Raw genomic sequence first — 139,539 nt, 5'->3', positions numbered from 1 at the left:
TCAGAGTAGTAGAGTTTAGAGGGTACAAATTTTTCACCTCCTTAGTAAAATTTATTCATAAGTATTTTATTGTGTTTGGTACTGTTCTAAATGGGAATGCATTCCTTCTGTTTTAGATATTTGTTAGCCTCTTGAAACACAACTGAGTTTTCATGATTTTATATCCTGAATTCATAAATTATTTCTCACAGCCAAAATATATCCAGTTCCTTATTTCTGGACTTTTCCCAATATCTACATTTTACTACCATACCCTGGACTCAACTTCCATTTGTAAAAAAAGGAAATAGATAATAGCCTTAATTAACTTGTCTTAGATTAGTCTCCTAGAAGTAGAATTACCTTCTCAGTGAATGTGAACATTAGTAATCCCCATTTTACATATCACTCTCTAGAAATGTTCCATCATATTCTTTTTTACTTAAGTATAGAAAGCACTATTTCACTGTATCCCTGTCAGAATGAACTGTTCCCTTTCAAATCTTTTTATTCTTATTAGCAAAAAATACAAGAAAATACATTAATATGTATTTCTTTCATGATTTGAAGAAAACACATTTCAGTATACATTAGCTAGTTGGATTTCACCTCTCATGGTTTTCTGGATGTGTTGACTAATTGGTTACCTTGAAATCTTAGTTGTCCAAGTTTTGGATATTTTTACTTAAATTTCTATATAAGGAGAAATGAGAGAGACTACATCAGGTGATGGCAGGAGACACAAGTCTTAAAATTCACTTACTTAATTAGAAATAAAGGGGAATATTCCTGATGTAAATATTAAGTATTAGATGCATATGTCACATGGTGTTTTTTAAAATAGGAAAGAGTTAAGTGTTTACGTCGAAGTCAAAAAAATAGACATTCTACAATTTCTTTTTTTTTTTTCAAAGATTTTATTTATTTGGCAGAGAGAGAGCTCACAAGTAGGCAGAGAGGCAGGCAGAGAGAGAGGGGGAAGCAGGCTCTCTGCTGAGAAGAGAGCCCAATGCGGGGCTCCATCCTTGGACCTTGAGAACAAGACCTGAGCTTAAGGCAGAGGCTTAACCCACTGAGCCACCCAGGCACCCCCATTCTCGAATTTTCTAGCTTCAGGTGTTATCAGTCTATGCAAACACAAAGGCAGTTTGGCATAGTTCCTGGTAATATAGGCAGTCTAGGAATGAACTTAAAACTAAATAAAAAGTTGGGGCGCCTGGGTGGCTCAGTGGGTTAAGCCACTGCCTTCAGTTCAGGTCATGATCTCAGGGTCCTAGGGTCCTAGGATCGAGTCCCACATCGGGCTCTCTGCTCAGCAGGGAGCCTGCTTCCTCCTCTCTCTCTCTCTGCCTGCCTCTCTGCCTACTTGTGATCTCTCTCTGTCAAATAAAGAAATAAAATCTTTAAAAAAAAAAACTAAATAAAAAGTTATCTGATACCATTCCCTTAGTACAATGATATGGAATTAAATCCATAAAATATTTAAGGGTAATAGAGAAATTAACTTATTTGGATATTTCTTTGTTCTTTTACTCTCCTAGATTTATTTGATTTAATTATAATTTCACAGGCTGCACCTCATGACAGCTACTATTTTTAAAATGATTTCTAGAACACACTGGCTTCTCCATTGTCCTGTCCTTAATTTTCAACCATCAGAGTGTGTATTTTCAGCATTCATTATATTTGTTTACTGCTTATTAAGTAAATGTATTCTAGGGAGCCTTTTAAATATATATTATTTGACGTTAAACTGATATTATTATCTTACTGTATATATTATATACTATAATATATATTATATACTATATGATATTATATATGTTATGTAACCTTAAACTGATGTCCATTTAGTTACTTACTTTTTATTTTCTCTTCTCCCTGCCAGAATCTCACTATTGCCAATGGAAGTATATTTATCATTTGTAATCCCAAAGATCTATCTTCTTCCCACTTTTATTGTTACTAATCAACCCATGATCATGTTCCAGGAACTTGAGACTATTGACAGTGTATTATCTAAACAATAGGGGAGATATTGAATGTAAATTGAAAGTATGGCTGCTTCTCTCCCTGTTCTAAAATGTTTCTAGTAGAGATACTTCTTAAGTCTTAAGTTAGCAGATGGTCTTACAGGAAAAGCCTTCATTATTCTCTGTATCCAGGTTTTCCTAGTTTAGAATCCTCAAATGGAATGCATGATAAACTGATCATCTCCATTTTCATACAGTTTTTTTTTTTTAGGTACCATTTCCAAAAGAAGCTCTTCTGAAGCACTTTTCATTTATCTTAGTACTGTAATCTATATTGTAAGCAATTGTTTAGCTTCTCAAATTGAGTAGTAGCACCTTTCACCTTTTGAAATTCTCTATATAAAATTAATAAGTCAAACTGGGTTGTATTGAATTACAGAACATTTTGGCAACACATAGTCTGCTTCAAAGAAATAGATCTGAGTACACCTTTCTTTTTTTAAACTAGTTCTTATACAAATTTGCAATCAGGCAACATAAATGAAATAACACAGTAAACACCACAACCCACACATAGATAATCATTATTTTGCTCGATTTGTTTCTTCTCCCTTTCTGTCTGCCTACACACATGCATATGGTTGTAATTATGTGTGTGGGTATTCATGTAGGTATTTATATTCATGTATATGTATAAAGATAATTTCACAATAAGCTGAAGACACTATGATAGTTTTCATCTTAAATATTATAGAGCATATTCAGTGAAAATAACATATCCCATTAATCTTTTATTTTTTTAAGATTTTATTTATTTATTTATTTGACAGAGATCACAAGTAGGCAAAGAGGCAGGCAGAGAGGAGGAAGCAGGTTCCCTGCTGAGCAGAGAGCCTTATGCAGGGCTCCATCCCAGGAGCCTGGGATCATGATCTGAGCTGAAGGCAGAGGATTTAACCCACTGAGCCACCCAGGCGCCCCCATTAATCTTTTTTATTGATAATTATTTCTTATGCTTTGTCAATATGTCTTTCAGTCTGTTAATCTAGAAGAGCTCCCTAACTTCTTTTTTTTTTCTAATTTCCTATTTTTATTTTATTTTTTCAGTGTTCCAAGATTCCTAGCTCCTTATTTTTAAAATATTAACATTTGGTTGACACCATGCCAGATATCTTACAGAGTGTACAACAATCTAGATTTATTTTACTGTTTTCCTATGTGTACTATTTTTATTTTTTTTCTATTGACATTAAAATAGATATATATAGAGAGAGATATATATCTATATATAGATAGATAGATAGATATGAAGGCTTGGTTTGATTCAGGATAACCTTCCATTTACTTGTTTTCAAAAATCTATCTTTGGTGAGTCTTCATTGTACATATTCCATATTATCAAGTTGGTATAAAGAGTACTGCTTCTGGATATCATTGCTTCTTGGCATTTTTTGTGCATAAAGCCGTATACTTTAAGTTAAAAGATGTATGTAATGTTTCAATTAATGCAGAAATATATTTTTGCATTAAAATCTACAAGATTTTTCTTCAGTTCTTTTCTTGCTTTAGAGTAAATTCCATTAAGAATGTAGCTTGAAGGGGCGCCTGGGTGGCTCAGTGGGTTAAGCCGCTGCCTTCAGCTCAGGTCATGATCTCGGGGTCCCGGGATCGAGTCCCGCATCGGGCTCTCTGCTCAGCAGGGAGCCTGCTTCCTCCTCTCTCTCTCTCTGTCTGCCTACTTGTGATCTCTGTCTGTCAAATAAATAAATAAAATCTTAAAAAAAAAAATGTAGCCTGAAGAGCCTCTGTTCTTCAGTTTATTTGGTTAATAATCTGACATGGAGTTAGGATCCGTTTTCTTAGTGGTACTCAATTTAGATGTTGGAAAATTCTTTCCAAATGTTTTTTTTTTTTTAAGATTTTATTTATTTCTTTGACAGAAAGAGAGATCACAAGTAGGCAGAGAGAGAGAGGAGGAAGCAGGCTCCCCACTGAGCAGAGAGCTCGATGCAGGGCTCAATCCCAGGACCCTGAGATCATGACCTGAGCCGAAGGCAGAAGCTTTAACCCACTGAGCCACCCAGGTGCCCCTCTTTCCAAATGTTTTGAATGTGTAAAATATTCCATTAGTCTTAAAGATTAAAAATTTCATGGTTATACTCAGAAAATTTTTACTTTTTCAAAAAAGATTTGTATTTATTTACCTGAGAGAGAGTACAGAGGGAGAGAGAGAAGCAGACTCCCTGCTGAGCAGAGAGCCCAACTCTGGTCTGGGTCCCAGGACCCCCAGATCATGACCTGAACTGAAGGTTGATGCTTAACTGACTGAACCAGGTGCCCCAGAAAATTTTTGCTTTTGACTCTACACTCACTTTGACCACTACTCAGATAAAGGAGACTCAACATCTCCTTCATTGTCTTCTATAGTTATATGGTATTCCTTTGTGTTGATGTACCATTTTTCTAAAAATTTTTAAAGAGTACCTTAATTTGAGCATCTGCACTGCTTTAAATTTATGCTATAACCAGTGGTACAGTGGATAACACTGGTACCAATTTTTTCAACCTTATTTGCAAAGGACTACATGTAAGTTGGATGCCTAAGCAGTGGATTTGCTATCCAGTGTTTCATGGTGGTGTCAGATTTCCCACAATATATTTTGTATCATTTTACCCATATACACCAGTGAACTATGAGAATAGCTCCCTGCCGCCCAACAAGGGCAATAAAGTGTTTTGTCAGTTTTTGTAGATTTTAATATACTAAAAATTAAGAAAATTTTAAAATATGTCTCTTCATTTGAAATTGTTTTATTATGAGTGAGTCTTAGCATTTTTCCTAAATTTAAATATATTTATGCTATGTTCTCTGTCAAATATATTTTTATGTTACTTGCCCATTTTTTTGAGAATTTGCTTTTCTTAAATAGATACTTAAAGAAATATAATAGGAAGGACAGGGTGGGAGGGAGAGAGAGAGGAAAGGAAAGAATGAAAGAAAGAAAGAATGAAATTAAACATCTATGTTAAAAATCTGCACATGTATTCTGGTTTTAGTTTGAAGTGTGTGTGTATTTTGTGTTCCAGGTTGGTTTGTTTGTTGTTGTTGTTGTTGTTTTTAACAGTGAAACTTTTCATCTTTTAATGCTTCTAAATTTTGAGAACTAATACCCAGGCTTTGCATCTCCAACTTAGATAATTAATAAATGTTTTCTTGTAGTACTTGCATGATTTCTTTTTTCTTTTTTTTTTCTTTTTTTTAAAGATTTTATTTTTTTTCAGACAGAGATCACAAGTAGGCAGAGAGGCAGGCAGAGAGAGAGGAGGAAGCAGGCTCCCCGCCGAGCAGAGAGCCCGATGCAGGGCTCGATCCCAGGACCTCGGGATCACGACCCGAGCCAAAGGCAGAAGCTTTAACCCACTAAGCCAACCAGGTACCCCTTGCATGATTTATTTTTAAACATTCAGATTTCTGATTCATTTGGAGCTTATCCTAGTGAACATAATGATATACATTTTCAATTTTACTGTTTTTTAAATAACTATTGAATTGCCTTTATTTTTAAAGATTATTTATTTATTTGACACAGAGAGAGATCACAAGTAGGCAGAGAGGCAGGTAGAGAGAGGGGGGAAGAGGGCTCCCTGCTGAGCAGAGAGCCTGATGTAGGGCTTTATCCCAGTACCCTGAGACCATGACCTGAGTCTAAGGCAGAGGCTTAACCCACTGAGCCACCCAGACACCCCTTGAATTGCCTTTAAAACATTGATCAAAAATTGTCTGTTTTCCCCAAGACTTAATCTACTACATATTATTCTTTCATAGGTACTTGGTATAATCTACTACATATTATACTTTACATATATTACCAATTTTACTTTTTGTTCATGTGATTTTTTGTTCACTGATTGTTCCTGTATAAATAGCATATTGTTTTATGAGAAAGGTGTTTTTCTTTATTTTAATACCTGGTAGTTCCAATTCTACACTGCCTTCCTGATCTTTGTTTGTTTGTTTGTTTGTCTAGTCATTTTTTTTTATATGACCTTCATAATGACCCCAAGTCTTGGTAGTTTTAGTAGGAACACAGTAGATTTATATTTTACCTAGTGTGGACTGATATTTTTATAATGTTTGATTGTTAAATTTTTTAAAATGGTGTTTCCTTCCATTTTTTCAAAATTACTTTTGTGTCCTTCTGAAGTATTTAAAAATTTCCCTTCTCTGGGTGTTGTACTTTCAGATTTGAAAAATGCATGTCAGAGAAAACAACTGGTTTTTGGTTGCTTTTTCTGACATACATTTTTAAAATCTGAAAGGCAGTAGGTATACAGATGTTGTATTGATGCATTTTTTTTTAACTTCTAATGCTGTTTCATCCAGGCAAGACTATTTTTTAGACAGTATCTCTTCATTCTTGTTCCCAGAAATCAGCTGATGATTAATGGATATATTACTTTGTTGGTCACTTATAGACCTTAAAACAGAAAGAATGAAAAACAAGTTAATTCAGATTTTTAGAATATCATTTATTTTCCTCTACTTCTGATATCTGAAAGAAAAGTGATGAATAATTTCCACCTGACAGCTGTTACTTGTTTTCTCTCTTAATTCATTAAAAATAAACTCACTGAGGGGCTCCTGAGTGGCTCAGTGGGTTAAGCCCCTGCCTTCGGCTCGGGTTATGGTCTCAGGGTCCTGGGATAGCCCCTCATCGGGCTCTCTGCTCAGCAGGGAGCCTGCTTCCTCCTCTCTCTCTGCCTGCCTCTCTGCCTACTTGTGATCTCTGTCTGAAAAAAAATAAAATCTTTAAAAAAAAATAAACTCATTGAAAGAATTGTCATATCTATATTCATGCACTTGTCAATATTTTAATTTTGAAAGGAATTTTCCCCCCCACATAACACAATTGCAAAATGCTCCCCTGTGACAACCACAGATGTGCCCATGGAATTCTAAATGTTTTTTCTGAAAAATTTTTATGCAAAGCAACCAAGGCTTTCTGTGAATTTTCCTCTGTACAGGGCACGCTTCCGATTGGCACATACCACCTGCTCAAAGCCAAACATTTTTTGTGATTTCTATTTTTCAGGGTCAGAAGGGGATCTTAAAAATCAGAGAATGTAGTATTTACAATCTGATGAATAATGCTCAATACCTTAAGTATTAAAAAATCCAACAGTATGTGAAAAGTAATTTGCATATTATTAACTATAAAGTGCATAGGGAGAAATTAATTTTTTGCCTTTATTGATATCACGATAGGAATATTTATAGGTCTGAGTAATTAAAATATCTGAGAGTTAATTCTTTTAGGATTTCTGAGTGTCTCACACATAATTCAAAAATGAAGTTATAGGGAAATGAGTACTGTTTGAGCCCTAAACTTACTGTTCTCTCTGCCTTCCTTTTTTTAAAAGTTTTTATTTAATTTCCAGTTAGTTTAAAAAAAAATAGGTTAAATTCTAGTTAGATAATGCACAGTGCAATATTAGTGTCAAGTGCACCATGTAGTGATTCCACACCCACACGTCATCCATGCTCATCTCAGCACGTCTCTCCTGAACACACGTCACCTGTTTCACCCAGCCTCTCCCCACCTCCCCTCTGGGAACTGTCAGCTTGTTTCCTATAGTTATAAATCTGTTTTTTGGTTTACTTCCTCCTCTCTCTCCTCTGCCCTCAGTTTATTTTTTTTTGTTTCTTAAATTCCACATATGAATGAAATCACAGGGTATTTGTCTTTCTGTGACTGATGTATTTTGCTTAGCACAATAACATGTTAGCTCCATCCATGTCATTGTAAGTGACAAGATTTCATCCTTTCATAGCTGAGTACTGTTCCATTGTATATATACACCACTTCTTTATCTGTGTATCAGGCAGTGGGCACTTGGGCTGTTTCCATAATGTAGCTATTGTAGATACTGCTGCTGTAAACATCAGGGTGCATGTATCCCTTTGAATTAGTACTTTTGTATTCTTTGCGTAAATACCTAGTAGTGCAATTGCTAGATTATAGGGCAGTTTTATTTTTAACTTCTTGAGGAAATTCCACACTGTTTTCCACAGTAGCTGCACCAGCGGTGTGCGAAGGTTTTTCCTCCATATTCTTATCAACACATGTTTCCTGTGTTTTTTATTTTAACTATTCTGACACTTATGAGGTTATCTCTCGTAGTTTCTTTTTGCATTTCCCTGATAATGATATTGAGCATCTTTTCAGATGTCTGTTGGCCATCTAGATGTCTTCTTTGGAGAAATGCCTGTTCATATCTTCTACCAATGTTGGGTTTTTTTTTTTAAGATTTTATTTATTTATTTGACAGAGATAGATCACAAGTAGGCAGAGAGGCAGGCAGAGAAAGAGAGAGGGAAGCAGGCTCCCTGCTGAGCAGAGAGCCCGATGCGGGACTCAATCCCAGGAGCCTGAGATCATGACCCGAACCGAAGGCAGCGGCTTAACCAACTGAGCCACCCAGGTGCCCCTTCTACCAATGTTTTAATCAGATTATTTGTGTGTTGAGTTTTATAAGTTCTTTATGTATTTTGAATACTAACCCTTTATCACATTTGTCACTTGTAAATATCTTTTCCCATTGCATAATTTGCTTTTGGTTTCGGTGGTTGTTTCCTTCACTGTGTAGGATCTTTTTAAAAGTGAAAATAAATAATTGGGACTTCATCTGCACCTTACTCTGGTTTTTTTTTTTTTTTAAGATTTTATTTATTTGACAGATCACAAGTAGGCGGAGAAGCAGGCAGGAGTCGGGGGAGAGCAGGCTCCCTCCTGAGCAGAGAGCCTGACACAGGGCTTGATCCCATGACCCCGAGATCATGACCTGAGCCGAAGGCAGCGGCTTAACCCACTGAGCTACCCAGGCACCCCACCCCCTTACTCTTAAAAAAAATATATTTTCCATTGATTCAGCAAATCCTTCATAAGCATATGTTATTTCTCTTGGAAATACACATAATTACATCTGTCATTTATGATGTTCTTACCATGTTGTGGATTTAATGACCATGAAATAGTAAATTCTTGCTCAGTTTTATGTTACCTGCTTAAGAAAGCCTATTAGACATCATGAAATGCTTCCAGATTTACTGAGTTGAGCTCTTTCCACTTTGCTATTGGAAGTGTAAGTGAACACAAAGAACAATTTAAAAATAATTATAAAGAGACTCAAAAACATAATCTTTGACTTAGTAGTTCTCATTGTAGAATTCTGACTTAAGAAAGCAGAGCCTTGGGGTGCCTGGGTGGCTCAGTGGGTTAAAGCCTCTGCCTTCGGCTCAGGTCATGATCCCAGGGTCCTGAGATTGAGCCCCAAGTCGGGCTCTCTGTGCAGCAGGGAGCCTGCTTCCCCCTTCTTTTAAAAAAAAAAAAAAAAAGCAGAACCTCGGGTAATAATTTACTTAAAAAATAAGTTCAACATTATTTAATGTAAAACTGGAAATAATATACCAAGCCTTAGTATATCTGAATAGACACTATATATCTGAATTTTTGTACCATATATTCAGTTATGTAAAGATCAGCATAGCTCATGAGACCTATTTCCACTTTAGAGTCAAAATTTTAAAATCAGAAGCAAGGCTTTAGAACTCAAAAGAATGTCTCAACCCTCCTAATTTAGTACCAGCCAGACTTTACTACCTCAGAACCATTACATTCCAGCTACTATCCTGTTATTCATTGTCATTACTATCAGTCATTATTTCATTATGACCCATTTTCATTGTTCTATTTGACTGTCATCACTACTTGAAATTACTAGATTGATATTTTTAAAAAATTATTATTTGTCTCCTTGTATTGAAATACAAGCTGCATGACAGTCTGGCCTATTCTCTTTAGTCCTCCCTATTAGCATACACGTATTTCTTGATTTCTTGCAGGCACTCAAAAATGTTCAATACATAAATAGGTGAATTAAAAATTGGTAATAGGATATCATGGAACTATTAAAGCACATTTTAAAAAGATTTTATTGGGGCGCCTGGGTGACTCAGTGGGCTAAAGCCTCTGTCTTCAGCTCAAGTCATGATCCCAGCATCCTGGGATCAAGCCCTGCATCAGGCTCTCTGCTCAGCAGGGGGCCTGCCTCCCCCACCACCACCGCCCCACTGCCTGCCACTCTGCCTACTTGTGATCTCTGTCTGTCAAATAAATAAAAATCTTTTTAAAAAAAAGTATTTATTTGCAATAGAGAGAAAGAGAGGGAGTGCAAGCAGGGGGAGGGAGAGGGAGAAGCAGACCGCTTGCTCAGTGCAGAGTCCAGTGCAAAACTCAGTCCTAACAACTTGAGATCCTGATCTGAGCAGAAATCGAGTTGGATGCTTAACCAGCTGAGCCACCCAGGTGCCCCTGTTGAAGCACTTACAGCATTTCACACAATTTTTTTTTTTTAAAAATGAGTGTTCAACAAAATTGTAGCTACTGCTTCCACAAGCAGAGGGAAACAAAAGTATGAATATGTTAAGAGTGATAATTCACAGAAGTATTAAAAATATAAATTTTGACCTCATACTTTTCATGCTAAATTCTCTGTAATGGGCATTATTAATTTTCTAATCAGAAAAGTGAACACAGCATCTCAAGCTAATGATCTATAGTAGGAAAATCGTATAGAGAAATTTCTCTCTTTTAACTCCTTAATATATGTCACTCTGAATAAACTACTAGAGCACTTAAAAACTTCAGGAGAAAAAAAGAAAAAAAATATATATATATATGAAAAAAGATGTGTACAGATACTAATAAAAATATCTCTTAGGGCGCCTGGGTGGCTCAGTGGGTTAAAGCCTCTGCCTTTGGCTCAGGTCATGATCCCAGAGTCCTGGGATCGAGCCCCACATCGGGCTCTCTGCTCTGTGAGGAGCCTGCTTCCTCCGCTCTCTCTCTGCCTGCCTCTCTGCCAACTTGTGATCTCTGTCAAAAAAATAAATAAAATCTTTTTTTTTTTTTTTTTTTTTTTTTTTTTTTAGATTTTTTATTTATTTATTTGACAGAGAGAAATCACAAGTAGTTGGAGAGGCAGGCAGAGAGAGAGGGGGGGGGAAGCAGGCTCCCTGCTGAGCAGAGAGCCCGATGTGGGACTCGATCCCAGGACCCTGAGATCATGACACGAGCCGAAGGCAGTGGCTTAACCCACTGAGCCACCCAGGCGCCCCAAAAATAAATAAAATCTTAAAAAAAAAAATCTCTTGATAAAATCAAAGATGATCAAATGTTGGTAGTGGTTTAAAAAATGTTCAAATAAAGATGTTCAAATGATACATCAATGTTCAAAAGAATCTTGTAAGAGCATAAATAGTTAATTTTCTAATATTTATAAAGACAAAATTAGTTATATCATTTTCTTTTTTTAAAGATTTTATTTATTCAGTTTACAGAGAGGAAACACAGCAGAGGAAGTGGGAGAGGGAGAAGCAGGCTCCCTGCAGAACAGAGAGCCCAGTGCAGCGCTCGATCCCATGACCCTGGGATCATGACCTTAGCCAATGGCAGATGCTTAATGACGGAGCCACCCAGGCACTCCAGATATATCATTTTCTGAATGAGAAAAATATTACAAGAAAATCCACTAAAACTCTTTCAGAAAGTATCTTTATTACAAAATATCAACTACCTTTACATACCTCATATGCCATTATATTTCTAACTTCTTTATAAAATGAAATAATTGAATATAATTTTCTTGACATGATTCATTATAAAATACCATTAAGATAGTCAGTGATCTGTGACTAAATCACAACTATTTTTTTTCTCTCCTCGAGATCTAGTAACTCAAATATTTGTTATTTCAAAAATCATATTGAAGGGGCGCCTGGGTGGTTCAGTGGGTTAAAGCCTCTGCCTTCGGCTCAGGTCATAATCCCAGGTCCTGGGATTGAGCCCCGAATTGGGCTCTCTGCTCAGCAGGGAAACTGCTTCCCCCTCTCTCTCTGTCTCTCTGTCTGCCTCTCCACCTACTTGTGATCTCTGTCTGTCAAATAAATAAATAAAATCTTTTTAAAAAATCATATTGAAATGTAAGTCTTAAAAATACTAAAATAGAGTGCCTGGGTGGCTCAGTGGGTTAAGCCTCTGCCTTTGGCTCAGGTCATGATCTCAGGGTCCTGGAATCAAGTCCCACATTGGGCTCTCTGCTTGGCAGAGAGCTTGCTACCTCCTCTCTCTCTCTGCCTGCCTCTCTGCCTACTTGTGATCTCTCTCTGTCAAATAAATCTTAAAATAAAAAATCACTACAAACAACAAAAATTTTTTTTAAAATACTAAAATAATTCTTGCCGTCTTAAAATTTTCAAAAATAGTTTTCAAAAACAATTCTTGATTAAAATTTACCAGAAGCATTTTTGTGTGAACTGTATAGGTATCAATAACTTTTCTAAGTGACATAATCTACAAATTCATTCAAATCAAATTATTATTTTTTTAAAGATTTTATTTATTTATTTATTTGACAGAGAGAAATCACAAGTAGACAGAGAGGCAGGCAGAGAGAGAGAGAGGGAAGCAGGCTCCCTGCTGAGCAGAGAGCCCGATGCGGGACTCGATCCCAGGACCCTGAGATCATGACCTGAGCCAAAGGCAGCGGCTTAACCCACTGAGCCACCCAGGCGCCCCAAATCAAATTATTTAACACTTGTAATGTTATACTGACCAAGCTATTATGGGCTTTTGAAATGATTAATCCCAGTGTGATTTCCAGGAAAAAATAAGGGCATTCAGTGTCACCATAGAAATACAGTTACACTGTTATTGTGCTGAACTGTCATCAAAGAGAATACAGAATAAGGTACAGTAACAATGATACTACTTTGCTAGCTGAATTTTGGCTTATAAAATTATTTTTGAAATGCGAGAGACTTTGTAGAGTCAATTAAAACTTAAATATTTAAGGAATGATATGTTTAATCATTTGAAAGTTACTAGGTTGCTTTTATAGTTCTTTGATATAAATGAACAAATGTAGAAAATGTTTCATTGAGGAGGGTAAAAATTATTTAATATCATAAAATTAGTCTCTTTTAATAAAAGTTAAAATCCCCATGCTGTTATAAGAATAAGAGAGGAACATTTCTAAAGCTGTCACTAGTTAACCTTGGTTTTCTTGCATAATGAACCTCGGCTTTGTTCAAATCAGAAATATGCTTAAAGAAAATAATCAGCAATTTCCTTAGAAAGATGCATGCGTTCATTCCCAATGATTCCTAAGAATTAAGACATGATTAAGGTTAGGAAATTTTTCTCATGCAACTGACAATGTAGTCAGCAGGACACAAGCATTTATTGGTGAATATATTCCATTGTATAAAATTCAACTTTAGCCTGCTCTTAATGAAGTAACTTCTTTTAGATTTAATTATATTCTACTTTCCTTCTTAAATTTTTATGTTCATTTTTCCTTACCCTTATTGAAATATTAACATATAACATGTGAAGTTTAAAATGTCCATTCTGATGAGATACAGGACTTACCACAGTGATCTTAGTTACTACATCTGTCTTCTCACTTTTTTTTTTTTTAATTTTTTTTTTTTTTTTGACAGAGAGAGATACAGCAAGAGAGGGAACAGAAGCAGCGGAGAGGGAGAGGGAGAAGCAGGCTTCCCACTGAGCAGGGAGCCCGATGCAGGGCTTGATCCCAGGACCCTGGAATCATGACCTGAGTTGAAGGCAGACACTTAATGACTGAGCCACCCAGGCGCCCCTGTCTTCTCACTTTTAATTTGGGGGTAGAGTGGTAATATTTAAGATTTACTCTCTTAACAACTTTCAAGTAATTAATACAGTATCATTAATCATTTTCATGATGTTAAGCACTAGATTCCCAGAACTTAGTGATATTATAGCTGCAAGTTTGTGCACTTTGACCAAATTCTCATTTCTGCCACCCACAGCCCCTAGTAACCACCATTTTGCTCTCCGTGTCTATGAGATTGCTTGGTGTTTTTTTTTAAGTCTGCACATAAATGACAACTTAAAAACCTAGAGAGTACAATACTAACTGAAATGTCAGAGAAAAACAAATACCATATGATTTCACTCATATATGGAATTGAAGAAACAAAACTAACAAAGGAAAAAAGATGTAAATAACATCCAAAAGGGCTCTTAAAAATAGACAACTGGTGGTTGTGGGGGGGGAGGTAGGTAAGGTGACAGGGGAAATTGATAAAGGGGATTAAGAGTGCACGTCTCCTGAAGAGTACTGAGAAAGATACAGAATTGTTGAATTATTACATTGTACACCTGAAACTAAATGGTCAGTAATACTTAATTTGAAAACAAACAAAAAAACTTGGGGCACCTGGGTGGCTCAGTGGGTTAAACCTCTGCCGTCAGCTCAGGTCATGGTCTCAGGGTCCTGGGATCGAGCCCCGCATCGGGCTCTCTGCTCAGCTGGGAACCTGCTTCCCCCCCTCTCCCTCTGCCCGCCTCTCTGCCTACTTGTGATCTCTCTCTCTCTCTGTCAAATAAATAAATAAATACTTGTCATTGTCTGACTTTCTCCCCTTAGTTTAATGTCCTCAAGCTCCATATGTGTTGTTGCAAAGTCAGAATTTCCTCCTTTCGTGGGGCTAAATAATATTCCATTGTGTGGACAGGGGCACCTGGGTGGCTCACTCAGTTAAACATCTGCCTTCAGGTGAGGTCACAATTCCCGGGTCCTGGTATCAAACCCTGCCTTGGGCTCCCTGCTCAGAGGGAGCCTGCTTCTCCCTCTTCCCTCTGCCACTTTCACCCTGCTTGTGCTCTCTCTCTCAAATAAAATCTTTCAAAAAATACTCCATTTTTGTGAATATATGCCACCTTTTCTTTACCCATTTATCTTTTGATATACATGTAGATAGATTCTATGTATTGGTTATTGTGCATAATGCTGCAATGAACATGAAACTACAAATCTCTCTTCGAGGTTCTGTTTTCATTTCCTTTATATATACTACCTAGGAGTGTATTTGCTCAATCATATGGGAGTAGTATATTTCATGTTTTTGAGGAAACTCCATACTATTCTCCATGGTGGCTTCCCATTTTACATTTCCATGGTGGCATACCATTTTATATTCCCAAAATAGTGCTCCCCCTTTCCCACAGAATTGCCAACATGTGTCTCTTGTCTGTTCAATATAGCTGTTTTAACAGGTGTGAAATACTATTTCAGGGCAATTTTGATTGGCATTTCTCTGATGAAGTGATGGTGGGCACCTTTCATGTACCTGTTACCCACCTGTATGTCTTCTCTGGAAAATGTCTATCAGGTCCTCCCCCCATTTTTTAATTAGATTGCTTGGGTTTTTGCTGTTAAGTTGTGTATATAGATTTTATTTTAACTCCTTATCTGATAGATGTCTTTAAAAATATTTTCTGCTGTTTGTAGATTACCTTTTTGTTTTCCTAATTCTTTTGCTTTGCAGAAGCTTTGTAATTCAATATAGTTCTACTTGATTATTTTTGCCATGGTTGTTTGTGCTTTTGTTGTCATGTCCAAAGAAATCATTGCCAAGACCCATATCAAAGAATGTATTTCCTGTATTTTCTTTTAGTAGTTTTACAGTTCAGGATCTTACATATAAGAATTTAAGCCACTCCAAGTTAATTTTGGGGAGTGGTGTAAGATAGGAGTCCAGTTTCATTCTTCTGTATGTTACTGTCCAGTTTCCCCAACACCATTTATTGAAGAAACTATCTTTCCTCTGTTGAATCTTCTTGATTTCCTCATGAAATATTAGTTCACCATATATGCAAGGGCTCATTTCTGGGCTCTAGATTCTGTTCTGTTGTTCAGTGTATTTGTATTTATGCCAGTACTATTCTATTTTGATTACCACAGATTTGCATTAAAGACTGAAATCAGAAGAATAATGACTACCAGATTTGTTTTTCCTCAAAATTCTTTTGGTGATTCAGTCTTTTGTTGTTAGATAAAATTTTAGGATTGTTTTTCTCATACTATGAAAACTGACACTGGAATTTTAATAGGGCTTGCATCTAGATAGCTCTGGGTAGTATGGACATTTTAACAATGTTACTATTTAACAATTTATTCAGTGAATTCAGTTATTTCATCAGTGTCTAAAATTTTTTTATGAAATAGATTTGGTATATAATACTGTAAAATTTAAGTTGTATAAAATGTTAACTTGATACATTTGTATATTGCAATACAATTGCCGTAGCAATAATTAGCATCTCTATCATGTGTTACATTATATTTCTTTTTAGTGATTCAAATCATTATGTTTTAATCTCTTGGCAACTTCAATGGTTATAATACTGTTGTTGTATTTACTGTCCTGTGCATTAGATTCCTAGAGCTTATCTCCTACTCTTTGTATGTTTCCACCCTCGGTCAGTGTTTGCCGTTTCCCTCTATCCCCCAGCCCCTGGTACCCTCCATTTTACTGTTTCCGGGAGTGTGGCTTTTTCAGATTGTGCATGTGACTGATAACATGTGTTTTTCTCTGACTTACCTCACATAGAATAAAGTCCTCAAAGTCCATTTATGTTTCCACAAATGGCAGGATGTTCATTCCTAGGTTAAAGATATCCCTACGTATTTTGATGCTTTTGTGAATGGAATTGTGGTTTGGTTTGGTTTTTCTTTTTCAGATAGTTTTTTCTTAGTGTATAGAAATACAACTAATATATATTTTTTAAGATTTTATTTATTTGTCAGAGAGAGAGAGCACAGCAGGGAGAGCTACAGGCGGAGCAGGCAGATGGAGAGGCAGTCTCCCCACTGAGCAGGGAGCCCGATTCGGGACTTGATCCCAGGACCCGGCGATCATGACCTGAGCCAAAGGCGGACACTTAACCCAGGCGTCCCCACAATTAATCTTTTTATATTAATTTCATATCCTGCAACTTTAAATTGGTGATAGTTCTAATAGTTTTGTTGGTAGGGTCTTCAGGGATTTTCTATGTAACAATATTTTTCAGTAAACTGAAATAGTTGTACTTCTCCCTTTCCAATCTGGATGCCTTTTCTTTTTTTTACCTAATTGCTCTAATGGGACTTATAGCTGTGCTGAATAGGAGCTGAGAGTGGGCACCTTGATCTTACTCCTAATCCTAGCAGGAAAGTTTTCGGTTTTATACCATTGAGGTTTTTTTAATATAGATTTTATGTTGCGATGCATTCCTTTTATACCCAGTTTCTTGAGTGTTTTCAACATGAAAGGATGTGGAATCTTGGCCAGTGCTTTTCCTTCATCTATTGAGAGGATTATAAGAGTTTTCCATATTTATTTAAATCAGTTTATTAACATATATATTACTGGTTTCAGAGGTAGAGGTCAGTGATTTATCAGTCTTCTAGAAAACCCAGTGCTCATTACCTCATATGCCCTCCCTAATGTCCAGCACCCAGTTACCCCACCCCCCACCCAACTCCCCTCCAGCAATGCTCAGTTTGTTCCCGATGATTAAGAGTCTTTTATGGTTTTTCTCCCTGATTCTGTCTTCCTTTTATTAATTTACTACATTTAATTATTTTCATATATTGATCTACCTTTGTATCCCAGGGGAAAATCCCATTTGATCATGGTGTATAGTCTTCTCAATGTCCTGTTGCATTTGGTTTGCTAGAATTTTATTGAGAGTTTTTGCAAATATAAGAAAAGCACAGGCAGGAGGGTGTCTGGGTGGTGCAGTTGGTTGAGTGATAGACTCTTGGTTTCAGCTCATGTCATGACCTCGTGGTCATGAGATCAAGCCCCACATCCAGCTTTGTGCTCAGTGTGGAGTCTGCTTGAGATTCTCTCCCTCTGCCCCTCCTGGTCATGCTTTCTCTCTCTCTCTAAAATGAAGAAATAGGGTGCCTGGTTGGCTCAGTGGGTCAAGCCACTGCCTTCGGCCCGGGTCATGATCTCAGGGTCCTGGGATTGAGTCCCGCGTCGGGCTCTCTGCTCAGCAGGGAGCCTGCTTCCTTCTCTCTCTCTCTCTCTCTGCCTGCCTCTCTGTCTACTTGTGATCTCTCTCTCTGTGAAATAAATAAATAAAATCTTTAAAAATAAAATAAAATAAAATGAAGAAATAACTCTTAAAAACAAACAAACAAAAATAAACCATAGGCCAATATCCCTATACCTAGTTTCCTGATATGACTTTGGTATCGGGGTAATACTGGCCTCATAAAATAGTTTAATTTAGGGAGCACCTGGGTGGCTCAGTCAGTTAAGCATCTGCCTTTGGCTCAGGTCATGATCCCAGAGTCTTGGGATGGAGCCCTTAGGCTCTCTGTCAAATAAATAAAATCTTTTTTTTAAAGTTTAGGAGTGTTCCCTCCTCTTCTGTTTTTAAGAGTTTGAGAAGAACTGGTGTTAACTTTTTTAAATGTTTGGTAGAATTCTCCAGTGAAATCATCTGGTCCTGGTGTTTCCTACTAGGTATGATGTCTACCTTTTCAGTTCTGAGTCTCCTTTTTTTTAGTCTAGCTAAGGGATTGTCAACTTTATCATATTTGAAAAAAAATACATCATTTAGTTATAATATTTTCCATTGTCTTTTTAATCTCCATTTTCTTACTTTTTAAATTTTTTTTCAGTGTTCCAAGATTCATTGTTTATGCAGCATACCCAGTGCTCTATGCAATCGTGCCCTCCATAATACCCACTCACCCAACCTCCCCACCCCTCTCCCCTCCAAAGCCCTCTATTTCTCAGAGTCCACAGTCTTCATGGCTCCTCTCCCCCTCCAATTTCCCCCAATTCACTTTTCCGTTCCTTCTCTTAATGTCCTCCATGTTATTCCTTATGCTCCACAAATAAGCAAAACCATATGATAATTGACTCTTTCTGTTGACTTATTTCACTCAGCATAATCTCTTCCAGTCCCATCCATGTTGATAAAAAAGTTGGGTATTCATCCTTTCTGATGAAGGCATAATATTCCATTGTAGATATGGATCATAGCTTCTTTATCCATTTGTCCATTGAAGGGCATCTTGGCTCTTTTCAGTTTGGCAACTTGTGTCCATTGCTGCTATGAACATTGGGGTACAGATGGCCCTGCTTTTCACTACATCTGTATCTTTTCTCCATTTATTTTTGCTCTGATCTTTGTTGTGTTTTTTCTTCTACTAACATTGGGCTTAAGTTCTTTTTCTAGGGTGTACATGTAGGTGTACATGTAGATTGCTTATTTAAGAGCTCTCTTTTAAGGTAGGCATTAACTTTCCTAGTAGAGCTGTTGCTGCTGCATCACATAAATTTTGCCATACTGTGTTTCCATTTTCATTTGTTTCAAGTTTTTTTTTTACTTGTTCTTATTTCTTTGATGCAGTGTCAGTTCAGGAGCATGTTTAATTTCCACACATTTGTGAAATTTTTTCTATTACTGATTTCCTTTTCATAGCACTGTGGTCAGAAAAGATACTTGGTATAATTTCAGTTCTCTTACATTTGCCACCATGTGTTTTATAACTTAAGGCATATCCTGGGAAAAGGTCTATGCATGCTGGAAAAGAATGTATATTTTGCTGCTGTTGGTTAAAATTATCTGAATATGTGTTTAGGTCCAGTGTTTCCTTACTGATTTTCTGTCTGAGTGATATATCCATTGTTTAAAGTAGGGTTTTCAAGGGCGCCTGAGTGGCTCAGTGGGTTAAAGCCTCTGCCTTCAGCTAAGGTCATAATCCCAGGGTCCTGGGATTAAGCCCCACATCGGGCTCTCTGCTCGCCAGAGAACCTGTTTCCTCCTCTCTCTCTGCCTGCCTCTCTGCCTACTTGTGATCTCTGTCTATCAAATAAATAAGAATCTTAAAAAAAAAAAAAAAAAAAAAGCTCGTCTGTACATAGTGACCTTTTTTGAAATAGTACAGTATGGGAGCGGGGGAGAAAATAACTTTACTATGTCAAAACCTGAAAATCACTCCTTCAACTATGACCAAACTTAACACACATAATGACCTATTGTGTTGACAACATACATTCTTCCATACGATATGATGAGAACTGCATTTTATGTCTATGCTCTTCCTCCCAAAAACCCTTCATCCCAGTCTAAGCATGATTTAAAAAAAAAAAAAAAAAAAAAAAAAAGTCAGAAAATTCCCAGTTGAGGGAAACTGTAAAATACCTGTTGAGGAATCCTGCAAACAAGCACAGTAAGTCAAAACAAAAGAAATCAGCACAAGAAATGGATTTAGTTACTGATGACAGTGTTCACGCAGGTGTTCACTGGGTGTATCAAGTGTACTTAGCTGGAGAAACTAGGTGTGGAGTACATAGAAATGATTATTTGTGCAACCTTTCTGTTCCTCTGAAACTCTTTTTGAAACATTTATTGTTATGCAATGAAAAAACAAATACTATGAATAAAAGTCTAGAAGAATGTTATCAAACTCCTTTGGATTTTTTTCCTTTCAAAAATATACCCTGTGTAGTGTGAACAATATTTTCTGTCATAAAGGCATGTGCATCTAGGTATATATATTTATCATTCAATAAATATATGTTTATCATTCATTCTTATAGGTCTAGTGTTAAAGAATAAGAATCACACTCTGATAATCATTTTATGGAAATTGTAATGATAAAAATATGCACAGTGTACCATGGATAAGTACATGAGAGTCAATAAAACTGAGAAGTTAACCTATGAATTATATTTGAACTGATAAATCAGAATTAACCACATGTAGAATAGAGAAGGAGGTTATTATGCATTTTATTATTTTTTTTTAAAGATTTTATTTCTTCATTAGAGCACAAGCAGAGGGAGAGGCAGAAGGAGAGGGAGAAACAGACTCCCTGCTGAGCTGGGAGCACAAAGCCAGAGCCACTCAGCCTCATCCATGCCCTCAACTCAGCCCCCCCCCCGCCACAGCTCTCCATGGGGTCTTCAGATCAGTCCTGCCATGCCACTAGTACCTAATGCTAACCCTTGGATGGGTTCTGAGAGGCCCTTCCCCAAGGGCCTTGCTTCAAATCCCCAAGGGATTGGGGACACCGGAGCAATACCAGATGACACAGCCTGTCAGCCAGAAGGAAATGTTGCCATTTGGATCTTCAGAAATGTTTCAGAGCAGGAGAAATGTGCCCAGCTACCTCAGGCCACACCTATATTTAGCGTGCCTCAGTTTACAAACCCAGAGACAGCACTCACCCACACACATGCTCTCAACTCAGCCCTGGGAACACTCCCAAAACATCTTTAGATCAGTCCTTCCATGCCTCTAGGTTCTAACTCTAACCCTTGGTTGGGTTCTGAGGGGTCCATCCTAGTGGCCATGCTCTGAAGAGCAGGAGTTCAGGACACTTGGGCAATAGCGGAGGACTCAGCCAGCCTCCTTGAAGGAAATTTTGCCCTTTGGAACTCTGGAACAGATTGAGTGCTGGAGAAATCTGCAGGCCCATCTGAGGCCACCCCCATGTTCAGTGGCCCCCTGGACACAAAGCTAGAGCCTGACATCCTGATGTTCTCTATCAACTCATCCTCCAGTAGAGATTGAAATACCCTGGGCAGTTCATGCCTGACATGCCCCTAAGCCCTAAGCTTAACCCTAGGCTAGGACTTCAGGGTTCTGTCCCGAGTCCTGGCATGCGTGCCGTACATGTGGGGGACACCTGAACAATACCAGAGGATTCCACATGCCACCCAGAAGGAACCCATGCCAATTGGAAATCTGATAAGGATTCAGAGTAGGAGAAATCAGCCTGTCTACCTGAGGCCATGCCCACATTTAGTGGACCCCTGGACACAAATCCAGATCCTGATAGTCATCCTGACCCACGCCCTCATGTCAGCCACCCCTCCCAACTGCGAAGCTCACCAATGCACCTTCATTTTGGTCCTGCCATGCCCTAGCCCCTAACACTTACACTAGGTTGTGTTCTGAGAGGTCTGTCCCCAAAGGTCTGCTTCTAATGTCCCAGGGAGTGTGGACAGCTGAGCAATGCCTGAGGACTAAGCCTGCAATACAGAAGAACACTGTGTTGATATTCCATTTGGAACACCAGAAAGGTTTCAGGGCAGGAGAAATCTTAAGGTAGGACAAAATCTGGGCCCAACCCAGCAGTCCCCGGTTTCATCAACCCCCTGTACACAAACTCTGAGCCAGACCCCCTTCTTATCCCAAAACTAATCCTAATCCTAAAGCCTAAACTGTAACCTTATCTCCTAACGTCTAATGCCTAACGCTCACCCTAAGCAGAAGAAGAAACCTGGAGAATGGTAAAAGACATTTCAGACATTCGAGCAGGTAGACACAGTTGAAGTGGGTATGCAATCTTTTATGAGGTGGAACCTGTAATGATCTCATTTCAGGTTTCATGGTGGATCAAACACACTGAAGCCTCCCATCTGAAGGGGCAAACGTGGTTGGTTAAAAAATGACAGCTCAGGGGCACCTGGGTGGCTCAGTCGTTAAGTGTCTGCCTTCAGCTCGGGTCGTGATCCTGGGGTCTTGGGATCGAGCCCCGCATCGGGCTGCCTGCTCAGCGAGGAGCCTGCTTCTCCCTCTTCCACTCCCTCTGCTTGTGTTCCCTCTCTCTCTGTCAAATAAATAAACAAAATCTTAAAAAAAAAAAAAATGACAGCTCAGGAATCTGAGCATGGAGATAAAGCACATTTGTGCTGCTGTAACAAGTGACCCAATCCAAGACCCTAACCCTAGCCCCCAAAGCAAAAAATGTTCACAAGATTCATAAGGTGGAAACTGCAAATATCCAACAATGATGAATGCATAAACAAAGTGTCCTGAAGGATTTGAATTTGGGTTCCAGGCTCAGGAGTCTAGATCAGGGTTTAGGCTTAGGGTCGTGGTGAGGATTTAGAGTCAGGGGCAAGGGAACAGAGTTAGAGTTTAGGGCTTTAGGTTTATGATTTAGGGTTTAAAACTCAGGGCTTCTGGGATAAAGTTCAAGGTCAAATTTGGGACTTGGGTTCATGCTGGGATTTGGGTTCAGGGTTCGTGGCTCAGAGTTCTGGTTTAGGGTTTGGGTTCACGGTTCAGGGCTTGGATCCAGGGCTCAGGATCAGAGTTGAGGCTTTGGATTCAATTTCAGGTTTGGGATTCAGGGTTCCAGTTGGGGCTTTGTCAGGTTAGGTTTCAATGTTAAAATTAGGGGTTAAGGTTAGGTGTAGGGATGACACATTTTCTTCAGTTGTCATCATGGACACAAAATTTCTATCTGAACTTTGTAAATCTGAAATGCATTTTGTCTGGGTGTCAAGAGCTGGTTTGTAATTTAGGATCCCAGTAGTTCCCTGCACACAGCATTCTGGTCCTAGTCACCCAGTCACCCAGAAGCAGCTTTTGTCTAGGCCCAAACATACCCTTGGCAGAGAAGGGGGAGCTGGTGCCAAAGTTGGGATGACTTTACAATGGTAGAGGTGTGAAACCAAATATCAGGGAAATGTTCATGGAAAATGAAACAGGAAACAAATAACTGGCCGACTCCTGATTCTTCCACAATAATAAAGACCTAGAATCTGATAATGTTCCCTAGGAAGGCCTATGGAACTCATTTACCAGTACTGAAAGAGGGCCCCCTCCCCTGCTTTAAACTGAGAATCACAGCAGGATACTTCCAACTTCGTGTCAAAATTAAATTTTATTATTTGGCTGTTCCAGTTACAATTTGTGGAAGCACTGACAACATTTTCCTTTCTCAAATCCTCATCAACACATGGGGAAAATGCAGGCAACGTTGTAATGCACTGCTCACTGGAACACCAAGTACAAGGTGGGCTCTTAGAAGCAATAAAAAGGTATCGAATATGAAACTCAGAAAAAGCACTCTTTTTTCTTTAAAGATTTTATTTGACAGACAGAGATCACAAGTAGGCAGAGAGGCAGGCAGAGAGAGAGGAGGAAACAGGCTCCCTGCTGAGCAGAGAGCCCGATGTGGGACTCGATCCCAGGACCCTGAGATCATGACCTAAGCCGAAGGCAGAGGCTTTAACCCACTGAGCCACCCAGGCATCCCTAGAAAAAGCACCCTTGATGGGCACTTCATGAGGATCCCTAACCATAAGATCTAACATCTCATCCTATGGAATTCACCCATATAACTCCTCAATAACAATAACCTGCTGACAACTGTAACCACCTCGTCATTGACCTCTAGGCTTCTGATACACACTCCAACTGCTAGAGACATACTTCTCAGCAGCAGAACGGGACTTGCCCACTCCCAGTGGACCAGCTCTTACAGTGAAGCCAAAAAATCCCAGTCCTTGGAAATCCCAGCAATTAGGACAAAGTCACAGAAATGACACCTAGAACTCAATAAAAGACATTTCATGAAGCAGATGCTTCAGATCACCACCACTCCTAGAAGTAACTCTCCAGTGGACCCCAGGTCTGTCCCCTGCCGGGATTACACAGGGCACCACATTCTTCCAATACATCCTCAGAACAAAACTAAACTGTCCTTGCCAGTCCTGTGTGCAGGCTCACAGTGAGCCCTGTGAAAGCCAGACACCTTCTTGAGAGCACTCAGCCTCTCACGCCTCTCCTAGCAGATGGAGGGTGCTGCTCTCCCCAACTTCCATACCAACTAGAGAAGACTTGGAACAAGTCTTGCCATACTCCATGCAAAAGGCATATTCTCCATCTGCAAAATGATGGATGGAGAAACATCACAGATTCCCCACACCTTCTTAAACCTAAATAATATGGAGATAGAGCTTGGCCAGAGCTATTATACCCTACACACACACACACACACACACACACACACATGCACGCACGCACACAACCTTGCCCCATGCACTCCAGACCAGTTTCCAACCACCTTGTTCATATTCAGCCATTATCTCTGCAGAGTAGTACAGTAGTACTGAGGTGCTGGGACTGAGGTGCTAAGTGCTAAGCCAGCACTTTGGACCCACTCATCAGAAATTTATATTCATTTTAATGACAGATGCATCGCAGAAGATCTTGCCACCGCACGATTGGAAAATTCATTACAACAGAGGTTCTAACAACCTGTGCCGATCTCCATGTCTCCACTCCCTGGATCCAGGGATTGGCTCATCAATGGGCATATGACCTGGTCCCAGCCATGATGTGGGAGGAACCTTGGGTCTCAACCTGCAGAGCCAAGCATGGGGTAGAACACCCAGACCAGGGGATTTTCCATTGCGACTGCCCAAGTGGCCTTGGCCAGGCCCATGCCAGTGCCACAGAGGGCCCAGGAACCCAGGTGCTCCATAACATTGCTAAGGTCTCAATCAGACTCATCCTGAAGTCCACATCCTCCACTAACTCAGGAGAACCCCATATGTGTTCATGGTCTTGGCCTGAACAAGATGAGTATCTGTGTGGTATATAAGCCACAAGATATAACCGCCAGGCAACGGAGACAAATTCAGCCAAACAATGCCTACATGGAATTCAACCACAGACAAATGTTTTGTGGGAAGCTCGAGGCCTCCAGAGACTTGGGGGAATGAAGGGAATCCCTGAGCTCACTATCATCTTTTCTTCCTTTTACCTGCAGGGGCCGGGGTCAGACAGGATGGATCCCAGTGTCTTCCCACTCTGCCATTAGAAAAGAGGAGGCCTCTCCCCCTTAATCCATCATGTTGCAGATCTGGGGTGTGGGAAACTACGACCCATGGGCCAAATGGACCTCCCCCCATATTCTCTCAATCCAGTGTGGCTGGAACATTAGTTATGGAAGGTCTGTGGCTGCTTTCAAGCCACAATACAAGAGTCATTGGCAGACACACTACGTGGACTGTAACAGCTAACAGAAAATCTTTACAGAAGACTTTCCAGAAAAGTCTGTGTTGATCCCTGATCTGAAAGATCCTAGGCTCATGTCACTTTTTTAAAAAATTTTATTTATTTGACAGAGATCACAAGTAGGCCAAGAGGCAGGCAGAGAGAGAGACAGGCAGAGAGAGAGGAAGGGAAGCAGGCTCCCTGCTGAGCAGAGAGCCTGATGTGGGGCTCAATCCCAGGACCCGGGGATCATGACCTGAGCCGGAGGCAGAGGCTTAACCCACTGAGCCACCCAGGTGCCCCAGGATCATGTCACTTCTTTGGGTAGCCCCCTCTGGTTCAAATCTAATTTCCTCACCCCCAGTGGCAAGGGCTTCCATCCTTTTAGCCACAACGCCATCTCCATCCTCCTCTACTGACACCTTGAAGGGCACGTCTACAGGTCTGCCACCCAATGGGAATCCCCTGTTGTTTCCATGGTAGTGATGCTCAAAACAGAGGTGTAAGTGTGAACTTGTGAGGGTGAGCGTGTGTTTCCTCTTTGGTACCCACAGTGTGCAAGGATGATACAATATAGCAGCATGCTTTCTGTACCAAAGGAATGGCCACAAAATGTGGTTGCATAGTGATCTCAGAAGGAAGCCACCTTTGCAGAACAAACTTCATCTGGGAGGACTCCCAAGTCCCTTGTCCTGGACACTAGGTTCCAGTGAGGCTAGGAGCACATAGAAGGACAGAGACTCCCCCTGACGATCAGGATTTTAGGTACACCTGCTGTTCGAGGACCAAAGATCCCAAAATCATTCATCCGCCTGTCTTCCAGCCAGGCCTCTATAAGAGAGATCTACTCCAAGCAGAAAGGACAGACCAAGAGACAACAAATGACAGCCTTGTGTGACAAGTGCCATGACAGGGGACACTGAGGAGGAATGGGGGGTGTGCAGGGTTGGCCAGACCTGGGGGTAGAGGGACAGGGAATGCTCCAGTAGGGCAATCACATGACAGGGGATGCTCGGGAGGACTAGGGGTGTGCAGGATTGTCCATGCCGGTGGGCAGGGGGAACAGGGGTGCTCCAGGACTATGACACAGCTGTGCCCTTGGGTGACTACACATGACAGTGTGACTGGGCATTGGCCAGACCAGAAATGAAAGCACAGGCGAGAGCAGTGTCCCTAAACTATCTTCTGCAAGGTGAAGTTTTGGTAACAAGATTTCTTTCAGTACAATTTCATGTCACATGCCTCCATGAGTACCTAAAACTGATTGATTGTGTAGAACATGAAGTACGTAGTTGGCTATGGATTTCAAACCTGAGGTGCCGGGGACAGAGCACACTTGATCTTTCTTTTGGCTGCTTTCAGCATAGGATGACTTCTCCCGCCTTCCTCTCCAACCCCAGGACAGGGGAAAAAGGCAACACAGATCTATACTTCAAAAGGTCAGCAGAATTCTGCAAACCCAAGTTCTTCCAGGAGCGAAAGTTTCAGGACAAGGGTGACAGAAAGGGGAGGCTGATAGCAAGGAACTAGAGGAACCCATCATGGGCACTTGTCTAGCTGTCTGAAGCAAGCCATGCCTGACAGGAGGGAGTCCCACCTGCGCCTGGTCCGTCTGTTTGCTGCCCTTGAGCAGAGCAGTGGATGGGCTGAGCTGGGTGTGGCTGTCGGGAGGAGATGGCCAGCTGGCCACAGAGGCTACCTGCCAAGTACCTAGAGGACCAACTCCTGGTGCTCAGCTCCAATGATACAATCATTACGTTTAGTGACCTATTTCTGGGGACAGGTCATGTGCTCAGTGCTTTGGTGACTATATCCTCTCCCACTGTATTTTTTAGAAACACCTTAGGCAGGTAAGATTGACATACAAAAAGCTGCCCCTAGTTAATGTATGTAACTTGACCCTGATTTTAACCCTAATGTCTACTGAAGATGAACTCGATTTAGAATATTGCTCATAGGGCGCCTGGGTCGCTCAGTGTGTTAAGCTGCTGCCTTCAGTTCAGGTCATGATCTCAGGGTCTTAGGATCGAGTCCCGCATTGGGCTCTCTGCTGAGCAGGGAGCCTGCTTCCCTTCCTCTCTCTCTGCCTGCCTCTCTGCCTACTTGTGATCTCTCTCTCTCTCTCTGTCAAATAAATAAATAAATAATCTTAAAAAAAAAAAAAAAGAATATTGCTCATAAATTAGAGGATGTTTTTTAGGAGTTAAGGAATTCAGGGACCAACCTTCTTCAGTCTTACTCTTCCTTGAATCTGGTAAACCCATTCATCCACCTGTCATCCAGCCAGGCGTCTCGTTAAAAGACGTCTCCTCGGGGCACCTGGGTGGCTCAGTGGGTTAAGCCTCTGCCTTCGGCTCGGGTCATGATCCCAGGGTCCTGGGATCAAGCCCCACATCGGACTCTCTGCGCTGCAGGGAGCCTGCTTCCTCCTCTCTCTCTGCCTGCCTCTCTGCCTACTTGTGATCTCTGTGAGATAAATAAAGAAAAAATCTTAAAAAAAAAAAAAAAAAAAAAATAAGACGTCTCCTCATTCGGCCACATGCTATCTGGAGAGTGGCCACACGGGGGCAGCAGTGAGGACAGAGTGCCCAAACGCCACTGCAAAGCCCATTTGTCCTTCATCCTGTCAAGCCTTGTTCATTCAATGTTTACAGGTCATTGTATAGATGATGAAAGTGTGACTTTGTTGAATTTTTAAAGAGAAAACTAATTCTTTCAACCCATTAAGAATATAAGACGCTTTCTAAAATCTTGGACTTGGAGAGCATGTGAAGGCCCTGGGAAAGGATTATGACAATGGAATCTATTCAGATCTACTTAGGAAACAAGGATAGTTTCTATTCCACTTCTTTTCAGGAAGAATTTGTGTCAGCTGACAGCCCTGAATCCACACAAAATAGTGTAGCACAGAGGGAAACAAAGGAGAATCAACAGCCTCCATAAGCCCAGAAAGAGCCACACCCAGGAACCAGAAAGATGGACCACCAAGGCTCTGCTCAGGCCAGTTTGCATTTCTGTAGACCCTCAGAGCTAGAATGACCCCAGGGCCCCCAGGGAGCATGGGTCAGGCCAAGCGCAGACCCTGATGATGCCCTGTTGGAACCCATGAGGAGCCTCCTGGTCCCTCCCTCCACGAGACACCCTCTACCCTGTGACGACTCCAGCCTGCTTCTTGGAACTCTCATTCCCCTTTCTGACCCCATCGTTCACTTTTCCCATCACTGCCATCACAGAGAGTACATTGAACTACTTCCTATTCTGCCATTTAAGTGCTTTTTGTCGTGTTTGCTGGGAAATAGTACCTTCCATCATCCACCCTGAGGCAGAATCCCTTGTCACACTGCATGACTTCACTGTGTCCTCACAGTGTTGTGGGGCTAGTGTCCTGGGCAAGGTCCTCACTGAGCCAGCTCAGCGGTTGCAGTGAAGGCCTAACTCAGGCACTGCTATTTGTGTGCCAATGAGGCAGCACAGCCAAAACCTTGGTTTGGGTTCAGAATTGATCATGGCCCCTCAGCCACATCTGATGGCCTGGGGCACACCCTGAAGACACTGGCTAGTCCAGTGTTGCCCTGGGGAATCTCCATGGAAAGGCCATTGTGTCCATTAGGAGAACTCCATAGGAGTGGGGCCCATGGGAGTCAGAACTCCTGAGATAGAAACCATCATGGATACTGTCCAGAACTTAAAAGCATATAAAAATAAAGCCACCCTATGATCCAGCATTCGCATTCCTAGGTATTTACCCCAAAGATACAGATTGAGTGAAAAGTAGTGGCACCTGTGCCCCCACCCTTGTTCATTACAACATTATCCACTCTAGACAAACTATGGAAAGAGCCCAGATGTCCATGGACAGATGAATGAATAAAGAAGATGTGGTTCATATCTACAACGGAGTATTATTCAGCCATCAGAGAGGATGAAGATTTACCATCACATCCACCTGGCTGGAACTGGAAGGTATTATGCTCAGCAAAGTAAGTCTATCAGAGAAAGACAATCAGCATATGGGTTCACTCATACGTGAAATAGGAGAAACACCACAGAGGATCAGAAGGTTAAGAAGGGAAAACTGAATGGGAAGTCATCAGAGAGGGAGAACAACCACAAGAGACTCTTCATTACAGAAACAAACTGAGGGTTGCTGGAGGGGAGACAGATGAGGGATGGGGTAACTGGGTGATGCACATTAAGGAGGGCACGTGATGTAATGAGCACTGGGGGTTATACACACTTGATCTTTTATTGAACACTATATCTGAAACTAATGATGTACTCGAAGTTAGCTCATTGACATTCAGTTAAACAAAAAGAATTCAAGCAAACACTCCTAAAAATCTGTATGGAACCACCAAAGATAAGGAACAGCTAATGTAATGTTAAGAAAGAAAAACAAGGCTGGAGGAGTCACAGTTCCAGATTTCAAGTTATACTACAAAGCTGTAGTCATCCTAACAGTATGGCACTGGCACAAAAATACACACAGCAACCTAGGGAACAGAAGAGAAGCTCAGACATAAACCCACAATTGTGTGGCCAATTAGTGTTCCACAAAGCAGGCAAGAATATTGAAAAGGAGAAGGACAGTCTCTACAACAAACAGTGTTGGGAGAAGTGGACAGCTACTCACAGAAGAATGCATTACTCTGCTTCCTTACGCTATACAGACACGTAAACTCAAAACAGTTTCAAGACCTCAGTCTTGAAACCATAAAAATCCTACAAGAGGGAACGAACAGTAACTTCTTGACATGGACCAAAGCAAGATTTTCCTAGACTGTCTCTTGAGGCAAAGGAAATAAAAGCAAAAATAAACAACTGGGACTGTATCAAAATAAAAAGTTTCCTCACAGCAGAAGAACTAGGAAGAAAGAAGTAATAATAATAAGACAACCTACTAAAAGGGAGAAGATATTTGCAAATATCCTAGGCAGTAAAGGGATAGTATCTAAAAGATGTGGACTGGATACAACTCCTCAACACCAAAAAAACAAACAATCCAGTTAAAAAAAATAGTCCGAAGACATGAACAGACATTTCTCCAAAGAAGAAATACAGATGGTCAATGATCCCATGAAAAGACGTTCACCGGGCGCCTGGGTGGCTCAGTGGGTTAAGCCGCTGCCTTCGGCTCAGGTCATGATCTCAGGGTCCTGGGATCAAGTCCCGCACCGGGCTCTCTGCTCAGCAGGGAGCCTGCTTCCCTCTCTCTCTCTCTCTGCCTGCCTCTCCATCTGCTTGTGATTTCTCTCTGTCAAATAAATAAATAAAATCTTTTAAAAAAAAAAGAAAAAAAAGACGTTCACCATCACCCCAGCTCAGGAAGATGCAAATCAGAAGTATAATGAGATATTAGCACATACAATCAGACTGGCTCCCATCGACAGCACAAGGAACAAAAGATGCTGCGAGAGTGTGGAAAAGGGGAAACCTCATGCACTGTTGGTGGAAAAGCATCCTGCTGCAGCCACTCTGGAAAACAGTTTGGAGGGTCCCCAAGATGTTAAAAAGAGAGCTACCCTAGGATCCAGCAACCACACTACTGGGTATTTACCCAGAGCACAAGAAAACAATAACTCAAAAGGGTACATGCACCCCTATGTTTCTTGCAGCATTATTTACAAGATCACAATATGGAAGCACCCCAAGTATCCATTGATAAAGTGCTAACTGAGCTGAGAGGTGTGTGTACACACACACACACACACAGAGTAGAATATTACTCAGCCATAAAAGGAATGATATCTTGCCATTTGCAGCCACACGGATGGATCTAGAGAGGATTATCCTAAATGAAATCAGTCTGTCAGAGAAAGACAATACCATATGTCACTCTTGTGTAGAACTGAAGAAACAAACATATGTAAATAAAGGAGAAAGAAGAGACAAAACAAAATACAGATTTTTTTTTTAAAGATTTTATTTATTTATTTGATGGACAGAGATCTCAAGTTGGGGGAGAGGCAGGCAGAGACAGAGGGGGAAACAGGCTCCCTGCTGAGCAGAGAGCCTGATGCGGGGCTCGATCCCAAGACTCTGGGATCATGACCTGAACCAAAGGCAGAGGCTTTAACCCACTGAGCCACCCAGATACCCCAAAATACAGATTCTTAACAACAGAGAACAAACTGATGGTTAGCAAAGTGGAGGTGGAGGAGGGATGAGTGAAACAGATGAAGGGGACTCAGAGCACACTTGTCTCCAGTGAGCAGGGAGTGATATACAGAATTACTGACTCATGCTATTGCACACCTGAAACTAATATAACACTGTGTACTAACTCAACTGGAATTAAAATAAACAATAAACAAGATTTTTCTTTCAGTAACCTATTTGAAAAAGCTTTGGTACACAATGTTCCTATGTCCTACTTGGGAGTATTTCCTTGACAATATTTATTCACTCTGTGCCTGGAATTCAAATTTCACTGAATTCCTACATTTTACCTGTTAATCCCAGCCCAGAGGAGACTTGGTCCCTTTCCATCCAGGGTCAGCACCTATGCATTCAACAGAGTGTAAGCAGAGAAAATGCCATGTCATAATCCAGAAAGCTATTACTGTGTCTGTGTTAGTATGAGACGGTCACAGAGTGTGGGACAGGTTTCAGAACTGGTTTGTTCTCTATCCTGGGTCACTAATTCAGTGGTTGATACTTGGTTCCATTTGGCTACTAGATTTCCTGTGGGCAAGCTTGCTTCCAAGCACATCCATGGAAGACATAAAGGTGGGTGGGCTCAGTGCGGGATAGGAAGAGGGTCAAGTACAGACAAGGGTACGATCTCTCCCCTGATCCAGAAACTGCCACGGGTGTGAGTATGGGACACAGAAGCAATGGGAAGCCACCAAGCTCACCAGCTGAATACAGGAGGCACAGGTCAAGGAATCTCAGTCAAGCAGAGAATGACAATAATCATATGGTGTCACTCACATGTGGAAGACAAGGAATAGTGTGGAGGACCACAGGGGAAGGAAGGGAAAACTGAATGGGAAGAAATCAGAGAGGGAGACAAACCATGAGAGACTCTTAATCATAGGAAACAAACTGGAGAAGAGGTAGGTTGGGGGGGCGGGGTAGTTGGTTGATGGGTATTAAGGAGGGGACATGTGGTGATGAGCCTTGGGTGTTACATACAACTAATGAATCATTGACTGTTACATCAAAAATTATACCTTGGCTAACTGAATTTAAATTAAAAATGTGAAAAACTTAAAGAAAGAAACAAGCTATTACAAGGAATATCACAAAAATACAAAGGATCATTAGAGAGTACTATGAGCACATAGAGGCCAACACTTTGGACAACCTAGAAGAAATGGATAAGTTCCTGACAACAACCTAGAATGAACTGTGAAGGGGGGGGGGGGGAATCTGAATAGACTGATCACTAGTAAAAAGATTAATTCAATAATCAAATCCTCCCAACAAACAAATGCCCAAGACCAGACACTTTCACTGAGGAGTTCAACCAGACAGTAGAAGAAGAATTAATACCAACCCTTCCCAAACTGTTTTTACCAAAGCAGAGAAGGGCATATGTCCAAACTCATTATGTGAAGGCAGCAGTACCCTGCTACCAAGAGAAGACAAGGATGCTACAAGAAAAGGAAAGGCCAATATCCCTCATGAACAGAGAGGCAAAAATGCTCAACCAATTATTGGCAACATCAGTTCAACAATCCATCAGGAGAATCACACAACGTAATCCAATGGAATTTATTCCAGGTATGCAAGGATGATTCCACATCTGCACGTCCACCAATAGCACATACCACCTTAACAAAATAAAAGATAAGAATCATAGATTGTTACAATAGAGCAGAAAGAACACTTGACAAGATTCAATATGCATTTATGATAAAGACTCTAACCATCCGGGTACTGAGGGAACATACCTCAATCAAACAGAGGCCCTATACAAAAAGCCCACCACCGACATTATACTCGAGGGTGAAATGCTGAAAATTTCCCCAATACCAGCAAGAACAAGATAAAGATGCCCACTCTTAACACCTTCATTCATCATTGTATTGAAAGCCCTTGCCAAACCATTTAGACAAGAAAAAAAGAAAGAAATCTAAATAAGAAAAGAAAATGGTCACTATTTCCAAATGATATGCTATATGTAAAAATCTCTAAGGAGTCCACAAAAAAATAAATTGTTTTTATTACAAATAAACAAATCTGGGGTGCCCAAGTGGCTCAGTGGGTTAAGCCTCTGCCTTCAGCTCAGTTCAGGATCTCAGGGTCCTGGGATTGAGTCCCGCATCGGGCTCTCTGCTTGGCAGGGAGCCTGCTTCCTCCTCTCTCTCTGCCTGCCTCTCTGCATACTTGTGATCTCTATCTGTCAAATAAATAAATAAAATCTTTTTAAAAAGATAAATAAACAAATCTGAATAAAATAGAATAAATAAATTCAGTGAAGCGGCAGAATACAAAGTCAATATACAGAGACATGTTGCATTTCACTTTTTAAAAGAATGTATGTATTTGACAGAGAGACAGAGAGAGAGAGAGCATAAGCAAGGGGAGCAGCAGAGTCAGGGAAAAATAGACACCCTGCTGAGCCCAGAGCCCAGTGTCAGACTCATTCCCAGAACTCCAGGATCATGACCAGACCTGAAGGCAGACACTTAACTGACTGAGCCACCCAAATGCCCCAACTTGTATTTCTATATACTGATGACCAACTTTCACAAAGAGATTAAGAAAGCAATACCATTGACAATTGCATCAAGCCAAAAAAATCGAGGAATAAAAGTAACCAAGAATGTGGACGACCTGGTATACTGAGCACATGGGTGAAGGAAAAAGATGTGCATATTGGTGGGTGAATGTATGGGCCAAAGATTTGGAAGATGAAACAAATAAATGGAAGCATACACCATGCTCATTAACTGTAAGACTTAATAATGTTAACATGTCCACTATACCCAAAGCAATCTAGAGAAAGAAGAAGTGAGAGACAGTCCAAGATGGCAGAAGAGTAGGACACCTTCATTTCATCTGGCACAAGGAATTCAGCTAGAGAGCTATCAACCCATTCTGAGCACCTGCAAATTCAAGCAGAGATCCAAGAATAGAAGAGCAGCAACTCTACAAAAGAAAAGCGACCACTTTCCACAAGGTATGAAGTAGAGAAAAGTGAGTTTAAGCTGATAGGTGGGAAGATAAACGCTGGGGGGAGGGAGCCTCTGTCAGCGGCTACTACCAAGTGCTAGGGCAGCAGAGCACAAAATTGGAACTTCTGGAAATCTGCTCTAGTGAGGGATGTCACTCTGGTGGCTGGGCAGGGGGTGGAACTCTCGATGGGACAGTGTGGTCTCAGGCTCCTTGGGGGTCCCAGGAAGACCAGGGGTGCTTGAGGGCAGCAGATCTCCCAGGTACCTGAGCAGGGAAGCTGGCTGAAATGAGTGAGCCCAGGAGTGGGATCTAAGCTGGAGGTCACCAGAAACTGTGATCCACAGCACAGTCTGGCCACTGCTCTTTGAGAAGGGGCCCAAGAAGCAGCACAACTGGGGAGAGCCCCCTTCCTCCCCCAGGAGGAGTGGTGTCTGAGCATGCTGCAGGAGTCTGCTGGGTTTGGGGACTCCAAATTGGGTTGTGTGCCAGAGACTGAAATGCTTGGTCACAGGTCCAGTAAGCACATAGTGCAGAGACCAGGGAGACATGAAGGACTGATCACATTTCTCTGAGGGCACATTGAGAAGTGGGGCCCTGAGCTCTCAGCTTCGGGGCCAGAGATAGGGAGGCCACCATGTTCATTCTCATCCCAGAAGATTGGGGTCACTCCCTGCATATTTGCAGAGCACAATGCTTTGAAAGTGAAACTCAATCACAAGAGGAAAGGTGAAATGAACTCAAATATAGGGAGGCTAGGGAGTATCCTAGTAAAGAATGTGTGGGTCAACCAATCAACTCAAGATGAACTTTAAAAATTCATGGAAACAGACGAGAATGAAAACACAACCGTTCAGTATCTTTGGGATGCAGCAAAGGTGGTCCTAGGAGGGAAGTATATAGCACTATAAGCCTTTCTCAAGAACCAAGAAAGGTCTCAAATACACAGCCTGACCCTACACCTAAAAGGAGCTGGAGAAAGAGGAGCATAGAAAGCCTAAACCCAGAAGGAGAAGAGAAATAATAATGATTAGGGCAGAAATCAATGAAGCAAAACCAAAAGAATAGTAGAACAAATCAATAAAACTAGGAGGTGCTTCTTTGAAAGAAATAGTAAGATTGATACAACCCTGGTCATATTTCTCAAAAGGAACACAGAAACAATCCAAATAAATAAACTCATGAATCAAGAAGGAGAGATCACACCCAACACCAAGGAAATACAATTATAAGGACATAGGATGGCAACTCTATGTCAACCAATCAGGCAGTCTTGAAAAAAATGGATGCATTCCCAGAAACATAAAAACGACCAAAATTGAACCAAGAAGAAAAGGAAACCTGAATAATCAGTTTAAAAAAATTGAATCAGTCATTAAAAATCCTCTGGGAGGGGCGCCTGAGTGGCTCAGTGGGTTAAAGCCTCTGCCTTTAGCTTGGGTCATGATCTCAGGGTCCTGGGATCGAGCCCCACATCGGGCCTCTCTGCTCAGCAGGGAACCTGCTTCCCCCTCTCTCTCTGCCTGTCTCTCTGCCTACTTGTAATCTCTCTCTCTGTGTCAAAAAAATAAATAAAATCTTTAAAAAAAAAAAAAAAAAAAAGGACCATCTATGGGAAACCCACAGAAAACATCATTCCCAATGGGGAAAAGCTGAGAGCTTTTCCCTTCAGGTCAGGAACACAACAGGGATGCCCATTCTCATCACTATTGTTCAACATAGTACAGAATTCCTAGCCTCAGCCATCAGGCAACAAAAAGAAAAAAAAAGACATTCGAATCAGTAAAGAAGTCAAACTCTCACCCTTTATGACAATAGGATACTTTCTGTGGAAAACCCAAAAGACTCCACCCCAAAATTGCTAGAATTCCATAAGTGGCAGGATATAAAATCAATACACAGAAATAACTTGTATTTGTCTGCAGCAATAATGTGACAGAAGAAATAGAAATTAAGGAGTCCATCCCATGTATAATTGCACCCAAAACCATAAGATACTGAGGAATCCTTCTAACCAAAGAGGCAAAGCATCTGTACTCAGGTCTTGAACGAAATGGAGAACCATTTCCTTATATCATACACAAAAAAAATAGACTCTAAGTAAATGAAAGACCTCAATGTGAGACAGGAATTCATCCAAATCCTTGAGGAGAACAAAGGCAGCAACCTCTCTGACCTCAGCCACAGCAACTTCCTGCTACACACATCTCTAAAGGCAAGGAAAACAAAAGCAAAAATGAACTGCTGGGATGTCATCAAGATAGCAAGCTTTTACACAGCAAAGGAAACAGTCAACAAAAGCAAAAGACAACAAAAAGAATGAGAGAAGATATTTTCAAATGACGTATCAGACAAAGGGCTCATACCCAAAATCTAGAAAGAACTTACCAAACTCAACACCCACAGTACAAATAACCCAATCAAGAAATAGGCCAAAGACATGAACAGACATTTCTCCAAAGAAGACATACAAATGGCCAACAGACACTTTAAAAATTGCTCAACATCCCTCGATATTAGGAAAATACAAATCAAATCCATAATGAAATACCATCTTACCTCAGTCAGAATGGCTAAAATGAATAAGTCAAGGAAAGACATGTGTTGGGGAGGATGTGGAGAAAGGGGAACCCTTTTATACTGTTGGTGGGAATGCAAGCTGGTGAAGCCACCCTGGAAAACACTGTGGAGGTTCCTCAAGAAGTTGGAAATAGAGCTATCCTACAACCCTGCAATTGCACTGCTGGGTTTTTAACCCAAAGATACAAATGTAGTGATCCAAAGGGTCATGTGCACCCCAATGTCTACAGTAGCAATGCCCACAAGAGCCAGAGTATGCAAAGAGCCCAGATATCCATTGACAGATGAGTGGATCTATATGGATATATATAGCATGGAGTATTATGCAGCCATCAAAAAATGAAATCTTGCCATTTGCAATGACATGGATGGAACTAGAGGGTATTATGCTAAATTAAATAAGTCAATCAGAGAAGGACAATTATCATATGATCTCACTGATATGTGGAATTTAAGAAACAAGACAGAGGATCATAGGAGAAGAGGAAAAAAAAAGAAGGAAGCAAGATGAAACCAGAGAGGGAATCAAAGCAAAGAGACAATCTCAGGAAACAAACTGAGGGTTTCTGAAGGAGAGGAAAGGGGGAGGCTGGTGATGGGGAGGGTATATGCTATGGTGAGCATCGTGTGGTGTGTAAAACAAAGGATCTTAAATCTGTACCCCTGAAACAAATAACACATTATAAGATGATAATAAAAAAGAAGTGAAAGAAAAACACTTACATAAACCATGTAAAAATAAATAATCTCATTGATAAGAAAGAAAGAAAGCAAGCAAACAAGTGACTAAGCCACCTGGGGTCACCATACTCCAATTTCAAGCTAGATTACAAAGCTGTTGTCATCAAAACGGTATGGTACTGGCAGAAAAACAGACACACAGGACAATGGAACACAACAGAAAGCTCGGAAACTGATAATTACAGTACTTTTGCCGAAGTTTATTCATTTGTATATTAAAGGTATATCTAAACTTAGCTCTGATGGAATTATTAACTCTGAATGGTAATTAATAATATTGATGTCCTGTTCCAACGTTTGCTACCAATAAATGCATTTTTAAAACATGCTGCTTTATATACATATATATTATAAAATAAGGATGATTTAGAATTCACACTTTGGGGAAAAATTAAATTCACTCTAATAAACCTACCATGGAAAAAGAAATACAGATATCCATCATCACAACTGAGAACATCACAAAAGAAGACAATCAGACACAATCTGGCGTCTGATGGAAGAACAGAATACTACGTCAGTAGTTCTGCCCAAATGTTCAACCTGTTAAAAGCTATAGATCCAGCTACTCACTTACAAAAACACAGTTTTCAGAGAAAAGTCCTACCAAAGAGTATGAAGATGTCACCCATGAAGTCCACAATGCATATATGCCAACAGGAAAATTATTTTCCCAACAAATAAACTGTAAGACCAGATAGAAGGATGGAAGAAAGGAATGAAGGAAGGAAGGAAGAATGGACAGGAAGGTAGATAGAAACCTCAGAAACTAACCCACATGTATGGTCTTAACTTATGAGACAGCAGAAAATACACAATGGGGAAAGGAATGTCTCCTCAGTGAATGGTACTGGGACATCTGGACACTAAATGCAGAAGAATGTGACTGGATCACTTTCTTAAACCACACACACAAATCATGAATGGATGAAAGACTTGAACGCAAGAACTGAATCCATAAACCTCCAAAAAGAAAACACAGGTAGTAAGTTTCTCGATATTGGTTTTGGTGAAGAGTCTCTTTCATCAGACACCAAAAGCAAAGGTAACAAAAGCAATAATAAACAAGTGGAAGGACATCAAACTGAAATTTCTGCTTGACAAAAGAAACTATCAAACCCTTAAAGCAACCTCCCCAAGGAGAAAAAATATTTGCACATCTTGTGTGTGAGAAGAGGCTAATATCCAAAATACACAGAACACTCCTTCAAATCCAAACAAAAACAGAATAAAAACTGGGGGGAATATGGGAATAGATACTTTTCAATGATAGCATACAGGTGGCCAAGAGACACAGAGAAAGTTGTTCAACATCACTAATTGTCATCAGGAAAACAGAAGTCAAAACTGCAATCAGCTATCTTCTTACAATTGTGGAACAGCAATCGTCCCCCAGACAGACAACCAGTGAGGTCAAGGGTGTGTACACCAGGGGACCCTGTGGACTATTGGTGGGAATGGAAATTGGTGCAGACACTGTGACAAACGCTGTGAAGGTATCAAAAAAAAAAAGAATACAAACAACTACCACATGACCTGGTAATTACTCTACTGAGTATTTCTTTGGAGAACACAAAAACACTCCCTCCAAAGGAGAGATGCACTCTCATGTTCATGGCAGCATTATTCACAATAACCAAACATGGAAACACTGACGTTGGGAGCCTTATACTAAGTAACTCAGACACAGAAAGACAAACACCAGAGATTCTCATGGATATTCCACATGGGGAAAAAAACAACAAACAAACAAACAAACAAAAATGAACGCATAGATAATGAGAACAGATGGGTGGTTCCAGATTCAGGGATGGTGGGGGGAAATGCATGAAGGTAGTCAAAGATGCCATGTTTGAGTGATAAAATCCACAAGTCATGGAATGTTCTGTGCAGCATGGAGACAAAAGCTAACCCTGCAGGATGGGGTACAGGCTCCCCCCGCTACTTGAAAGTACAGTGTTCCTAGGAAACCTTTCACAGCAGAATGGTGTAAATGGGAAAAGGAATGACCATTCATTGCTACAGAAAAATGAGCATGCTCAGACACCAGAAGTTCCTTCTCTTTGGCGCTCCTTAGGCCTCAGGACACAACATCCTAACAGATGCCCAAAATAAATGGGGATAAAGCACAGCACATGCTCACAGACATGATTCAAAGCTCTGGTGGCTGGACGCAGAGAGCAGTGCCCAGGAAGGAACTGGCTGGGGTGCTGCCGCCTCTGTGGTGGTTCCCACAAATAGATGCTGAACACGATGCCCACTTCTTCACTTTTGCATAATAGGGAAATCCTCTTCAGATTTCTTCCTGCTACTAGAGCTGGGTAATTATATAGGTCTCTCCAAAAAGCCAAGTGTCTTACTATGAACTTTGTGAAAAGTGGGAGACATGTACTTGAAAGTTGCTGAGGGGATAGAAGTTCAGAGTTCTCCCAGACACAACATCCGCAGGTCCACTGTGAAAGGTGCCTTCCTCAGCAGGTGGAGCATAGTCTACCTCCTACCCCCAGAAACCTCCTCCTTCACCTCACTCAGGACAACCCACAAGAGCTCGGAGTTACCTCAATTCCTCCTTTCTCCCATTCCCAATATTAAGCCCATCAGCAAACCCTGTGAGCTCCATCTTCAATAGGTACCCAGAGCAGCACTAACCCCTCCTTCCAAGGCCGCCTGTCTGGTCCATACTGGAGCCCATCTCTTGCCCAAGTTCCTGAAAAATCTTCATCATTGACCTCCCTTGCCTATCCTCAACCCTGTGTCATCTGTTCTCATCACTGTAGCCAGGATGTCCCAGGGAAACAGGGTCCCATGGAGTCATGGCCCTGCAATGGCTTTCTGTCACCCTACCATCACCTCCCTGAGGTCATGTCCTAAGCTGTCTCCTGTGGCCACAGCGCTTGCTGTTCCTGGACATACCTGGTGTGCTCCGGACCCTGAGCCTTTGCATATGCTTTCCCTTCCATTTAGAAGGCTCTTGGTGTGATATCACTGATCTTCTTTTGAACTTGACTCAAGCATCACCTTCCTAGTGAAGACCCACCCGGCCCCTATGTGAATAGCAAGCATCACCACCACCCCTCCTTCAGCACCCCAGCCCTGTCTCCTGCTTTCTATTTCCAAAGCAGTTATCACAGTCACCAGGCCATCTTGGCAAGGGGGAAACAGAGCCCTACTTAGATGGTTTCACACAAACTCCCTCTGATTTCCTAATCCAGAGCCCTGGAGGGAAAGATGACCAGAGCTCTTGCACAGCCAGGATGCCCAGGACAATAGGTCCTCCTGTGGCACCCTGAAGACCATCAGGAAAATAAGCCATAAGAGGAATCCTCTTGCACATGAAACCTGAAACCAGACACCTTCCTCAATTCAGGTGAGGACACACATCCCTCCTTTGCCTGATGTGCCCATCTGACAAAGCTGAGCAGAGAAGCATCCCAGGGTCTGAATCTCCCTCTGGCCAAGGTCCTGGGAAACAGACATCTCTCCTCCCTGCACCAGCCACCTGTGACTGATGGCCGGCATCCGCCCGTGCTGGGGCAGAATGGTGCACCTGTTCCTCTTTCCTGGGACGTCACCACAAACCAGGCTTTGCTGCATACTTTTCAGGAAGGAGCCTGCAGCAGCAGCAGCCACCGCCACCCAGGATCGGTGTCAGTCTCACATGTCAGGCCCCAGGCGGAACTAGAGCTTCAAGGAGGCTGGTGTGCCATGTGGCCTTGGAACCTCATGGCAGAAGCTGAGATTTCAGTTCCAAATGAAAACTGGCCTCTTCCTCACAGCACAGGAAAGGGGAGGATTTCTCAGGGCTGTGGCTCTGGAAGAAGAGCTTCTGCCAGCTGAATTCCCAGGCACCAGGTAGAGGACACCTGTGGTGCCTCCTCCGAGGAAGCAAGGGGCACACTGGGCAAGAATCCATAATGCTGCCTGTGGGCTGCTTCCCACCAAGCCCCCTGCTGAGACGAGGGCTGGGGAACCCAACAGGAAGCAAGTTTCCTATCACATCTGCAGCATCAGGAGGGCTGGCTGGGGAGCAGAGCCCTGTCCCTGGGGCAAGCTGGTCTGCGCATCAAGATTGAAGGCCACCACCATGACCTCACAATGTCCCAGTGATCTGAACTGACTCCCCTGCCAGGCTCACACCTGTTGACAGGGTGACTCCCATGACCCAGAGTCTGCTTTCCTCCCCAGCGCACTGCTGCGCTCAGAGAAGCCAACTCCAGTCTCAGAAACCCGTGCATCGTTAGCTCTGGAATTCCTTGGGCTTGTCTACACTGGCCCATCCAGGCGTTCTTTCCAGATCATTCCTCCAGTGCTCTAGGGTTTTGAGCCACCTTCTAGCTGCCCATCAAAAGGCAGGAACGGGCCCGTTTAGGCAGACCATGGGAGCAACTCTGTGTGCAGGGAACTCGGACCACATCCTCCCTGAACACCAACGCTTCCAAGTCAAGCTTCAAACCCTCACTCACTGGGCACGGAGCACCACGTCAGCATGAACACTGCTCTTTCAAATTTCTTGTTTCCCATTCCTGCATATCAGAAACCAAACTCCTGTCACCCTCTATTTTCCCTTCAGAGAAGTAAGGAAAGGGATAGAATAAAACACTACGTGAGCACAGCACACTTCTATCCAAAAAGAATTCCGTGTTCTTTCTCATAAAAGTAGCCTGACATTGACCATAGTAATGAGAGGCACCACAAGTTCAGTCCTCATATATAGAGTTGACCTTGTGTTTTTCCTTTTGATATTTGGATCTCAAAGTCAATGTCTATATTGCTTTCTTAAAATAACAAGGATAATAATGACATGGTCATGTCAAGGTTTGGGTCTCCATAACCAAACAACCAAACAACATGGCTCTGGTTCAGATAAGGATGAAAACACAACCTCTCCCCAGGAATCAAAGCCCACACCCTCAGGGATCCTGACACACCTCACAGGTGATAACCTCCTCTGCTCCATGAAGTTGTCCAAGTGCAAGGACGCAGGTACCCTCCAGGGCTCATTCTGTTTTCTTCATCAGTTCCCCAGTTCTAGTCACAAGGGATTCACTGGGTCATGTTTCAGAGCCCAGGATGGGCCACCAAGTAAGCAGCCACCTCCCCCCGAGGAAAGGGTAGGTGTTCTCTGGGAGCACAATGAGCCCCTCCCTGAGCTACACAACAACCTACACTCCTCCATTTGTCCTCCTCACAAAGGCCACTGAGCCCTGTTACAGCCGGCGCCTGTGCTTTACTTTAAAATTTTTTTTTCTAATATTGGAATGTGGTTCACAGAAGAGAAAAACATGAACACCCACAAAGAATTCTTTTAATATTTCAGGAGATTTGTTTCCCACTGTTTAATTAAAACAGGAAATAAAAATGCACAGATAGGGGTGCCTGGGTGCCCCAGGTCTCTGCCTTTGGCTCGGGTCATGATTCCAGAGTCCTGGGATTGCGCCCCGCATCAGGCTCTCTGCTCGGCCAAGAGCCTGAGCCTGCTTCCTCCTCTCTCTCTCTCTCTCTCTGCCTGCCTCTCTGCCTACTTGTGATCTCTATCTGTCAAATAAATAAATAAAATCTTTTTTAAGAAATACAGATAGCCCCTTCTACCAGCAGGTATGACTCACTGCGGTGACTTAGAGAAGGGCAGGAAATACAAGAGGAACAGATGTTCTGATGCCCCATCATTTCATCATCTAGGTTGTGCAATTCCACACACACTCAAAGAAAGAAGCCCGACCCAACATCTCAGCCTGGCAATGCAGAGAAGTCTGAACAGGAGAGACAGAGACAGATGAAGAGCTCTTGTGTGTTGGCTTAGGCCGGTGGCACAGAAGAAGGGGCTCTGCCAGCTCGCCACCTAGGTCTCCCCTGTCCTCAGCCAGCAACCTGCTCACAGCCCTGACCTGTCACAACTGTCACACAGGAGACACACAGCCACTCCTGGAGCCAGCCCTGCCCACACCGTTCTGCATAATGCACTCCGCTCTCCTCAGGGACCCCTGTCAGCTTTCCCCAGACCTGGAACTCCCCTGTCTGCTGCAACGCTCCAGGATTCCCCCCTCTTGTCAAAATGATACTGGACCAAGGCTTTCATGTATGTGTCGTATTTCTCTCAACTCACCTTCCTACCCGGGCAAATTGTAAGTAACGCATCAATGGAACATGAACGTGCTCTGAGATCTGAGTCTTTCATTGTAGACTTCTGAGGACTCCTTGTGCAATAAAATACCATAGCCTATGACGGGGGTTATAAAACTATTGTTTACAGAATAATGCAGCACAAGTCACCTCATTGTTAGCTGTTCTTCAATAGCCTGAAAGTTTCTGTGTAAAAAGCTTTTCCATAGATAGTACCTTCCAGCAATTTCATGAGAAGAAACAAACTGTGGGATAACCTGACTCACCCAAGCATCAGGCAAGCAGTTCCAGAATTCCCACCAGGGCTCCTGAAGTCCGCCAAGCCCCTTGAGGCCACCAATGTGCCTCTATCCAGGAGAATTCCCAAAGAATCTCCTTCTGACTCCACCACCAAAGATACTACAGAGAAAGCGCAGCGCATCAAAATATCTAGATGATACATTGAATCAAACTAGAAAGTCAAGCTTTACTTTTAAAGATTTTTTTTTTAACTTATTTGACAGAGCGAGATCATGCTTCCCGCCAAGCAGAGAGCCCAATGTGGGGCTCGAACCCAGGACCCTGGGATCATGACCTGAGCTGAAGGCAGAGGTTAACCCACTGAGCCACTCAGGTGCCCCAGTCAAGCTTTACTTTTTTTTTTTTTTTAAGATTTTATTTATTTTGACAGCCAGAAATCACAGGGAGGCAGAGAGGCAGAGAGAGAGGAAAGGAAGCAGGCTCCCTGCTGAGCAGAGAGCCCGATGCGGGGCTAGATCCCTGGACTCCGGGATCATGACCTGAGCCAAAGGCAGAGGCTTTAACCCACTGAGCCACCAGGTGCCCCCAAGCTTTACTTTTAAATGGTAAAAGCCGACTTTGAATCATTTTGAATTTTCCCTCTACCTTAATTGGAACTCTCGTGATGCTGGAACTCTCCAGCTTCCAGGCCCCCACCTGGAGGTGGCTCCTGCAGGATCCTGACAGCCCATTACCACCATCCCCTGGGACATGGGGCACAATGCTAAAATTGGCTCTGGGGCTGTTACCACCACACTTGGGGGGTGGGGAGCAGACAGGAACCTGGAGAACCCTCCAGCGGGATCCTGACAGCCCATTACCACCATTCCTAGGACACTGGGCAAAATGCTGAAGCTCAGGGATGGCTCTGGGGCTTGTTAGCACCACACCTGTGCCTGGAGTGTGGGGCAGGAAATTTGAGGACCCTCTGCACAACCATGACAGGCCATTACCACCAACCCCGCAGACAGGGCACAAAATGTTGAAGATGGGGAACTGTTCTGGGCTTGTTAGCGCCACACCTGCGGGGAATGGGGAACAGGGAACACCCTGCTGAACTTAGGGTGCTGCTCAAGGTCCACTACCTGCACTGTGCCAGGGGACAGGAGGCACCCCACTGAAGCTGGGGACTGTGGGCTGTCTTTACATGCACTCTTCCTGGGAAACATGGGAAACCCTGAAATGTCTGCAACCCATCCCACAAAAGCTTGGGTGAGCAGGCGCCCTGGAATCCAGGGGTCTGGGGGAGAGGGACAGTTGATGGACATCAGGCAGAAGAGAATTTCAAGGGAAAAAGAAAACCCATCTCGGTCCCCACAATGAACACGCTTCATGCACCCTTTGAGGACACTACCCCAGCCAGCGCACAGTCCACACTCACCGAAAGAGGACTCCCGCCCAGGATCTCTCCAAGCTCCGGCGTGCCCGCTCCGCCTCTGCAAACTAAGCTAGCTCTGGGTACGCCCACAGAAGACATAGCTCCACCCCCACGTGCTCATTCGACGGGGAGGGTGGCGCCCTGAGCCCATTGGATGCCGAGCCTGCCTGTACCCGCCCTTACACCGGCACCTCCCGGCTTCTGTAGTACTCCCGGAGACCACACCTCTTCGCTGGAACACCTGGCTCCTCTGGGCAGCCAGGGTTGGGTCGTGGGCAGGAAACCCCCTCTCCCAGACATCTGGCCCCTTTCGGAGACCCCTCTGGCTGCAGACCACCCTCAGAACCCTGCTGCTTCCGTTCTTGCACCAGCCCTGCCTGCGGAGCTGTTCCTGGCTCCTGGCAAGGTCTGCTGCTCTCAGACCTTCCCAGGCTTAATGCAATGGATGGGGCACCTGGGTGGCTTGATCATTAAGCGTCTGTCTTCAGCTCAGGTCATGATCCCAGGGTATTGTAATCTAGCCTGGCGTCTGGCTCACGACTCACCGGGAGGCCTGCTTCTCCCCCTCCCACTCCTTCTGCTTGTGTTCCCTCTCTCACTGTGTCTCTGTCAAATAATAAATAAAATCTTAGAAAAATAAAAAAGGAAATGCAATGGTTTCCCACATTTCCAAGGCAATTTGAAGACCCAAAAAATAATGCTCTAAGCGGGAGGAGCTTCACTTTCTGGGCTCACCCATGGAGTGGATAGTGCTTCTCAGACCTTCTGAGCATCCTTCCAGGATGAGTCCATTTGTGCTGGAATATATATTCATATGCTTGGTTCTGCAGGGAAGCTCCAGGATGAACAAGAACAGCCGCCCTGGGGCGCCTGGGTGGCTCAGTGGGTTGAAGCCTCTGCCTTCAGCTCAGGTCATGATCTCAGGGTCCTGGGATCAAGCCCCACATTGGGCTCTCTGCTCAGCAGGGAGCCTGCTTCCTCCGCTCTCTCTGCCTGCTTCTCTGCCTACTTGTGATCTCTGTCAGTCAAATAAATAAATAAAATCTTAAAAAAAAAAAAAAAAAAAAGAACAGCCGCCCTTCCGTGTTGTTGAAGTGGTGAACCAGGGACATTGATTTTTCACTTAAAAAGAAAACAGGGGGGCGCCTGGGTGGCTCAGTGGGTTAAAGCCTCTGCCTTCAGCTCAGGTCATGATTCCAGGGTCCTGGGATGGAGGCCCACGTCGGGCTCTTTGCTCAGCAGGGGGCCCGCTTCCTCCTCTCTCTGCCTGCCTCTCTGCCTACTTGTGATCTCTGTCTGCCAAATAAATAAATAAAATCTTTTTAAAAAAAGAAAAAAGAAAAGAAAAAAAAAAAAAAAACAGGGGCATCTGGGTGGCTCAGTGGGTTAAGCCTCTGCCTTCAGCTCAGGTCATGATCTCAGGGGTCCTGGGATCAAACCCCGCATCAAGGTCTTGGCTCAGCAGGGAGCCGGCTTCCCGCCCCGCCCCTGCTTACTTGTGATCTCTCTCTGTGTCAAATAAATAAATAAAATTTAAAAAAAAAAAAAAAGAAAAAGAAAACATATTGTTATTGTCAACACTAAAGGAGGAAACCCCTTTAAACATTTTAGAGAGAAAAGAAGAGAGTTTTGTTCAAACCCAAGTCAAGACAGCTGCCTGGGAGACATTCTTCACAAGGAAGGGAGTGCTGGGGGGGGTGGGGAGGAACATTTGGGGCAGGTTTCTATATTCGGTCTCTTGTTTTACATACACAGTGACACATCATCATGAGGAAGAACACTGCAGAAAGTTACAGACTTTTTCTTATGTTTTCAGTATGTGCAAGTCAGTATGACTTGAATCTTATGGGAACAGGAGAGGTCCTTTTGTTTTTCTTATCTTTATGTTTGCATATAGCATTTTTTTGGTTCTCTTTTCTTCTCAAAGGAGATGTATGTACAACATGTGCTTAGGGCAGAAATAGGGCCCATGCTCTGAGGTTTTGCCCAGTCATTTTGAGCTTGGTAAAATGTTAAAGGATAGCTTCCCTGGGAGCCCAGGATCCAGGTCCATGGATGGTAAAAGACAAAAATGTCCATTACCATTCTAATTACTACTAAAGAGAGAAACTTGAGATGAAAGCACCTTTAACTATCCTACTAAGAAATCAAAATGATGCCCACAGAAGTCTACCTGTTCCATGGTCAACAGAGGTGTTCACAGAAGCTCGGCTCCTCCCTTTCTCCTGCCCAAATTTCTGAAGCACACAGAAAATTTAAAGTCAGAATTGTAGAACTTCTCAAGATCTTAGAGATGTCTGGCACCATTCCTTTGGATTACAGAATAAAACAGAGTAGCTCATGGTCACAACACTAATTGAAACATGAAGTCTCCCTAAAGCTTGGATACACTGTCTTAGTTCTTTCCCTCCAAATTTCAACTAATGTACGTCACAGTCATACCATATAAACACTACAATGGTTGGGAAGTAAGTAATGGTGGGTAAGAGAATAGCTTAATAAAGTTTATAAGCATTGTCTCACTTTGTAGAAGAGGCTAAGCTGAGTGTTTTTAAATACTGTTTCAGACCTGTCTTGCAGCACACTCTGAACATACCAAAACTGGAATCAATCTTGAAAAGATAGTTCTTTCAGTGACTTTAATATCAGAAAAATATTATAATATATCTATTCCTAGGGATCTTTGTGTATCTTACTCAGAGGTCCTCCATGCTTGATGATCATGATGGGCAGAAGTAAAAAGGCCAGCTGAATTCATTCCAGGTGACCACACAACAAGAAAATCCTGAGACTTGAGATGTTTCCAGATTGAGAAGACCAGAGATATGAGGGAAATAGTACCGTGTATGGAATAACAAGGGATTTGGAGTCAGTTTGGGGATCCCAATTAGGTTTCTGACTCAAATCCTCTGTGACTCGAATCAGCTCTGAGCCCCTATCTAGCCATCTAGAAAATGTGACTAGTAATACCTACATCATAGTTTGGAAGTTTAAGAGGGAGAACTCCACAAAGAGCCGGTGTGATGGCTCTCAAGAGCAGGTGCTCAGGAAGTCATGATTACTAGTGGGGTCTATTTCTTTTCCAGAAGGAAGAACACATGTTGAATCCGTGTTTCTAAAAGATGACTTACAAGATGATTTTCAAGCCTTAAGGAAGGTCAAGAACCTGTTATTTTGTCATATTTACCTCAGAAAGCATGCTGTTGGACTGGTGAGGACAATACAGTAGCACCGTCATCACTCAGGGTGTGGAGCTTCCCATCTCCATGTGGCCATATTGTCCCCCTTAGCTCAGGGCCACCAGAAAGAGCAGCTGTGGGGGGACCACAGGCCAAGGCTGCCAGGTGTGGCTGGGGCAGGCAGAACTCTGACTTAAGGCTCAACTCCAGTCTAGATAATTATACTGCTCTTCCCAGATAGAGTGCCATTGTCTGCAAGCTCTGATGTAGGAAAGGTTGAGAATTTCCCTTGTGATTCCCTCTCTGGCCCTTAGAATATGTAGCAAAGTTATATTTAATTTTTAAACATTGAGGGACTTCCTGGTTTTCTTTTCATTATGAATATGGCTCAATTCTCCTGTGGTCTAAGAATATAATCTAGCTAATTTCAGACTTTAAAATGTGTAGACTTGCTTCACAGCCCAACATTTCACCTACTTGGGTACATATCCTAGGACAACTTGAAAATAATGTATTGTGTACTTAATGTGTAATGGTTCGTATATGTCAATTAAGTCACATTTGTTATGAATGTTTCATCTGCTTTGTCTATCAGCTATTGAGAAAGGTATATTAAAATCTTCAAACCATGCTACTCTAGTCAACATTGCATTGAAGAATCTACCAAGTGTTATAAGGCCAGAGAAACAGAAAGAATAAGAATTGGGGGGATAATTGTGATTATTCACAGATCATATGAGGGTGTACATAGAAAATATAAAATCATCTATAAATACACTATTAGAATTAAAAATGGAAAACTTGAAGATCTTTGAACCAAGAAAGCAATCCAGAAAGCAGCCCAGGGGAAGAGATTTCTGATGGATGGAGGGAGGAGCATCAGAATAATGTCGGGCCTGTCCCCAGAGACCTAGCAAGCCAGAAAGGGCTGGCAAGACATATTCAGAATGCTAAATGAGAAGAGCATGCAGCCAAGGATACCTTATCCAGCAAGGCTATCATTCAAAGAAGAAATAATACCTATTCTTCTGAAGCTGTTTCAAAAAGTAGAAACAGAAGGAAGATTTCCAAACTTATTCTACGAGGCCAGCATTACCTTGATCCCCCAAACAGGCAAAGATTCCCATCAAAAAGGAGAATTACCAAGCAATATCCCTGAAGAACATCGGTGCCAAAATACTCAACACGATCCTAGCTGATAGGATCCAACAGGACATTAAAAGGATTATCCATCATGACCAGCTGGAATTTATTCCTGGTATCCAAGTGTGTGGATCAACATAGGCAAATCAGTCACATGATAGAGAACATTAATCAAAGAAAAGACAAGAACCATAGGATTCTCTCAATGAATTCAGAAAAAGCATTTAACAAAACACAGCACCCTTTCCTGATTAAAACTCTTCGGAATGTAGGGATAGAGGGGACATTCCTCAGTTTTATAAAAAGCATCTATGAAAAGCCCACAGCGAATACCATTCTCAATGGGGAAAAGCTGAGGGCTTTTTCCTGAAGAGCAGGAACACAACAGGGATGTCCACCCTCAGCACTGCTGTTCAACTCAGTGCTAGAACTCCTAGCCTCAGCAATCAGACTACAAAAAGAAATAATTCACTTGGCAAATTGGCAATTCAAATTGGCAAAGAAGTCAAATGCTCTCTTCCCAGATGACATGATACTTTATGAGAAAAACCCAAGAGTCCAACCCCAAATTAATAGAATTCAGGCCAGTTTGCATTTCTGTAGACCCTCTGGAGCTAGAATGCCCCCAGTGCTCCCAGGGGGCTTGGGTCAGGCAGAGCACACACCCTAATGCTACACTGTTGGAACCCATGATGAGCCTCCTGGTCCCTCCCTCCATGAGACACCTCCTATCCCCTTACGACTCCAGCCTGCTTCTTGGAATTCCCATTCCCCTTTCAGACCCCATCGTTCAATTTTCCCATCACTGCCATCATAGAGAGTATGCGGAACTACTTAACTGTTCTTTCATTTAAGTGGTTTTTGTCATGTTTGCTGGGAAACAATACCTCGCATCATCTACCCTGAGGCAGAAGCCGTTGTCCCATTGCATGACTTTACTGTGGACTCCGAGTGCCCTCACAGTGTCATGGAGCTAGTGTCCCAGGCCAAGGTCCTCACTGAGCTGGCTCAGCTGTTGCAGTGAAGGCCTGAGCCAGGCACTGCTATCTGTGTTCAAGGAAGGCAGCACAGCTGAAAATTGGGTCTGTGTTCAGAATTGCTCATGGCCCCTCAGCCACAACACATGGCCTGGGGCACACCCTGAGGACAGGGGCCAACCCAGTGTCACCCTGGGGTATCTCCACTGAACAGCCCTTGTGTCCAATGGGGGAAGTCCATAGGAACGGGGACCGTGGGAGTCCGAACTCCTGAGGTAGAATCCATCTTGGAGACTGCCCTGAACTTCCTAGGAGTTCATTCCATCGTCTTGATTGAATCAATTCATCTAAACATATTTCCCCATCTGAGAAAGGATGAGCCTCAAGCTCCAATGAAGGGACTCTCCTAGGTCATCTGGGCAATCAGGGGAAGAGCCAGACTGAGATGGAAGATGGCCTCCAGCATGATCCCCCGGAGTGGCTTTAGCTAGAGCCACAATCACCCATTGATCTTTCCTGTACACCAAGACTCTCCTGGGACTCTTCATGGGGCCTATTCTGGGAACTAAGGTCATGTCAGCTCTGACACTGGGTATAATGAGACTCTGGGATGTCAATGGAGTCCCAAGCCATAGACCATCTCAGAGTTTGTCTGCAAAGACCATCTCAGAGTTTGTCTGCAAAGACCATCTCAGAGTTTGTCTGCAAAGACCATCTCAGAGTTTGTCTGCAAAGACACAGTGGGTGGGAAACCCAGATGCTGACAGAGGACAGAGGAAGATGGAAAGGCTAAGCTTTTCCATCGTGAATGCACAAGAGGCCTAGGCCAGGCCCGAGCAATGCCACAGAGGGCCCAGGAAGCCAGGTGCACCATAACATTGCAGAGGGCTCAGTCGGACTCGTCCTGAAGTCTACACATGCTAGATCCTCCTCTAACTAGGAGAGCCCTAAAGGTGCTCAGGGTCTTGGCCTGAACAAGATGACCCTCTGCGTGGTACCTAACCCACAAGTTATACCCACCAGGCAATGGGGACTGACTCAGCCAAACAATACCTACATGGAATTCAACCACAGACAAATGTGTGGTGGGAAGCTCAAGGCCTCCAGAGACAGGGGCAGGGTGGGGGATGGGAGGTAGGTGAGGCCTTAACTGTTGGCCAAGCTCACTATCAACTATTTTTCCTTTCAAGTGCTGGGGCCGGGGTTAGGCAGGATAGAACCCAGTGTCTTCCCATTCTGCCACTGGAAAAGAAGAGCCCTCTCCCCCTACATCCACCATGATGCAGATCTGGGGTGTAGGAAACTACCACCCATGGGCCCAAAGGGACCTCCCCCCATATTCTTTCAACCCAGTGTGACTGGGACACTAGTTATGGATGGTCTGTGGCTGCTTTCAAGCCACAGTGCAAGAGTGGAGTCATTGTCATGGACACCACACGGACTGCAACACCTAATAGAAAATCATTACAGAAGACTTTCCAGAAAAGTGTGAGCCGATCCATGGTATCAAATCCTAGGATTATGTCCCTTCTTTGAGAAGAACATAGCACCTTCTGGGTGAAATCTAAGTTATTCAGCCCAAAGGCAAGGACTCCCATCCTTTTAGCCACAATGCCACCTCCATCCTCCTCTACTGACACCTTGAAGGGCAAGTCTACAGGTCTGCCACCCAACGGGAATTCACTGTCGTTTCCATGTAGTGATGCTCTAAGTGTGAACTTGTGAGGGTGAGCATGCGTTTCCTCTTTGGTAGCCACAGTGTGCAAGGAGGATACAAGACAGCATGATTTCTGTCCCGCAGGAATGGCCACACAATGTGGGTGAATAGTGATCTCAGAAGGAAACATCCTTCATAAAACAAATTCATCTGGGAGGACTCCCAAGTCTCTTGTCCTGGATACTAGGTTCCACTGAGGCTGGGGACACACAGAGGGACAGAGACTCCCCCTGCCCATCAGGGTTTTGAAGGATGCCTACAGTTCCTGGACAAAAGATCCTGAAACCACTCATTCACCTGACATCCAGCCAGGCATTGTGAGATCTATGCCAAGGAGAAAAGACAAACAGAGAGAAAAGAAATGACAGCCTTGTGTGACAAGTGCCCTGACAAGGGACACTCAGGAGGACTGGGGGTGTGCAGGGTTGGGTATCCTGGGGGCCAGGGGGGCCAGAATTGCTCCAGGAGGATGTCACAGTTGTGTCACTATGGGGGATGTTGGGGAGGACTGGGGGTGTGTAGGGTTGGCCAGACCTGGGAGCAGGGGAACCAGGGGTACTCCAGGATGATGTCACAGCTGAGCCCTTGGGTGGCTACATGTGTCAGTGTGACTGGGCATTAGCCAGACCGGAAATGACAGCGCGGGAGAGGGGCGGTGTCCCTAAACTGTCTTCTGCAAGGCAAAAGTTTGGTAAGGAGATCTCTTTCAGTATGATTTCATGTCACATGCATCCGTGAGTCCATCAAGCTGATCGTGTAGAACATGAAGTACGTAGTTGGCTATGGGTTTCAAACCTGAGATGCCAGGGACAGAGCACACTTGATCTTTCTTTTGGCTGCTTTCAGAGTAGGATGACTTTTCCTGCCTTCATCTCTGACCTCAGATCTAGGCAACACAGATCTACACTTCGAAATGTCAACAGAAATCTGCAAACCCAAGTTCTCCCAGGAGCGAAAGTTTCAGGAGAAAGGTTCAGAAAGGGGAGGCCAATGTAAGGAACCAAAGGAACATGTCATGTGCATGGGAGCTGGCCCACTTCTCTACCTGTCTGAAGCAAGCCATGCCTGACAGGAGGGAGTCCCACCTGCCCCTGGTCCGTCTGTTTGCTGCCCTTGAGCAGAGCAGTGGAGGGGCTGAGCTGGGTGTGGCTGTCGGGAGGAGATGGCCAGCTGGCCACAGAGGCTACCAGCCAAGTACCTAGAGGACCAACTCCTGGTCCTCAGCTCCAATGATACAATCATTACGTTTAGTGACCTATTTCCAGGGTCAGGTCATGTGCTCAGTGCCTTGGTGACTATATCCTCTCCCAATGTATTTTTTAAAAACACCTTAGGCAGGTAAGATTGACATACACCTAACCCTAATATCTAGTTAAGAGACACTCTATTCTTAAAACTGCTCATAAATTAGAGGATGGTTTTTGATGAAGTCCCAGGGAGTCTCCTGGTAGAATGTTACATTCCTGCTATCAAACGTCCTTGTTAGTGAGATTTAGGTCTTAAAAGAAATTTAACTTTATTTACTTTTCCTTCTACCTCCATCTCCTTCGGTTTTTTTATGGAGGGGAAGGTGACGTTAGGGCTTGAGGAACTGAGTTATGTATCTTTGGAAATTGGGCTATTGATAAGGCAACTTCTTTGTTGTAAATCTCAAGGACATTTGTAAACCAAGAGAGACTCCTGCCTTGCAGGACTGTGATCTCTGCAAGATAACCATTTGCTCTTCTTTTAGGGCAGTCAGGGGTGCCTGTGAAATGTCACACATATTACCAAGGGGAGTGGGTGGAGAGGGGGTGCAAGGTGCCAGCCCCTGCTCCGTTCTCAGCCAGCCTCCTGCTCCCTCATCAGTTTTTAGGAGCTAGGGAATTTAGGGACCAACCTTCTTGTCTTATTCTCCCTGGAATCCTGTAAATCAGAACCCATTCGGCCACGTGCCATCTGGAGAGTGGCCACACGGGGGCAGCAGTGAGTAAGCAATGCCCTTAACCCCATGGCAAAGCCCTTTCTTCCTTCATGCTGTCAAACCTTGTTCAGTGTTTACAGACCACGGTAGAGATGATGAAAAGTGTGACTTTGTTGAATTTTTTAAAATCCAAACTAATTCTTTCAACCTGTTAAGAATAGGGGCGCCTGGGTGGCTCAGGGGGTTAACCCTCTGCCTTTGGCTCAGGTCATGATCCCAGTGTCCTGGGATCAAGTCCCGCATCGGGCTCTCTGCTCAGCGGGGAGCCTGCCTCCCCCCTCTCTCTCTGCCTGCCTCTCTGCCTACTTGTAATCTCTCTTTCTCTGTAAAATAAATAAATAAAATCTTTAAAAAAAAAAAATAAATAAAAAAAAAAAAAGAATAGATGATGTTTTCTCAAATCTCATACTCGGAGAGCACATGAAGGCCGTTGAGGCCTAGGAAAGGGCTATGATGATGGAATCTATTCAGGTCAACTTAGGAAACAAGGATGGCTTCTTCTCCACTTCCTTGCAGGAAGAACTTGTGTCAACTAAAAGCCCTGAATCCACACAAAATAGTGCAGCACAGAGGAAAACAAAGGAGAATCAACAGCCTCCAGAAGCCAAGAAAGAGCCACACCCAGGAACCAAGAAGATAGACCAGAAGGGCTTTTGCTCAGGCCAATTTGCATTTCTGTACATCCTGTGGAGCTAGAATGCCTGCAGGGGTCAAGGGTCAGCCGAAGCACACACCCCTATGCTGCACTGTTGGAACCCATGATGAGCCTCCTGGTCCCTCCCTCCATGAGACACCCCCTACCTTGTGACGACTCCAGCCTGCTTCTTGGATCTCCCATTCCCCTTTCTGACCCCATCGTTCACTTTTCCCATCACTGCCATCATACAGAGTATGTGGAACTACTTACTATTCTGTCATTTAAATGATCTTTTTGGTCATGTTAGCTGTGAAACAGTACCTCGCATCCTCTACCCTGAGGCAGAAGCCCTTGTCCCATTGCATGACTTTACTGTGGACTCGGAGTGCCCTCACAGTGTCATGGGGCTAGTGTCCCAGGCCAAGGTCCTCACTGAGCTGGCTCAGCTGTAGCAGTGAAGGCCTGAGCCAGGCACTGCTATCTGTGTTCAAGGAAGGCAGCACAGCTGAAAATTGGGTCTGTGTTCAGAATTGCTCATGGCCCCTCAGCCACAACACATGGCCTGGGGCACATCCTGAAGACAATGGCTAGCCCAGTGTTGCCCTGGGGAACCTCCATGGAACAGCCATTGTGTCCAATGGGGGAAGTCCATAGGAGCAGGGACCGTGGGAGTCCGAACTCCTGAGGTAGAATCCATCTTGGAGACTGCCCTGAACTTCCTAGGAGTTCATTCCATCATCTTGAATGAATCAATTCATCTAAACATATTTCCCCATTTGAGAAAGGATGAGCCTCAAGTTCCAATGAAGGGACTCTCCTAGGTCGTCTGGGCAATCAGGGGAAGAGCCAGACTGAGATGGAAGATGGCCTCCAGCATGATCCCCTGGAGTGGCTTTAGCTAGAGCCACAATCACCCATTGATCTTTCCTACACACCAAGACTCTCCTGGGACTCTTCATGGGGCCTATTCTGGGAACTAAGGTCATGTCAGCTCTGACACTGGGTATAACGAGACTCTGGGATGTCAATGGAGTCCCAAGCCATAGACCATCTCCGAGTTTGTCTGCACAGACACAGTTGGTGGGAAACCCAGATGCTGACAGAGGATAGAGGAAGATGGGAAAGGCTAGGCTTTTCCATCGTGAATGCACAAGAGGCCTAGGCCAGGCCCATGCAATGCCACAGAGGGCCCAGGAATCCAGGTGCACCATAACATTGCAGAGGGCTCAGTAGGACTTGTCCTGAAGGCCACACATGCTAGATCCTCTGCTAACTCAGGAGAACCCTAAAGGTGTTCAGGGTCTTGGCCTGAACAAGATGACCCTCTCTGCATGGTACATAACCCGCAAGATATACCCGCCAGGCAATGGGGACTGACTCAGCCAAACAATACCTACACGGAATTCAACCACAGACAAACGTGTGGTGGGAAGTTCAAGGCCTCCAGAGACATGGGCAGTGGGGGAGGGAATTGCTGAGGCCTTCACTGTTGGCCAAGCTCACTATCATCTTTTCTTTCTTTCAAGTGCAGGGGCCGGGGTCAGACAGAATGGATCCCAGTGTCTTCCCACTCTGCCACTGGGAAAGAGGAGGCCTCTCCTCCATCACCCATCATGTTGCAGATCTGGGGTGTGGAAAACTACCACCCATGGGCCCGATGGGACACCCCCCCCCCCATATTCTTTCAATCTAGTGTGGCTGGAACATTAGTTATGGACAGTCTTGGCTGCTTTCAAGCCACAATGCCAGAGTGGAGTCATTGGCAGACACACCACGTGGACTGCAACACCTAATAGAAAATCTTTACAGAAGACTTTCCAGAAAAGTCTGTGCCGATCCCTGGTCTCAAGGACCCTAGGATCATGTCCCTTCTTTGAGTAGATCGTAACGCCTTCTGGGTCAAATCTAATTTCTTCACCCCCAGAGGCAAGGACTTCCATCCTTTTAGCCACAACACCATCTCCATCCTCCTCTACTGACACCTTGAATGGCATGTCTATTCAGGTCTCCAGACCAACGAGAATTCACTGTCATTTCCGTGTAGTGATGCTTAGAAACAGAGGTGTAAGTGTGAACTTGTGAGGGTGAGCGTGCATTTCCTCTTTGGTAGCCACAGTGTGCAAGGATGATACAATACAGCAGCATGCTTTCTGTCCTGCAGGAACAGCCACGCAATGTGTTTCCATAGTAGTGATCTCGGAAGGAAGCCACTTTCGTAGAACAATATTAATCTGGGAGAACTCCCAAATCCCTTGCCCTGGACACTAGGTTCTACCAAGCCTGGGGGCACACAGAGGGACAGAGACTCCCCCTGCCCATCAGGGTTTTGAGGGATGCCTGCTGTTTCAGGACAAAAGATCCCAAAACCATTCATCCACCTGTCATCTAGCCAGGCATCTGTGAGAGAGATCTACTCCAAGCAAAAAGAACAGATTGAGAGACAAAAATGACAGCCACGTGTTACAAGTGCCATGACAAGGGACACTCAGGAGGACTGGGGGTGTGCTAGGGGGACTGGGAATCCTCAAGATCGCCTCCAAACGCTGGCCAAGACTTTCTTCTACTCAGTTCTCCATGAAGCCCACCTCAGCACTGGCAGATGGGCCTACCATGCCCATAGGCCCGAACCCTAACATGGGTGTGGTTCTCAGTCTTCCATCCCCAGAAGGCTGGACCCCAAGCCCCCCAGTGGGGACCCCTGAGCCACACACCAGGAGTTCGCCTACCACCCAGGAGGAAACTGTGCCCTTTGGAGCTGCAGAGAACCCTCAGAGCATAGAAACCTGCATGTACCCCTGATGCAACCCCCATAATTGGCGGCCCCCTGAACCACAAACCCGGACTTGATGCCCCGTCTGAACCACGCCCTCCACTCAGTCCCTCAGGGATCCCGCCACAGCACCAACACATAGGGCCTGCCATGCACCAAGGCCTGAACCCTGACTCTAGTTTGGGTTGTCAGTCTTCCATCCCAAGAGGCCTGACCCTCCGATCCCTCCAGACTGGGGACCCCTGAGCCACACTCCAGGACTCTGCCTGCCACCCAGGAGGAGGCCGTAACACTGGGACCTGTGCAAAACCCTCAGAGTGGGAGATACCTACATGCCCCCTTCATGCCACCCTCACCCTCTGCACCACCCTGGGCTACAAACTAAGAGCCGGCGGCTCAGCCTCTCCCCGTCCCTCAACTCTGCTGCCCCTGGGGAGTTTGCCTCCCTGGCTGCCGTCAGAGAAGCTGCCTGGACCTGGACCACAGTCCTACATGTCCCAAACACGCACCTAGTGAGAAAGCGCTCCCAGCAGGCCCAAGTGTGAGGCCCAAATCGCCGCCTAGCGCCGGCCAATTCTCACGAGCTTTCTGCCCAAATTGACATTGATCTGGGCAGAAAGCTCCTGAGAATTGGCCGGAAAGCCCGGGCAAACATGCTTCCAGTGGCGGGGGTCTTCTGGGGAGCCACCTGGGAAAGGACCAGGGTCCCGCGTTGTGTCACCTGAAGCCTGTGAGAAAGCTCTCTAAACTCCGGGTGCCCACGCTGCCCAGGTCGCCTCAGAATGCTGGCCCAACCCGCCCTCTACTCAGCACCCCAGGGAACCCGCCTCACACTGGCAGGTGGGGGGCCTGCTATGCCCCTAGGCCCGAACCCTAACCCAGGGTTGGGTTCTCAGCCTTCCCTCCGCCGAGGCCTGGCCCTCAAGCCCTCCAGACTTGAGCCATACCACGGGACTCCGCCTGCCACCCAGGAAGAAACCGTGCCCTTGGGAGCTGCGGGAAACACTCAGAGCCAGAGGAACCTGCAGGCCCACCTCAGGCCACCCTCACCTTCAGCGCACCCTTTTGCTAAAAATAGCGGGAGCCTGATGCTAATGCTCACACCCTACCTTAACTCTGCCCCCGGGGAGCTTTCCTCCGCAGGGCCCTCAGGGAGCCGCATGGGCCCAGCCGAAGTCCCACACGGTCCCAACACACACCTAGTGAGAAAGCGCTCGCTCCCACCGCGGGGCCCTCTCACGGTCTGAATCACCACCCAGTGCCGGCCAATTCTCATGAGCTTTCTGCCCACATCGGTGTTGATTTGAGCAAAAAGCTCGCGAGAATTGGCCGGAAAGCCCTGCCGAGCTCAATTCCAGCGGTGGGGGCCTTCGGGGGAGCCGCCTAGGCCTGGCCCGGGGTCCCGCATGGTGTTGTCTGAAGCCTGTGAGAAAGCGCTCTGAACGTCCAAATGCCGACCCAACCCACCCTCTACTCAGCCCCGCAGGAATCCAACCACAGCACTGGCAGTTGGGACCTGCCATGCCCTAGGCCCGAACCCTAACCTTCGGTTGGGTTTTCAGGCTTCCATCCTCCCAGGCCTGGCCCTCAAGCCCTCCAGATTGGGGACCCCTGAGCCATAACGCAGGACTCCGCCTCTACTGCCAACACTTGGCCTGCAGGGCCTTAGTTGTGGGGAGAGCCACGTAGCCAGGGCTCCCTGGTGGGGGCCTGGGTATCTCCTCTGGACTTAGCTGGATTTGTGACTCAGGGAGAGACCATATTGGTGAGCCAGGGGGAAATGGGTAGATTTTCTGGTCTCTGGTTGGCTCTTATAATCTCCAACTTTGCCCCAGCCTCCCTCTTCCTGTCAATTGTATGAAGCTCCTGGGGCCCCTTGGGAGGTGACTTCCTGCCTCAGGCCCCCTGCCCGCTTGCCTGCCCACACAGACTCCCAGGGGGATCCCTCTGTTTGCCTTGCTGAGGGAGCAGCAGACACCACAGGACAGCCACTAATGCCGCTAGCACTCACTGACTTCACTCTGTGCCTGGCTCTCTGCTGGGCTCAGGATCCAGGCCATCTAGGGAGACGCCTGCTGGAAGGCTCTTAGGTAAGTGGGAGAGACAGGAGTTGGGAATAACGGGGTGGCAGATGGTGCAGGATCTCAGCATCTGGCAAGGGACAGGCAGAGGAAGAGCACAGGCCGCACGCAGTTCCTCTGGGCCTGGCACTTCATGTGCGAGACCACATGCTTATCCCGGCAGGACAGCAGTTGCTCAAGTCGTGTTTGTCACTTGGTGTTTGGTCTTGGGCAGGTTACTTAATGTTTCTGAGCCTCAATTTCCTCATCATTGAAATGGCAATGAGAATGCAAAGGACAGGGTGTCCGGCTGCCGGAGCTTGAGGCTTCCCAGGCCACAAGGGACACAAAGTCAGGTGGAAAGGCCCTTGGAAAAGACTTCCTGCCCACCCCCCATATGTGACCCCAAATGGTATTGCTCAGGCTGGTTACCCAGGCCTTCCTAAAGGTGGCATTGAATGAGTGACAAGAGGCTGTCCCCAGAATTCAGACACATACTCAGAGCCCCAACGGTAGTCTCCAGCAAGGTGAGGCAAAAATAAATAAATAAATAGGTGCCTAGCCAGAAGCAAAGTTTCAAAAGAGCATGTGAGCTCTCCAGGGACCCACTAGGGGCATGCCACCCACACTCACATGACCGGGCTGTGGCGTGAGGACAGGTTCACTGGTGGGGCCCTTGTTCTCAGTGTTGGGTGGTCAAGAGGGGCCTCCCAGGGAAAAAGGCAGCCCAGAGCTTAAGTGGCACAGCGGTAAGGGTTTCTCTGGAGGCACTGGGCTGAGGGGAGGTGGAGGCCAGAACATGGGGGGAGTTGGAGGGTTTGGTATGGGGTTGGTGGAAAAGACCACAGTGGGCCCTGTGGGGCAGTGGTTCAATGGGGAGCTAAGAGGCTGGTAATGGACAGGGACTGTGAAGACAGAGGGGAGCAGGTGAATATTAGAAATATTTCCAAGATAAAGACAAGCAGAGCGGCGCTGAGAGGGTACCAACCAGGGCTCAAGTGTCGGAAAGCAAGGAGCTGGCCAGTCTGACTAGAGGAGGTTCTTGGGCAGGGACCCGGCGGCAGGAATGTCAGGTGGCAGGGTGTATGGCTGCCCTGCACAGAGGAGAGCTCGGAGCTTCTGACTCACAGCCAGCTGACCCAGGTGGAGGCAGAGGTCAGGTGCCCTCCAGTGGTCTGAAGCCCCTGCTGGGCACAGGTGGGCACCTTGAGCCGGCAGGACCCCAAGGAAGAAGTATGTGATGTCCCCACCCCCTATCTGAGCTCCTTTACTGAAGACAGGCTCCCCTCCCCCCCAGCCCTGCAGCTGCCTCTCTGGACAGAGGGAGGGGGAAGTGGCCAGAAGGGGAAGTGTGAGGAGTTCCCCTCCGGCCTGTCACCAGTCTCCTCAGGCCCTCGGAGAGGCAGTCCTGGGGCCTGGCAGCGGCCATGGAGCCTCTGGAGACTCCCGTCAAGGACGGCATCCTCTACCAGCAGCACATCAAATTCGGCAAGGTGGGGACCCTGGCTTCCAGGAGCTGCCCAGGACAGTAGGCGTGGGCCCCAGCCTCAGCCGGCCCGGAGCTGGGAAAATGGGGAAGGGAGTCGGTGGGGAACCCAACCAAGGAGCTGGGGAGTAGAACAGAGCCCCATTCTCAGCTTGAGAGGGTTGGGCTAAGTGGGCCTTTTAGAGAGCCTGCCCTGTTTACCTATGGGGAAGCCAAGAGCGCAGAGGATCTGAGAACCCCAATGTTGGGGCAGGGCAGAGCTGAGAGGTCGGATGACCCAGCAGCCTTCAGCCTTGTGGCCCCTGTAGAGAAGGCCCACCCTGCAGAAGAGGGCTCAGCCCCTCCCAGCCCTGTTACCGGCCACAGTTGGGGAGTTCACTTCTCTCCCCGGGCAGCAGGCCCCACACCCTCACTGCTCGGCTGCAGCTGCTGCCCAGGGAGATAAACAGTCTGTTTCCTTTGCTTGACACTATTTGCATGTTTCCTTCCTCACCATCGTGAGCTGAGGCCTCCCTCCTGCCTCAGCCCTTGTCCCATGGCCCAGGTGACCTTCTCTTCATGGAGAGAGCGTAGGGGGCACCAATGTAAAGGTAGTGTCAGGTGGTCTGCTTGAACCGCATCGGAGACACAATCCAGTAGAAGCCCCAACCTTGTCTTCCCATGGCTTCTGAGATATGAGGGCCCTAGTGCTCATAGGGGTCCCAGTGAGGCAATTGGTGGTGTGGATTTGAACCCACAGCTGACCAGCCCCAAGCACGGACTCTTCCCCCTGCTCCTCTGGCCCTGGCAGGGCCTCCTCCTCTAGGGCCCTGAGGATCTGGGGGAAGCAGAGGCCAGGCAGGTGACCAGGAGCCCTTGCTGGTGCTGAGCTGAACTACCGGGAGAACCACCACCCAAGTGTCTTTCCCCCATCCCACAGAAGTCCTGGCGGAAGGTATGGGGTCTGCTGTATGCAGGAAGCCCATCAGGTGTGGCACGGCTGGAGAGCTGGGAGGTCCGGGAAGGTGGCCTGGGGCCAACAGGGGACAGGCCTACAGGACCCAGCCGGCGTGGGGAACGGCGAGTCATCCGCCTGGCAGACTGCGTGTCTGTGCTGCCGGCTGACGGCGAGAGCTGCCCCAAGGACACCAGCGCCTTCCTGCTCACCACCACAGAGCGAAGCCACCTACTGGCCGCACAGCATCGCCAGGAATGGATGGGCCCCATCTGCCAGCTGGCCTTCCAGGTGAGCATAAGGTGGGTGGGCAGGGCATCCAGAGGCCAGAGGTGGGCCACCTGGCCTTGTTCATCTCCATGCTCACTCACACCCTGTCACTCAGCAAGCACCTGCCGAGCACCCACAAGCCTTTGGGGAAATAGCCCCGAAGTGCCCCGAAGTGCCTCCACAGCCATTTATGCTGTGGAGAAAATGAAAGGGTGGTGGGACCAGATGTGAATGGCAGGATGTTAGATGGGAAGACCTCTCAGCAAGGGACAGTGAGCCGAGTCCTCAAGGACAAACAAGAACCCATCAGGCAAAGATCTGAGGCAAGAGTGATCCAGACACTGAGGTCTGAGAAGTGTCTTGAACAGAAGAAGCAGCATGGGCAAAGACCCTGTGGCATGGGAAAGTTTGGTGTGTTCAAGGGGCAGAAAGGCCATCATGGCTGGAGGGTAAGTAGTGGGAGGGAACCCAAGAGAAGGCAAAGATGGAGAATTTGGTGGGAGCCAGCTGGAACTACTTTGGGATATATGCAGAGTCTGGGGTGAGTGAGACAGATGCCTTTGGTGGGAGGAGGTTCTTTGGAGAGACAGGGACTGAGAGCTTTAAAGCTTCACAGGGTCGGGGCACCTGGGTGGCTCAGTGGGTTAAAGTCTCTGCCTTCGGCTCAGGTCATGATCCCAGGGTCCTGGGATCGAGCCCTGCATTGGGGTCTCTGCTCAGTGGGGAGCCTGCCTCCCTCTCTGTCTCTGCCTACTTGTGATCTCTGTCTGTCAAATAAATAAATAAAATCGTTTAAAAAAAAAAATAAGCTTCACAGGGTCTATGACGGACCAAAAGGAAATGAGCCTAGCAGTTCCTCAAAAAGTTAAACATAGAGTTACCATATGACCCAGCAATTCCACTCATAGGTGTATACCCAAGAGAATCGAAGCAGGTGTTCAAACAGAACTTGTATGAGAATGCTCAGAGCAGCAGTATTCACAATAGCCAAAGATGCAGACAACCTCAATGTCTGCTAACTTATACACCCAATATAATCTAGCCATACAACAGAATATTACCTGACCATTAAAAAAATAAAAAAATTAAAAAAGAATGAGGTAGTGATACATGCTAACACCGTAAATGAACCTGGAGAACATCATGCTAAATAAAGGGGACCAGACACAAAAGACCACACATTAGTATCCTTCTATATATGTCAAACACACTGGAATAGGCCAATCCATAGGGACAGAAAGTAGCTTAGTGGTCGCCAGGGGCTGGGGAGGGTGAGGAGTGACTACTAATAGGTTTCCATGTGGAATGATGAAAAATTCTGGAACTAGACACGCCTGGGTGCTTCAGTCAGTTGAGCGTCTGCCTTCGGCTCAGGTCATGATCGTGGGGTCCTGGGATCAACACCCATGTTGGGCTCCCTGCTCAGCAAAGAGCCTGTTTCTCCCTCTCTCTCTGCCTGCTGCTCCCGCTGCTTGTCCTCTTTCTCTCTTGCTGTGTCAATTAAGTAAATAGAATCTTAAAATAAAAAAAATTCTGGAACTAAGTAAAGGTGACCATTACATAATCTTGTGACTATACTAAAACCACTGAGTTATACACTTTAAAATGGTGAAATGGTAAATTTTACGTGGTGTATTTTACCACAATATTTTTTTAAGATGTTATTTATTTGACAGACAGAGAGGGAGGGAGTATGAGCAGAGAAAGGGGCAGGGAGGGAGAGAGAGAAGCAGGCTCTCCACTGAGCAGGGACCCAGGACTCTGGGATCATGACCTGAGCTGGAGGCAGACACTTAATCAACTGAGCCACCCAGGCACCCCTATCACCATATATTAAGGTAAAAGCAAAAAAAAAAGGAAATGGACAAGAACAAGGAGACCAGTGAGGAAGCTGTTGCATGTGACCGTGGCTGTGCTACTGTGGGCCACGGTGGTTGTGGTGGAGATGCTGACAGAGCTCAGAGGATAGAGAGGAGCTGGTAAAAGCGGCCTGGAGAAGGCTGGAAAAGCCAGTTCACTCACAGGTGCCACCCCTGAAGCTCCTGCCCCTTAATCACTCCAAGCTGTTAGGGACACACACAGGCAGGCCCCATCCCTGGCCAAGTACCAGTGCAGAGGGGACCTTCTCATGTGTCACTTACTTTACAACTCTCAGCAGCCTCAAGGGGGCGCCTGGGGGGCTGCAGGTGGGGAAGCAGAGGGGTCCCCAGGGTGGCACAGTGTGTCAGGAACAGAGCTGGAAGTGGCACCCTGGTCCCTGGATGTTCTTGGCCTGAAGTCTTGGGTTACTGGACCCAGGGGAAGGATGTGGAAAGAGGAAGGGGGGAGGGCTCTAACTTCTGACCTTTCTTCATTCTCCAGGGCACAGGGGAGAGTTCCTCAGGCCCAGGGGAGGTGGAAGCTTCCAAGAGGGGCCTGGTCCCCATGGAGGAGAATTCCATCTACTCCTCCTGGCAGGAAGGTGAGTCAGGGAGGTGCAGGGGCAGCCTCAGCCGTCCTCTACCCGGGGCTGGGATCTTTGGGGCCCAGGCGTGCTGTACCTGATGGCCTCTCTGCTCTCCTGCCTGCAGCAGGCGAGTTTCCAGTGGTGGTGCAGAGGACCGAAGCTGCCACCCGCTGCCAGCTGAAGGGGCCCTACCTCCTAGTGCTAGGCCAAGACACCATCCAGCTGAGGGAAGCCTCCAGCCCCCAGGCCCTCTATACCTGGCCCTACCGCTTCCTGCGCAAGTTCGGCTCTGACAAGGTGAGGGGCAGGGAGTGCCCTGCCAGAAAGCTGGTGGGTGGAGGGGTGCTTAGGTCCCTCTGCCGCTAACCCACCCATACCACCCCAACCCCATGTCCAGGACGTGTTCTCCTTTGAAGCTGGACGCCGCTGTGACTCGGGCGAGGGTCTCTTCGCCTTCAGTAGCCCCCGAGCCCCTGACCTGTGCAGGGCAGTGGCCGCTGCCATTGCCCGCCAGCGGGAACGGCTGCCAGAGCTGGCTGGACCCCGGCCCTGTCCCCTGCCTCGGGCCACCTCCCTGCCCTCACTGGACCCGCCAGGAGAGCTTCGGGAGATGCCCCCAGGGCTGGAGCCGCCCAGCTCTTGGAGGGCACAACTAGCAGATCCGGGCCCTCAGAGCCTGCCCCCACAGCTAAACCCGGTGCCCCACGATGAGCCGGTGTCTGGGCTCTACGCATCGGTATGCAAGCGGGCCAGTGGACCCCCAGCCAACGCCGAGCACCTCTATGAGAACCTGTGCATGTTGGAGGCAGGCCCCGTGCTGCTCAGGGACGGGGACCCAGGGCAGGAGGGTTCCAGCCGCCGCAGCCCCCTGGCCAGCCCCATCTACCACAACAGCGAGGACCTGGGCTGGCCGGGCCCCACCCATGACAGCAGCCTGGAGGCGCAGTACCGGAGGCTGCTGGAACTGGAGCTGGGCGACAGTGATGAAACTGTGAGCTCTGGCCGCCCCAGTGCTCCCACGGGCTTCAAGGCCAAGCTGGTAACGCTCCTGAGCCGTGAGCGGAAGAAGGGCCCGGCCCCCTGTGACCGGCCCTGAAAGTCCTGTGTGACTCTGGGACAGGAGAAGAGAAAAGTGTTCTGCTGTTCCCGGGCCAGGGCCAACAGTGGACATCTGGGACACACCCCTGCATCCACGCTGGCCCCGGGCGGGTAAGGCAGGCAGGCTGGGGGGGACCCCACCCACCACCCCCGACTGCCATGTACAGTGTAGAGATTTGCTGGTAATAAAACCTCCCAGCTCTGCTCTTTGTCCCACTGGTAGTGCACAGCCCTCAGCTCCTCCCTTACGCTCCTGTCGGTGGCACTCACCCAGCTGCATGCACGCGGGCCCTCACTCCCGCACCCATTCTGGGTGCCGCAGACACACCCAGTGTGGACTTGACCTCCATGACCCATGGGCTCAGATCCACTCAAGCAGAGGGGTGGGATGCAGATAATTGGGGCCCATGTATTCAGTCCTGAGCAACAAAAATGACGGGGACAGTCAGGCTGGAACAGAAATTGGGCCTGGCAGTGGGGGAGGTGCCCTCTGAGTTCAGTGTGAAGGATGGGAAGTGGGAGCGCCTTCCCAGGTGGGCTGCAAAGCCCCAGGTCTTTCCCGGCTGCAGGTGGGTCTGCACTGGCCCAGAGATGAAGGGGAAAGCGTGGGGCTGACAGGGAGCTGGTGGCCAAGCAAGAGAGGCCTGATGAGCCTCAGTGGGCTTGGTCTCCTCCTCAGCAGAGAGACACAGTCAGATTATGGAAGGAGCAGTGTGGAAAACAAATCTGAGGGAGCCCAACTGGAGACCAGGTAGCCTGAGCGGGGGAGGAGGTAATGCGTGGGGGTGCGGAAGGGTGTGAGTGTATGAGGTGGGGGGAGCAGAGGCAGAGAGAATCCTGAGCAGGCTCCATGCTCAGCACAGAGCCCAAAGCAGAGCACAATCTCGCAACCCTGAGATCATAACCTGAGCTGAAATCAAGAGTCAGCTGTGTAACCGCCCGAGCCACCCAGGCACCTCATAACTCAGGGGAGTTCTGTTCTCAAGGACCTCACGTTCCAGAGGGAGATAAAGCAAATGTCTTGAAGACTTTGGTGCCCCCATGCTACTCCTGTCACCATGCCCAAGGCTTCCATGCACAAAACCTCATGCCCCCAAGAGTCTTGCCCCCAGCCCCTTGACCTCAGCCCCACCTCTGCTGCCCCTGCCATCGGCATACTCCGAACCTCTCCATGACCGCAAGGCTCCCTCTTCGCAATCTCATTTCCAAGCATCCACCTCTGGCCACCTCCTTGTCTCTTTCATGTGGGTGAAACCACACTGGCCTACAGGAGCCTTTCCCCACCATCCGTGCCATTGCTCTCTGCAACGCCACCCTTGTCCAATTTGGATTCTTTGCAAAGCCTTTGTACTCCTCTCTTCTTCCGTCTTATTTGTCAGGCACAGTGCCCAACCTCAGAGAAACCCACCTCTTCTCCATATGTGCCCCTGCAGCCAGAGACATCCACATGACCAGGCCTGCCACATTCTCTAACGATGTGATCTCAAAGCTCAGACAGACAGGCTCTCCAGAGAGATCCAACATCCCAAGACCTTCTCACCTTCTTCTCTCCATCCCTGCTCATTCTCATCTCAAAGGTCTCTTGGAGAGATGGCAGGCAGCAGACAGCAGCAAACCACCATCCCCCCCGCCAGCTTCCCAGCCCTTCACTAGCGAGTGAAGGAGCCACGCCATCTCCATCCTGGCCTACAGGGACAGCAGTGTCTGCTCCCCACCCCACACGCTCTGACCCCAGCTCCCCTCCCCTCACAGACTGGCAAACCAAGCCGTCCCCTCACCTCAGCCCATTAACTCCACAGTCAATGTCATCCTTCCCAGCCACAAGCAAATGATTCCAAATTTCACATCTTCAGAGGAAACCTTTGACCTTGCATTCTGCTTCAGCCACCTCCTTGTTCCCTTTTCCCCTTCACAACGAAACTCCTCCAAAGAGTTGTTGATTACTTTCATTTCCACTTTTTCCTATTCTCCCTTGACCAACTCAAGTCTCCCTGTAGGCCCCACGGATCCATTACACTCCTCTTATTATGGTCACCAACTTCTTGTTCCCCAAAACTAAAGCAACATGTTCTCCCCAACTTCTCAGCAGCATTTGACATCCCTCCTTAAAAGACCATCTTCACTTGGCTCTCCTCTCTCCCCACAGATCTCTCCTTCCCAGCCTCTGCTGTCCCCTCTCCTGCCAGAGTCATGCCTGGGGCTTCAGCCTCAGTGTATCTCAACCCTGGCTGCACACGGAATCACCTGGAGCCTTTTTCAAAATACCCCTGCCTTGTCCTACACCCAGAAGCTGCGATTTCATCAGTTGGAGTCCAAGGTGGAGAACCACCACTATAAGTGAGCCAATTCCTTCTCCAGATCTCATAGATAATCTAAAGGCTCAGGACTCCCAAAAGTACATCTCAGCACAGACCTGTCCCGCTGAACTCCAGATTTAAGATTCCAACTGCACACCAGACTCCCAGATGTCTGAAAGACGTCTCTAAAAGCAATGTGTGAAAGCAGGTTGTGGGCGCCAGGGTTCAGTGCTGTGCCACAGAGAGAAAAGCCTGGAAGGATGTTTGAGGCAGGGGGAGATAGGTTTATGCCCCACTCATGGGAGGGGGGAATGTCTTCCCTATGATAGGGAAAGTCTTCCCATGATCGATCAGGCTGCCGGCCATAAAGCACGCTGAGGCCAGGAGGTTTCCTAGTCCCATTGGCTGCAGCAAGGACCCCTCCGCCCTACGGTGACAAGCCAGCCCTTGACAACTCAGCAAATCCTAGGACACTGAAGGTTACCCAGAGAATTAGGGTCATGGCCAGAACTAGAATGTAGGACTCTTTCCTGGCATGCTTTTTTATTACAAATCTAAGACTCTTTGCTTTATGGCAGTTTTTGTGAGAATCCAACCAATCTGTAAAACAGAAAGTCTTTGCAAATCTTAAGGATTCTAAGACCTCGCCCTGGAGCTGCATGTGTCCTGGACACTAGGGGGCACTGTGTCCTAGCCTGGAGCCTGTTTCTCCCCTTGGGCTGCCTTTGCAGGGAACACTGGTGGCTTCATCCAGGCCTTAGCCTTGCACAGCCAAGGAATGGGACCCTGGCGTCCTCTGCTGGAGGACTGCCAGGAGCCCCAGGCTGCCACTTGTTCCTTTACTCATTTGCTGTTTCACTTTCTCAATCCTTCCTTCATCTCTTCAGTCACATCCACTGTGTACACACTGGGGAAATGGTGGATAAGACAGACAAACCCCTGCTCTAATGGGACTCCCACTGTAATGAGAACAAAAAGCAACGAAGAAACAAGCACCTAGGGCGCCTGGGTGACTCAGTGGGTTAAGCCTCTGCCTTCGGCTCAGGTCATGATCCCAGGGTCCTGGAATCAAGTAACACATAGGGCTCTCTGCTCAGCAAGGAGCCTGCTTCCTCCTCTCTCTCTCTCTCTGCCTGCCTCTCTGCCTATTTGTGATCTCTGTCTGTCAAATAAATAAAATCTTTTAAAAAAGAAAGAAAGAAACCAACACCAAATATAATGTCAGGTGGTGTTAAGTGCTATGGGGAAAAATAAAACAGGGTAAAGGGCTAGGCGCCCAATGTGAGTGACATGTCAAGGGGCTATTGTCTTAGATAGGGTGAGCAGAGAAGGCAGACCTTTTGGAGGAGGCAACAGCTGAGCAAAGATCTGAACAAAGTGAGAGAGCCTGTTGTTTAGGTAGCAGGGGAAACTGTTCCAAGCAGAAGGGGGTACAAGTACAAAGTCCCTGGGGCAGGAATATGCTTGACGTGCTGCAGGAACAGTGAGGAGGCTGGAGTGGCTGGGGTAGAGTGAACAAGGAGGGGAGCGGTGGGAGGTACACTCAGCGAGGAGGGGAGCAGTGGGAGGTAGACTCAGCTTATTAATGTCATGTACATCTTAAGGACCTTAGTTTTATTTCAAGTGCAACATGAGCTTACTGGAATGCTGAAAGCTGAGTGTGATGTGGTGTGATTTTTGCTTAAAAAATATCACAGCTGCTGCATGGAGGTTCCGGGTTAGGTAAGGGTAGAAGCAGGAAGATCTTTTAGGAGACCGTTAAGGTGTCCAGACACAAGACGAATGGCTGGAACAACAGTGGCAGCGGTGACCAAATATGGAACATATTCTGAAGGTGGAATTTGTAGAATTTAGGGTATAACAGAGAAAGGAAGGATAATGTCATAGTTTTTTACTGAATCAGGTGGATGAATGGTGATATCATTTACTAAGGTGAGGAAGAAATTAGGGAGGTGGAAAATCACAAGTTTAAATTAGGATATGATGAGTTGAGGTATCTGGTAGACCTGTAAACAGAGGGTGGATACGATGTTCTATAATAGAACCTGGAATTTTGGGAAGGGGGGTCAGGACTGGACATATAACGTGGGAGTCCTTGGCACATAGGTGTTACTGATAGTCACAGGACAAGATGGGGTCCAGGCAAATGAATGCAGTGAGGGAATATTTCATGGCCATGTTGGAAGGCAGATGCAGGCCTGCCAAGGGAGGTGGAGAAGGAATAACCAGTGTCAGGAGGAGGCATGAAGCCAGGGGCAAAGGGGAAAGCACCTGGGCCAGTGCTACTCCCACGCAGGGTAAAAGGAAAGCTGACAAATCACCATTGACTTGATAACTTGGAGATCACTGGAGACCCCGAAAAGAGGGAATTAATTTAGAGGACTGGTGGAATCAAGGGCCCGAGTGGAATGAGTCCAAGAAAGAGCAGGAGGAAAGCAAGTGCATTTGTCTATAGCAAGGGCAGTTGTCTATAGCCCTTGCTATAGACAAGGGCTATAGACAACTCCTTTGAGAAACTGTACTCTCAAAAGGACAGAATAAGGGACACCTGGCTCAATCGTTTGAGCATCTGCCTTTGGCTCAGATCATGATCCCAGGATCCTGGAATCCTGTATCCCGGGAGTCTGTTCAGTGGGAGTGTGCTTCTCCATCTCCCTCCCAGCTGCACTCTCTCTCTCTCACTCTCTCTCTCAAATAAATAAAATCAATTTTGAAAACGGAGTAAAATAGAAGAGCAATAACTGGAGGGGAGGTGGGGTCAAGAGAGGATTTCTTTAAAGGTAACTCTTACAGCAGTCTGTGTAGTGAGGGAAATGATGCACAAAAGAGGGAAATGTGATGTTGGCAGAGGGGGGAGAAGAGCAGCCCCATGCCCTAGAAGGAACAGAGGGGTAGACGCCTATTCACTCAGCCACACACTGCTGTTTCTGCTCCATTTCCCCTGCCACCTGTGCTAGCTGCCTGAGATGACCACTTGGGACAAAGTGGGGTCTCCAACACCTCTGCTAGAGTCACTCACTCTCTTACATCCCCACTGCAGGTGCTGCCTTCTCTGGAGTGGGGTACCAGGCAACAGAACATTTCAACAGTGTGGAGTCATTACAAAGCAAAGGGATGTTGACTGCCTGGGGTCAGGCTCAGATTCCAGCCAGGGTCCCCTTCCAACTCTGTCCTCTCTTGCCATTATTTTCTGCCGTCTGTAGAGTTTTACAAACCTAACTTCAAGATCCCCTGTCCCCACCCCAACTAACTCCACCTCGAGGTGTTGCACACCCCAAGTCCCTCCGATCTAGAAATTCTGGAGACGCCGATGACTTGCACCCTATGCCAAACAATGCATATCCTCACGATGGACCTTCAAGGTTAGTATTATTGCCCCATTTTTTCCGAGGAGGAAACAGATTCAGGATGTCCAGGTCCGCTTGGTTTCGAAGGCCGCTTTCTTTCTGCTCGGCCAGAAGGAGGCGCAAGGGGCTGGGCGAGCTTCTCGCAGGCTCCCAGACGAGATGAACCTGAAGCCCAGTCCCCGCCCAGATCCCGTCCAGACCCCGCCCAGGCTCCGCCCCGCCAAGGGGGTCCCCGGCAGGCCAGACCTTCCAGCTCAAAGCAAAACGGGACTTCGTGATTGGGCGGGGCAAAAGGATTGGGTGTGGCTTCCCTGTCGTAGAGCGGCCGCTCGCGGGCGTGACTTTAACGGGGCGTGGCCTATGGTTCCGCCCCCTCCCGCGGGCTCAAAGCGGGCGGCGGCGGCGGGGGCGGGGTCAGAACACGGGTGGTGGATCCCAACGAGGCACTTTGGGGCCAGCCACCGAGCAGCGCCTCGGCGGGGCCGAGCAGGTACTGGCGACCGCGCGGGGCGTCTCGGGCTGGGCCAGGCTGAGGGCAAGAGCCTGCTGGGGACTACGGAGGGCAATGGGGTCGGGGCCAGCGCTGCGCTTCCTTTAGCGAACTTGGGCCCCTGCCTCCGCCCCCGCCCCCGCCTTCCTGCGGCGAAGCCGGCTGCGGCAGAGCAGATTGGCGCCTGCGCTGCTTCCTGCGCCCGGGACTCGGCCAATGCATGGGGCCCGGGCGGCGGACGGGGGAAACTGAGTCACGTCCGGATGCTACTAGGCCTGTGTAGGAGGCGCCACCCCAGCTGGGCTCCAGGATGAGTCCCCTATCTGGCCACGCTTTGGGGTCCTAGCCCTCACCGATTTCCGCAGGGGCCACGGCCCCGCCCGGTCTCTCCCAGCGCCCGGGGGTCGTCATCAGCCTCGACCCGTCCCGGAATGGCTAGGACCCGCTCCAGCAGCCTCCCTTTCCACCCCTCCCCCTCGCGTCCCGAACCCCTGTGTGCTCCCTCCGCTGGCTTCGCAGTGTCAGCTTACACGCCTTATATAGTCCGAGCAGGCTTCAGCGCGGCCTGCCTGTCGGGACCTGGGGGCGGGGGAGAGGAGCGCCCGGCCCCTGACTCACCCGCAGTCTGTCCGAGGCTTAAGGCTGGCTTGGGGGGAGCCCGTGTCAAATTAGCCCTGCGGCCCATTTGTGCATGATAAGAACCTCAAGGCTGAAGAAGGGGAACCCCTCATCATTTCAGTCACTGGGGGAGGGGAGTTGCCCCTGCCTTCCCAGAATGAGGTCTGCCAGCCAGAAACCCAGCCACACCTGACAAGGTGCCCGCCTACAGGGGCCCTGGCTGTGTCAATGGCTGCTCGGCTGCTCGTGCCTGCCTGGCACCAGTCCACGGCTGGTGTCCAGAACTGGGCCTGCCTGCTCCCCCATCATGGTGTCCACTCACCTTTTCTTTCCTCCCAGGAGCAGGCACCATGGAGTCCTTCAAGGTGGTGCTGGAGGGGCCTGCACCTTGGGGCTTTCGGCTCCAGGGGGGCAAGGACTTCAATGTGCCCCTCTCCATCTCCAGGGTGAGTCAACGTTAGGGGAGAAGCTCCCCCAGGAGTCTTTGGGTGCTCAGGTCTCTGATGGGTGATGGAAGGAGTCTGAGCAGGAGTGAGCCAGGTCCAATAGAGCAGGAGGTATCTGGCTCCAGAGATGTGGCAGACATCTGCCACAAAGGCTCCCAACTAGGTGGGTACTGGGAGAGGAGCACCCAAGGTTCCCCAGCACTGCTCAGTACTTGATGCCATTCAACAAAGCTCCTGGGGCCACCTCTGAGGCCCCAGGGAGATGCCCATTCTGCAGGAGGGAAGCCTGAGGTCTCTGGGAAGTATCTAAGCTGCTTGAAGGAGCAATGCTTGGAGCTAAACCCCAGCCAGGGCACTCTTGACTGCAGGATCTCACTTCAGTGCCATTGCCACCGAGGGTATAGCAGTTGTTATCCTTTTTTCCCAGATGTGGGAACTCAGGGCTCAGAGAGGTAGAGGGGCCTTTACAGTGATTCCTTGGCAAAGCAGGGCTTGGAATTCAGGCACTGGGATAGTCTGCAGGTTTTTTTTGGGGGGGGGGGGGCACTTCCCAGCCTCTGTGAGATTTGTCCATCTTCATCCATTGGTCCTATGCGAGATGCAGTGGCCCCTGACCCAAATCAGGGGTATGGGATCTAGGGTTCTAACTTCAGCTCCTGAGCCCCTGCCCTGGAAGGGGTGGAGCTGGGGCTGGCTCCTCCCTGTGGCAGGGGGATTGCCTTATAAGCCCAAGAATGCAATCCCACGCTGGGAAGGCCAGCTGGTGACTAGAGTCCACAGAACTGAAAAAAGCTGGCTGGGGCCTAAACCCCTAAATGCCGTTGGTGGGCCCCTCAGCTGGTGACCACGAGGACATGGCTCCAACTGTAGTAGGGTCAGTTGTGGGACACAAAGAGGGTGCCGAGAGAAAATGAGGCCAGCCCTTGGACTGGTGTCTGTGGCCTGGGGGTCAGAAGGGGGCGGGGACTTCCTGCCCCCACATCCGCCTGTCCAGAGAGGCCCACCCAGGCGCCCACTGGGCAGGCAGCTGTTGGCAGGAAGCCCAAGGCAAGCACAGCCTGGAGGGGGCCAGAAGGTTGTCCAGGCACTGCCCAGCTTGAGAGGGCCCCCAAGGCCAAGTCTGTCTGTGGGAATCGGGCTTGGTGGCCAGGGCAGGCGGGTGGTCACTGTTCTTTCCAGGAACCTTTCTGTGGGATTCCCCTGGAAACTGCCCTGCCAGATGGGTAGCTTAGGTCTCCTGACTACACAAACCCAACCCTACATAATTGTCAAGCTTTGCTAGCCCTAAAAACGTGTTCTGTATCCCTCTCTCTGGGAAAGTGCTAGCCCATGTAGCTGGGGAGCTGTAGGCCTTGGCTGGACTCAGACTCAGTTTCTTCATTGGAGGGGATGGGCAACATAATAGCCTGAGGGATGGACTTTAGGATGTGGCCTGTTGGGGGCACTCTGGGTCTGAGCTCCCTTGTCAGCGGCCCTAGCTGTGGGTGGGGCCACAAGCTGAGCCCAAAGCTGGAGTTGGACCTAAGCCCTGGTGGGTGGGCGGGTGGGGTGGTCTTTTCTGAGTTGGGCCAGCCCTTCCTTCTCCCCTGACCCCAGGGAGGAGGGAGGGGCTAGGGCTGGCTGTGGGCCCAGGCCTGGGAGATGAGGTAATGTCTGAGACTTGGGGGTTGGGCTGCTCATTAGAGCCCTCAGGCTGACTCACCCCCACCCTTTGCAGTGTCCAGCTCTCTGGCTTTCCCCCTCCTTGACTCGGGCCTTCTTGTCTCTCCAGCCCCCCACCTCACACCCAACAGGGTTTTCTCCTGCTTCCCTCTCCACTTCTCTGACCACTCCTCTATCCCTTTTGTGCTTCCTGTCCTCCTCATTCAGGAAAGGAAGTAGTCCCCAGATCCCCACCCCTCCCTGGGAGCCAGCTGCTCCTGCTCACCCCTAAGACCTCTACCTCAGGCTTAGCCCACACATCCCAGGAGCCAGCTTGTGTGGGTAGGGAGTGGCTGGACCAGGTTTCCCTTCTAGTGACTCATCATGACCTTGAGTAAGTCACTTCCTTTCGAGGGTGTCACTTCTCTATGCTTGTTATAACGGGCTGTTGGATTGAACTAAAAGCGAGAAAGAAGATCTAGGCCCCAGACCCGACCAGGGGTTTAGGGAATTGTTCTAGGTAGGCTGACCTCTGAGTTGGGTCCCAACACTCAGCAGAGGTAGTGTATTGTAGTGAAGCCTTAGGGTCAGGGTCAGCCCTGGCTTTGCCTCTTATTAATGGAGTGGCTTGAGGCAAGTTACATAAACTCCCTTTTTTTCCCATGTGTAAAAGGCATATAATCTCAGACTCTACTCCACAGGTTGTTGGAATTGTCAGTATTAGCATGTGACAGTATTAGGTGCTCCATAAATGTCAGTTGCTCTTCCTACCATTTAGCAGATGAAGGAGGCACCCAGCTGTCTTTCCCTTCTAACTTCCCAAGCATGAAATAGACGCAGCTCTCCCTTCTTGCCGCTGTGCTGCATCTGGTCTCTCTGCCTTCTGGAAATGTCTGTAGAACCTCCTACCTCCCCTCTCCCTGCCTCAACTCAGTCTGTGCATCAGCCCACCTGAGGAGCCTCCTGGGCCACGGGCAGCCAGTACCTCTCAGTCCTACCCTCCAACCTATGAAATGTGAATTGGCCTTCCAGTTGGCCTGTAGAAGTGTATTTAATGCTAGGTCCCTTGCCATATGCCCAGGCAGCTCTGTGGGCTGGACCCACGAACAGCTGCATCATCCTTTCTGAGGGGCTAGAGGGCTAGAAGCACCCAGTGGGGTTTGTCAGGGTTACCTCTATCAGGGCTCTGAGAAGTACCCCACTGGGGCTTTCCAAGGCCTGATGGCCCCTCCTAACCTCAGGGCCAAGTTCTGCTTCCTTCATGACTGTCTCAGTTCATGCTGGTGGTGACCATTACTGCCAGCCCCCTACTACCCTTCATTTTTCATAGGAACCAGGGATTCCCAAGGCAGAGCCCAAATGACTGGGGGAGAGGGTGATGTGGCATTCGAAGGCTTCAGGGTAACACTCATTTACAGCCCTAGCTGACACATTAGACCCCCTTCAGTCACTTCACGGGGTACCTGGGCCTATTCCTGGCTCTCAGAGGGTCCTGGCAGATCCCTGCAGATGGCCCCAGGACAGGGTGCTGGGAGTGTAGGAGGTCAGTGAGAGGACACCTAGTGTCCTGGAGGAAGTGGCATTATACACAAGCCACGGGCTGGGTGAGACAGCTTGGGCAGGAGGCCAGCAGGGACCTCAAAGACTGTGGTTGGAGCTGGGAAGTTGGGGGCTTCACCTACCACTGGCTGCTTGGTGACTGTCACATCAGTTCTGCCCCATGGGGGAGGGGGGTCATGGAGGTGAACAAATGAGGTGATTGTGGTGTTTATGAAGTTCATGTGAACCCCACCCTCCCAGGTTCCAGTATTCAGCAGCTGCTGAGCAATGCATTGAATGAAGAGGCCTCTGGGTTCTAGAAGAGGGACAGCTTAAACAGGGTTGACTAATGTTGGCCTCAGTTTGGTCTGCAAAGGCCTTGGGCTGCCGTGACCTTCTATCTCCCCACAGCTCACTCCTGGAGGCAAAGCTGCACAGGCCGGTGTGGCTGTGGGTGACTGGGTGCTGAGCATCGATGGGGAGAATGCAGGGAGCCTCACGCACATTGAAGCCCAGAATAGGATTCGTGCCTGTGGGGATCGCCTCAGCCTGGGTCTCAGCAGGTACAAGGGCCCTGGTCTACCTGGTGGGTGAGGGCACCCTCAGGCCTGGCCTGCTATTACCCCTTCCCCTTCTCCTCCAGGGCCCAGCCACCTCAGAGCAAACCGCAGAAGGTAGGCCTAGGACATCTTGGGGTGACATCTGTGTGATGGGAGGGGTGGGATTGGACTGCTGAGCTGACTAGCCCTCTCCCACAGCAAGGAGCCTTGATACCCTTGATAACCCCATTCCTGGCTGGAAATAGAGGGTGGGGGCCAGAGCTGGGAGAGTCTGGGAAACTGGGAGTTGGGCCAGGAGCTGCCGCACGGTCTGGGCACCACGCATGTCTGCCTGTCTGTCTGCTGCCTTCCTCGCTGGCCTGTGCTACAAGCCGCACTCATCTGCCCTTTGGCCCAGGTGGGCTGAGATCATCCTCCCACATGGGCCCCTTGAAAACTGAGTCGTCCCCCCGACCCCCGCCCCGGCCCCCATGCTCCCGGCCGGATGTGTCAGTGTGGGGCTGGAGAACCGCTGTCCTCTCCACACCAGGGGGGCATCCCCCTCCTGTCCAGCATCCCCGCCCCTGCCTGCCCTGCCCGGCTCTGTCTCTGCCCAGGCCCTGGCCCCCGCCGCGGACCCCCCGCGGTACACCTTTGCACCCAGCGCCTCCCTCAACAAGACGGCCCGGCCCTTCGGGGCGCCCCTGCCCGCTGACAGCGCCCTGCAACAGAATGGGTACGTCGGACCTGCCCACCCACTGCCCTCGCCCCCGCCTACGCCTTCTGTCTGAGGCCCCACGCCCCTGCTGCTGCTCAGTCTGCGTTGCGCCCCAGCCTGGCTGGAACCGTGCGGCAGCGACCCCTGGCGGCCGGGGCGGGGCTGTAGGCACTGGGCCCCTCCGAGGGTGTGGCTCTTGCACCCTCCTGGGCGCTGGGAGCCAGGCAACGCCCCCCAGCTGGTGGCCCTGGGTTGGGGTGTGGTGTCGGGCGACTGAGCCCCAGACACTCAGTGCAGCCTTGCCCCTGGCTACTCTGACCCCTTGCCATTTTTCTTCTTCCTTGTGTCTGTCCCTTTGTCCCTTTATCTGTCCATCTGTCTATTTCCTTCACAGGTGCAGACCCCTGACAAGTCAGTGAGCCCCCTCTGCCTGTTCCTTTTTTCCTTCCTTTTGGCATTCTGGGCGGTGGCCCCTCCCCACCCCAGCCGCCCTCCTTTCCTGTCACTTAGCTACCCTACGCCCCCCCCCCCCCCCCACCAAGCAGGGCCCTGGCCTTACGCTCCCCCACTCTCCCAGCACCATAAGCCACATGCACCAATCCCGGGAGGGGCTGCCCCCATGGCCCACCCCCTGCGTGAGGTTCTGAGCCACACCCTCCCCACAGACAGCCGCTCCGGCCGCTGGTCCCAGATGCCAGCAAGCAGCGGCTGATGGAGGACACAGAGGACTGGCGGCCTCGGCCCGGGACAGGCCAGTCCCGTTCCTTCCGCATCCTTGCCCACCTCACGGGCACCGAGTTCAGTAAGTGGCAGCCCAGGGCAGGGCGGACTCTCCTGCTGGCCCCCAGCCTGGGCCTGGGCTCCGCTGGAGCTTGCTCTGGTGCCCTGTGACCTTCTGCTGGGGCTCAGGGCTGGGGTGGCCCTCTAACTTCTCTTGGCCAATGCCTGCCTCTGCCCTCTCAGTGCAAGACCCGGATGAGGAGCACCTGAAGAAATCAAGGTAAAAGGATGCGCAGTAGCCCCTCTCTCACCTCCTGCCTCGCCCGTTCCAGCCACCACCCTGTGTCTGCTCCTGAGGGTCCCCAGCCAGGGCTCTCTGTTTTCCTTCCTTCTTTCCTGCCTTCCTCCCTTCCATCCTCCCTCCCTGCCTCCCTTCCATCTCTCCTTCCTCCTACTTCCTCCTCCTTTTCTCTCTGCCCCCCCAGGGAAAAGTATGTCCTGGAGCTGCAGAGCCCACGCTACACCCGCCTCCGGGACTGGCACCACCAGCGCTCTGCCCACGTGCTCAACGTGCAGTCGTAGCTCGGCCCTCACCGGCCGACTGCCCTCTCTGCCTCTCTCTCTCTGTTCCTTCTACCCAGGGCACCCCCTTCTTGGTCGCTGCAGCTTCCGCCTACCTCACTCCCTCCTTTCCTGCCCCTGGACTGAGCCTCCTGCTGGCCTAGTGGAGGGCCTGGCTCTGTCTGACACCGCCTTACCTCTTTGCCCTGTGGTATTATTCTCTGCCAGGTCTGTGCTGGCTGGAGCATGGAAATAAACATTCTCAGCCCTGCTTCCTCTGCCTCTGCCTTCTATCTTCGTGGGCTTGGTTTGTGTTCTGGGTGTGGGGGTGTTAGATGGTTCAGACCCAGTGTGGGCCGTGCCAGTCTGGGTCTCAGTGGGGGGCGGTACCTGGCAGAGGAGGCCCTGCCATCAGAGCTCTATCTGGGGGCTGAGGAAGCCCCAAGAACCATCTCAGCAGGGAGAGCGCCCTGCTCCACCTCCCAGCCCTGTACGACAGACCTGCCAGCTGGAACCTGGCTAGGAGGAGCTGCCCTGCCCTTACCTACCCCTGTGGGACCCGGAATCTAGCCCAGCAGCTCCCATGATCCCAGGCGTCTCTCCCGTGGGGCCAGCAGGACCAAGGTTGGGGGGGTGGGGCCACCCCAGGAGCCTCAACCATACAAGGCCTTGAATGGCAGATCTTGCAGCCAGGTGTCCAGGACAGAAGCCCCAGCCCCAGCCTCAGCTACACCCCAGGAACCCTGGCTTGGTGAGAGAGAGTGGGCTTGGGCCTGGAGAAGGGTGGGTAGCCTCCAGGGGAATGCGGATGGGGGTGGGGGCCCTCCAGGCTGCCCCAGGCTCAAGCCCCTGACCTTTGGGGTCCCTGGGCACCTCCCTGGAGCCACTTTCCTTAGCCCCGGCAGGCCCTACCACCCCCAGTCCCACTAGCCGCCCACCCTGGGCTGTGGACCCCGCCTTTGCCGAGCGCTACGCCCCGGACAAGACAAGCACGGTGCTGACCCGGCACAGCCAGCCAGCCACACCCACGCCTCTGCAGAACCGCACATCCATCGTGCAGGCAGCCGCTGGAGGGGGCCCAGGAGCCGGTAGTGGCAACAATGGCAAGACTCCTGTGTGCCACCAATGCCACAAGGTCATCCGGTGGGTGGCCCTGTTCCTTTTCCTACTCTGGCCTTTCCCGTCCTAAAGCCTGGCCCTGGTATGTTTCCGACCTCTGCGTCCCCACCTGGCTCCCCACTCATCTCAGCCATCACTGTGGGAGGATAAGGATGCAGTTCCCAGTTGCGGCGGGGGCAGGGACCCGGCCTAGGTCCTCAGGTTCTGCATCCTGCATCCCTTCCCCCAACCCATCCCACCCCATGTCAGCCTCTGTCAGCATTTGCCCTGCTGAAATGGAGGATGTGCCCACAGCACACTCAGGCTTCACCCCTAGAAAGACCACTCTCCGGGCAGGGAAGGGCCTGTCCCTCTCAGCCCTTCTGCTCTCCCTCCTGCTCACTTGATCCCTGCCAAAACCTCTGCTCTCAGAGCAGACAGACCCGAGGCCCCTCCCTCCCTGCCCTGTTCCCTGGGGCCCAGAGTTGGCATGCTAGCTCCCTAGAACCTTGCTAGTGCTCAGCCCTTGTCCTGCACTGCTCTTCACGCCTGTCAGCTCTCAGCTCTGCGAAGAGCCCCCTTCTTCAGACATTGAGGTGGGCCTACAGGCCCCTCTCCAGGCCAGATGGAGAGGCCAGGCAAGTGGGCCAGAGTGGGCACCAAGGTCGGCTCAGGTACCCACTGGTCTTCAGAGCCGCTGGGCACTCTGGGCCTCCTGCCCCCAGGGCACCAGTTCCTCTGGTTTATCTCACTGGGCCCCGGGTCAGCAGCCCCCACACAGTGTAACCTCCTCTTCATCCCAACACCATCGAGCACCGTGTCTTGTCATCAGAGTAGAGTGGCTTCATCACTGTGTCATCACTTGGGTCACCTCCCAAACCTGTTTCTCCTTTATCTGGAAGATGGGGAGAATGAATTTCCCTTCCAGGCTTCAGAGTAGGTATTCACTAACCATCTGCAGACTAGGCATACACCCCCTCTCACTGGCCTCACCTCCCTCTCAGGGGCCGCTACCTGGTTGCGTTGGGCCACGCATACCACCCCGAGGAATTTGTGTGCAGCCAGTGTGGGAAGGTCCTGGAAGAGGGCGGTTTCTTTGAGGAGAAGGGGGCCATCTTCTGCCCACCCTGCTATGATGTGCGCTATGCGCCCAGCTGTGCCAAGTGCAAGAAGAAGATCACAGGCGTGAGTGGGGCTGGTGGGTGGGCGGAGGGGAGGGCGCTTGGGCCTGGGGGCTCACCTCTCGGGACTCCTTTGGGTCCTTAGCATCTTAATAAACAGGATGCTCTCCTAGCCTCACTTTGTGTTAGCCAAGATCTTCCCCAATGACCGAAGTCCTACTCTGAGGGGCTCAAGCGAGCGAGAGTGGCACGGGTTTCCCCAGCTCTCTGAAAGTAGAGTGTTTCCGTGAAAACTTCCACAAGCTGAAATGGCATAGTGAAGAAGCAAGTACTGTTAATTTATGTGGAAGAAAATTTGAGCATTCCCAGGCCTAAAAAATAACCTCGTGTAGGCTTTCCTGATACCTTCGGACACATCTTGCTAACAGATACACAAAGTAAATCAAGATAAAGCACAGATGCTTGCAGACACAGCTCAGAGCCGTGGGTACCTGGTGCCAGGATGTGGCCTGGTGCCCGGATGCGGAGTATGGCTCCCGGGGCAGGAGCCGGGCAGGGTCCCTTGCTCAGGTGAGGGCTGTGTGCTGCCTCTGGGATGGCTCACTACGAAACAAGCGCTGAACACTCTCACTTTATGCCTTTCTTTGTGAAAGTAAAATTCTTTTTTGGGTGTTTTTGTAGTTAGCAGGTCTGTCATAAAAGTGAAGTATAACATTGACTTCTGAAAAGCAGAAGGTTCTGTATATGGGCTCAAACACTCAGAAAGCCCAAGGGGCACTAGCTTCAGGCCCAGCTGAAGGCAGAACCTGGGATCATCAGGACTTTTCCCAACTTGCCTCTGTCATCTGTGTTGGCTTCGTTCCCTGCATACTTGTCTTTAGAAGGTGGCAAAGGTGGCGCCACAGTGGCTCCAGCGTGACCCCAGTTTCACGCTGCAGGGAGGATAGGCGTGCCCCTGCCAGCTGATGCATCAGGGGTCCTGGTGCTGATGCTAGTGGGACTAACTTGTGTCACAGGCACATCTCTGGCCCGAGCCTCAGGACTTGGATTAGCCGGGCGTGGGTGCTACCCAGTGGAGCAGAGGTCGGGTGGTCCCACCCGCACCACAGACAGACTGAGGGAGGATTGTTTCCCCGAAGTAAAACAAGATGGCCTCACCTGCAGAGGGAGGTCTGCGCGGATCCCAGTAACTAGTCAATGGGGTTGTGTTCAGCGACAATAATAAAACCTCGCCACAGAGATTTCAGCAGAAGGGTTTATTTACTTCACTCACAAGAATTCCAGGGCTGAAACTGCAGCTCAGGATGCCTTTAGACTTTTCCTGCCTTTGGCTCCGAAATCAGTAGCATGTAGACCCTTGTCCCCAAGCCTCTCATATCACAGTTCCCCAAGAACTGCTCAAGCCCCAGGCCTTGTGTTCTTGTTGCAGGTGGGCAGGAGAGGGCAAGGCCAAATGGCATGATTTTAACAAGGTTTTTGCTTTTGATTCTGGAAGAAAAACCAGGAACTTGCATCTTTATCTCAGTGTTTGGAATTGTTATCCTGTGAGCACCTGGGCTGCAGGGGAGGTTGGCAAACCCAGTACTTAAGCCTTCATCTTCCATGAGAAGAAGGCAAAAAGGAAGGGGGTCGTGACAGGCTTTGAGGAAGCTGACCCACAGTTCTGCCACCTCCAGTGCACGAGGAGACAGAAATTCTGAAGGATAATTTACTGTGCCTGGAGGGTGTAGGACTATGGAGTGCCAAAGCCAGAAACCCAGACACAAATCTGTGATTCAAAAATCCCATTCTTCCCACTGAGTCTAAACACACAACAGAGCCTGGCCATGTTTTCTGCAGGGCATTCCCGCTCCCAACAGGAGCCAGGCTTGGAGCCTGGCTCGGTGTGTCACGGGCACAGTATGATGGGCCATCTACCTTCACTTGTTCATTCTCTTTATTTAATGTGGACAGTGTGCCAGATAGTGTGTTCCATGCTCGAGAATGCCCCATGAAGTAACAGGTTTGGGCCCTGCCCCCAGGAGTTCCTACTAGGTGGGTAGGACTCAGAGGGTGTCAGGGGTCAAGGGCACCGCCAGAGGAAAAGGGGGCAGAACCAGGCAGGGTGAAAAGCTAATGGGGTTCCTGTCGCACCTGTATGGAAACTGAAGCCCAGAGAGCGGCAGAAGCTGCCTCAGGCTGCAGAGCACGAGGGCTAAGCTGGAAGAGCCCCAGGCACTCTTAACTCTCAGCTTGTGCTCTTCCTCACATTCCCTGCTTCTCCTTATTTCTGGATACCGAGGCAGGGCTGCCAAATGTGGCCAGAGAGCTCTGTGGTGATGTTCACATTAGCAAGGATTACCTTGACCACAAGCAGTAGAAGACTCCAAATAGTGGCAGCTTCTTTTCCACCTAAGAAAGTCCAGGGGTGGGCAGTCTGGGACTAATGGGCAGATCTAGGCCTCTGTGTCTTATTTCTTGGCCATTCTCTGCACCTACTTAACACTGGTAGTCTGAGATGACTCTCGAGCCTTGGCCAAAATTGCCACATTTCAGAAAGCCAGCGGGAAGGGGAAGAAGGGATGGGGGCCGTGGCAGCCATCTTGAGAAGATGCTGCTGCCCAACCCCCATTTTAGCATCCTGTCAGCCAGACCTTGGTCACATGACCATGCTGAGCTGCAAGGGAGTTTGGGAGAGACCGACTGTTTGGGGCAGCCTTGTGGCCAGCAACAAAAACAGAGATTCCATCAGTAGACCGAAAGGGGGGAATGGATATGACCACAGTCTTTGTCATAGTGACAGTTTGTGTTGTGGGGCACTTACAGTGTGTGGGGCTTCCATTTCACGGTCCTACCGTAGGAAGTAACTGTGGTGATTCCCATCTTCTAGATGAGGGAGTTTTGCCCCAGATCACGGTCCTTTTCGCACCAGGCTGGGCCATGCCCCACTGGACTGTTCTAAGAGAATGGGATGGATCCCAGGACCTTTCTTGAGCTGGGCATCTACAGATCAAGGCCCCATTCTTCAGTGACTGCTTTGTCTGCATTACCCTGTACTCTTGTCCTGCTGTATCCCTGTCCTGAGTGGACAGGGTTATCATCCAGGACACAGAGGAGGCGCCAAGACGAATAGGGCCTGGCTGGCTCCCACATCCTGGAGTAAGCCTTGGGTGGCAAACCCTCTTCTGTCCCCAGGAACTCCTACCCAGGCTCAAGTTCCACAGAGGCCCAGGGGCCCTTAGCTTCTCTCTTATAGGGACTCAGGGTCTGACAAACTCTAGGAAGCCCCTACCTCACCCTGGTGGGGGGGAACGGGGAAGGCTTACCTCCCCAACCTGACAGGGGCTCCGTTCCTATATGTGCCCAGAGCTCAGAACTGTGGCTGCCCGGGGAGATCAGTCTGGAGCACAGAGAGAGAAACAGAGGGCAATCAGATTGTTTCCGGGGAGTTGGTGGGAAGCGGCACACCATGAAGGACACATTAGAGGAGACTTACCCAGGTTTGGGGGCCGCTGGAAATCCTGTGCTCTTAAGAGTCCCCTCTCACCACTTGTCCCTCTCCAGTGCTCCAGCCATGTGGCCCATTTCATTTTGCCCATGTGATGTTTCTGTTACCACAGGGCCCTTACATAGCCTGTGCTTTCTAGCAGGATTGCTATTTTAGCACCCTCTTTGCCTTGTTCCTTCTCATCGGGGACTCCTTTCATTTCCTCAGGAATACCTTCCCTGATACCCATCCTTTCCACCAGACCAAAGGCCCCACAGTTTGCTTACTACTCCCCAGTCCTTTGTCCCATCTTTTTCCTAGGTGTGAATTCTGTGGGCTGGGACCACGGCTGGTCTGCTTTATATCGTGCTTTAGATTCAGGAGGTGACCAGTAAATGTTTGAAGGACTGGATAGAAGTGGCCTCTGAGCCGAACTTTAAAAATGAGTAGGAACTGGCTTGGAGAAGGATCAGGAGAGAACACCCCAAGCAGAAGGAATAGCTTGTGTCACAAGGTAACACCTGGGAAGGGTGTGAGATGAGACGGAAGAGGTGAGCGGGGGCCGTGTTAGGAGTTTGGCACTGGGGCTGATGAGGTCAGCTCTGCCACAGCAAGCCTCCTCTGGGCAAGGGCTGCTGGGGCCTGGCTCAGGGCAGTGGAGAGGGGAAAGGCAGACAGATTGAGGAAACTAGGGCATTAAAATAAATACTGATAATTGGCTTCCAGGTCCTTCTGAATACCAGCAGAAAGCTGCCTTCCTGCCACACACTGGTCCCAGCTCTGGACTACCCCCGCTCTTGCCCAAGCCCACCATCCTCCCAGCTTGCAGCCGAGTTCCTTCCCCCACAGCCTTTGTCTGCTTCTTGAAAAGAGGCAGCACCAGGCAGTGGAAAAGCCTGCTTTGGAGATAGCTGGACCTGGCCACGAAACGCATTCCTGTGATCTAGTGACTCTGTGACCTGGTGTGGGTCACTCTCCCTGGGCCTCACCAACATGGTGGCAGTCACTTCCTGGCCAGGGTGGTTGCGAGGTGTATGTGAGCTGTGACAGAGAGGCGGAGGGCATCGACAGGCCATCGGAGAGCCAGGTGTTGCCCATGTGTCTTGCTTGGTCTACACCTGCATTTTAAATTAAAATCAGATTTCATTTTAACACCCTGATTTCAACCTAAGCCTTCCGGGCATTTCTGCACGAACTGCTCAGCACTATCCCTACAGGCAGAAACAGGTGCTCCCCAGGAACATCTTGCCCTGTGGGGTACACTTCCAGGCCCCAGCAGGCATGGGGTCTGAGAGCCCCAGCTTCAAACATGGGGCCATCCTTACAACCTGCAAGGCTGGGATTAGGTTCCCTATTCACAAGGGAAGGAACCAAGTGTCAAGAGAAAGTAATGCTATGGGCCAAGTTGCCCAGCTAAGAAGCAAGGTCTGGTTGGACCCCCAAGATTGACAGCCTGGGCCCAGAGAGATCACAGATCCTCCCCAAGCCTCGGCTTCCTCCCCAGGCCATTAAGCAGGTTTGAGCACCCACAGGGATGGGCACTGTTGCTGCATATCAGCTTCTAGAAGTATCACACCTCATTCCCTCCTGGACCTTACATTTGATCAGGAAGAAGGGAGGAGAGGAAATGCTAAGCAATAAATACATCATGGGGTCCTGTGTTAGTAAAACCTGCCGAGGGATGTAGAGAACAGAATTAAAGATCTTGGGAACGTAGGTTTGGACGAGCCTATGGGAAGTACTAACTGGTGTTGTCAGAACAGGCCTCTGGAGAAGGGGACACGAGCAGAAACTGGAAGGCAGTAAGGGGTGAGACCTGGGACATACGTGGGGTAGACAGTCAGGTGGAGGGGACAGCCCGTGTGAAGCCCCAAGACTGGAGCACCAGCGGAGGGCCAGAGGCAATGTGGGGAGAGCAGAGGATGCAGCGTAGGCCGGGATTCCAGCAGAGGGCAATGTGGCCTCGCTCAGCTTGACCTCAGCCTGCAGGGGCGGCTGGAGGAGCTCAGAGGGGCGTTTCCGGCCCCCACCGGGGCCAGGATGCCCGAGGCTCACATTCCACATCAGGAAGACAATGAGAAGTGGTAGGGATCTGGATGCACCTTGACAGAGGACCTAACGGGTTCTTGGCAGCTTTGATGGGGTGTATGAAAGAAAGGGGCGTCTCAGCTGAGCAGATGAAGGAGGGAGTTACTGCCAGCTGAGCTGGGGACAGCTGTGGGGAGAGGTGGGTTTGGGGTGCAGAGGCAAGGCACAGTGGCCGACCTTGGGGAGACCGCAGGGCTGGAGGTAGAGTAGGGAGGGTGGGTGTGCAGATGTGATGGGTGTGCAGATGTGACGTTTACCATGGGAAGGAAGAGGGCCCATGGCCAGCCTTCCTGTGTCCCCAGCTCTGGAGAGGAGGGGCCAAGCTGCCTGGTGACTGTAGCGTCCTCCTAGGAGATCATGCACGCCCTGAAAATGACCTGGCACGTGCAGTGCTTCACCTGTGCAGCCTGCAAGACACCCATTCGGAACAGGGCCTTCTACATGGAGGAAGGTGCCCCTTACTGCGAGCGAGGTAGGGGGCCCCAGCGGGGTGAGGGGTGGCCATGGGTAAGGGGTTGGTGGGGGCAGTTGAAAACCCAGGGCCCCCTTCCTCTCTGCCTTCATCCTCAGACTATGAGAAGATGTTTGGCACGAAGTGCCGGGGCTGTGACTTCAAGATCGACGCAGGGGACCGTTTCCTGGAGGCGCTGGGCTTCAGCTGGCATGATACTTGCTTCGTGTGTGCGGTGAGTGCCCCCTGCCTTGGACTCAGGTCTGCCCCCCACCCCCCACCCAACCCAGCCCCGTGTTGTTCACCAGCCTCCCTTCCACTCCCTGCCTCTGGAATTCATGAGAGGCTGGGAAGGGGACCCTCCTGCCTCCCCCAGCCCCATGTGGCTTGACCCTGGCTGTCCTCAGATATGCCAGATCAACCTGGAAGGGAAGACTTTCTACTCCAAGAAGGACAAGCCCCTCTGCAAGAGCCACGCCTTCTCCCACGTGTGAGCCACTCCTACCCAGGGCCGCCTCTTCCAGCCCAGCCAGAGGGAGCTCCTTCCGGAGGCTCACCCCAGACTTCTGGATAGGGCTGGCAGAGCTCACCCCCCCCACCCAACTCCTGGCCTGAGCCTGGGGTTCCCTGGGCCCTGCCCTCTCCCCTCATCATTTCCCCGCACTCCCTCCATTTCCCCCCACTCCCTCCACCACCATCACACACTGGTGCTGGCCACACCAGCCCCTGTGCACACCCAGTGCCACAATAAACCTATATCCAGCCGTGTCCGGCGTGTGCTCCTGCCTGTGCACTAGGAAGGGTGGGATTGGAGGCCTGCAGAAGGGTGGAGATTAAGATGGTTTTCCCAGGGCTGGCCATCCTGGTCATCCTTGTTATGAGGACAGCTCATGGTCAGCAGGAGAAGGTCAAGGGGGAATGTGGAGGTGCCAGATTGGGACTGGCTTGAGGGACAGAGAAAAGGAGTTGGAGGTACGTCTGCAGAGATGGGAGGTGGAAAACAACCAGAGCAAAGGCCCAGAGGTGTCAGCCGAATGCCACAGCAGAGGGTGGGATTGGAGAGCCCAGCCCCCCAGGGCCTGGGAGGCCACAGGTGCCTGGCCAAGGAGCTAGGACTGCATCGCAAGGGGGGTCAGAGCACAGAAGAGTATGAAATAGTGAAGCAACCAGTGAAAGAGCTCCAAAATCTGTGAGCAAGGTGGACAGAGGGAGGGGGGGTTAGGAGGAGGGGCCGTGGAAAGAGAGGAGCAGAAAGTGACTTGGCAGAGATGGGACCCAGGGACTCCCAGGGAGCCTAGAGTGGGGCCCTGAGGGATGAGGGGTGAGGAGAGGCAGGAAGGCAACTCTGCTATGCGTCTGGAGTACACCAGGCATTACACTAGCTCAGCCATCCTTCCAGCTGCCCTGGGAGGGCTCTACTCTCATTGTGGAGCTGAAAAGAGCTCCGATTTGAGGACTTCTCCATTGAGGAGACCTGATTGAGGGTTTCATGGCTCCTGAACCATGAGCAGACTGGACAAGAGGCCTGAAGCTGGGCACCCTTCAGCGAGTGCCCCTTGGAAACTCCCTTCTGCCTGCTGTCTTGAAACTTGGAGGTTCTGGCAGTGGCCCCATCTTTCTCTGGGGCTTTTTGCTTCCCACTGATGCCCTCCCCCACCCTAGAAGAACTGTCATCTCTCCCTCCCATCTCAAGCCTGGACTGGAGAGAGACTGAGGAGAGGCCCAGACTAGAGCCAGGACAACGTGGCATGAGGACATTTGAGCGTGTCTGAAGTTGCTGGCATTCTCAGCAGGTCCCTGGGCCCATCCTTCTCAGAAGAAGAGATGGCCTCTCTGTTGCGTTCTCTTGAGGACCCCCGGAGATGGGGCTTCCTGTGTTATTTTCATCACACCTCGCCAGAGCCTAGAACAGTGCTGGCACACAGTGGAGGCCCAGTGAATGCTGAATGACTGCATGGGGTGCCTGTGGGACATTTATGTGATCAGAGAGCAGATGAAGATTCCAGTCCTTATTCACCTCATATTCAACTCAGGAATGAGTTGGGGACAGGGCCAGGGAGGTCACAGATGCTTGTAACTGATGTCCAGAGCTGAGGAGTAGGGCCCAGGCACATCACACAGCAGGAGTCAAGCAGGTAAGATGTGGTTTCCTTTCAACTGAGACATCCTTAGCATATTAAACACAGTATCTTTCACTTCCACAAAGAAATGTACTCTCTCCCACTTCTCTTGAACCGTGAAGCCCTCTCAGTCCATCCTTGGTTTCCATGGATACAGGTGAGCAAGAGCCCAGGGGATGATGGGGAGTGCTGCCAGGAGCAGTCTGGGGGAAGTCCTCTCTGGGCAGCCACCCTCGGCCCCAAGCAAGGGCCACCATGTAGGAATGCCCAGTGATGCCAAACCCGACAGTTTACCAACAGCATCCAGAGATTCAGACTTTTACGTGAAATCTGGTTTTTGGATGTTGGCAATTAAATTCAATTATTTTTTACCTGTTAAAAAATAATAATAAACATGGAACAAATCCAGTGTGAGGACAGCCAGGGAAGAAAGGAGAGGCCAGGAAGCAGCAACATCCCAGCAGTGGGCAGAGGAAGCAGACAGATGATAGCCTCTGGAATGCTCGGAGCAGGGAGGCAGGGGCAGGGCAGGAGTGTTTCCAGAAGTTGCCAACAGTGTCATACAGGCAGATAAGGCCAAGGAGTCCCCATAGCATTGCATTTCACAACAGAGCGACAACACTTGCCAGATCAGTTAGCAGAGCTGGGGCAGCAGCCCTGGTGAGAGGAACAAGGAGGAGGGCTGGTGAGATGTGGAATGAGGAGATGAGAGACTGTAGACAGCTCTTAAGAGGCTTGTCTGTGGTGGGCCAGGAGGAAGCTGGACCACCAGCAGCCAGGGTCAGCTGGGTGGCCCAGATGGGTGGAGGGAGGAAGCTGGGAGGCTTCTGCCCAGGGAAGGTGGTTAAAGAAGGGGAAGTTGGGGGAGGGGATGGACTGGGAGGGGAGGGTGAAGAGCAGAGAGCTGTGTCCCGTCTCCCCCCCCCCCCCCCCCCCCCCCCCCCCCCCCGCCTCAATCCCCAACCGCCATCTCAGGAAAGAGGAGCTAGCCTAGATGGAAATAAACATAGCGTGGGGGTACCCTCTGCTAGGAACCACAGAGCAATACCTCATATATAATTTAATCATACAATATCACTTAAGAGAGAGCCTCAGAGAGTGACCTGTCTAGAGCCACCCAGCCAGAATGGCCTGGGTCTGCTGCTCCAAGGATCAAAGCCTGCAGTGCACCCCCCCCACACCTCCCAGCTGCCCCCCCACCCCCCGCCCCACAAAGAGCTGCAGGGATCATTGTGTTCCAAAGGTGGGGTGTGAGGCTGTGTGGGTGGAGGCTATGGGGACCGGGAAATGTCCCTGTGCCAGGCAGGGAGGCCATTAGCGCCCTTGGAGAGTACAGTTTCCAACCGAGGGGGCAGAGCCCACGACGGGGGGACACGAGTGGGCAACTGGAGAGGCGGCGGGCAGGGGAGGGGCTTTTGCCCTATCTGAGCGGTTTGAGCTCATTTGAAGTCAGCGGGGAGAGATGCGGTGCAGGGCGAGGGACTGTTTCACCAGAGTACAGAGTATAGAGAACTGATGATTCTGGGGCTGCCTCCTCAGTGCCAGGTCCCATGTAGCCTTGGAACATTCACAGTCCTGTGGACCCCTCCAAGCAGCTCTGCTAGGGAAAGGAAGCTGAGGCCGTGGGCTGAAGAGCTGAGCCCCACAGCACTCAGGGATCAGCCGCTAGGCTGGGATTCCAACAACCTCGTGAGCGAGGAAGGGCTCCTCCCTAACAGGGTCTGGAAGGGGTGGGGGCCAGGGCTCCAGGGGCCACAGTGGAGCAAGAAGCTTGCTGGGAGTCTGGGAAGAACTGGGGCGGGGGCAGTGCAGTGGGGCGGGGCGGGGGCTGCAGCGGGCTGGTCTAGCCCTGGGAGATTGTATGGTGAGGTCACCACAAAGTGGCCACAGAGGTCCTCCCTCTCAGGGCTGGGGCAGGGCGGGGCACTAAAAGGCCAGTTCAGCTTTCACCCATGTCCCTGCCAAGGACAAAAGTAAGTACTACTTGGGGATTAGGTAGATTAGGAAGGACCCTTTTAGCTGCCATTCAAACTAGTTTTAGCAAAAATAGGGATAATTTGTCTCATTTAACTGGAAAGGTCAATGACAGCAGGAGTCTCTCTCAGCTTGCTTTCTTGCTCACTATTTCTCAGCCCTGTTTTCTTCGTGCTGGCTATATTCGCAGGTGGGTGTTGCCACTATTGGCAAAGATGGCCCTCAACCAGCCCCAGGCCCACATCTTGCCTGCCCAGTAGCTCCAGTGGAACCTTTCTTGATGGTTCCAGCAATAGTCTCAGAGCCGACGCCCACGGGACTGACTTGGGAGACATGTCGATCCCAGAAGCAGTCTCTGCCTTGAGCCACCGACCCAGCACTATGTGCTCCCCTCGGAAGCCTGCCATGGAAAAGCAGCCAGAAGACAGGGACAGGGACACCTAACTGTGGACATCCCCAGCACTGGGCACACTTCCTCCCCTCCAAGCCCGGGAGACTCCCCCTGAGTCCCATCCCTACCCTCCACAGCTGTAGCCTAAAGAACTACTTCAGACCAAACTCTAGGTTAGGCCACAACCCCTGGAAATGAGAGTGCTAAGAGGGGAAGCAGGGAGAGCCTGAGGCGTCAAGTGACAGAGGACAGGCTTGGGTTCCCATCCAGACTTTGTCACTCACCAGCTGCATGCCGCAGGGCAAGTCACTGCCCCTCTCTGAGCCTCAGTCTTCCCAGCTGTGAAACAATAACGGCTGCCAACATCAACAGCACCTACTATGTGCAGCTGGCACTTGCTCCTTTTTTTAAATCCTCAGACAGACCCTGTAAGATAGGCACCATCATGACCATCTCTGTTTTATATAAAGTTGAAGAGGAGGGAGACAAGAAAGGTCCTGCAACAAGTGTAAGGTCACCCAGTTGGCAAAGTCTGTGCCCTGTGCTGTGACAGCAATGGACTTACCAGGAGCAGAGCTGACGTGGTCGGGTGGCTGGCCCCATACCAGGGGCCGATGCCTGGGAAATGCGGTGAGCACTGGAGCAATGATGGGCACTCTTAAAGGAGTGCCTGGTTGGAACTTGGCAGAGACTGGACAAGGGCAGAGAAGGCTCTGCTGAGGTCAACATGTCAGCCTTAAAACCTTCCCTGAGAGCTGTGGAGAAGCACAGAATGGGAAGACAGGCATGGGATGTGGGGGACAGCCAGGCTTTGAGGAGGAGGGGAGGGAATTCTCATCTTTTAAGCTTCCATCCAGTCACATTTTGTCCCTAGAAGTCATCAAAGAGAAAACTCAGAGAGGGGAAGCCTTTTAGCCAAGTCACACAGTAAGTGATGAGCTTCTAGGTCTGAATCCTCCCTTTTTCTTGGCTTTTGTACTCCAGAAGCCACTGGACCAGCCTCCCAGTGTGGAGGGGGACTTGTGCTCTAGCAATGGGATAGACCCAATAAGTTAGTGATGTGAAGGGTGACCAGTGCTGGGAGTGGGAGACATGAAAGCCTGGTGGGAGGACCTCCAAGGAGGCACTGAAGCCCACCCACCAAAGCTGAGCACATGGGTTTGTTTCGGGGGTAGCATGTGGCTGAAGAAAGGCAGATTCACAGAGGAGAGGGCAATCAGTGGCCACCTTCCTCCCACTGACAAAGGAAACTGAAGACTATTATGGGGCCACTAAATCTGGCAACTTAAGGATCCCTAGTACCCTTGGCTGGAGCAGTGCCAGGGGCAACAGGAGCAGGAGGAGATGGATTGCAGATCTACAAATTATAGGATGGAGATGATGTGGAGGGGGAAAGGGTAAGAAGAACAGAAGGAGTAGGCTCCAGGACCTGTAAGCAGGGAACCCTCTTTTCTCCCCCTGAAAATAGAGAAAACGGGGCATGGGACATATGAGGACTCTGTACTATCTTTGTAATTTCTCTGTAAATTTAAAACTGTTCTAAAATTAAAAGTTTATTTAAAAATATAGATGGCAAAGAGGTGAGAGTGGGGTGGCTGGAGAGAGTTTGTAGGTGGCTGAGGGGAAACAGGAATTTGAGGAAGGGAGAGCATGCTCATTGGACTTCTCTTTTTTGGATGTGAAATTGAGTGAGCAGGAAGGAGGCTAGGGAGGAGGAGGTGGTGGGGAGTTCTGAGCTGGGACACGTCAAGGGAGGCAGGAGGGGAATGAGGCCTGAGATCCCTCTACCTACCCCTACCAGTCACCCCTTGGCCCTCCTGTGGTCTCCTCCTGCCCCAGAATCCCACTGACTCTGCCCAGGACTTGCTTCAAGTGGGGGCTGTGGAGAAACTGTCAGGGCCAGGGGTCCATAGGCATAGTGGGTGCAGAGCTCCCCAGGCAGGTGTCTGTGAAATACAGGGTACGTGAAGAGGTTATTCCTACTCTAGGCACTGGGACTCACTTCTGATCAACAACCTACACTGATCTCTTTCTCCTCTTGGTGTAATTGATTACCCAGCTCCGAACTCAGAGGCCCAGCTGGGGATCACCTCCTCCTCCTCCATCTCCCAGACTAGACCAAGTAAGCTTGCTTGGTTCTGTCACCTTCCCCCAGAAGATGGGGGTGGGAGGCTTTGTAGGAGGTAGAAAGGCTTCACAGAGCTAGGGAGGATTTCAGGGTCCCACCTCAGCAAGTGGTGGAGATGTTCTAGGAGGCAGTGGTTGCTCACTCCCTGATAGGGAACTTCTATACTCGGAGCTTTGGGAAATAAAGGTGCGGGAGGCTGGTCCTGTGGTGTCATTGGAGGAACCCTGCCTGGGAGTCTGGGGTTAGATGCTGCTTCGGGAACTGTACTTGGGATTCCTCTGAGAGGCCTGAGGCTTGGGAAAGAAGGCAAAGGAATTCCTAGGCTGGCCCCATCTGAGACTGCCCTGGGGGCAGCTAGTAAGGGAGGGGTGCCCAGAAGAGGGGTGGGGCAGGGATGGAGAAGAAGTTGGGAATGCTGGAGTACTGATCTAGGTTGGGGCTGGGCATGATCAAGGAGGCAGGGATGGAGGGGTGTGGTTGGAAACTGGAAACCCCAGGGGAATCAGGTAGGCTGGACTGAGGAGGGTGCTGCTAGAGAAGGCGTATGGTGCGCCCTGTGCATGGGGTTGAGAGTAGGCTAGGAAAGAAATGGGTTGGATGTGGCCTGGAGACACAGATGGCAGTGGATAGTGATGGGGATGGTCTAGGAGTGGACCTTTCAGAAGTGGTGGGTATGGGCTGCAGATGGGCCATAGTGGCTTGTCCAGTTGGGTTGGGGTTGGGGGTTTGGACACAAATGGATTTAACCTGGTTTGGGTGGATGAGGCTGGGATGGGGAGAAACTTAAGCAAGGAGTGGGGCTGGGCCCAATTGGAATGAAGTGGATTTGGGACTGGGATCAGCAGCTGGAAAGGAAGAGGGGTGACGCTGGGCCCGGGTAGTGGCTGCAGACAGGAATCATGGTGAAGTGGGGTCGCCGCGGGGTATGGGGCTGGGGAAGAGGGTGAGCGCCCACGTCGGGAACACAGTAGGCGAGGGTTTGGGACGTGGGTGAGACGCGCCTGGGGAGCGGAAGGGCAGATCCGCTGCGGGGCGCGGCGCGCAGGGGCGGTGGGTGAGGGGCGTGGGGGCGCCCCGGGGCAGGCCGGGAAGGGGGGGCGGCCCTCCCCCTGGGCCGGGCAAGGGCGGCGCTAGGACCGAGCGCGCGGAGGGAGCGAGCCGGGCGGAGCCTGCGCCCCCCGCCCCCCGCCGGCCGGCTCCCCTCCCCCGGCCGCTGGCTCGCTCAGCTCGCAACGCTGCAGAGGCTTCGAGGCGGCGGCGGCGGCGACTCCTTCTTTCCTTCCCTCCTCCACTGGACGTCCGTCCGTCTGTGCGTCTGTCCGTTCGGCCTCGGTCCGGCCAGCAGCATGGCCGGCGTCAGCTTCAGCGGCCACCGCCTGGAGCTGCTGGCGGCGTACGAGGAGGTGATTCGGGAGGAGAGCGCGGCCGACTGGTGAGCCCCCCGCCCCCGCCCCCCGGCCCCTTTGTCCCCGCGCCGCCGCCGCCGCGCCTTTGTTTCCACCCGGCTCCGCCGCCCTGCAGCCAAGAAGGGAGGGGGAGACCCCGAAATGGTGCAGCGGCCCGGGAGGGCCAGGGAGGGGCTGCCTTTGTGCGCGCCGGGGGAGGGGCCGGGCCGGGCCAGGCGGGGCACTGCCGGGCCCCGAGCGCCCACAGGCGGTCCCAGTTGCGCGGTGGGAGCGGTGGCCGGACGCCGGCCGGAGAGATGCAGGTTCCAGATGTGTGGCCCGGGGCCGCATGACCCTGCGGAAGCCCATCCCCCGCCCTCTGCCCTCCCGCCCTGGGCCCGGGGGACAGGTGTGCACGGGGCGGCCAAGGGCACCTTCGCCACCTTCGAGCGGGCGAGGACCGGGAGGGGACGAGGCGGGGACCAAGCCAGCGGAGCCAGCGCAGCCTGCCTGGCCCAGCCCGGCCCGGCCACAGCACAAAGGAAAGCTAGGGCGGGGGAGGAGCCGAGCGGGCTGGGGGCCGGGGCGCCCCGCCCACTGGGGGGCCTCTCCGAGTTGGGGTGTGATGGAAAGACGTTCATTTCCACATAGCAACCACCAAGCGACTCCTGTTCCCCTCAGGGGTCGCGGAGGAGGCAGAGATGAGTCCTCCTCTCCCCGACCCCGAAGGGGATTGCGGGGACTAGACAGCCGGGCTGAGAGATACCACAGGGACTGAACTGCCTTGGCTAGGTGGCCAACTGGGGTCCCTGAAGGAGAGCTCTCAGGCACACAAGTGTGGAGGGAGCCCCGAAAGAGGCATGAGAGAGTGAGTAGATCCAGTGAGCCCCTAAGCCTCGTGGTCCAGTGGCCAGAGGCTCTCAGCAACCTGGTGGGGGAAAAGCTGAGCTACCCTCTCCCCCTTCCCCAGAGCTGTGGGAGCGATTGGACCACCTGCTCTTGGGCTGGAGTTCCGAAGGTGGGGGGTGGAAGCAAAGGGGTCCCACACTGCCCCATTCAGTAATCCTCTTCTCCCAAAATACTCTGTCCTGGGACAGGTGCCCGTTCTCTTCTCTAGGACTGATCTCTTGGGAGGCGGGAAACTGAGGCACAGAGTGAGGATAGGTCTGAGGGACCTCACTGGGGCTGGCTTCACCCTTATCCCAGGAGGGCAGTTAGGTAGGGACACTGACCTGGGGGCTGGAGGCGGGCAAGATGGCCAGGCGTCCATGCCAAGGTACTGCAGCACTGGCGGACAGCCAGGCCTGGAGGGATGGACGCGGGAGACAAGCTCTCATGTCCTGCGGGTCAGTCACAGGAGAGGCCAGCACAGGCTAAGCCGGCAGGCGGCCCACCCATTGTCCCAGCCCTGCCCCAAGGGGGCTGAGATCATGGGAGGAGTTCAGGGCAAGTGGCCAGCTTGGCCTGGTGGAGGAGCTAGGCTTGGGGTAGGGGCCTTGCCTGCAGAGAGGCACAGCTTGCCTTAACACCCCTCTCTCACCCTCTGGTCTGGTGGTTACTGTCTACCATCACCCCATTTCCCTCTAACCTCTGGCAGCCCAGTGCAGGGAAACACAGCCACTGCTGGGCCATCTCCTACTTAGCTAGAGCCTGGGCTCCTACCTCCTAGCAGCATCCATGTGGCCAAAGCAAGTTATTCATCACTGGCATGCGTCACCCCCCATCTGGGTTGTGTGTGGGACACACACACACACACACACACACCCTTGCACATGCACACATTTGGTCAATCCCGAGGGCCTGGATAGCATTTTGTAAAAAGGGTGTGAGTGTCCCATCCTGCAGAGTGGGGCATGAGTACTCCCAGTGCCCAGTACAGAGCCAGGGGTACAGTGGAGTCTTAAGACGCAGGGGCAGACCCTACACTCAGAGACCAGAGGAGAGCATCTTGGGTACAGTTGCTATCTTGGTCAGGGGCATGGGCACTGCCCTCCTGTACCTTGCCTCCTAGGGGGAGCTCACTTCCAGGTGGCAGAGGCTTTGAAATGGACTGTTGCTCCAACTACTCACTGTGTTGACCACACACAAGGGTCTCCTCCTCTCTGGACCTCTTGAAAAGAGAAAGCAGGGATAGGACTCTGCCCTATCTGGGACCACCAGGGCACTTCCAGCTCCAACATGCTGAGAGTAGAATTGTCCTGAGGGGTTCACCTGCCTTTGGTCCCCCCACCTCAGCTGAATGCAGGATCTCCCAGAATGCAGTGGCTACATTCCAGCCCCACCTCACCCTCGCTCAGTGTCCCTGGCCTGCGCAGTTTCTTCTGCGAGTTGGTGTCAATATCGTGGATATTTACGGGGGCTGTCTTATGCTGGCCCCGGGACCCAGTGAGTGAGAGGTGTCAACTGTCTGAATCAGCTATCTCTGCTTCACCCAGCTTACAGTTAGAGGCATTGTCTATCTCGAGGGGTTGAAGCTAAAGAGACATGTAGATTCCTGGGCCCCCCATCCTGATACCTTGTGGTTTCACCAGTTCCTACTCATTCAGGCCTGGGCTGCCTCTGATGTGTTTGGAAGCTCAGATCTAATGAGATCTGCGATGGGCTCAGAGGCTTCTTGCCATCCATGCTGGGGTATGGTGGGTGTTCTAAGGAGGGGCAGCTTAGGGCAGGACTTCCTTGGGAGCTGGTACTGGGTGCCTAAGGATTTCAGCAGGGGGTGGGGGGGGGCGCCCTGAGGTAGAGAAGTAGGTCTGGCCCTTCTCTGGAGGGAACCACATAGCCAGAGGCTCTCTGGTGGGAAACTTGTCCACTTGTGTTTGTGATTAGGGAACCATGCAGCAATCCCAAGTGTTTAGTATGGATCTGGAGGTCTGGTTGGAAAGGCGGGCAGGGGCAGAGGTCAGGATTTGAAGGTCTGCTAAAGGCTTTGAACTTAGGTATTGTTTCTGCCAAGCAAGGACTGTAACAGTTAGCAGAAAAAGTTGGCCAGAGGTGGGTAGGCAAGGGTTGAGCGTGCAAGGGGTCCTTGGCAGGGCTGGTGTTCCTGGCCCTCAGAGAGGCTGACGAGTTGTCCCACGGGGGTGTGCTACCTAGAGCAGTGTCTGGCAACCAGGGTCTTTGAGTTCTGCCTCTGTTTCTGGTCTGTGGCATGGAGAGGGGCAGACCCCTGCTTCTCTGAGGGCCCTTTGTTCCCAGTGGTGGTTAGGATAGCCAGACAGGTGGTGGGACAGCTGTGCAGGGAGGCAGCTGCCAGGGTTGGGGCCCAGGCAACAGTTGGACCAGGAGCTTCCCAGCCCCACGGCCCACCTGTGTCCCTTTCCGGAGGGAGGGCTCCCGGAGAAGGGGGGTGGGGTGGGGGCTGGGGATCATTTGGCCCCGACGATGACTTGTGCTGACCTCATCTGAAACTGAGCCAGGCCCTCCTTTCCTTGCCTCCGCCCTCTCCTCCCTCCTCCTCCTTCTCCACCCCCGCCCCCTCCTCCCTCTTTCATCTTTCTCTTCATCCCTTCACTTCATTCCTTTCCCTTCTCTTTCTTCGTCCCCCTCTCCCGGGTTCTCCCTCCCATTCTCTTCTCCACCACCCTGTCTCTCCTTCTAACCCCCACCCTCCTCTGCCTGTTCTGGAAGTAGGAAAGGAAAGCATGTGGAAGGGGCTTGATACCTCCTGAGCCTCTGGGACACGGCCCCTCACCCTTGCTCCACTGGGTTCCCAGGAGGAGACGTCTCTGCCTTCCCTTCCATGAAGTGGGTGCTTTGCCAGTGCCGCTGGGGGGTGGCGGGGAGCCAGGGCAGAAAAAGCTAGGGAGGAAGAGGAAGGAGGAAGGCTCCTAGGGTCAGCTTTCTGGTGAAACTAAGGCAGAAGGAAAGGCCAGCATTCCCAGGAGGCCAAGGCCTCCTGAGCTCTGGCAGAGGCCTGGGACTGGGAGGCCAGGAGAACATTCCCACCGGGGGTCTGAGGCTGGGCAAGAGTGAAGAGAGTGACTGCGGTGACCTCATCCCCATTTCTGAGAGGCAGAGGTTGAGGCCAAGGGCATGTCCCCAGGGTCCTTTGTGTTCAGGAGAATGTGGCTAGGGTGGGCCCGTCATTTGCCAATTGCCAAGTTGTCATGGTTACCAAGGGATGCCCAGCAAAGAGAGCACCAGGTTCTCCTCCCCCTTCCTTGCCTTGGGGGGAGGGGTCGTGGGTACTGAGAACACGCCAGGTAGGTTCCCGGCGCTGGCCAATGGGGGCTGAGGATCCTGGTAGCCAGGGAACGGTAACCAAGGAACCGTCGCCTTGGAGTCTCCATCTCACACCCGCTCACTGGGTTGTAGGCTGCCAGGGCCCGAGCTCTGAGAATGGGACACATGGGCTCCCTCAAAGCCAGCAACCAGGCAGTGATTTCTGCCCCCTTGCCTATTCCCCACCTGACTCTCGCCTCCCTCTACAAAGACCCAGGCTGCCCCCCCATGGGGCTTCAGCCAGAACTGGGGCCTAGCCCTGCTATCATGATGACATGGCAGCGCTAGACCAGAACCCCTACTCCTGTCCTGCCTCCTCTGGGTCCCTCCTCCTCTCCAGAGCCATCCCCGCCCAAATTGGCGGCCTGGGCCCTGTCAGTACTCTGAGCCATCCCTCCCTCTCCCCAGGGCCCTGTACACATATGAGGATGGCTCAGATGACCTCAAGCTCGCAGCATCAGGAGGTAAGAATTCCAGCCATTCCTCTGCCTTCCTCTCCGCCCCCTCCTCCGGTTGTTTTCTTTCCCACCCTCCTGGCTCTGGGCCATCTCCCTGCCTGCAGCCAGCAGACCCACACTTGTCTGCCTGTGTCCTTCCTCCAGCCACCCCAAAGATCCCCAGGGTAGGGAGGGAGGGAGGGAGCCATGCTTGCTCTTTGATTATGAGAAGACTGAGCTTCAGAAACGGAGAGTGACTTGCCCAAAGTCACATAGCTAGGAGGGAAGGGGCCTGGCAAGGATGGCCCAGATCACATCCACTTTCTCCAGAGCCCAAGAGTTTTATTTTACCTCACTGGGCATAGCACTGTGTGAGAGGTGATGATGTGCGAAAAGTGAGACATGGGGTGTGTGAAGAACAAACACTTCCTTGGTCCTAAATCGGGCCCTGGGGGATTCAGACAAAGCTTGCTGCTGCCTGTTGTCCCTGTCTCACAGCAGCACAGAGCTGTGGGACCTCCAGATCTCTGGGTGTGCTTGCAGAGCCCATGAGAGGAGTCTTTCCTTCGGGTTCTAGGCCCTTTGCAGGGCAAGGGTTCAGGAGATGGGGAGTCTGGCTTGATACCCTCCTTATTCCCCCAGATGGGGGTCTGCAGGAGCTTTCCGGCCACTTTGAGAACCAGAAGGTGATGTACGGCTTCTGCAGCGTCAAGGATTCCCAGGCTGCTCTGCCCAAATACGTGCTCATCAACTGGGTATGCAGCCGCGGGCTGGGGAGGGGAGGGAAGGCCCCAGGACACTTGCCCCTCTCCCCACTTCACCTACTGACACCACCAGAGAGAGCCCCACTAGTCCCTGGGGAAGACAACCCAGGCTCTCAGGCTGGTGCCCCCTCTTGTTTTTTTCCCAACCCCCTCTTTGTTGGGTACTTTGCAGGTTGGTGAAGATGTGCCTGATGCCCGAAAATGCGCTTGTGCCAGCCATGTGGCTAAGGTGGCTGAGTTCTTCCAGGTGCGAGTGGGGCTAGGACTTGTGGGGGCGGGGCCAGACCCCCAGGGCAGCGTCTCTCTGCTGGTGGGGGGTCACGGGATAGAGCCATGCTACCTGAATACACCTTCCTGCTGCAGGGTGTCGATGTGATTGTGAATGCCAGCAGTGTGGAAGACATAGATGCGGGTGCCATCGGGCAACGGCTCTCCAACGGGCTGGCGCGGCTCTCTAGCCCTGTGCTGCACCGGCTGCGGCTGCGTGAGGATGAGAACGCCGAGCCGGTGGTCAGTGTGTGCCTGGGGCAGGCCAGCCCTACCAGGGCTTCCCCTGCCTCCTCTGTGCCTGTTCATCTTCACCCTTTTGTGAAGGGGAGCTCCCAGAGCACTCAGCCCGTTTTCCTCACTCATGCCAAGCTGTTTGACTCTGTAGGGCACTACCTATCAGAAAACTGATGCAGCTGTGGAAATGAAGCGGATTAACCGTGAGCAGTTCTGGGAGCAGGCCAAGGTGTGGACCCCGGCCCCAGCTTTCAGGCTGAGCTGCCCCTCCCTGATCCCACCCCAAGGCACAGATCTGGCCTCTGTCCCCAAGTCCCTTGCTCATGTGTCCCACCTTGTGCGCTACCCCAGCTGAAAGAGGGAGTCGTTTTGGCTTAGCCCATAAGGTTTAGTTCCCAGAACCTTCCGGTCCTAGGTCAGGGTGGGTTGGAGGGGTGGGGGCGGGCCCCAGCTCAGGGCCTGCACTGCCTTGGTATGGGGGGTTGCAGAAGGAGGAAGAGCTGAGGAAGGAGGAGGAGCGGAAGAAGGCCCTGGATGAGAGACTCAGGTTTGAGCAAGAGCGGATGGAGCAGGAACGGCAGGAGCAGGAGGAGCGGGAACGGCGCTACCGAGAGCGGGAACAGCAGATCGAGGAGCACAGGTTGGCCCTGCCCCACCTTACGCCACCTGTGCCAGGCCTCGTGCGGACCCACCCTAAGGTGTGCATGCCTGCTTATCATTCCAGGAGGAAACAGCAGACTTTAGAAGCCGAGGAGGCCAAGCGGCGGTTGAAGGAGCAGTCGATCTTTGTAAGTTTCTGGCCAGGGCTCCCCATCTTCTGGTGAAAAGTGAGAACGGTCCCTGTGTGCTTGGGCCTTGGCAGGAGGTCTCGGAGGCATGGTTATCAGTGGCTTGGGGACAGTTCTGGGTGTTCGGAGTACCTCTGCATGGGCACAGAGTGTCCTAGAGTATCAGGCCAGTCACCTGACCATGGAGGTCTCTAGTCCCTGGCTGTGGAAAGAGACCTCCTTGAAGAAGCTTATTCTGTAGACTGATAGAGAAAATCTACCCTGACCTAGACCCTCACTGACCAGCCCCACCCCCCCTTGGAGCCTAAGAGGCTTGGGATGAAGTAGACACACTTACTGCACTTGGGGGGCTGGAGGCCCGAGTCCCACTGCAGTTGTGCTGCAGAGCCACATGACTGAGTTCGGGCCAGCCTTGGGAGCATCTGTGCACACGTGGGTGTCGTTCGAAGGGTGCTGTCTGGCCTCCACACCTTGGCATGGCCAACAAAGTCACACTGGAGTTGAGTCTTCATGCTTTGAATGGAATTTTGTATTTCGGAGCTGAGGTCATTCAGGTGGGAGCATGGTAGAGTTCCGACTGGGAGGCGGCCAGTTATCTGGCTGGGGCTGTGCTGGCCAGTTGTGCCATGAGGAACCAGACAGGAGGCTGGGAGGGCGGAGGCCAGACAGCCCTGCAGCCCCTGGCTGGAAGTGGCTGTTACAGTTCCCTACAGTCACACCAGCCCTGGTGGTGGGGACGGTGAGTGGATAGTGAGCTCCAACTTTAAGTGTTCATTAGGGGGGCAAGACTTTTCATAAAAGTAACTGATAAAGCAAGTTTATTTTAAATCGTGCCAAAATGTCCGTAAAATGTGCCTTCTTGACCATTTTTAAGTGTACGGTTCAGTGGCGTTAAGGTTCCCAACAAATTCACTTTGTACAACCGTCATCACTGTTTATTTCCAGATTTTTTTTTTCAATCTTCGCATATTGAAACTCTGTCCACATTAAACACTCCATCCTCATTCTCTCCTCCCCCAGGCCCCTGGCAGCTGCCTTTCTGCTTTCTGTGAATTTGATTACTCTTAAGTACCTCATTTGAATGGAATCGTGATTTTTTTTTTTCCTTTTGTGACCAGGTTATTTCACTTAGTACAGTGTTTTTAAGGTTCATCCACATGACAGAATGTCCTCCTTTTTTTTTTTTTTTAAAGATTTTATTTATTCATTTGAGAGAGAGAGAGTGCACACAAGCAGGGGAAGCAGCATACAGAGGGAGAAGCAGGCTCTCCACTGAGCAGGGATCCTGATGTGGGACTCAATCCCAGGACCCCAGGATCATGACCCGAACTGAAGGCAGAGCTTAACCAACTGAGCCACCCAGGCGCCTCAGAATGTTTTCCTTTTTAAGGCTAATAATATTCCATTGTATGTATGCCCACATTTTGTTTATCCATTCAAAGCGAGTCCACTTTGAAAAAGCTTATTTTGACAGAAATTTTCACACACACACACACAAAGCCTGATAAACTAGTATGGTGACTCCCTGAAGTGATCACTCTTCAGCAGTTGTCAGAGTTTCAGGCAAAGTCTTAAAGTCTCGTGCCATTATTAGTCTCATCCAGCCCTTCAAGTGTGGCTCATATGACAGTGACAATGGATGTTCTAGCAGGTCAGTGTGGTACCCTACAACTTCAGGCCCTCTTAAGAAGGTCCCATGTGAGAACTTTGGAATTTAGAACCATGAAATGCTTTCCTGTTGCTTAAGCTGTTGTTCTGCTTTCTTTTCTCTGTGAAGAATTGCCTGCCTTGTCTGAGTTCCCATTTTGCCTGGGCTGCCAGGGAGCTCTCATGTATCTGAAAATGCTAGGGCACAGCAGAGCTTTTGACCCTCTGATTAGTGTACTGATCTCACTTTCCACCCTGTAGCCCTAATTTGTTTCAATGTTTTGCTCTTTGTTGGTAGTTCAGGTTTTGTGGTGAGCTTGCCTCCGGTCCTTTTTCTGAATGAGGCAGAGGAATCTGGTGAGGTCCCCCAGGCAGGGCTGGAATACCAGCAGAGGCTGGTGGGATATAATTTATGGGAAGGCAAGGGGCCTGACTGGAGCCCAGTGGGCTGAGGAGCAAGGGAAATTTGATTGGAAGGAGAGAGCTAGGTAGGAGGAGGACTTGAGATCTCGTTCTGGAAGACTCAAAGCTGTAGTTGGAGGGACAACTCTTGAGGCAGGTACCTGGAAGGGTCACTGTCTTAAATTATCCTGAGAGAAAAGCTTAAGTTTTAGTTTACGGGCGCAAAACAAAGAAGCCCTGCGACTCCCCCCACCTTACCTGCAGCTTCTTCCCCCCTTGGCCTCAGCCCCTCGTGCCCCATTTGCCACACTCGCGGCAGGAGCTGCACTGATCCAGAAGCTTGGCTGTCGTGAATTCGGTTGAGCAAGCACATTCCACTGACATGTGCCACCACATGCCTCTGGCCGCTGAGACACAGATCTGACTGCTCAGTCCTTGTCACACACGGAGGATGGGGCAAGGATCCCAGAAAAAGGAAGTTAAGATACAGTGTACTCTGCAGTGTGTGCCTGGACCACCTCGTGGAGACCCAAATAGGCTAGGGACCTCTTCCCCAGGAGGCAGTGTTCACACTGAGGCTGGAAGCGGGAAGAGCTGGACCTGGCATGGGAGATGGGAATTTGGGGCAGGAGAGCTTGAGCTCCTGTGCGAAGGCGTGGAGGGGGGAAATGGCGTGCCTGTTCCAGGAACTGTGACCACATCATGCTACAGGGTGTGTGGGTGAGTCAGGGCAGGAGGCGAGTGTTAGAGAGGTGACAGGCTAGATCAGACAAGGGGAAAGGGGACATGAGACAAACAAGGGGCCCCATCTACATTTACTGCTGGGGTAGCAGCCTCAAAACTGCAGTGTAGTTAGCTGGTACAGTGCAATAGGGAATGATGGGGACTGCAGTGAGCGGGACAGCATGTGCCTGGGGTCAGGGTTCCTGCAGCACAGCTCTGGCCAATAGTTGCTTTGGGGTGTGTCCACTGTGGCCAGGACTTCTGGCATTAGAAGAGAAATTGGGAGATCCTGATTTTGGTATGAAACTCCTGATTTTTAAATGGTAACAACTAATATGTTTTTAAAATACCATTCTGGCAAAACAAAAGCTGTCTGTGGGCCGTACTGAGCAAGTACTGGTGATGTTGAGCTAGAAAAGATCCTGGTCTGATGTGGATTTTGGAAAGATCTTGTACGAGAGGAGAGCGAGGGACAGGTGGCTAGTGAGAAGCCCTTGGTCATGATGCCAGGATCAGGGCAGCAGTGATGGGGGTGTGGTTGACTGGGTGCTGGAGTAGGAGGCCCAAGAGCACTTGGGTACAAAGCAGGGAGGGCTCCTGAATGGTCCTGGATGCCTGGTCAGATCTGGGGGTGAAGGAGCAGGAGGAGTTAAGCGAGGTACGCAGGGGCCTGTCTGAGCTGGAGATGAGGTGGCCCAGGGCTTTGCAGGTGGAAAGAAGGAGCTACGTGACCGGCTAGTGCAGGGAGCCAGAGGTGCCACCACGAGGCCCCTTCCTGCCAGGTTGTGGAGAAAACGTGGGGCCTGTAAGGCAGCCAACAGCTCAGGGGGAGTGGGGTGCCCAGGACACTGTCCATTTGGTTTCCAGGGTGACCAGCGGGATGAGGAGGAAGAAACCCAGATGAAGAAGTCTGAATCGGAGGTAGAGGTGAGAGCTGGGAAGAGGGCGAGTGAGGTGAGCGGGGCTCACCTCCTCTGGGCCTGCCCTCACCCTTCCTCCGTGCCCCTAGGAGGCAGCGGCCATTATTGCCCAGCGGCCTGACAACCCGCGGGAATTCTTCAAGCAGCAGGAACGAGTTGCATCGGCCTCTGCAGGCAGCTGCGATGCACCCTCACCCTTCAACCACCGGCCAGGTAGTCCCAGGTCCCACCCCCACCTGACCCCAACTTCTCAGGTTTGGGGCCTGAGCCTCTCTGCGACTCTTTCTTGGAAGGGAAGCCTTGCCCAAGGACCCCTTGGAGAAGGCAAGGCCATTCACTGAGTGTGCTTTCACCCACCGGTTCCACGGTGGCAGGACCGAGAGGGGCTCAGGCTGGGGTCGGTGTTGGCCTCGGCTGAGCAGTGGGCAGTGCTGGAGGTCGTCTGGGCAGTTCTGGCATGGGCTGAGGCACCCCCCTGGCTGCAGGGAGCTGCCCCACTGGGGTTGAACTAGGTCTTGCCTAAAGGGCTGCGGGTGCATGTGGGGCAGGCTCTGACCCTAGGCCTGAGTTTAAGCAGCCTGGAACCAGCGCCCAGCGCAGCTTCCACCTCCCTCCACAAAGCACCCTTCCACTCCATCCGCTGCTCTGCGTGTTTGCCCCTGCTGTGTGCTTGGCCCTGTGCTGGGGTTCCAGGGGTGGGGCCCACTGTCCCGTGATGCTTAGAGGCTGGCTTGGTGTGGCAGGCTCATTGCTGTGTGTGCCTGGCGCTGGGGGGAGTCATCTGATGGCTTGAGGCTGTGGCCTAGTATGGCTGATTGTGTGCCCTAGCTGAAGGCACTTTGGACTTCTAGGGCCAGCTCTGGGGGCGGGTGAGGCCTTGGGGCGGGGGTGGGGGAAACTGACCCTCTCTTGTCCTCTGTCTCTCTCTGTCTGTCTCTCTCGGCAGGTCGTCCGTACTGCCCTTTCATAAAGGCATCGGACAGTGGGCCTTCCTCCTCCTCCTCTTCCTCCTCCTCCCCTCCACGGACTCCCTTTCCCTATATCACCTGTCACCGCACCCCAAACCTCTCTTCCTCCCTCCCATGTAGGTAGCAGCCCCAGGCTTCAGTGGGAGGGGTAAGGAGGGCCCCGCTTCCCAGCAGTGCCCCCACCCTCACTCCCCTAGCCTGACCGCTGATCTCTGGTGTTTGCCCCCAGAGCAGGTACTACCTGCCTCTTTCCCTTGGCCCTGAAGGGGCTCTGGCCCCAAGGGGCCTGGCTTATAGGATTTGGAGCTGTGGTCTGGCCCCTGAGGGGCCTGGGGGGGCTCCCAGCCCCCACCCAGACTCCACACAGGAGGTGCTGGCCAGACCCCAATGTGGACAGTCCTGGTCCCACCTGGCTCCCTGGCCCTCCCTGACCAGCCTGGGGCTTTGTTTCACAGGCAGCCACCTGGACAGCCACCGGAGGATGGCCCCTACCCCCATCCCCACCCGGAGCCCATCGGACTCCAGCACGGCTTCTACCCCTATTGCCGAACAGATTGAGCGGGCTCTGGATGAGGTCACATCCTCGCAGCCTCTGCCACTGCCACCGCCACCCCCTCAAGGTGAGTGAGGGGCTACACCCTAGCTGCCCTGGGGCTCCCACCAGTCCCTGGGGTGGCACCCCCATGGGGCCATGGTGACAACTCAGGGATCTGAGCCCTCCGCCGCCACCCAGAGTGTCTTGCGGTGGCTGTGGCCGGGAGGAGCCCTGGTGTTGCGGTCCAACCTGCTGTCTCTCGACCTCAGTGGTTCTCCCTGCAGTGGGGATCGGCCTTCCTCCTGGCGCTGCCGAGCAGATTGAAGACTTGAGGAGATAAAGGGGGCTGCAGGGCCCAGGGGGTGTGCTGGAAGGCGCTCTGTGTGGAGCTCTTAGTGGAAGCCTTCAATTCTGGAAGCCGGTGACTCCTCAGTGGGTGGGCTGAGTAGAGTAGGGTGGCTGCCCCAGGCCTGCGTCCTTTCCCAGGATGCTGACCACATGCCTATCCTCCATGTGTGCTCTGACAGAGACCCAGGAGCCTGGGCCCAGCCTGGATAGTGAAGAGACCAGCCAAGAGGCCAGATCAGCAGCCCCTGAGTCCTGGGCCGGCCCCACGGAGGAGCCCCCACAGGCACCGGAGCCTCCCCCGGGGCAGCGCAGCCCCACGGAGGACTTGATGTTCACGTCTCCAGAGCAGGCTGTCCTGGCTGCCCCTCTGGAACCTGCCGTGGCCAACGCCGCCGCAGCTGACGCCCCGGCCGCTGATGCCATTGAAACCGATACTGCCACTGCTGACACCACTGTTGCCCACACTGTCACCCCCGCCACGGCCAGCCTCATTGACCTATGGCCTGGCAATGGGGAAGAGGCCTCCACAGCCCAGGCTGAGCCTAGGGTGCCCACACCTCCCTTGGGTGCCGAGGTCACTCTGGCAGAGGTCCCCCTGCTAGATGAGGGGGCTGAGGAGCCACTGCCACTGGCAGGCAAAGGCTGTGCCAATCTTCTCAATTTTGATGAGCTGCCTGAGCCGCCAGCTACCTTCTGTGACCCAGAGGAGGAAATAGAAGGGGAGCCCCTAGCTTCCCCCCAGGTCCCAACTCTGCCCTCGGCTCTAGAGGAGCTGGATCAGGAGCCAGAGCTGGAGCCAGAGCCAGAGCCCCACCTGCTGACCAATGGCGAGACCACCCAGAAGGAGGGGACTCAGGTGGGGCAGGGACAGCCTGGTGGAAGGGTTGATGGGAGGGCTTCTAGCAGGGGGTACACCCTTTCTCTGTCACCCACATTACTGGAGGGAAGCTCCATACAGTACTTCCTCCTTGGGCCTGCTTTGCTTTTTTGTCAAGGCAGGCATATGTTTCCCTGGAAACCACTGATGGAATCACTGGTTGCTGGGGAAACGAGCTCAGGCCTGGTAGGTCAGCCCTAGTCCTCCTGGGTGGGACCCAGTGACCTGGAGCTTTACTCCTGCAGGCCAGTGAGGGGTACTTCAGCCAATCACAGGAGGAGGAGTTCGCCCAATCGGAAGAGCTCTGCGCAAAGGCCCCGCCACCTGTGTTCTACAACAAACCTCCAGGTGAATACTGGGGTGGGAGATGGGAGGAATTCCGGTAGGGGGACTGGGTTCCGGTGTGAACATACGCACGTCCACACACACAATGGTTGGCGGTGCTGGGTTCAAGTGTTTGCACACACACAGCCACGGCTCCCAGGGGTTGGGGGACATAGCCGTGGATCTGCCGGGCCTTAACTCCCCTCCCTTCCCAATATCACAGAAATCGACATCACCTGCTGGGATGCAGACCCAGTACCAGAAGAGGAGGAGGGCTTCGAGGGTGGTGATTAGCAGTGGCACCCGCCCTCAGGCTGCCCCTGCCAAGGCCGCCCACCTGTGCCGGCCTCTGGCCAGACGGCCCGCCGCGCCTGCACTCGCAGCAGCTCCGCCTGGCACCCACTCCGGATTCCGGCCCTGGCCCGGGACTTGGCCGCTTCCTTACCCACAGGGCCTGACTTTTACAGCTTTTCTCTTTTTTTTAAAGTTGATAGGAGACTTGTACAGTTGACTGGTTTTCCTCCCGTTGGTAGTTGAGACGCTGTTGCAAATTCTACCCAGTCCCCGCCCGGTCCAGATTGTAGCTCTTAGTCCTCCCTGCTCACTCAAGCTGGCCGGGGTGGAGGCCTCACCCTACCTGGGGCCTGGCGTCGGGGGAGCTCTGGTGGGAAAATGTCCCACCTCTTTTCCTAGTTTTATGTTTCTTGGAAAAATATCACTTTGTATTCTCTGTCCAGGGCTTCAGATATTTTGCACGAATTTTAAAACATGGCAATAAATGGCTCGTGGGCTCTGGCTCCCTGGGACCCCCTCCCCGCCCATCTCTTGACCCCTCCCTGCCTGGCCCAAAGGAAGTCGGCCCAGCTGGGGCCCCTCAGCTTCCAGGCCCTTTCCTGCCCCCCTCCTGCTGGGCAGGTCCCAAGCTGGAGGCCCTAGGCGCGGATCAGGTCAGGGCTGTCAGTGGGGCCCGGGGCTTGGACGGCCCCTCCCCAACTCCTCCCTCTTTGCTTGGGTTCCTTTTTCACGTTCAGTAACTGTTTTTTGGAAAGCACAAACTTCTGTAACGGGTCGTGCTCATGTCTGTTAATAAAGAAATCCAGATCCCTTCGGGCCTGCGGCTCCGGGCCTCCAGGGGCAGATCTTGGGTGTGCCGCCTGCCCTGACCCCAATTCCCAACTCTTCCCACCTCCAAGGTCACTGGGGCCACCCTCACCTTGATCTGATGGGCAGGAAAGGTAAAGTCTGGGCCTTCCAGGGGAACCAGCCTATGAACTTAGGTTCCGTACCCTCAGGCCAGTTTGCAGACAAAAGGTGCCCTCAGGTTCTGTCCCACCAAGGTCCAGGCATGCCTGGCTACCAGAACCTTGGGCGCAAGCAGTGGGTGTCCCCTCCGCTTGTACCAAACCAGATCACACACCTTTATTTTCCTCAAAATGTAACAAACGGGGTAAGAAATCCCCCCCCCCCCCCCCGCAGTCCAAGGGAAGCATTTAAAAAGCCCCGCAGTCAGGCCACAAGTCCGCGCGGGTGGGGCCCAGAACGCCCGCGCCCTTCTATACGGCTGTAGTCCTCCCAAACAAGGGGATGGAGACCGGCAGACGCCAAGCTCCATGCTCCAGCGGCTCGCGGCTGCTGAGCTCGGAGTCGGTCCAGCTGGGGAAGACCCGGCGGCCACGGTCCGCTTGCAGACAGAGCGCAGGGCAGGGTGGCGCGGGCCGTGGAGCGCTGGGCAGGTGCAGTGCCGATGTGTAACCCCGGTCCAGGAAGAGCGGCTTGTAGCTGGGCGGCGGCTGCTCCTGTTTCTCCGAGCTATCTCGGCGGCTCAAAAAGGGTGTGACGATCTTGCGATAGAGGCCGCGCGTGTCTGTGAGCACCTCACTGTAGGGCGGCGGCGGCTCGGCCATCAGCACCGCCTCTTCATAGCACGGTGGCTTGGACATGTCCGATTCCGCTGCAGAGTAGGAAGCGGTCCGAAGGGTGAGGCCCCCGGTCCCCCTACGGAGGCCTTGGCCAGTTGCCAACCCCAGGCCCAGCCCGCTTCCTCCAAGATACCCAGAGAGGCTGTCCAGTGGAAGCCTCACTGTCAGCAGCGACCCCGCCCACCCTTAGTGGCCCGCGTTGCACCTCCACCCTCCGGCGGAGGTCTGGACTTACCTTGGCGTGGGTAGCTCCAAGGCCTCGGCGGCACCGCTAGGTGCGCCGGCGGCGGGTGCGGAAGTGCGTGCGGGTGTGCGTGCGGGTGTGCGTGTGGCTGCGCCGGCCCGTGGTGCAGCAGAGGGTGGACGTGCACGTGCTGATGCGCGTGCGCCGGCGCCTCAAGGCGGCCGCGCTGCGGTGGTGGCGGCGGCGCCAAGCCTGGGGGGCTTCCAGCCAGGCTGCCCTCGAGCTCCAGGGGTTCCAGCTCGAGGGCGCGCAGGTTCTGCTCACGTAGTCGCTCCTCCTGTCGCCGTTTGAGGCGGCGGCGCAGAAAGCTGCAGAAGCAGCAGAGTAGGACGATGAGACCCCAGATGAGCCAGAAACCGGCGAAGCACGTGAGGAACGTGTAAGTGCCCTGGGACATAACCATGGCGGCGGCGGGGCGGCGGGTCCTCGGCTGCTTCACTGGGCACTGGGCTCCTCTGCGTGGCCCCGGGCCCGCGCCACGCTCCCAGGCGCCGCCAGCGTCACTCGGGGACCTGCGGCCGGGGGCTGCCCGCGGCGGGACTCAAGTCGTGCGCGCGCCGGCGGGGGACAGTAGCACTGGCGCCCGCTCCTTCCCATGGCGCCGGTGGGCGCGCGGGCGGGCCTCACTCAGGGCCGCGCGGGACCTGTAGGACAGACACAGGGCGCGGTAAAAGCGCGCTGCAGTCCCGTACGACTTCCCTGCCCGCTCCCGTGCCCTGCGCAGTTCCGGGGAAGCCTCCTCTGTGGGAACCCCCGCACTCCCCGGGGGGCCGCTGACGTCATCGAGGAGGATGACGTAACACATCGAGGTTTCCCCGGTAGGGTTTTCCTGGATCTGAGACTCGGCCACTGCTGCCGCTGCCGCTCTAGGGGACTCCAGGCGCACCAGCAGAGGGCGTGCGAAAGCCAGACTCAGCCTCAGTGGGCGCGCGAGGTTCGCCATTCCAGAGGGTACCACAGTTCGGAAAGGGTTTCAGAGGCCCGTGGATAGACCCCCAGGGCGCAGAGGGGGCGTCTTGGCGGGCGGCCCACCTCCTACAGCCCCACAGTCTGCCACTGACGCCCAGCTTCAGCCCAGTGCATACGCCTTGCAGCCCCTGGCACTCTAGGCCTTGTACCCACTCCTACCCTTGGCCACCCAGAGCATGGAACATCCAGGCTCGCACTGCGGGCCCCTGGCTGTCGCCGCTCTCGTAAAGGGGGCTCACGCGGGGTCGTTCCTGATATTACTGCGTGTCACAGGCCTGCTTTCGTCTGCACCGCCAGGCGTGGGCCGTTCCTTCTTTTCCTTTCCTCTAGGCGCCTCCGCCTGTCACATCCCAGCTCCCAGCTCCCCACCCTCCTACCAATTCGCAGCCCCACTTGGACCTACCCTCCTATCTCCTGTGCTTCGTATCGCTTCCCCTCAATCCCTTTCCGTTTCTGCAGAGGGTAGGAAAAGTAGTTCATTTGCTTACTGTATCACCTGGTCTCTCATCACTCCAGATGGGCACGTCTAGTTCTGCCTCCTCCTCTCCACAGCCAGGGTTTAGAGGGGAACCTTGCATCCTAAGAGGTACGTAGGAGGGAACCCTGACTGCGGAGTGACGGGTGGCAGGCGACTGTTCACCACCCCTGCAGAACAGAAGTGTGCCCTTCTTGAATGCCTTCTAACTATCCAGGGCTTTCACATACAACCCTTTGGGGTAACTATAGTTATTCATATTTTACATATGAGGGAGGGGGGAAGCAATTAAGTGTGTAAATGGCAGATGGCAGTGCCTTAATTTGAATCCGAGCCTGGCCACAAAACCCTAACCAGGGGTGGAAGAGTACTGCTGCTTGAGCTACTCTATGGGCCTCTTCCAAGAGCCCCATGGACCCCCCTCCCTTCGTCAGCATGTCCAACACACACACACACACACACACACACACACACACACATTTAGCTTTGGGGGCCATGGTGGGCCTGAGCCCTAAGCAGGGATCTCCACATCAAGCTAGCTCAGACTGTTCTGGTAACAGGCTGTGGGGGGAGCCAGGCCAGGGGCCACCCCACACTTCTCCCCAGATGGCTCCTGTCTGATTCTGTGGCTGCCTTGTGCCATGTGCCACTTGGTCCCCGTGCCAGTCCATTTCTCCTGGGCCTGTGTTCCAGAACAGACAATGACAAGAACAATAGCTCCACCCGCCCCCTCCACAACTCTGCCATGAAGCTGCCATGGCGACGCAGCCCGGATGAAAACACGATGCTGCCAGTCACTGGGAGTTAATTAAATCTGTTGTTCTCCTTTTCCTGAGCCCACAGGAATTTTCAGGAATGCTCTGAGGAAGCTGGCAATGACTAGAGGGCCCCTTGGCCTGCACAACAGGAACAGCTCCAGGTCAGAAAAGGTACTTAAGGAGCTGGAGGTGATGGAGTTCAGCTGAATTAGAAATAGAAATACCTGCCAAGAACTGTCTACTGCATGTCAGGCCTTGTTCTAGACACTTTCCATTCAGAATCTCATGTGATATGTAATGCCACCTGCTCAGCAGGGGCCCATTTGACAGATGAGGAGATAGGCTCTTATAGAGAAACAACCTGGCCCAGGTCCCACAGCTAATAAGGGGAGGAGCTAGGATTTAGCCTGAGTCTGAGTCCAGAGTCTGTCAAGATACCTTCCCTTATGTGGCCACTGGGGTGTAGATGAAGAGCCCAATGCATGTGAGCACTTGGTATGTGAAGATTTGGCAGCCACGGAGACACTAGGCCAGCCGGCTAACTTGTAGGCAAAACGCACCTTCCTGTTCCTTCCCAGCAAGACCCTGGTGCTTCTGGCCACCAGCCCTCAGCTCAAGAGTAGGAAAAGGCTTTAGGGTGGAGAAACAGGGTGGCAGCTCCAAAGTTAACAGGGAACAAAGGGCAGACCACCCTGAGGTAGTGAGAGCATTAGGGTGTATGGCTGCAGGCCCATCCAGAACCCCCTAAGTGCCAGTGTGGCTCATCAGCCAGGAGGCAGGACCCACTGCTATATTTTACAGATTAGGCCACTGCAGGTCGGAGAAAGGAAGACTCTCTGATGTCACACTGGTACCAACACCCAATTTGAGTGGTTAGGGGTTTGATGCTAAACACTCTCTCCTGGGCTACTTCACTCTATGGTGCTCTGGCAGGCCCAGAGGGCATGAATCCTGCCTGAGGCCTCCCACCTGCCTTTGTCTAGCCCACAGGAGTTGCTCAGTACATCTCATCTAATCCACAGTTTATGCTCAATACATAAACATCAAGAGAGTCATTTGGACCTTTCCAGAGGCTCCTCCTGACAGGCCAGGCTTCTCTAAGCTTCCTCCATGCTTCTGGGCATGCTCCTGCCTGTCTAGGGAGCCCTTCTGCGCAGACCCCACCTGAAGCCTCTTACTCACAGCCACAACTTCCCCATCCCCTCCAGACTGTCCAGAGCCAATGCTGCACTTGTCCAGCTCCAACTGTGTGCTAGGGGTGGTGCCTTCTGATGGACTCATCCTTAAGCCTGCCATGTTATGATTGGTCTCTTCATTCTCTTTCCTTACCTTGCAGGTTATTTGAATATTTTTTAGGATTCCATCTTGATTTATTTGTAGAATTTGTGAGCGTACTGCTTTGTATGTTTTCTTTTTCCTTTTTTAAAAGATTTTATTTATTTGATAGAGAGAGAGAGACAGCAAGAGAGGGAGCACAAGCAGGGGCAGAGCAAGAGGGAGAAGCAGGCTTCCCGCTGAGCTGGGAGCCCAACACAGGGCTCCATCACAGGACCCTGGGATCATGACCTAAGCCCAAGGCAGACGTTTAATGACTGAGCCACCCAGGCGCCCCTCTGTATGGTTTTCTTAGGCCACACACTCACTGGGAGTATAGCAGGAGGACAAAAATGAGATACTAGAGGATGATTGTCTTAAGCCCTGTGTTGCTAGTCTCCTTGTCAGTGACCATGGTGAAAATTGGCCTAGTTCATGCCAAGAATTTGGAGATGCCCAACAACATGAATGTGAATGATGGTGGCTTCTGAGCTGGGGATGCAGAGATGTGTATGTCCTTATGGCACTCTGCCTGAAGGCCGGACATCACAAATCATTCTCAGGCATCCTCAAACTAGTTAGCATTCCATTTGACAGATGAGAGCACTTGGCTCCCAGGGACTCAGTGGTACCCAAGGTCACAGAGATTTCTTATTCTGGGGCCTGACACATTGCTGGGGGCACCTACCACCTTGTTCCTCTGCATGAAGAACCCCACCACTCCAGTCTTAGACCCCAAAGATCTGTTAAATCCTTTATCTCAGTAAACAGCCCACCATCCACTCCATCCACTAAATCCTGGTCTTTTGCAGAGCACCTGGGCAGCTCAGTCAGTTAGGCATCTAACTGTCAATTTTGGGTCACGTCATATCTCAGGGTCTGAGACTGAGCCCTGCATCAGACTCTGCGCTCAGTGCAGAGTCTGCTTGAGAGTCCCTCTTTCCCTCTACCCCTTCCCCTGGTCATGTTCCCTCTCTCTCTAAAATAAAAAATCTTAAAAAAAAAAAAAAAAAGTAAATCCTGTTCCTTTTACACTCAGTGCACTGTGCCTTTGTCTGTCTACTTCCTTTGGTCCCCCAGCCACTGCCTTGGCCAAGCCACCATCATCTCTCACCTGGGCCCTGTTGCCATGCTTGCCACTGCTCTCTCTACTTCCATGCTGTGTCCCTGCCCAGCCTACCCACTTTCCATGTCGCCCATTTCCCCCAGGCCCTCTCCTGCCTGAGCCCTCTGGCAACTCCCCACCACTTCAGGAGGCAGCCCAGCTCTTTAAGACAGTTGAGGTGGGTGCCTCTCAACCTTGAATGGGCACGAGAGCCATAGGGAGGGCTCGTTAAAACAGAGTGCTGGGCTCTGCTCCCAGTGTTTGGTTCAGTAGGTCAGGGTTGGACCTGAGAGTTTGCATTTCTAACAAATTCCCAGCAGATACTAATGTTGTGGTCCAGAGAGCACACTTTAAGAACTGACCTAGGGGCGCCTGGGTGGCTCAGTGGGTTAAGCCGCTGCCTTCGGCTCAGGTCATGATCTCAGGGTCCTGGGATCGAGTCCCGCATCGGGCTCTCTGCTCAGCAGGGAGCCTGCTTCCCTCTCTCTCTCTGCCTGCCTCTCCGACTACTTGTGATTTCTCTCTGTCAAATAAATAAATAAAAAAAAAAAAAAAAAAAAAAAAAAAGAACTGACCTAGATCATGGCTTCTGGGAGGAGTTCCTGCCAAGGCATCTGCAGCCTCACCTCTCAGTGCCCTTCCCTCTGCAACCAGCCCATATTCCCATCCTAGCTGCTCAGAGTCCTGCTTTCTACCCCCCCGAGGGGCCTGAGACACAGCCTCAAAGCTCTTGCCCCCACACTTCTCACCTTCATGGCCCCACTGTAACTTTGCTGGACAAGTCAGCTCCAGGCCACCTCACTCCCCGGGTCAGATGAGAAGCCCAGGGATAGGGCAGTGTGCTCTAGCTGCCTGTGTGCAACTCCAGAGGTGGCGTCTGTCTTGTCATCTGGCATGTAGCCGCTCCAATACCACTTGCTGGGGTGACTAGATGATGCCCAGTGCCCAGTTCCCTGTTTGGTCTTTTAGCCGTAGGACAGGGAGCACCTCAGGACCTGGGTCTGCAACCCACTCACTCCTGGGAAAGGTCAGCTGTTTACCAGAAAGTCACTGAGAGAGAGATGCCATCATCCAGCCCTTGGCCCTCGCAAGCCAGTTTACAAATGAGATGAGGATCCCTGTATCCATGTGAACAAGAAGAAATTGGAAGCCTATGTCAGGGGCTCTGGAGTGGATGGAGGGAATCCCAGACAGCAGGGCTCTGGGTCATAATGTTCCCCAGATATATGGCCAGAGCTGCTGGTCAAGTGAAGGGACAGGGACTCAGACTAGGGGACAGCAGAGGGAGGGCAAATGTGGGGCACAGAGTGAGGATGGGATGGGAAAAGTTACTGCTAACCTGTCCTGCATGCCCAGCACACGCCAGGCCCACTGCTGGCCTCTTCACATTCGTGATCTCAGGGACACCCAGGAGGTGGCTGCTGCCATCCCAATTCTCCAGAAAAGGAAGTGGGGCCAGTTCAGGCCCACACAGGCAGGTGGTTGTGACACCCAGGTGACTGCAAAGCCCCCTGTCCGGGCAGGAAGGGTATTTCAGGCAGGGCCTGGTGACAATTTTACACTCCTCCCACACCACGACACGTGAACTGAGGCCAGAGAGAGAGGACTGCTGCCACAGTCAGCCAGGCATAGAGCTGACCAGAGCCTCATTCCAGCTCGGCCAAGGTACTGGCTTGGCACCCTTGCCTATAGGTAACACCTCTGTGACCCCACCCTGGCACTGGGCCTGGAACCCAGAGGTTGGAAACTGCAAACAGGACAACAGAGACTGGGATCACAGAGAGCTTGTAGGCAGAGAGGCCCTATGTGGCTCACTGTCTACTATACCCACATCAGTCCTTCCAAGGGAGTTAGCCACACCTCAGGGGCTGGGGGAGATGAGGACGCCCTCTTCTGAGAGGCAGCATATGTAACATGCAGGGCACTGAAGGGACAGCCTAGGGCTCAAATCCTGCTTCTGCCTTGATCAGGCTGTGTGGCCCCATCCCACTCCTGGGCTGAAGTTTCTTTGCCTATAAGACAGGGATGATGCGATCAGCCTAGTATTGCCAAGGGAGGAGCAAAACTGCTGAAGGAAGTGAAAATCCTTTAAGACTGGTGTACACAGCTGCACGTGACAAACCAAATGCCAGCACTTTGCAGCCTCAAGAGGCTCAAATATGGAAACCAGCCCATGGTGCTAATCTACACATGCCTGGGAGGGGCCCAGTAAAAACTGCCATTGCCTTTCCACAGACCAGAGGTCACCACCTGGTGACTCTCAGGCTGGACACTTATCATGGGCATGTTTTTTGGGTCCACAATCAATATTCTGATCAGTTGCCAAATTTAAAACCCAGGAGATTTTACATAAAAGTCTGGATTTTTGGTTCATCTTGAAAATTATCTGGTCATTCCAAGTCCACATTCTCACAGAGTGACATAGACTGTAGCTGAGTAGCTCCCTGGCCCACCTGGTTCCATTGCTTCCTGGGCCCTAGATGCATTTGGGTTTCCAGTCCCTGAACTAGAGTGAGCACCCACAGCAGCTAGCACTACACAGACCCATCATTGCTGAATTTGACCACAGCCAAGGTTGCAAGCTGATTAGGCCACAGAGCCCCAAAACCAAGAACTAGGGCCTTGGGGGTTTCCCAGGTAACTGAAGTAGCCCTCCCTGCTCAGGTTCACCCAGAGAGAAAATGGAGGAAGGGAGCCAGCCCAGCAGCATCACAGTCCCATAGAGCATCTGGGTGAGCAAAAATCTAGCTGATTCTGCTGGAAGAAGGAAAGATGTGCTAAGGCTGGAAAGACATGGTAATTTCCTCACTGGAAGAATATGAAAGAAAGTTAAGGCTGTTCCTCTAGAAGGCCCTTCAGTCCTTTTCTGCCTAGGTCACAAGAGATGGTGTGTGGCAGGCAGAGAGCAGCTGTGCCAGCAGAAAACCTTCTCTGAAAACTTAGCTCCACGACTTACTGATTGTGTGACCTTGGGCAAATCACTCTACCTCTCCGAGCCTCGAGAGTCTACATCTCTAAAATGGGGATAATAAACTTACCTTGTACAACCGTTGAAAGGATTAAGGGATAATGGATGCAGAACACTCAACACAAGTCTCACACAGACAGGGGACAGAATGAAAGGAGCCAGTGAATAATCCCCAAAGCATTCCTGCCTGCTGGAGGGAGACTCAGGACTGACTCAGGGCACCACCCATCTAAGGGCATCTTATGCCAAGGCCTTAAATGCCTGGAATGATGGTCATCTCTGGTGCCCAAGACACTTTCCTGGATGGGAGAGGAAACCCAAGGATGGTTGTGGTCACTGGGATGTTGAGTGCAAGGTCTACAATTGGAGGCGTGCGTCTGCTGAGTCAGGTCTGGGAAAGCTGGCAGGAGGACCATTTCTCTCCCCAGCACTCTGCCACTGCCGGCTGGGGGAGGTTGGGAGAGGAGCCAGAGGTCATTTCCTCTGACTCAGCGGCCATTCTCCTCCCAGAGGAGCTCCCCTGGAGGACAGAGCATCTCCATGTGGCACTGGCCTGCCTGCCAGCCAACCTGCATGCCACCCAGTACAGTCTGGGCTTTGTGCTCAGACAAGAAAGAGACACTTGTGATCCAGACAATGGGCCGGGGCGCTCCCATTGGCCTGAGCTTCATCTTCCCTGGGTCAGCAATGTCCTTTCCTCTGCTCCTGCCCACTCTGCTCCCACCACTCCCAGGAGAATGGTGGCTTGGAACACAGAGCAGAAACCCACAATCGGCCTTAGCCGCGGTCTGACATATGCCCTGGCCATGAGGAGGAGGATGTGAGCTTCTTTCTTCTCCCCGGGTAAGGAACATCGCCTCTGTGGCACCCAACTCAGGTCTGGCTATTTCGCAGGCCAGAGGTGGTAGAGGTGGTGGGGGTGCTGGAGCGCAGACGCCGGACCCAGCCTCCAAGCCTCCTCCTCCCGAGGCAGGCCCAGGGGCTGGGCCGCCCCCACGTTTGCAGCCACCCCAGGAGCCCTGCTGCGACGACTGCAGCCACGTGGGAGCCAGCTCGTGCCCACGGGGCCGCTCACCCCCCACCCCCATCTTCCACGAACCGTGGAGGCAGGCACACCCAGACTGGCGAAGTTACCCCCACCGCTCCAGGGTAGTCCCCGCACCCCCTCTTCCCCTGCGCCCCTAGGCTGCGGACCCGTTTGGGGTGGGGGAGGGGTGGGAGGGGGCGTCGCCGCCCCGCAGCCGCGTTGCCGGGGAGCGCAACCCCGTTGCTGTGGCAACCGTTTCCAAGCGAACCGGTGGCGGCTCGCGCCCGGCTTTGGCTCCTCGCTCACTGGCGCCCTCCCTCTCTCTCCCTCCCTCCCTCCCTACCTCCGGAGTGGGCTGGGGGAGGGGCTGGCCAGGGCGGGGGTCCGGGGCGGCGACCCAGGGCCAGAGCGCGGAGCTGCCCGCGGGGAGGGGCTCAGCCCGGGATCATCTTCCTCCCGCACTCCGGGCCCGCCCGGCCTGCCGCCGCCGCGGTACTCACGGGCCCAGGCATCCTCCTCGAGCTTGTCCTCCTGGCTCGGGGCAAGTGGCGCGGGCCCCGCGGACAGAGCCCCCGGCCGTGGGGGAGGCGGCGGCGGCACCGGGGAGCTGGCTGTGGCACGAAGGCGGCTGCGAGCGCTGGGCTGGAGCCGTGGGGCGCGCGCACGGGCGCGTACACGGCGCGTACCAGCCCGGCGTGCGCGCGCGCGCGGCAGCCGACAGAGGGCCCCCACCCCCAGCCACTCGCCGCCGAGAAGGCTGTCCTGGGAGCCGGAGGCGGAGGACCTGGCACCCACCTGCCGCGTGGAGACTCGCACGCGGGGCGCCGGGCTCCCCCTGCACAGGGAAAGCACGCGCCACGCCGCACAGCTCCTGGCAACAGGCTGTCCAGAACGGGGCGCACGCAGGCAGACGGGGTGTACACAGTTGGCTGAGCACACAGGATGCTCAAGCCAAACAGCCGAGGTTAAGGACCCTCACACACGCACACACACACACGTCCACGCCCCAGCCACATCCGGAGAGGCACTGCACACATGCGCTGGGCAAGGGTTGGAGCAGGCAGGCCCCCCAGTGTCGTTCCAGCTTACCAATACACGGTCCCCTCCAAACTCACAGCCCCTCCCAGTGTGTCCCCGGTGAACATACATCACCACACGTCTACTAAAAAGTGGCACAGGAAGAACACAGCCCTGGTCTTCATGGACCCTACTCATCCCCAAGGAATAGCAGTGAAGCCTAGTAAGGGCCCCACTGTTTAGCGGGGAGTCTAAACCTGGAGGTTCATCAGTCTCTCTTAATTGGGTTGTTTCCGGTCCAACTTCTCTGTCACACTTACGGTGATCTTCCAAAAACTCCCTCCACCATCGTATCAGCTAGGACACTTTGATTTCCAAGTGACATAACGGCAAAACAAATAGGTTTGAGCCCAGAGGTGTTCGACTCATCTAACTCATCTAACTGAAAAAGTCCAGATGCAAATTTTAGCTGTGATTACAATTGGTTCCAGGTGTCCCACCATGGTATCAGACATGTGACTGTTCTCTCCATTCTGCATTCTTCTGTTTGCATCATTCTTGAAAATTCCCAGGTGGTGGCAAGAATGACCCCACGGCTCTTGGTGTATATCCTGCCACCCAACCCCAGAACCCCAATTATTTCCCAATAGTTCTAGCAAGCCCTCCAAAAGACTCTTTTTGGCTTAGTGTCCATTGGTGAACGAATCCAATTGGTCATGCCTAGGCGAGGGGATATATGTTCAGCCACCCAGTACCCATTTCCTTTTCGTTGGGTATAAGCACCCTATTTCATCAGGGGGACTGACTGCATGCCATGGGTGTCATCAGGCTGGGCCTTTGAACCCAAGGGTACTTCTCCCTGAGTGCACAGTGAGATTTCCTGCTGGGCCTTTTGGACTCCTTGGGTTTGCAGTCCAGCTCAACAATGCAGACATAGACATGGCTGTTGCATCTTGCTTCTGGGGATCATATCCTGATGAGAATGGGGTCTGTAACTAAGACCCTAGGGTGCCCCAGTCCTGGTTCTTCATGTTCCCCCATATCCTTTTAACACTCTGTTAGTTGGAGGACCATTCTGTCACTTGCAACCAAAGATCTCTAACATCCTCACCTGGCTCACACAGTCTATGTATGCAGGGGGTGCAAACCCAGCCCCATTGAAACCACACAGACTAAGACAGGAGGTTTCCCAAAGTAAATATGGGGTACTTTTTGTACATCCTAGGCAGACTTCCCAACACAACCAGCTGAAATCCTCTAGGGCTGCCCCTGTCTTCTAGATGAGGCCCCACATCCTCAACATGGCTTTCAGAGCCCTGCATGGCACTCACGGACTTTGGCTCCAGTTGCTTCCTTTACCCACCCATAACCACCCACTCTACCTCAAGCCATCCTAAGCCACTGGTGGTCCTAGACCATCCATATGGCTCCTCCAACCAGGTACATCTGGTTCTGTGTCCTGGAGGGCACCAATTCTGAGACTTTTGTTCCAAGAGGCCTCCCTGCTTGGCGTTGACCCCCAACCCCTGCCAGCTCTAGAACCATCTCTGCCACAGTGCCGATCACTCTGGATCTTAAACTGTTCCCATTTCCGTCTCCCTATCAGGCTGAGCTCCAAACTGGTGGGGCCCTTGTCTCCATCTGGGTCCCCAGCTCCCACCAAAGAGCTGGGCTCACTGTGCCAAGAGCTTTAAGGTGAGTTGAACTGTAGCCAACAAGTTCCCTGGATGCCTCTCTAGCCCAAGGGGGGAGCTTGGAGGGAGGTCTTGACCCATCTGCATAGTGCAGGGACCTACTGGTCCAACTGGTACCCACTCGCCCTTATACACCTGCTCAGGGCTGGGCTTCAGCCAACTGATAACCTAACTGCCCTCCCACCAAAATAGACGGGCAAATGCACCTCAGGCCCCAACTTCACACATCATGAGTAGGATCCAACTTCATCTTCGGCTGGCTTCCTTGCCACTGTGCAACAATGGCTGACCAGCTGGAAGACATTGGGCATGGCCCTCTCCAGTTTCCCTCAAGTTAACAGAAGCAGCAGCACATGCTCCACAGACCATCAAGAAGTGGACCACCACCAGAGAGGCCCCTTCCACTAAGTCAGTGCTTAAAACCTTCTGGATGCCCTTGAGATGGCTGTCAGCCTGGCATCCAGCACCCACTCCCCTAATTGGCAACAGTCCTGTCAGTGACCCAGGAGCAAAAGGTGACAGGCTGCTTTCACAAATTCTCATTTCACAGCTGCCCTGAGAGGGGATGGGTATCACACCCATTTTTCTAGACAAGGGAAGGGCCTATGCAAAGCCAGCTTGAAAAATGGCCTGGCTGACTTGAACCCAGAACTTTCTGATTGCATGTGAACCTGTGGCACTGGTCCCAGCCCATAGGCAAGGAACAAACTTGTTACTGTGGTTACAAAGCATCCTTAGAGGGCTGGGAGCACTGGGAGACTATAATATGGCAACAGATCTATGAAGTCTGGGGCAGACTTGTCAAGTCTGTCCTCTCCTTCCCTGCATAGGTGGAATGCTATGGAATGTTCCCCAACTCCTCTGTCCCCAGGTGAGTAAGTCTCCTTTAAGACCTGGCTCAACTTTTCAGAGAACCCTGCCTAATGCCCTCATGGCTGGTCCCCACCTACACTTGCCACAGCCTAACTCCCAGCATCGCTACTGTCTCACCTCTGCCCGCCACATTTCCTGCTTCCAGGGCTGAAGGATGGCTCTAGTTCACTGGCCCTGGGCTGCACATACAACAGGTGTCCGGGTAGGACAGCAATGGCGGGTGTTTCTAACAGCAGCTTCCACCTTTCTCCCCAGGCTACTCCAAGCCCACAGCTGGTCACCAGACCACCCTGGCCATGGCTCCCATGGCCTCCCCAGTCCAGGTAGAGCCCAACTCTCACCCTAGTGGGGACCCAAGGCTTCTTCCCTTCTTCCCTCCTTCCATTTAGGAAGCTGAGAAACTCACTGGTGAGCCCAAAGGCCACTGAGGCCTGGCTGCCTGGAGAGGCTAGTCTTAGATCAGCTTTAGGGGCGGGGGTCCAGGGCATGTTGGAAGGGTAGCCCCCCCAGGCCCACCTCCGATCCCTTCCCACTTCCAGCAGGGCGAGGGAAGCAGGAAGACCCCTGGAACACCAGGAGCAAGAAAGAGGCAGGCAGGGCGGCTGGCCAGGTTTGTGCTCGACTGTATTCACTCAGAGACACGTGGCAGCTTACATTGGACAAAATGAGTAATAAAAATTGGCTTTAAATACGGAAAAACCAGGGCCTTATAATCCCATGCTACCCTAACACTGGGACCAGGATGGCCATTACCATCTGGAAAGGACCAGAACCGGGGCCTGGGGTGCAGGCACACACACACCTTGGCCAACCCCCTTCACATACACGCACACACTCACATACACACCCCACAGGCACACACAGGGAGGGATGGATTATTGCTGGGCACATGTGTCTTTTTTTAAGAGGGGAGTCTGGAATGTTTGAGAGTTGGGCAGGGACAACCTCCTCCCCCCTTCCCACGGCCTGGGCTGGGGTGCTTCTGCAAGAGGTGTCTTTAGTACAGGGCCCAGCATGAGGGACGAGGCACCCTGGGAGCTGGAAGGCAGAGGCAGACCCATCTGGGGCAGCCTGGGCAGTGGACTGATGGGTCCCAGGGTCAGCCCAATCTCTGGTCACACTTTGGCACAGGCCTAGGGGATACAGAGGCCCCAGATCCAGCTTTGACATGTGCTGAGAAGGGACAACAATGGATCCCAGAGGTGGTGGCCTGAGCCCAGGGCGGCAGAGGCAGTCATGAGTCTCACTCGGAGGTCGGCGGTGGCGAGCACAGTGCTGGGGGCTTAAGGGCCTTGTTTGGCCCAGTCTCGGCCTGTCCAAGCTGGGCCCAAGGAGCCTTGAGTTTGGCAGTGGCCCCTCTGCCAGCTCCAGGGTGGGTCTTAAGAACGCTCTGGTTGCTATATACATTCGTACAAATACATAAATACAGAAAGCCCCAAGCTCCACAGACAAGAGCTGAAGGGACGCACCTTTGTCCCAGGGACAGCCCAGGCCTTGCCCGAACCCAGCCAGACCAGGGGCTGAGGGGCAAAGGACACTGGGGACAGCTCCGGCTGTGTTCCCCAGGCCACAACTTGCGTGGGCAATGGGGAAGACCACTGTGCAAAACTGTAAACAGCGCTCGGAGTAGCTGCTACCGCCAACCACCGGTGGGGGCCTCAGGCTGGGGGCTAGAGGCGGGTGGGGAGCTCGAGGCGGGTAGGGAGCTCTTCCTCACTGTCGCTGCAGTTCCCACAGCAATCCTGGAGGGATGGGGAAGACACGGAGGGAGAGAGGCAGAGCGAGTGCCATTAGCCACCAGTGCTACTACCCAGGCCGGCCCTGCCAGGAGCCGCTTGGAGCCATGCTCTGGGCTGGGGGCTCCCTGCGAGGGGCCTGGAGCAGCAGCTCAGGCCAGACATGTGTGGACATCAGTGCAGAGGATACTGACAGCAGACTGAAGTAAGAGGGTCCGGGCAGATCTCGGGCTCTGCCAGAGCAAGGCCCTGTCCACACCCTCTCCCCCAGAGATGTTGGAGGCAGAGCATGGGGAGACAGATGGCTAAGCAAGGCCAGCAGCTTGAAGGAGCCAGGGTGCAGGGAACGAAGTAGTTGGGGTAAGGGGGGGAAGCGGGCACCAGACTTCTTTCGCCCACATCTTGCCTCTGCCATGGAAGGGCTGCCCGTGGCTCCCCGAGGCCCGGCAGCAAGGCCAACCCACGGGGAGCCCACACTGCTCACCTCTGGAAAGAGAAAAGAGGCCGTGAGCCCAGCCAGGGGTAGGGGACAGGCGGGAACGAGGCCAGAGACCCTGGGCACACGTGGCGTGGTTGGAAGAGGCCCACTCCCAGCACGTGCGGACACCAGCTCTGCCTCCCGCCCACCGTCCCCTGGAGCTAGGCGAGGGGCAGGGCCGGGATGCCACTGGGGCTTACCTGACGGCTGAAGAGTCTCTGCAGCAGTCCCTTCTTGGGGGGCGCAGGGGGCTGACCCTTCCAGTCCAGGTCTGGGGGAACCGAGCCATCGAGCCCAAAGACATTCAGCTCCTGGAAGCACTCAGTCTCCACCATCTGCCCAAGCACAGGCAGCGGTGAGAGCCGGCTCCAGGCTTCTGCTCTGGAGCCCAGCCCACCAGCTAGGCAGCTCCTTACCTCATTCTGCCAGGGGATGGGCACACTGCCCGTGGCAAACTTCTGATAGAAGTCCTGGTCAGTGGGCTCCAGCTCCACACCCTTCACTGTGGAAAACTGTTCGATGTCCAGAACATCTTTGCAGTAAATGGCCTGGGGCTGGTGGGGACCAAAACAGCGGTCAGACGGAAGCAAGAGACTCACAGGCAGGCACACGCGTATGCTTGCCCACCTACATGCACACGGGCAACTCAGCCCTGAAAGTCACCCGAGCCTTGGCCTGGCTGTGCCCTAACCCTTGCAGCTCTCGGATTTGGGAGTCAGAATCTAGGTGTCCCATGCACTTACTAAGCACGGCAGTCCCTTCTCGTTGAGGTCTTTTCCACTCTGCAAACTGGGGGTTATTAACCCTCATTGCTTCTGACTGGTGAGGCTTCATAAAGGCCATGCCTCTCCCTGTCAATGGGAGCTGACTGGCTGCAGCCAAGCAGCCCTGCAGTGCCTTAGGGAATCAGTGACAGGTACCCCCTCTACCCACACATGGCCATCTGGGGGTAGAGTGCAGGCAGGATCTTAGCTGCCTGAGCTAAGCATCCCCATGCAGGGCCTGGCACTGACGGGTCCTCTGTCCCAGGATGTTCCAACGGACTGCCCTATCCCCTCAAGCTTCCCAACTTGAGGAGGATTAGAATAGTCCTCCCAACTCCCCACACCCTCAGGGCCCCTCCTGGGAGCCCACCTCACTCCAGAAGGCCAGTGTCTTTTTTATCCTTGCGTTGTTTTCTAAATTCTACTATTAAGGATGTCAATTAAAACAACATCGTCAAAGGGGCGCCTGGGTAGCTCAGTGGGTTAAGCCCCTGCCTTCGGCTCTGGTCCTGGGATTGAGCCCCACATCAGGCTCTCTGCTCGGCAGGGAGCCTGCTTCCCCCACCCCTCTGCCTGCCTCTCTGCCAATGAAATGATCTCTGTCTGTCAAATAAATAAATAAATTCTTTAAAAACAACAACACATCATCATGTAAAATGGTACAGCTGCTTTGGAAAACAATCTGGCATTTCCCCAAAAGGTTAAATGCAGCGTTACCATATTAGCCAGCAGTTCCACTCCTGGGTATATATCCAAGAAAAATGAAAACATATGTCCCCACCGGCACTTGCATGCCAGTGTTCATAGTAGAAGAATTATTCACGATAAGCCCAAAGTGGGAACAACTCCAATGTCCATCCACTGATAAACAAAATGCAGCATACTAAAACAAAGGAGTATTATTCGGTAATTAAAAAGGAAGAAAGTAGGGCACCTGGGTGGCTAAGTCAGTTAAGTGTCTGCTTTCAGCTCAGGTCATGATCAAGTCCCATGTAGGGAACCCCTGCTCGGTGGGGAGTCTGCTTCTCCCTCTCCCTTTGCCTATTCCCCTGCTTTGCTCTCTCAAATAAATAGTTTTTTAAAAAGCCAGGGGGTTGGGGGGCCTGGGTGGCTCAGTTAGTTAAGCATCTGCCTTCAGCTCAGGTCACAATCCCAGGATGCTGGGATCGGGCCCCACATTAGGCTTCCTGCTCAGGGGGTGTCTGCTTCTCCTTCTCCCTCTGCACCTCCCTCCCCACCACTCATGTGCTCTCTCTCTCAAATAAATCTTAAAAAAAAAAAAAAAAAAAGAGGAACAAAGTACAGGCTATAATACTGATGAACCTTGAAAACATTACACTAAGTGAAAGAAGCCAGTCACAAAGGACCATGTATTGTATAACACCATTTGCATGAAATGTCCAGTACAGGCAAATATACAGAGACAGAAAGTAGACGAGTGATTGCCAGGGCCACAGGGAGAGGAAAATGGGCACTCATTTTGTTGGGTGGGAGGAAAAGGGTAATGTGAATGTTCTAAAATCATTATGGTGATGGTTGCACAACTCTGAATATGCCAAAAGCCATTCAGTCACACGCTTTAAACGAGTGAATTATAGGGTATGTGCACTAAATCTCAACAAAGCTATTAAAATAGTATCAGTATCAAACTTGCTTCTTCTCTGTTCTGTCTAAAAAGTTAAAGTCCAGAGCACTGATTTTCTAACTTTGAAGACTTGGGGTGGTGGGATGATTTCAAGGTTAGATGAGAAGATGTATACCGGAAGCAGGGGGAAACCTGATTGTGGGGTCGGCCCCAAGGCAGGCTGCTCTCAGTTCAATCACTCACAGCAAGGCCCACACCCCAGGATGCTGGTGAGGCCAACAAGGCACAATTCTTCCTAGCTGGCCTCCCACTTGTACTCACCCTCTCTAGCCCTGCCCCAACCCCTCACAGGCCTGCTCAACCCCCGCCCACCGCCCCCAGTCCCTGTCACACTTAGAATAAAACCCTGTGCCTCTTCCAGCCCACGCTCACTCCTGCCACACTGGCCTCCACGCTGATCTTTCCCTCGAGGCCTCTCCTTCTCCCTGGAATGCTCTCACCCCAAAACGCGGCCCAGCTCTCTCCTTCACATTTTTAGGCTTCTGCTTAACCATCAGGTCCACCCTGTCTAAAAATACTCCCACCCCCATCATTCCTTATCTCTCTCTTAGCCACATTTATCCTTTTGACATTAGCTGTTATTCTTTTTCTCTTAGTGCTTACTTCCGCACGCTCCTCTCTACAACAGGAAGGCAGGACTGGGTCCTGCTGACCTCTTTATCTCCAAGCTCTGGCACTTATGGGCACTCAGACATTTGCTGAATGAATAAACAGTCACTGTGTGGCTGACAGCCATCAGGCTGGCCTGCCAGTGACCCGTCAATGCCAGGACCCAGTCCTCTTACACATGGGAGGAGGGCAAGCATATAACTTCATCCTGGCCACTCACAACATTCCCTGTGACTTCACACACAGAAGCCTGAACTCAGTGGGAGGACAATTCACAGGATGAAGCAGAGCCGAGGGATCAAGTCCTGGCAACACTGCACGAAACCCTGATGCGGGCTCAAAGCTATGACCTTCTGGCCAAATGAACGAATGAGCTCCATGCCAGACACAAGCTTTAGCTGGGCTTCTGCCACCTGGAATATAATGACTCTGCCCATGGGATGCCTAACCCCCCAAGATACTCAGTAAATGGGTGAGATCAGCACCACGAGGTGTGGTGGGCGCCGATATTCAGCCCCTGACCCCTGCTGACAATGGGCATGTTGGTTTTCCATCAGGAACCCAACCTCCCCCACTGGCTGTGGGTCAGGTGGGCAAGTGATCCAGTGTGGCCGCTGAGGGGCTTCCGAACAATCAGTGGCCATAAGCACTAGATTTAGGACTTTTTACCCCCTTTTAGGACTTCTTTTGAAATTATTGGGCAAGAGGTACACTGTGTCTCCTGGGCTGGTTGAGCTGATAGGACGTGGACCTGAAATGCTGGGTCTACCTCCGCCATACCCTAGAAGAGCCGCCAGAGAGTAAAGACCACATGCTGGCCAGTCCGGCGGGGTGGGGGAGGAAGAGGGAATCCCTGGCAACACTGCTGGAGCCCCAGGTCCCGGCATGCCCAAAGCAAGATCAATCCGGAGGCTTTCCACCTATGAGAGCCCATTGAATTCTGTCCTGCCGGCCAGGCCATTTGAGTTGGGTTTCCTGACACTTAAACTCAAGGTGTCCTGACCGCGCCTCCGAGAGCCCTGAACCCCGAGCCCCCCACCGCCTGCCCCAGCACAGTGCGGCCCGCCCTCAGCAGGAGTGGAAAGCACTAACGTCAGGCTTGAAGGGTGGCTCCAGCATGCCAGCTCCTAGCCGCTTGAAGTTCAGCTTCTTGAAGAGGGGGTGTTCCTTCACTTCACGGGCACCACCTCCACGACACCCCAGGCGCTCAGCGGGGTCCTTGCACAGGAGCTACAGCGGGGCAGGGGAGGTCAAGGTGGCCGGAGAGAGGTGGCGCCCCCCCACCCCTCCACCCCCGTCCCCACGCCTAGCCAGCCTGCCTCCTGATGGCCACCATACCTGGGAGCAGAGCGAGCGGGCCTGTGGGGAAAAGCGCTCGGAGTATTCCTCAGGCACCTCCTTCACTAACCGCTCCACCTCCTCTCGCTTGATTTTCTTTTTCCTCTGCTGGAAGGGGGACTGGCCTGCAATCATCTCGTAGAGGAGGCAGCCCAGCGCCCACCAGTCTGGGCTGAATGTGTACCGTTCGTTCTTCACCACCTCTGGAGCTGGGCAATGGGGTAAAGAGGAGTGAGGGCCCGACGGCAGGCACCACCTGGGAGGGACGTCAGAACATGGGATGGCCCCTGCCCCACCAAAAGGGGTCAATGTGGCCCTGCAGAAGGCCAGGTTTGGCAACTTTTCAAGAGAAGTCAGAAATCTGTGTTTTTAACATGAAGGTGTCCAGCCTATCATATGTTGGTAACCCATTCCAGTTGTTTTTAAAAAAAACACTTTGATTTAAACACAAGTGTAGGCCACATCAGGCCTGTGTGGTTATGTTTGTAATCTTGGGATTTAGTATAGAAGAGACTCACCTGCCGCATACCTAAACCTGCTGGGCGGGGCACATGGGGATCTCTGCCCCTCCTGCCTCTCTGCATCCTCAAGGCCACTCTGGGAGCCAGTATGGCTGCTCTACAGTTGGGCCAAGTGGGGCTGGGAGCAGCAATATGTGGCCTGAGGACACGTCACAAACAAGAGGTGGGCCTGGCAACTGGGGCTCTGTCTGCCATGTCTCATGGTCTCCAAGGGGAATATGGGGCCTATCTTGGCACTGCAGATGGGCACTTCCTCTCAGGACCTGGGCAGTTCAGGAGAGGGCAGGATGGGGACGCTAAATTCAGCCCCTTCTCACTCTTCTTGGTAGCCACCGGCAAGCCCAGCCAAGAGCAGGAGCTCAGTATCTGGTGAATGAACACGTATCTGCATTGTGGGGGGGCCCCTGGCTGAGTCTCGGGCCTAATTTATACAAGAGGGCCATCGGCTCTGTCTACTCCCGAGACACAGAAGACTCCCAAACAGAAGTGATGGGGCCCAGCCAGGACAGCAAGGGGACCCCAGAGGCAAGGCGGAAGGGCAGAGGGAGACTCACCCATGTAGCCCACAGTGCCCACACGACCCTTGATGGTCTGGCCCTCTGGCACGTGCACCGCCAGCCCCAGGTCAGAGATTCGGATATGACCTGAATGTGGGTGGAGAAGCGGGGCGGGGCGGGGAGTGGGGCATGAAGCAGGTGAGCCAGACCCTGCCCTACTCCACAGCACCCCACCTCTGAGGCCCCCCCCACCCACCGTGGTCATCCAGTAGGATGTTCTCCGGCTTCAGGTCCCTGTGGGGAGAGAAGGGCAGGGTCAGATGTTGACACCACCACCTCCTAGCTCACTGGTCTCCTGGGATGGAATGTGCAGGAAGGTGCGGGAGCCATTTATTGCTGCGCTGAGAGGAGGCCCTGCCCTCCCTCGCAGCAGCCCCAACTTGAGGGAGCAGCCTCAGGATCTGTCCAGTCAGGACACCCTTCCTGGGATTCCCCAGGCAAGGGGAGAGCAGCTCCCACGTGGGGGGACAGCAGCCGGAGCCTTGTTCTCCACGGTGATGATGTAGTCCCACCCTCCCCCACCACTCTGGTGGCTGACTCTACCTTTCCTGTCCAATGGGGCTGCTCATCTGTCCCTTCATGGGGCTACTGTGAGGTTCAAATGAAATCACTGCCCGTAATGACAGGCAGAGCTGTCCACTGACAAGCGCCTAACGCTGGGCTTTGTGCACTTTACTGCGTTATCTCATCTGGCCCCTAAAACCACCTGCAAGGCAGGAATTAATAGTCTCTGCTTCCCAGAAAAGTAAAGAGCATATGGAGCAGGGTGCCGACTAACCCAGGGTCACACAGAGAGGGGTGACAACACCAGCATTCATGGGAGCGAGCCAGACCCAGAGGCGGTCAAGTGCACTGGGCATTGGCAAGTGTGGCAGGGCTCAAACGGGCTCCTGTGCGCCTTGGCAGCCTCCACCCATGCCCCCACTGCAGCGCCCCCCTGCGGGCAGGCCCAGGGCCATCACCTATACACGATGCGCTCCCGGTGCAGGTCCTCCAGGCCACAACAGATCTCCGCAGCGTAGAAGACAGCCCGCGCCTCAGGAAAGCCAGCCTGGCCCATGTGGTAGATGTGGAATTTGAGGTCGCCTCCGTTCATCAGCGTCAGCACCAGGCACAGCGCATCCTTGGTCTCGTAGGCATAGGCTAAGCTCACCTGTGGTCAAGGGGACCGGAGCCCTCAAGCTGGGGCCAGAGGCCACCCTGCGAAAAGGCTGGCACCGACCACCCAAAAAAATCCTTCTCAGTGCCAGTCCTTGGGACCCAGCCTGCTCCCCAGGCCTGGTGTCGACACCCCAAACCCGCCCTTTCCAGGCATCTCAGAAGGCGGTAAAGGTGGTGCCTGGAGGGGATGGGGCAGGGCAGGAGACCTAGCAGGGCGTGGGGAGGGCAGGGCAAATGCAGGGCCAGGAGCAAGGGAGGGGTCTCCTGTCTGTACTTACTACAAACCTACTGTTCACTTTCTCCAGGATCTGCTTCTCATTCAGTGCCATGGCCTCCCCTTTCCGCTTCTTGATCCGCTTCTTCTCCAGCTTCTTGCATGCGTACATCTTGCCCGTTGCCCGCACCTGGCAGGCACACACCTGGAACCAAGGTAGATGGGCAAATAGGGACCAGCTGTGCCCTTTCTGGGGCTATAGGAGTTCAGAGAAGGGGTGCTGTACCACTGTACCCCACCACCCCTCTCCATCAGGGGCTCTGGCCTGGCCACTCACCTCACCAAAGCCGCCTTTGCCCAGGACTCGGTACTGCCTGAAGGTGTTTTTGGTCACTGGCTGCCTGTGGGCAAGGGATTTCAGAGCAAACACTGGCTAAGCAGGGGCCCAAGGCCTGTGAGAGTTCCAGTAACTTAGCCTACTGAGGCCCAGGCTTCAAGGCACTCACCTTTCCAGCCACTTCCACTGTAGGAAACGGTTGAAGTAGATGCTGTCGAGGTAGTCGGCAAAAGGAGCCATGCTCAGGTACTCATGGGTCAGCCTGTTGAGAGGGCCCAGCCCGTGGGTCAGCCTCTGAACCCCCAGATTCTCAGTTTGTTGGGCCAGAACCCCTGTTATGTGCATTGCTAACCCGATGAGGTGGTAAGCATGCACCCTGCAGAAGCTGAAGATACCACAGAGAGGGAAGGCAACCCGTCCAAGCTCACACAGCATGTGCAAAGCCAGGGTGGGAGGCTGAGCTCCCTCCCTAGCTGCTGAGCTGTTCACAGCCTTCCAGGCCCACAAAAGCCCCCTCCTCAGGACACAATTCCAGGCCTGTGGGCAGGGAGAGGCTTACCGGGTGAGCTCCTGGAAGAGGTCTTTGCAGGGCCCCTGCTCCAGCCGCTGGGAGCAATTAGTCACCAGCTGCCGGGGGACCTCAGGGATGAGGTCAGGACCCTAGGGACAGGCAATAAAGCGGTCAGTGCAGGGGGCTCCCTTGGCCTGCTGTAGGTGAGTGCTGCGCCAGTCTGCCCAGTTGCTGGACTCAGTTCCATGCTACCCTTGAGGCAGGGTGAAGCAGAGCCCTTGGCAGACTGCCCAGCCTGGCCCACCCTCCTGGGCTCTCTGCCCGAGGTCTGCCTGGTGAACCCAGTCTAGCTCCAGAGCACTCTCTGCCCAGGCTGTAGTCATTCCTCTCCCCATCACTGAGCTCTGCCCACTGCTGTCCTCCCTCCATCACAGCTCACTCACCGTGTGGCTCAGAAAATTCTGCACTAGTCGCCGCCCACAGGCCTTCCGCTTCTCATCGGGGGTCACTTCATACTCAGCCTGCAGGGTGGGAGGCAGGGAAGCTTGGGGTCTGGGCAGAACAACAGGTGTGGGAAGATGGAACACACTTGGCCTAGGGGTCCCTGCCCACCCTCGGGGCTGGCCTGGGCTGCACTCACCACTCCATCCAGGAAGGCAATGCAGCGGGTCAGCTCGGGCCTGGTTGCGCAGAACTCACGGAACAGCAGGCGCCCGATGGGCTGCCGCTCGCACAGACTATGGTAGTCACGCTCTGCAAGCAGGGGTAGGAGCTACTGGGTTCCCAGACCTGGAGCCTGCCGGTGGGGCCCTCCTGTCCATACCACCAGGCCCTGAGCCCCAGTAGCAGCTTCCAGCCCTGTAGTATGGAAGCCATTATCTTCTTTAGAACCCTCACCACAACACTGAGGTGGACATTACTCTTTGTTTCTTTTTTTTTTTTTAAAGATTGTATTTATTTATTTGCCAGAGAGCGCGAGCACAGCAGGGGGAGTGGCAGGCAGAGGGAGCAGCAGACTCCCTGCTGAGCAGAGAGCCGGATGTGGGACTCCATCCCAGGACCCTGGGATCATGACCTGAGCCAAAGGCAGACACTTAACCAACTGCGCCACCCACGTATGCCAACATTACTCTTATTTCCATCACAGCTTGGGACTCTGAGGCCCAGAGAAGCCAAGTCATTACCTCAAGGTCACACAGCCTGGAGTATGGCCCCAGAGCTAGGCCCTCACCTCCACTTGCTATCTCCTGGTTCACACCACCTACAGACGTCATAGTGCTGGTTTTGGGTGTGGTTTGTGAGGTTCCGGCCAGGCCCAGGCTAGGCCCAAACCTGCTGCCTGCCTGGCGAAAGTGCAGGAGGAAGCTGTGGCTTCCGGCGAATTCGAGGCTGGGCCTCCTTCCTAGGCCGTGGAAGCAGCCATGGTATACTCCTTGCCCACGTGCGGGCTGTCAGAGGGGCCTAGGTAACCTTGGGTGCTGTGCAGACTTGGGGCCTCAGCCAAGATAAGCAGGGGTCCTGGCTCTTCTGGTCCAGGTTTTGCTGCCCCCTCCCCAACACCTGCCACTCATACCCCTCTGAGGTGGCCTGTGCTAAACATGGGCTTGGGGATCCTCACACAGTCCCCCTCTGGGCTGGCTCCAGCCTCTGCTGTGCCCTCTGTTCCTCAAACACTAGGCCTGACCCCCTTTCCTCGGCTTCTCTCAGACTGTCCCAAATCTGACCCTGCCCTACTCCCCCCACCCACCCACCCAACCTCCTCTGCTGTCCTGTTTGCACTGTGTTCTCCATCCATCTCAAGCCCAGGAACTGAAACTGGGTTGGGTGGTGCAGCCTCAATCTTCCTGCTCCCCAGAACCCCCCAACCCTGCCTGCCTCAGGCTGAGGTCTCAGGGGAGGCTCCCCTCAGCACCCCCGAGTCTCCACCCAGGCCTCACCAAGGCTGAGCCGCAGCTCTTCACACTGGCTGATGTGGGGAAACTGCAGCATCTGTCGCCATTTCTTGCTTTTGCCTTTGCGATTCCCACCACCACCTGTGGGAGCAAACGGGCGCTGGGTCTCCAGTCCCACCACCACCCCACTTCCCTCCCCACGCGGGGCATCTGGAGGCCTTCTGGCAGCCCACTCTAGGAGGGACCTCAGGTCTTCATCCCACATGCATCAGCATGCCTTTGCTGGACTCTGGGACACACACGGTCCCCTGGGCCTTCCTGCTCGGGGGGCTCCTGAGCTGAAGAGCCAAGAGGGTAGCAGGGACAGGCCACTGGGAGTAGGGGATGGGGGTGGTGTGTGTGGAAGGGGGAGCTTCCAGGAAGCCTTAGCTGCTTCCTACCAGGTAAGAGGTTCCCAGGAGAAGAAAGTAGAGGACATAATAGTGGTGGGAACTAGGTAAGTCAAGGCACAGAAGGAAGAGACTCTAGAACATGTAGGACTTGCCTGAGACATGCCAGAGGCACAGGGCAGCCTGGGTCCCTGGGAAGGCTTCAGGCCCCTATTACCTGGCCCTGTACCAGAACTATCAGAGACTCGAACAACGTGGTGGCAACAGGACTGGCATTCAGGGTGCCCACTTCAGTACACAAGGGTTTCCGTGGCTCTGATACCTGCCTCATTTTACCCATCTGACTCCCTACCTGTAGCTGCTGAGACCAGAGTAGCAGCCCAGGTGCCTACAGAGCCAGATGGGACAATAAATGTGGGCCAGGTGGGAGACAATAGGGAATGGTGGGGAGTGTGGTGAACTGTACCGTGCATGCGTGGGTTGCTGCCAGGCAGGAATACAGGCTCAGTGTGGCTAGCTGGGAATCTGGGAATCTGGACTGTTATGGGAAATACTGGTTTGTATTTTTTGTAAAAACCCACTGCAGCCAAATGAATTAAACCTGATAGAGAGCTAGCCAGATGTGGCCCCTGGGCCAGGAGGTTGAAAATGGAAGGGCCCGAGTCTTGGAACTCCACAGTCAAAGGTCTGAATCTCTAATTCACACTTTAAGGCCCATCACTTGCCCTCTATGGACCTCAATACCCTCATAGGTACTTTGGATTCAAAGCTGCCTCCAGAGGTGTTGTCAGGGTGACAGGGACAGTCTGTGTCTAGTACTCTGCAAGGCTGGGGCAAGAGGAGGGCCTCGGCTTCAACAACTCATGTCAAGCTCAGGCAGCCACTTTGCCCTGCCTGGCCTCAGTTTCCCCTCGGTTTAGCCAGCCTTATTTTCATCTGGCCTGACTGAAGGCAGGTGGCACAGGGGAAAGGGCTCCTCCAGGGATGGGGCAGAGCTGGGTACCTCCCTGGATTCTGTGACCTAAGCCGCCTGGAGGAGGAAATGTTGCAGGACACCCATTGGGAAACCCACTAGCAGCCCTGCAGCAGCCTGCACACAGCGTACCCCACAGTCATTGCTCCACTGTGAATGAGCAACAGACCCCCACCCCCAAGCCTGGGCAAGGCCTCCCCAGAAGGGGAACTCCTCCCCCACCCCCACAGGTCCCTCACCCAACCCTCCATCCGCTGGCCTCCCCCCACCAGTTACTTCCTCCTCCCCCTCCTCCCAGCCACATCAAGGCAGCAACAAGAGTCACATGCAAATATCCTGTCCTGGAACTGCCACCAAGAGTCAGTGGGACTCCTCCCTGGCCTAGGCTGGCCCCCTCCCTGGGCCTCTGGGTGCCTGGGCAAGGAAGGAGGACTAAAAAGGGCTTACTCCCTTCTTCCCCCCACCAGTGCTCCCCACTTCATCCTCAGCAACGCTGCCACACTAGTTACAACCTCATGAGAAAATGGAGGCCTTGAAATGAGGAATCAATTTGTCCAAGATAACCAAGCCTGGAGGTGCCAGATGCAGAATTCAAACCCAGCTCCCTAGGAACACAACCCATGCTTCCTCCCCACCCCAAACATGCCACGCCAGCCATCCCAGGGCTCCCAAACCACTCAGGGCCTCAGACCCCTTGGGGAGGTGGCAAAGGCCAGGCCCCAAGCTCTCAGCCAGCTGATGAAGGGATTCCAATGCAACCAGTCTATGGGCCAGGGTTTAGGGCTCAGTGACAACACGGATTTCTTTTAGTTTTCATGTCCCATCCCCAACCATTCCCCAAAAAGGGTTACTAAAGTTTAGAGAGAAGAGACTTGTCTAGAACCATGCAGGTGGGAGGGGCAGAACCAGGTTGGGTATGGGCTCTTCAGGGAAGGCAGCACTCCAGGTCTGGCCATACCCCACGACACCTCACCCATGGCCTGAGGAAGCCTGTCCTGAGGTGTCACACTCTCTGGCCAGTCAAGGCAGTGCTCCCAGCAGGCCTAAGGCCCGAACTGGCTACAGCCCTAGGGAGGGAGGCCTGGCCAGGCTCTCCCCACCCCTCCTCCCTAGCTGGCTAGATGACGAGGCAGAACAGAATCGGCAGATGCCCCCAGAGGCTAGGAGGAAGGCCTAGCCCTGAGACTCGATAAGGGACAGGAGATAAGGAAGGCTTTGGGCACTAAGGACCCAGCCTGCCATGCCTACTTCCAAGCAGCACCTCCCAGGGGGCAACACACACTAGGCAGGCAGAGGGTACCAGATGCTGTGCCATCTGAGGGCTCCTCTGGGCTGCCTTCAGACTATATTGGGGACATCCTGTGTCCTAGGCCTGGGTCAACCACAGTCTCACTGTATGACTTGGGGGCTAGTCCCTAGTCTGAGCCTGTTTCCCACCTGTAAAATGGAGTAGAAAAGTGAAGCAGACGACTCAGCCTGGAAGCCCAGCAAAGGGTGGAAAATGACCATGTCATGACCTCCCTGCCCTAGAGTTCAAAAAAGAAGGGTCTTGTTCATTGCTGGTTCCCAGCACCCTAGACGGGACAGGGCACAGAATGAGTGTTCCATGATTATATTACTGAGGTGGACCATGGCAGGTTAGGGCCAGACTGACCAGAAGGCAGTGAGGACCAGGTCTGGTCCTGTGTCCCCCAGGACCTTCAGAGAGCAGGTGTCTCCTAACATTTGGGGCAGAAGTCCTGAGAAGCTCGGTACACACTCACCAGACTTGCTCCCTCTGCCAGGCCTTGCACTAAGTCCTGCCAGCCCCACATGCTCTCTGCCTTCAAAACACAGCTCGCACTTACTTCTGTGCCCATTTAGCCCACTAAACCGTGGGCTTCCTGAGGACAAAAATCATGAACCATTCGCCTCTGTCCCCAAGTGTCCTGAGGCACAAAGCAACCTATGCGACCAGCAGTTACCCCCAAACCAGGTGGGCTGTGGTACCGTAGTGGCTCCGCTCATTCATTCTCCAACCTTTATCCTGCACCAACTTTGTGGGGATCCAGGCTGGGCGCTAGGGTCTGGGCCTGAGACACGTGGGGTAGGCTACCCTTTCTTGGGACATCTTCTCACCTATCACCTGGGACAGGCCTCAGAGAGGCTCTCCAAGGACCCAGGTCCCACCCATCCCTCTTCCTTCCTCTCTCTTTCCCTCACCGCACCCCGCCCCCCGCCCGCGCCGCGAGGGCGGTGGCCTGACCCCCGCCCCTTCCTGGGCCGCGGCACCCCGGGGCAGGTGCGGAGGACGACCGGCCGGAAGGGATCGCCTCTGCGCGGGTTGCAGGGCGCGGAGCGCGCTGCCCTACGAGATCTGGAGACTGGGGCGCCCAGCCGAACTCGGAGGCCGCGCGTCCGTGTTCCCCGCACCCGGCCGTCTTCTCGGCCGCCTCACCTTCCCGGGCCTTGAGTAGCACCGTGTTCGCTACGATGTTCTCGAGCTCCATGGGCTGCGGCGCCGCCGGGCCCGCCGGGCCGCGCCGCCGGCCGGGATCGCTCGCGGGAGCCGGGGCCGGAGGGCGATCGGCGCGGCTCGGCTCGGCTCGCAGTGACCGCGCCGCGGCCTCCCGGGCCTCCCCGGCCGCCGCCGCCCGCCGCGCACACTCCGCCCCCTCCTGGGGGCCACCCCGGCGCCGGCCCGCCCAGCCCTGCCCTCTGTTTACTTTACGCGGCCAGTAACCAGGCGGGTGCTCCCCGCGCCGTCTTCCCATTAGACAGCCTCCTTATTAACCCCCGCCTTCCAAGCCAGGGATTCGCCCAAAGGAGCAGGGGGGGCGGGACTTCATACGTCACCTCTTCCTGGTTGGTCTGCGGTGGGGTTCAGCCCCTAGGTTCGAATTTCTGGGCCTTGGTAGGACAGCCA

The 139,539-nt window shown here is 51.4% G+C and overlaps 5 protein-coding genes and 1 long non-coding RNA gene across 20 annotated transcripts; 4 read left to right on the top strand and 2 right to left on the bottom strand.

The window, feature by feature from the left end:
- The first annotated feature begins 59,621 nt into the window (after positions 1-59,621).
- On the top strand, positions 59,622-66,754 carry DOK3 (docking protein 3). Of its 4 annotated transcripts, none has more exons than XM_059174456.1 (6): positions 59,622-60,346; positions 61,707-61,809; positions 62,722-63,027; positions 65,368-65,467; positions 65,577-65,749; positions 65,850-66,754. In XM_059174456.1, exons 2-6 carry the CDS (start codon positions 61,744-61,746, stop codon positions 66,546-66,548), a joined length of 1,344 nt encoding a protein of 447 aa, XP_059030439.1. In that variant the 5' UTR covers positions 59,622-60,346; positions 61,707-61,743; the 3' UTR covers positions 66,549-66,754. The 4 variants fall into 4 exon arrangements, with proteins under 4 accessions (XP_059030439.1, XP_059030438.1, XP_059030437.1 ...); XM_059174455.1 differs by having other exon boundaries at positions 61,698-61,809; XM_059174454.1 differs by having other exon boundaries at positions 61,614-61,809.
- A 5,783-nt stretch (positions 66,755-72,537) lies between these two features.
- PDLIM7 (PDZ and LIM domain 7) lies at positions 72,538-88,458 on the top strand. Of its 8 annotated transcripts, none has more exons than XR_009353883.1 (14): positions 72,538-72,684; positions 73,642-73,748; positions 77,340-77,491; positions 77,572-77,602; positions 78,085-78,203; positions 78,580-78,600; positions 78,851-78,987; positions 79,149-79,185; positions 80,147-80,217; positions 80,363-80,609; positions 81,569-81,749; positions 87,542-87,711; positions 87,810-87,925; positions 88,098-88,122. XR_009353883.1 is itself a non-coding variant. In XM_059174445.1 (14 exons), the coding sequence occupies exons 1-14, from the start codon at positions 72,555-72,557 to the stop codon at positions 88,182-88,184; spliced, it is 1,557 nt and encodes a 518-aa protein (XP_059030428.1). In that variant the 5' UTR covers positions 72,538-72,554; the 3' UTR covers positions 88,185-88,458. The 8 variants fall into 8 exon arrangements, 7 of the variants coding, with proteins under 7 accessions (XP_059030428.1, XP_059030433.1, XP_059030429.1 ...); XM_059174445.1 differs by having other exon boundaries at positions 87,591-87,711; positions 88,098-88,458; XM_059174446.1 differs by having other exon boundaries at positions 72,539-72,684; positions 80,156-80,217; positions 87,591-87,711; positions 88,098-88,458.
- A 7,012-nt stretch (positions 88,459-95,470) lies between these two features.
- On the top strand, positions 95,471-110,256 carry DBN1 (drebrin 1). Of its 2 annotated transcripts, XM_059174437.1 has the most exons (15): positions 95,471-95,735; positions 100,318-100,373; positions 100,989-101,101; positions 101,283-101,357; positions 101,474-101,620; positions 101,766-101,843; positions 102,103-102,254; positions 102,339-102,402; positions 106,042-106,101; positions 106,184-106,307; positions 107,041-107,178; positions 107,518-107,682; positions 108,125-108,801; positions 109,068-109,170; positions 109,370-110,256. In XM_059174437.1, exons 1-15 carry the CDS (start codon positions 95,650-95,652, stop codon positions 109,438-109,440), a joined length of 2,109 nt encoding a protein of 702 aa, XP_059030420.1. In that variant the 5' UTR covers positions 95,471-95,649; the 3' UTR covers positions 109,441-110,256. The 2 variants fall into 2 exon arrangements, with proteins under 2 accessions (XP_059030420.1, XP_059030421.1); XM_059174438.1 differs by lacking the exon at positions 107,041-107,178 and having other exon boundaries at positions 95,476-95,735.
- Positions 110,257-110,608: 352 nt separating this feature from the next.
- On the bottom strand, positions 110,609-111,717 carry PRR7 (proline rich 7, synaptic). Its single transcript, XM_059174444.1, has 2 exons — positions 111,301-111,717; positions 110,609-111,097 (listed from the first exon to the last, which is right to left on the bottom strand). The coding sequence occupies exons 1-2, from the start codon at positions 111,710-111,712 to the stop codon at positions 110,700-110,702; spliced, it is 810 nt and encodes a 269-aa protein (XP_059030427.1). The 5' UTR covers positions 111,713-111,717; the 3' UTR covers positions 110,609-110,699.
- Positions 111,718-111,849: 132 nt separating this feature from the next.
- On the bottom strand, positions 111,850-139,280 carry GRK6 (G protein-coupled receptor kinase 6). 4 transcript variants are annotated; one of them, XM_059174443.1, is made up of 17 exons: positions 139,072-139,280; positions 135,318-135,413; positions 134,021-134,133; positions 133,824-133,901; positions 133,429-133,529; positions 133,039-133,131; positions 132,870-132,933; positions 132,597-132,737; positions 132,120-132,310; positions 131,354-131,391; positions 131,155-131,244; positions 130,080-130,288; positions 129,834-129,971; positions 126,140-126,277; positions 125,924-126,058; positions 125,730-125,731; positions 124,117-125,251 (listed from the first exon to the last, which is right to left on the bottom strand). In XM_059174443.1, the coding sequence occupies exons 1-17, from the start codon at positions 139,121-139,123 to the stop codon at positions 125,143-125,145; spliced, it is 1,788 nt and encodes a 595-aa protein (XP_059030426.1). In that variant the 5' UTR covers positions 139,124-139,280; the 3' UTR covers positions 124,117-125,142. The 4 variants fall into 4 exon arrangements, with proteins under 4 accessions (XP_059030424.1, XP_059030426.1, XP_059030425.1 ...); XM_059174441.1 differs by lacking the exons at positions 124,117-125,251; positions 125,730-125,731 and adding an exon at positions 111,850-111,953 and having other exon boundaries at positions 139,072-139,279; XM_059174442.1 differs by having other exon boundaries at positions 124,117-125,731; positions 139,072-139,279.
- LOC131831980 (uncharacterized) lies at positions 119,657-124,467 on the top strand. Its single transcript, XR_009353882.1, has 3 exons — positions 119,657-119,741; positions 123,467-123,507; positions 124,049-124,467. It is a non-coding gene; the product is annotated as an uncharacterized LOC131831980 (long non-coding RNA).
- Positions 139,281-139,539: the final 259 nt, after the last annotated feature.

Source organism: Mustela lutreola, chromosome 5 (assembly GCF_030435805.1).
Source record: "Mustela lutreola isolate mMusLut2 chromosome 5, mMusLut2.pri, whole genome shotgun sequence".
NCBI lineage: Eukaryota > Metazoa > Chordata > Mammalia > Carnivora > Mustelidae > Mustela > Mustela lutreola.
Note: the sequence above shows the minus strand (reverse complement) of the source record. Positions and strands in the feature narration are given on the sequence as shown.

Bases quoted from the DNA above. Each gene is read 5' to 3' on its own strand.
- DOK3 (XM_059174456.1), top strand. From the start codon at position 61,744: ATGGAGCCTCTGGAGACTCCCGTCAAGGACGGCATCCTCTACCAGCAG. The intron at 65,468-65,576 runs GTGAGTCAGGGA...TCCTGCCTGCAG, and splicing joins CTACTCCTCCTGGCAGGAAG to CAGGCGAGTTTCCAGTGGTG. The intron at 65,750-65,849 runs GTGAGGGGCAGG...CCCCATGTCCAG, and splicing joins GCAAGTTCGGCTCTGACAAG to GACGTGTTCTCCTTTGAAGC.
- GRK6 (XM_059174443.1), bottom strand. From the start codon at position 139,123: ATGGAGCTCGAGAACATCGTAGCGAACACGGTGCTACTCAAGGCCCGG. The intron at 133,902-134,020 runs GTGAGTGCAGCC...CCCACCCTGCAG, and splicing joins TTGCCTTCCTGGATGGAGTG to GCTGAGTATGAAGTGACCCC. The intron at 126,278-129,833 runs GTTAGTGCTTTC...GGTCCCCACCAG, and splicing joins AGCCACCCTTCAAGCCTGAC to CCCCAGGCCATTTACTGCAA.
- DBN1 (XM_059174437.1), top strand. From the start codon at position 95,650: ATGGCCGGCGTCAGCTTCAGCGGCCACCGCCTGGAGCTGCTGGCGGCG. The intron at 95,736-100,317 runs GTGAGCCCCCCG...CCCTCTCCCCAG, and splicing joins GAGGAGAGCGCGGCCGACTG to GGCCCTGTACACATATGAGG. The intron at 109,171-109,369 runs GTGAATACTGGG...CCAATATCACAG, and splicing joins GTTCTACAACAAACCTCCAG to AAATCGACATCACCTGCTGG.
- PDLIM7 (XM_059174445.1), top strand. From the start codon at position 72,555: ATGGTTCCGCCCCCTCCCGCGGGCTCAAAGCGGGCGGCGGCGGCGGGG. The intron at 77,603-78,084 runs GTAGGCCTAGGA...GTCTCTGCCCAG, and splicing joins CTCAGAGCAAACCGCAGAAG to GCCCTGGCCCCCGCCGCGGA. The intron at 78,601-78,850 runs GTGAGCCCCCTC...CCCTCCCCACAG, and splicing joins TGCAGACCCCTGACAAGTCA to ACAGCCGCTCCGGCCGCTGG.
- PRR7 (XM_059174444.1), bottom strand. From the start codon at position 111,712: ATGGTTATGTCCCAGGGCACTTACACGTTCCTCACGTGCTTCGCCGGT. The intron at 111,098-111,300 runs GTAAGTCCAGAC...CCTACTCTGCAG, and splicing joins TTGGAGCTACCCACGCCAAG to CGGAATCGGACATGTCCAAG.